The sequence below is a fragment of the Malania oleifera genome, chromosome 3 (genome assembly GCF_029873635.1).
Source record: "Malania oleifera isolate guangnan ecotype guangnan chromosome 3, ASM2987363v1, whole genome shotgun sequence".
NCBI classification, from domain to species: Eukaryota; Viridiplantae; Streptophyta; class Magnoliopsida; order Santalales; family Ximeniaceae; genus Malania; species Malania oleifera.
Genome location: NC_080419.1, coordinates 21,413,285 through 21,557,463, shown reverse-complemented (window position 1 = coordinate 21,557,463; position 144,179 = coordinate 21,413,285). Strand labels below are relative to the sequence as shown.

The 144,179-nt window shown below is 35.8% G+C and overlaps 4 protein-coding genes across 6 annotated transcripts; 2 read left to right on the top strand and 2 right to left on the bottom strand.

Annotated features, from left to right (window-relative positions):
• Positions 1-49,515: 49,515 nt before the first annotated feature.
• On the top strand, positions 49,516-62,796 carry LOC131152330 (serine/threonine-protein kinase PBL27). Its single transcript, XM_058104157.1, has 5 exons — positions 49,516-50,044; positions 50,897-51,096; positions 51,370-51,559; positions 61,025-61,416; positions 61,580-62,796. Exons 1-5 carry the CDS (start codon positions 49,915-49,917, stop codon positions 62,210-62,212), a joined length of 1,545 nt encoding a protein of 514 aa, XP_057960140.1. The 5' UTR covers positions 49,516-49,914; the 3' UTR covers positions 62,213-62,796.
• Positions 62,797-63,553: 757 nt separating this feature from the next.
• On the bottom strand, positions 63,554-75,442 carry LOC131152329 (ISWI chromatin-remodeling complex ATPase CHR11). Of its 2 annotated transcripts, XM_058104156.1 has the most exons (25): positions 75,116-75,442; positions 74,522-74,653; positions 74,287-74,393; positions 73,214-73,326; positions 72,295-72,392; positions 71,911-72,090; positions 71,592-71,813; positions 69,061-69,195; positions 68,686-68,968; positions 68,393-68,466; positions 67,960-68,180; positions 67,788-67,875; positions 67,614-67,707; positions 67,332-67,520; positions 67,138-67,169; positions 66,897-66,973; positions 66,713-66,802; positions 66,562-66,631; positions 66,348-66,402; positions 66,208-66,266; positions 65,959-66,124; positions 64,952-65,130; positions 64,467-64,682; positions 64,231-64,335; positions 63,554-64,011 (listed from the first exon to the last, which is right to left on the bottom strand). In XM_058104156.1, exons 1-25 carry the CDS (start codon positions 75,341-75,343, stop codon positions 63,994-63,996), a joined length of 3,231 nt encoding a protein of 1,076 aa, XP_057960139.1. In that variant the 5' UTR covers positions 75,344-75,442; the 3' UTR covers positions 63,554-63,993. The 2 variants fall into 2 exon arrangements, with proteins under 2 accessions (XP_057960139.1, XP_057960138.1); XM_058104155.1 differs by having other exon boundaries at positions 63,554-64,335.
• A 12,543-nt stretch (positions 75,443-87,985) lies between these two features.
• On the top strand, positions 87,986-103,534 carry LOC131152328 (lipase-like). Of its 2 annotated transcripts, none has more exons than XM_058104153.1 (11): positions 87,986-88,304; positions 88,533-88,602; positions 90,367-90,446; positions 90,689-90,754; positions 90,886-90,933; positions 91,055-91,122; positions 100,460-100,532; positions 100,636-100,797; positions 101,920-102,114; positions 102,535-102,623; positions 103,114-103,534. In XM_058104153.1, exons 2-11 carry the CDS (start codon positions 88,548-88,550, stop codon positions 103,325-103,327), a joined length of 1,050 nt encoding a protein of 349 aa, XP_057960136.1. In that variant the 5' UTR covers positions 87,986-88,304; positions 88,533-88,547; the 3' UTR covers positions 103,328-103,534. The 2 variants fall into 2 exon arrangements, with proteins under 2 accessions (XP_057960136.1, XP_057960137.1); XM_058104154.1 differs by having other exon boundaries at positions 88,063-88,300.
• Positions 103,535-104,736: 1,202 nt separating this feature from the next.
• LOC131152327 (uncharacterized) lies at positions 104,737-106,040 on the bottom strand. The gene is made up of 3 exons (XM_058104152.1): positions 105,447-106,040; positions 105,216-105,316; positions 104,737-104,958 (listed from the first exon to the last, which is right to left on the bottom strand). Exons 1-3 carry the CDS (start codon positions 105,994-105,996, stop codon positions 104,914-104,916), a joined length of 696 nt encoding a protein of 231 aa, XP_057960135.1. The 5' UTR covers positions 105,997-106,040; the 3' UTR covers positions 104,737-104,913.
• Positions 106,041-144,179: the final 38,139 nt, after the last annotated feature.

Below are 144,179 nucleotides of genomic sequence, written 5' to 3'. Positions count from 1 at the left end.
TGGCATCAAATTGGTTTTTGAGTCAGACAAATTAATCTTGACTCGTAATAGTGTCTTCCTGGGTAAGGATTACTGTAATAATGGACTATTTGTATTAACTATTATTAATAGTATGAATAAAAAATGTTAGTTCTTATGCTTATTTAGTTTATTCTTTATATCTTTGGCATGATATATTAGGACATATAAACTTTTCTTATGTTAAAAGAACGAGGAATTTAGGTCTAGTAGCAAGCTTAGCCAACTCTAACAAATAAAAATATGAAATTTGTGTAGAAGCTAAATTTACTAGAAATTCTTTCAAATATGTGTTAACGAGAAATAAACAATTAGTAGATTTCATCCATAGTGATTTAGGAGATTTTAAAAGTCAGATAAGTAGAGGTGGTAAAAATTATTGCATAAAATTTGTTGATGACTTCTCAAGCTATACAATAGTTTATTTATTAAAATCAAACGATGAAGCTAAAGATGCTTTTACTAAGTTTAAAATAGAAGAGAAAAATAAAAAAGATAGGAAAATTAAAATATTAAGAACTGATCGAGGAGGAGAATATGAATCAAGATTTTTAAGTGAATTCATCTCCTTATACACCTGAATAGAATGGTATATCTGAAAAGAAAAATAGAATATTGAAAGATATGATGAATGTAATGTTAGTAAGTTTAGGTTTGCCTTCTAATATGTGGGGAGAAGTTATTCCATCTACCAATCATATACTCAATATAATACCACCTAAGAAAAGTGACAAAACACCTTATGAATTATGGAATAGCTATAAACCCAATCTAAAATATTTGAAAGTGTAGGGGCATTTAGCTAAAGTAGGTTTGCACGAAGTAAAGAAAAGGAAAATTGAACCTAAAACTAGTAACAGTGTATTTATAGGACATGCTCAAAATAGTGTTGCATCTAGATTCGTAATAGTTAGATTTGATAATAATGTATTAGAACCAAATATAATAATAGAAGCACCAATTTTTTGAAAACATTTTTCCTTTAAAAGATAAAGGATAAGTAATAGATAAAACATCTTATGGAAAAGAAATTTTTAACAACAATGTAAAAAATCCTAAACCTAGGAAAAGTAAAAGATGTAGAAAGGAAATGACTTTTGAACCTAAATTTGTGATAAATTTTCTAGTTGAAGATGATCCACATACATATCAACAAGCTATAACTTCACTAGATGCTATGTTTTGGAAAGAAGCAATTGAAGATGAGTTAGAATCTCTAAAAATAAATAATGCATAGGATCTTGTAGATTTACCACCTAAACAGAAAACAATAGGGTATAAATGGGTATTCAAAAAGAAGTTAAGATAAGAAGGTAGTAGTGCTAAATTTAAAGCTAGATTAGTAGCCAAAGGGTATAACCAAAAGGAAGGACAAGTTGTTTTTTATACTTATTCGCCAATTACAACGGTCACAACTATTAGAGTTTTAATTGCCTTAGCTTTTATATATAACCTATATATACGCCAGATGGATGTAAAAATTGAATTCTTGAATGGTGATCTAGAAGAAGAAATTTAAATGGAACAACCTGAAGGTCATAAAGTAGATGGTGCTAAGCATAAAATTTGTCAATTAGTTTGTTGGAATTGGTGTATTCCCAAGAGGGGGTGAATTGGGTATTTAAAAATTCCTCCTACGTTCAACTAATCTGGCAACAGTAATAATCAAACTAGGGTCAGTCTATATACACATAAACTCAAATGCACAAATAATTGTAAGATGCGAAAATTAAATCATACGCAGTATTCACACTATAACATAAACAGTGCACACACGATATGTTATCGAGGTTCGGCCAATACTACCTACATCCTTGCCTTGGCTCACCAGCACAAGGATTCCACTATAAGGCTCACTTTACAGGTGGAACGATACTGGTTACAATCAGGTCAATTAATGGAGTTAACCTCAACCTACAAACACACATTGTAAGGATGGTGCACCTAACTTTTCTAACCGAGTCTAAGCCAATCTAGGATTATTGACCAGAGTTAGTCTCCCTCTTCAGCCCCACACTTGGAATACAATAAACAATATAATTTTTGTGTACTAATAAATGCTTCTAATACAAGCTGATGTGTACAATATGAAGCTCAAATACACTCACACATGATATGAAATATAAGCTCAAGTGAGTATGTGATTTTCTCAAAATACCTTATGCAATCTTTGAGTTAGATGTATATAATACAGCACTTCAAAGATTCAAACTCTAATGAAAATTATTTCTTCCAAAATTATTTTTCAAATAAAGTACAAGAAAACCTAGGGTTTTGGCTCAAAAATAATTTTGCAAGCACATGCATATGAGCCTTTGAATCTTGCAATGGATGTGCAAAATTCACAAGTAATGAAAATATTTCTCCACCAAAAAAATTTATCAAAAAATAATGTGGAGGAACTTGAAGAATACTCTCAAAATATGATATGAAAATAAATAAGATATGAGAGTTAAAAGATATTTGATTTGTAAAACAAAAACCTAAATAAATGCTTAAAACAAATCTCTCTTGAAATATTTTCAGTAAAATAAGTATAGGAGAGTACAAAATCAAAAAATATTTTTAGAGGATTTTTTAATCTAATCTCATGTTTAATGATTACGCGCTTAAACTGTGTAATTGGGCGCTTTAATTTAGGCATTAAGGCTTATATTTTTAAATAAATGCTTAATTACTCTCAATATTTTAATACGGTGTCCTATTTATAATATTTGGATTTTATTGAGCAATTTATGAATTTTTGACTTTTTTTTATCGCAGGAAAACTATCAGAAGCTAAAACCAGCATCAGTTCGTAATTCATGCATAATTTTTCCTTCTAAGCTCCGATCGAGATGATTCAAAATTACAAAGAAAGATGAGAAGATTATTTACAACTTCTGTGTTTCGAGTTTTGAGAGAAACGGGCTCCAAAAGGGTCAAAATTAGCCTCATTCGCAAAGAAGGAAGAATGAGAAAAAAAATAAAAAAATTAAACCTTACCTGATGTGACCCGACCATGCAGCGGATCCGGGTCCTCCTTGGCTGGGCGTAGGGCTCTCTCCCCCTTCCCCTTTATATTTCTTTTCTTCCCAGCCTGCGCACCATCTTTTTTCTTCCTTCTCTTCTTTTATCCGCGCCCTCTTCTCTCCCTTCTCACCCGACTCCCTATCTTCCCTTCTATCTTCTTCTCCTTTCTCCCTCTCCTTCCTTGTCTCTCTCCTTTTCCTTCCCTTCCCTTTCTCCATCTGTCCTTTTGTTTCTCTCCTTATTTTCTTTCTTTTCTTTTCTAGCTGCAACCCAAATTCCCTATTCTCCTTCTCCCCTTCTTCTCTGCTTACCCTGCTTTGTTGCCGCCTGCTACTGCCAGCTCCAGTCCTGCTGCTTCTCCTCCATGACTACTAGTGTAGTCGTGTCTCTCTTTTTCTTTTTTTTTATTTTCAATTTAAGTTCAACTTTGGATTGTCTATTGAGATATTTTTATTTAAGTCACTTTAATTTCTTTCTTTTTCTTATTTAGTATTATCTTTAGATTAAAGTTGTTTTTTTTTTTTGTTTGCTTAAATTAATTTTTGTTTGACTATGTTCGGTTTGATTTCTTGAAAAAAAAAAAAAAGAGAATAAATAAAAAAAGAAAAATATTTTCTTTAGGATTTATATTAATTGTCTTCCTTAAAATTTAAATTTGGTGAGTTTGATTTAGTTTGAGTTTGATCTTATTAAAGTTTGAATTTTTTTAGTGTTTCGTTTATGGTTTATTTCTTGAAGTCTTGGATTCCTGTTTTTGTTCTTGATTGCACTTAAATTAGTGTTATTTAAATTTGCGGTTAGTTGCGTTCTCAGTCTCGCATGTTTTAATTACGTAGGGAAGTTATCATCTTTAGTTCTTTTTTCTGAAGTTCAACGTGTGTTTCAATTCTTCCCTAGTTAATTATAAGATTTTTGTTTCTCGTTATTTAATTCAGTGTGTGTTAGGTTTAGAATTTAAATTGCATGTTCGTTTAATTTTTCAAAGAAAATTTCAAACAACCAAAGAACCCAAATATGAATTGAGTTCAGTAACTTTTTATTTTCGATTGGAAATACGTAAAATTTGAGATTAAACTGCATTCCCTAAGGAGACGATCTGGCCTTTGGGCTGAATATTACACGACAGAACTCTTATACTTGGGATAGCTTCCGAGCTGCTCATTTTTAGAGTGAGTCAAGTTTTTGGCGCCATTACTGGAGAATGTCGGTCTTAGTCTCAAATTAGTGTTTTTTCCGTCATTTTAATTATTCTCATGAAAAAAAAAGAAATTGAGTTTTGAAAAAAAATATAAATAAATAAATAAATATGGCTGTACTTGCACCACGAACACTTATGGATTTTTTGCAGCTTACATACATCACTGCCCCATCTTACACTGTTTTACCTAAAGACAAACTTGACTTCATGATGCTGAGTGGGAGGACGTCATTGATACCTCAGTTCTACGGGACAGAATTTGAGTGTCCTTATCGGCACCTGATAGAGTTTGAGTTGACTTGCAATATTTTTTTCTCTCGTGCTAGAACTTATGAATTTACTAGACTTCGTTCATATCTTGCCTCTTTAAAGGATAGGGCGAAGATGTGGTTTAATTTTTTGAGACCTCACTCTATCTCTAATTGGGCTGATATGGAGCGTGAATTTTTGCATAGGTTTTGTCCCTCACAGAGAACTCAATTTTGTAGGAACAGATCATTCAGTTTATGCAGAAGGGTGACGAGATTTTTCAGGCTTGCTGGGAGAGGTTCAAAGATCTGCTAAGCACTTGTCCACATCACAGGTTTGAATCATGGAGGTTAGTTAATTGTTTCTATACAGCTCTTACTCTTGATTGCAAGCACTTTGTCTAGACCATGTGCAATGGAGAACTCTTCAGCAAGGAACCAGATCAGACACTATCATTCTTTGATTACCTAACTAAAAGTGTCCAACAATGGAATACACAAAACAATCAGACACCCATGACAGTACAACCTATGAGCACAATCAGTGGTGGAGATAAATATAAGTCAACATATTACCCAGACACTCTTTCACCTCAGTATCAACCACAACAGATCCCTTAGAGCTGTGCGCAGTCAGGATTTCAATCTAATGCAGCACCTGCTCCATCGGGGATGTCTCTTGAGGATGCCTTCCAGCAGTTCATGCAAATTCAAATCAATTAGTATATTCAGGCCATAAATGAATTGTGGGACACCGCTAATGTGATGAGCACATAGTTGGATATCTTAGCAAAAGAAGAATTTCTGGGGGAACCTCAGCCTAGTCCTCAAGAATACCAACAACAACAACAACAACAACAACAAATACATAATGTTTCTCTTGAGACAACGAAGGTCGTCATTACTTCGAGAAGCGGGAAAGAAGTTTCCCAACCTGAGATGCTCATCGACAAACAACCAGTTGTCCCAGCACCTGAAGTTACGGCTGAGACAGATGAAGTCAAAGAAAAATCAGAGGAAACGGGTCTAAAAGTGAAGCAGTTAGTTAATGAGGAGGCTGATACTAATAAGGAGTACCAACCTATGATGTCTTATCCTCATAACTTGGTAGCCATGGAACCATCACTCCTGACTGGAATAAATGTTAAGAAGTCCAATGTTGAAGCAAATCCCCATAATGGTAAGATGATTGGTACACCCGATAAAGAGGGTGAGCAGAATGGTGAATGTTTAACTTTCAAGGAACCAGGTAAAACTTTTAATGCTAATGCTTCTAGAGAACTAAAGGTGATGAGAATTGACAAGCACCACTAAAGGATCCATTACAAGTTCCAGATGGGCCAATCACAAGGTCAAGAGTTAAGAAGATCAAGGAAGCAATGTAAGGATTGGTGCAATCCATTACAACGGGTGACGACATAGCCTAGTGTTTAGTGTAGACTTTTTATTTCAATAAGTATAGGCATGTGGGCCTATTTTATGTTTATTAGTTATAGGTGTTTAGGGTTACGTTATTTGAATTTGAATTTGAATTAAATTAAAATTAAAATTTGAATTTGAATTTAAATTTGAATTTGAATTTGAATTTAATTTTGAATTTGATTTTGATTTTGAATTTGAATTTAAATTTAATTGGAGGGGTTTATAAATAAACTTATAGCCACATTCTACCAAAAAAAAAAGGACATTGAATAAAAAATGTGAGGTTTTGTTTCTTCTATTGGTTCTTCAGAGAACTTGTGAACTTATCAAGGATTTCTTTCTTGTGGCGTTCAAATTTTATACCTTTGGTTTGTGATTTAATTACAATCATTGGGTCAAGGTTTGTTACTTTATACCTACGTTCGCGTTTCATTTATAAACGTTGGGTCGGGGTTTTCTATCAAAAACCTGATTTTTAGCTTTCTTGGGCAAGCATTCCAACATTATTTACTAAGTCTCAATGCGTGTCGATTGAGGTTCGCATCAAAAGGTAACTATTCCAACAACTTTTCCTCAAAAACCATTTCATAAAGAAATAAATTTCCTAGAAAATATGCTGAATAAAGATCCTTTCTTGCTAAAATAAGAAAGTTAATCTGCACATGTATTATTTGATATTTTGAAGAGTATTAATTCATTTGAGACTGACTTTCGTGCAGGTATGTAGATTGATTCATTGTGGTAGCTCAAATTTGGAGACCCTATAGTTCAATTTATAGACCTATACCCACTAGATGAAATTCCTTTAGAGCCTCCGCTAGATAACTGTGATGTTTTTCTTTCCCTTCTTTTCATTTGTTTTACCTTATTTTATTTTTAGTTAATTTTCAGGTACATTTTTCTATAGTTTCAGCTTTTCCTTTCCATTACCTCTCCATCCAAGTATGCTATACTTCTCCCGTGCACATCTTCTTTATCTCCCCTGTGCTTTCACAATGAGGACAATGTTTCACTTTAATTGGGAAGTGAGCATTTGCATGTGACACTGTGCACGTATACTTGGTGGCTTTTATATTAATTTGAGAAAAAAAAAAAGAGTATTGAGGAATTACACTAACTTATGTCATAATTAACCCTAACTTATACCCTTTACATACTTGCATATAACCTAAGAATTACACACTTGATTCATTTATGTGTAGTTTCTCTTTGCATGACCTTGTAACTCCATAAAGAATTGATTGGTAGTACACTCATGTTAATCTAACTATATAAACTCTTGTATTTACACAGCATCTCATGAGACTGAATAGACACATTCATATGATTCATTGCACTTAGGGTTCCTTGTAAGCACTGAGAGAACACATGTGGCGACTATGACATCTTGTGAGATATCCTTGAGCTATTTATCCTCTTTTTGAGTGTTAACATCAAATCAGAGTTCATGAAACTCAGTTCTCCTTTCTTCTGAATGATTATTTGTACACTAGTCTCTGTTTTCGATTTGCTAGCCTAGAGATGACATTTAGTGGGGAGATAGAAACCTAGGTCTTGTAGTTTACTCAAGATGTGAAGGCTGAGCCACTCCTAGAGATAGACTTAGTTCATGAACTACTATTCGAGCTTAATTCCCATTGGTGGTATGAAGACAACAAATAAGTGTAATGATTGTCCTAATTGACAATGAAAAGACAGAAATTGAAGAATGAGTGGAAGAAAGAATAAGAAAAATAGAAATGCACATGAAATGAAATGCTAATGTTTGCCCCGCACAAATACCACAAAAGGTCAAAGACACGACACATGTTTTCAATGTATGAAGATTCTTCAACCGCTTAATGCCTCATATGTATTCACGCCTGGTTTGTGAATAACTTAATCTAGGGTGGCCTTGGTTGGACATAGCAAGTAGGTGAGAAGATGCTAGGGTGAAGGACCCAACACCTCACAGATAGGTTAGATCCTTTTCAGACTATTCTACTCCATATACTTAGTATTTGTTCATTGCAATATGTGGGATGTTTGATTGCGACACTCGTCCTCACATATGATGAGTAAACCCATTATTTTTGAGTATTTTTGAAAGTATATCAGTTAGGCCAAGTCAAAACAATCGTTCTGTAGGTGTCCACTGGTATCCTAGGTGTAATGAGTCACATACATCACACATTCCTCGAGATTTCACTTGTTTATACTCGAATTTATATGACCGCATTAACTCTTAATTGTACCGCTGGTTAACTTCAGGTGAGCATATTGTTCTTAATTATTATATAATGATAAAACTTGCATAAGTGACGTGCTTTGGAGTTGTGTGCATTGAATATGAACAAGCTAGTGTGAAATTTGGTTATATTCCTGTATGTGAAACGGTATGGTTGTGTCGCATGTGCATTAATTTTTTTTGGAGTTAGTATTTGTAGATACCTCCCTTGAAATCATTCACGTTATTTGCTAAAGACTAGCAAAATATTAGTTGGGGGGTGTGATTACAAGCTTAAACTGCGTAATTAGGTACTTTAATTTAGGCGTTGAGGCTTATATTTTTAATTAAATACCTACTTACTCTCAATATTTTAACACGGTACCTATTTATAATATTTGGGTTTTATTGAGTAATTTATGAATTTTTGGCATTTTTTTATAGCAGGAAAATTATTAGAAGCTAAATCCGGCACTAGTTCGTAATTCATGCATAATTTTTCCATCCGAGCTCCGATCGAGATGATTCAAAATTCTGAAGAAATATGAGAAGATTATCTACAAATTCTGTGTTTTGAGCTTTGAGAGAAACGTGCTCCATGGGGATCAAAATTGGCCTCGTTCGCAGATAAGCAAGAATGAGAAAAAAAATAAATAAAAAAAAATTAAACCTTACCTGATGTGACCCGGCCATGCAGCAGGTCTGGGTCCTCCTTGGCTGGGTGTAGGGCTCTCTCCCCCTTACCCTTTATATTTCTTTTCTTCCCAGCCTACGCACCATCTTTTTTCTTCCTTCTCTTCTTTTATCTGCACCCTCTTCTCTCCCTTCTTACCCGACTCCCTCTCTTCCCTTCTATCTTCTTCTCCTTTCCCCCTCTCCTTCCTTGTCTCTCTCATTTTCTTTCCCTTCCCTTTCTCCCTCTGTCCTTTTGTCTCTCTCCCTCTTTTCCTTCTTTTATTTTCCAGCTGCAACCTGAATTCCCTATTCTCCTTCTCCCCTTCTTCTCTGCTCTCCTTGCTTTATCGCCGCCCGCTGTTGCTAGCTCCAGTCCTACTGCTGCTCCTCGACGGCTTCCGGTGTAGTCCTATTTTGTTGGTTGCTGTTGGAGGTCCAAACCCAAGCCCCCTGCTTACTGCAGCTGCCACAAGGACCCAAGAGTCCTATTGTTCCCCTTCCGCTGTTCCACAGCTGCTGCTGCTCCAGACCACCAACCCGAGCAGCCAGCCACCTGCAACTCCTTGTTCTCCTGCGGCCAGCCACCTGCAACACCAGCAGTAGCTTTGCTGCTGCCACAATAATCCGAGAATCTCTCTCTCTCTCTCTCTCTCTCTCACTCACTCTCTTATCTTTTTTTTTTCTCTTCATCTTTTATACTTTCTTTAAATATTGTTAAATGTTTTTTTTTTTTTTTCAATTGAAGTTCAACTTTGGATTGTATATTGAGATGTTTTTCTTTAAGTCACTTTAATTTCTTTATTTTTCTTATTTAGTATTATCTTTAGATTAAAGTTGTTTTTTTTTTTTTTTTTTTTTTGCTTGAATTAATTTTTGTTTGACTATTTTCGGTTTGATTTCTTGAAAAAAAAAAGGAGAATAAATTCAAAAATAAAAATATTTTCTTTAGGATTTATATTAATTGTCTTCCTTAAAATTTAAATTTTGGTGAGTTTGATTTAGTTTTAGTTTGAGTTTGATCTTATTAAAGTCCGATTTTAGTTAGTGTTCCGTTTATGGTTTATTTCTTGAAGTCTTAGATTCCTGTTTAAGTTCTTGATTGCACTTAAATTAGTGTTATTTAAATTTGTGATTAGTTGCGTTCTCAGTCTTGCATGTTTTAATTACGTAAGAAAGTTATCATCTTTAGTTCTTTTTTCCGAAGTTCAACACGTGTTTCAATCCTTCCCTGGTTAATTATAGGATTTTTGTTTCTCATTATGTAATTCAGTGCGTCTTAGGTTTAGAATTTAAATTGCATGTTCGTTTAATTTGTCAAAGAAAATTTCAAACAACCAGAGCACCAAATATGAACTAAGTTCAGTAACTTTTTATTTTCGATTGGAAATACATAAAATTTGAGATTAAACTGCATTCTCTAAGGAAACGATCTAGCCTTTGGGTTGAATATTACACAACAGAACTCCTATACTTGGGATAGCTTTCGAACTGCTCATTTTTAGTGTGAGTCATTTAAATTTGAGTAATAAGGGGTTATTTATAGAGTTGGGAGAAATTAACCTCGATAAAATTCGAGCAACTCAAAAGGTTCGGTCGACCGGGGTGCTCAATTCGGTCGACTAGGATGAATTTGAACTGGGAAGATGGTCAACCAAGCAAAGGCAAGTCTGAACCCTCCGAGTTTCGGTCGACTATATATATATATATATATATTCCCCTTAGGATATTGTCAAGAATACAGGGGATGTGCTTGCTGAAAAAGAAACTTTAAAGACAATGCAAGCACTATTTTTCTGGTATTTCATTTAAGTACAAAACTAAGCATGACCAGAAAAACACAACCACTGCGATCCTAAAGATATCAAAGAATTTAAAACAAGGATCTTATGGCAACAAAGAATGATTGTGGAAAAACTACATATATTAACTTAAGATATGCAACAAAAACAATATACTTAAATACATGCCGCAATGAATTTTCAATAAATATCTAAGCTTTAAAAGAGTTGGTGAGCATAGCAAGATAGAATTTTCATTTTAGATGCTCCCCCTATCAATTGGAGTACGAGCTTTGATGAACACAATTGCTTAACTAAAAATTAATTTCATTAAGCATGTCACGCAGCATAAGAAATTATTTTTGCACTCCTTAAGTCAACTATACTGAATATATATGTCAACTATATTTATCCCTGATTAGTATAGTCATCCCTATAGGTCACAAATGCATCAAAAATAGATATTAAGGCATAGCTATATAGTTCATGACCCACGAACATTCCATATCAAATCATAAAACTTTAAACACAGGACATAATGTTCAGAGTTTTTTGAAGAGCCTCAAAATTCAAAAAGTAAAGCATGATGCATATGAATTCTTTATGCTCTTTCTTTAGAGATGGAGCTAAGCTCTCCTAACTATTTGATGATTATGCTAGGATGAAATTTAATATTCAATTAGTTTGCACTCATCCTTTAAAAAATTTAACTTTTATTATTTCATAATCATCTTTGTACAGGGTTTTATTTAGGAAAGATCTACCGAAATTTTGGCAGCATGTCATCTATAAATCGGACAATTTTCCATAAAACTTGTACCTAATAGATTCAAGCAAGCAATATATTTCAATTTAAGCATGCAAGAACCTATATCCACTACCACTATGCAATACACATCACTCCACCATGCAGGAGGCTTTCAATAACAAGCATACAATCAAATAGTAATCAACAATTCATAAATAAAAATCATCCATCAAGAAAATTTAATCATTTAGTACATCATGGATAGTAGTCTACAATGTTGATTTCGTAAAGGCATATGAGCAAAAAAAAAGGTATGATATCAAGAGAGCATTTTAATTTATAGAACCATGAAGAATAAAAGCTCCCCCTGAGTTATGCACTCAACTCATTTTCTGCCTTTTTATTATTATTCAAGTTCTTTAGCCAAGAGTTTCAAGTTTCTATGATTATATCTTGGCTTAAATGCTTTCGGCTTAGAGGATCAAAAAGTTACAATAGATACTTATTTTAAGTGAACTAAGCCAATGTTTGCCTCTTTCCTTATGATTTTTAGTACGTGAGAGGACCAAGTTCGAATGGCTTTGAATGATAATTACATGTGCATAGGTCACTTTGAGATATACGCATTTATCAAAATAAGGACCTAGGCAACCAATTTAGTCATTCAACACAGTCAAAGACTATGAAACTCTAATGGATTTGACTTAAAGTTTAAGAACTTGTGAAAGGAATTTAATCAAATACTCTTAAGGATTATTTATATTTAGTTTGAAGAGTATTCATTTTGAGTGGACATGATTCAAGATATTTACATGAAATTGAATGTGTCCAAACCATCTTACTGAAGAGCATTTAGGAGTATATGAATTTTGTGAACAATGCTCTTTAGGGAATGGAAAGTATCCTTCAGATATGAAGCAAGGATACTAGCCAAGGAATGGGTGAAACCTTACCGAATATGATCATGGTTTGGTAAGGATTTCTTATGGATGAGATAAACCAAAATTAGAGGATTCATAATTTAAACTCAAAGGAAAACCTTTATGATATCTTGATGAAGACTTGATTCCCTTAGTGGATGCCCCCCTAATTTGGTTGAGAACGGATGTCTTTTAAATAAGCACTTTGAAATATTTGGAATTTATGATCATTTGTGCTTAAACCTAGAGTAATGTTTAAGTTTTGATCCAAGCTTATGTTAAAAGATAAGTTTAGGGATAAAGGATATATAGTGAGACGAATCCCTAAACCTCAACTTTGTGAAATGGACAAAGTAAAGCGTGGGTTAAGCATTTTGAATTATATACCAGACATAGTAGCCTTGTCCATTTGGAAGTGGATGTGTATATTAAGCTTCTACATTTTAAACTTAAGCCACTCCCCAAGCCTAATATCATTACTAACCCCTAAATCTAGTCCTAGGGTCTAAGGAAGAATTAATTAATTTGGTAATGTTAATTTAAATCCATTTTTTCTTAGGTCCTAAGGGGATTGCTTTCATGACAACCCACTCCATTTCTTTATCCATGCTTCTGACACCTCTACCTGAACAAGTGTATTTAATGTGCCCTTTATTTCCAATGTATAAGCAAGTTTTATATGCACATGAACGATTACACTTATCTGTTCTACTTTTATTTGATGAGGCATGGCAATGAGATTTATAAGATGAACCCTTTTTCAACAATTTACTTCTTTTAACTCCTAAGGGTTGATTTCGATTATCTCTTTCATTTGTGGGTTTGAAAATCATTTCATAACAGTCTTCAATTTTTATGTTCAAGCAAATGATTTTGAAGACCTTCTTAATCTTTTTCTTCTCAAGGATAGCATGATGTTCCTTTAATTCTTTTAATTGCTTAGCTATGCCCTTATTCTCAATTTTCAAAAATTATTTCTGCTTAGATATCTGAACTAGAAGCCTATGCATTTTCGATAAAGCATTTTCCAGTTTTTCACACGAAGGCATGCATTCATTTATCAATTTAGCATATGACTCATCATAAGATATATCACAATTATTACATGAATCGCCGCATGCAATGTCAACAGTAATATCACAACATTCAATAGATAATTTATCAAGTAATGTGTTGCAGGAATCAACAGATGAATCATCACATGCAATATTAATTAAACTAGAAGGAGAAACGTATACCTCCTCGTTGGTTATCTCATGATCTGCCACTACCTGATCATCTGATCTTAGAGTTTCTAGAGTGGCAATCTCCTTTTCCTGGGTCTCTCCATATCTCTTTTCAAGTTTAATCCAAATCTCCCTTGCATTTTTACATACCATAATTTCATGAAGAATATGAGAATCTAAAGCACAATATAATAAATCCATGGCATATGAATTCACATGCATCAACCTAATATCATTTTCATCCAGAGGCATACAAATTCCATTAACAATCACCCGCCAGGCCATCCAATCCATTGATTTTATAAATATGCTCATTTTAATTTTTCAGGTGATGTAATCGAGACCACAAAATACAGGAGGCCTAGAAGGTGACTGTCCCTCTCCAAATGGGGATACACCAAATTGAGCCATTGCGATATTTTTGCAAAAACATTTAAGTCTAGTTCAACGAGACTCTGATACCAATTGTTGGAATTGGTGTATTCCCAAGAGGGGGTGAATTGGGTATTTAAAAATTCTTTGTAAGTTCAACTAATCTGACAACAATAATACTCAACCTAGGGGCAGTCAATATACACATAAACCCAAATGCGCAAATAAATGTAAGATGCATAAATTAAATCATACGCAACATTCACACTATAACATACACGTGCAGGAATATAAATTGCAAAAATATAAACAGTGCACACACGATATGTTATTGGGGTTCGGCCAATAGTGCCTACATCCCCACCTTGACTCACTAGCACAAGGATTCCACTATAAGGCTCACTTTACGAGTGGAGCACCACTGGTTACAATCAAGTCAATTAATGGGGCTGACCTCAACCTACAAACACACATTGCAAGGATGGTGCACCTAGCTTTCCCAACTGAGTCTAAGCCAATCCGGAACTATTTACTAGGGCTAGTCTCCCTCTTCAGGGCCACGCTTGGAATACAACAAACAATATAATTTTTGTGTACTAATAAATGCTTCTAATACAAGCTGATGTGTACAATATGAAGCTCAAATACACTCACACAAGATATGAAATATAAGCTCAAGTGAGTATGTGATTTTCTCAAAATACCTTATGCAATCTTTGAGTTAGATGTATATAATACAGCACTTCAAAGATTCAAACTCTAATGAAAATGATTTTCTCCCAAAAATATTTTTCAAATAAAGTACAGGAGAACCTAGGGTTTTGGCTCAAAAATAATTTTGCAATCTTGCAATGGATGTGCAAGATTCACAAGCAATGAAAATATTTCTCCACCAAAAATATTTATCAAAGAATAATGTGAAGGAACTTGAAGAACACTCTCAAAATATGATATGAAAATAAATAAGAGATGACAGTTAAAATGTATTTGATTTGTAAAACAAAAACCCAAATGAATGCTTAAAACAAATCTCTCTTGAAAGATTTTCAATAAAATAAGTATAGGAGAGTATAAAATCAAAAATATTTTAAAAGGATTTTTCAATCTAATCTCATGTTTAAATGTGGGTAAAAAAGGGTTATTTATAGAGTTGGGAGAAATTATAGTCATTGGGGACACACTGGGTATTTTGTAAAAAGATTAAGTGAGTTTAATGAAAATTAACCTAGCTTAAACTGGTGAAATTCGAGCAGCCCGAGAAGTTCGGTCGGCCATTTTTAAGGTTCAGTCGACTGGGGTGCTCAGTTTGGTCAACTAAGATGAATTTGAATTGGGAAGATGGTCGACCAAGCAAAGGCGATTCTGAACCCTTCGAGGTTCGGTCGACCAGACATGAGTTCGGTTGACCGAACTTGGGTGTTCGGTCGACGAGGTCAATTTTCTACTAAAGGTTCGGTCGACCAGGGCATTAGGATCTCCCCACGTGTCAGTTCGGTCGACCAGAGCGTTGCAGCTCATTTTTAGGTCAGTCGACTGAAGGGTCAAACCATTGACCTTATGGAGGTTCGGTTGACCGAATGGTTCTGTGTATTGAAGTTTAGTCGACAAAACATGCCAATTTGGCCATTTCGGTCCTATATTCTTTATAAGATTGTCCCTAGTCACATGATAAATAATTCTAAGTCAATAGAGAACTTTTTCATGCAAAATTAAGTCCTAAGGTCAGTCTAAGGCCTTTGAGAGATACCCTCAAAATTCGACATCGGTCGACTAAAGAGTGCCCTAAGGTCATTTAAATCCCTATGGTCAATCTACCATCTTGTTTGAGCTTTATTCATATCATGCATGCAGATGCAAACATTACAAACCAAATAGAGAAATTAAATGCAATACAAATGAAATTTAAATGACTTCAATCTTCTTTACTCTTGTGACTTCCTAGGAATATGCCAGCTGATGTACATGTCCTTCGAGATTCTTCTGACTTCCATTTTCAGTCTCCTTATGTGTGTGTTCTGAAATTTTACCTTTTCAAATACTGGATACACATATAAGAAACTTATGGTTTGTCATTATCAAAACCAGGGATCGGACTCAAAGAGTCAACATAGTTGGATCTTTGTATGCACTTAAACAAACACCTTTACAATGGATGCTTAAAATGTTTGATAACATTCTTATAAGTGATGGACATGAAATTAATGAATTGGATAAATGTTTGTACAACAGATTTGATGGTATTGTGGCATAATTATATGTTTATATGTTGATGATATGTTAATATTTGGAACTAGTTTACTATCCATAAGGCACTGAATGACTAAAAATTTTTTATGGATGTTGGTGTTTCTGCCCCACCTTGTGTGATGTGTAATGACACGAATAATTAAAATGGTATTTAAATAGAGAGGAAGGAAAATGGAAACAGAAACAGAAAGAGACAGCAGACTTCATCGACGAACGCTCTGCGTTTGTCGACGACATTGCATTTTGGAAAAAATAACCAAGAAAATTAGTCAAGTCCTCGTCGACAAACACAGGGGATTCGTCAACGAGGATATAAGAGCGCCTCGTCGACGAAGCCAAGTTTCGTCAACGAGAAGATACCAAGAGAGGATTTTGGGGAAATCTAAAATTCATCGACAAAGGTGCAGGTCCGTCAACGAACTTTCTACAGGACTCGTCGACAAGGTGACGTGTCTCATCGATGAATCTGACCCTATAAATAGCAAAAACCCGCATTTAAATGCAGAAAATTAAGAAAATCTCACACTCTCTCTCCCTTCAGTTTCTCTCCCTTCTCTCTTCGATTTTGGGCTGGATTTCCACTAGTTCGAGGATCGGAAGCCACCACGACGCTCCTGGAGAAGTTCTCTGCATATCTACCGAAGCGGGTCATCAGTGGAACTCCTTTGAAATTTGTCCCAGAGTTGAGGTAAGGCTTTTTATGCCAAATTTGGTCTTACTGTAGTTATAGGAAATGATATACACATGAAAATACTCAAGTTTAGTACTGGGAGTTTTTATTTTCAAGGTATTGATCAGGAAATCCTATGGGTATGAGTCCAAGAATACATAGGGATTTTTCAGTTGTCAGGTAAGGGAATAAACTAAAACAGTTATTTTTCCACACGTATTACTATTATTATCAGCAAAGTAATTTTCAAGGAATATGCATGATATTTGAATATTATTAAGAAAATGTATGTTATTGGGAAAATACTACTATTGTGCGGAAAATGTGATTTAGAATGAAATATACAGAACTACTTAACTTTGTGCGGCATGAACATTATTTTTCATGGAAAGGTAATGATATGACAAATATTACGAGTAAAGCATGTTTTCAGGAATTATGAAAAGATACAATATATTATGACGATTTTGATAAGTACATGATAATTGATTATTTTCAGCATAATATATAAAAAAATGACATCGGCACTCGGCCGTATTTATGAAATATTCGGTGAGAGACCGTATATATAAAATGATTTCGGTGCGAGGTCATATTTATGAAATGTTCGGCGCGAGGCCATATATATGAAATGATTTCAGCGCGAGGTCGTATTTATAAAATGTTCGGCGCGAGGCCGTATTTATGAAATGATTTCGACACGAGGTCATATTTATAAAATTATAAAAAATGCTATAATATCATGTATTATATGTTATCAAAACCCGGATGTTAGTTTAGTTCAGTTTCAGGAGCTCGGTACCGTAGCTATATAGATCAACTATCTATGATCAGACTTGTGCTAACCACCCCGCGAGGGGGTGGGAGATGGATAGTCGATGTGTCTTTTAGTGTAGATTTATAGACGTCCACCTGATAGTCCGGACCAGGGTGAAGCAGGCCCATCGTACTTACAGACATTCTTAAATCGGCAGTGGTCGGCCAACCATTGTTGGGTCCCGCCTTCAGGCTGCATAACCCATCATTGGGGGTAATACATGACATCAGCTAACTATTCATCCTGGGTATTTTTTCAGTATTATCAGTTATAACAGATGTATTATGAATGATATGATTTATTAGTAAATATGAAAGTATATGATTATTTAGTACTGTCGCGACGTCCCGGGATCGCGTGTGCCCCGGGCGGCGAAATTAAAAATCATTTTTATTAATTTCAAGGAAAAACATGGAATGTCGGAGTCGCCACTAACCTTTAGTGCGGTTAGAACACATGATTACTACCCCGTTAGGGGTAGAATCGGTCTACATTACCAGAGTTGGGGTCGGGAGTTCGGTTACGCGAGGGGAAGGTACGAGCACCCCCTACGCGCCCGTTCTTACGAACGGTACCTAATTAATTTGAAATTATCCCTAAGTTAATCTAATAATTCTTTAAACTACTCCTTTTATGAATTAATAAACACACATGAAAAATGAATAAATAAATAAATATATACATATATTCCCTCAGAGCTTAGGGTACGTGAAGCCCAAAGGCTAATACCCCCCGCAATTAAATCATAGGGATTAAAATCAAAATTATTTAAGAAAATACGCTCCCACATTTTAAAATTGTAAGTAAAAGTTTTATAGGAAAATATTAGTATGGGAGGTTTTAATAATAGATATAATAATTTAAACATAATAAATAAGTAAATAAAATAGTAATAAACTAGAATATTAGGATACCAAAATACATACTAATCAACATATATAATAGAAGCTAAAATATCTAACATACCAATAATAGTAGAATATAAACAATAATATAGACTAAGATAATGAGCAAATATTAAAATACTACATGTGCGTTATAAACAAAAATACTTAAACATACCATAATACACATAATTACGATAATAATAATAATAATAAATATCCACAAATAATATAATACGTAATAGATTACTATAATACTATATATACTAAACATACCATATAATAGCATGATACCAAAATACAAAGAATATTACCTAAAATATTAAACTTACCATAATAATTAATACCTTGTATATTAACATACTAAAAATATAATAATAATATATAATATTACCTAAAATGTTATATTACTAAATGTACACGGTCACCTAAAATACTAAATTAAATGTATAATGCTACTTACAATTCTAAGTTGCTAAATATAAATATCATTTATTCAAATAAATATTATAGCATTAAAAATTCCACAACAATGTTATGAACACGACAAAATGATAATACAATCGTATACAAGAAATAAATAAATAATAAACAATAATGAACATCAATATATACGCAATAGCAATATATATACAAAATAACATTAAGAAGAAAAATATATATATATAAACAAATTACAAAAACATCACACGTGCATGTGTGTGTTTGTGTGTGTGTGGACAAGTTGTCCAAGAGATGAAACTCAAAGAAATTAATCAAATCAGTAAATATTAACAAGGGAGAGTTAGAAACAACCGAGTAAGGTTTCAGATTGATCAGATAAGAAATCGCCGCTCGATTGGCTTCATCTAGTTGAATGCGCATACACCGACGATTCCACTGCTGCGGCGGTGAGACAGCTGTGTAATAAATTAAAATGAAATTGTAAAACTCAAAATAATAATCTGAATGGTGAGAATTAAGATAAAAGGGTCAGAAACAACCTGGTAAAATTTCGTATTGATCGGATAAGAAATCGCCGCTCGATTGCCTTCGTTTAGTTGAATGCGCAGACGCCGATGACTCCACTGCTGCGGCGGTGATACGACTTTGCAAGAAATTAACACAAAGGGAGAAAACTCAAAAGACGAATCTGAACGGTGAAAATTAAGAAGAAAGGGTTAGAAACGACCTCGTAAAATTTCGCATTGATCGGATAAGAAATCGCTGCTTGATTGGCTTCGTCCAGTTCGATGCGTAGACACTAATGACTCCACTGCTGCGGCGGTAATACGGCTGTGCAAGACATTAACACAAAGGGAGAAAACTCAAAAGAATAATATGAACGGTGAAAATTAAGATGAAAGGGTTAGGAAACACCTCATAAAGTTTCGCATTAATCGGATAAGAAATCGTTGCTCAATTGGTTTCATCTAGTTGACTGCGCAAACGCCAACGACTCCATTGCCGCCGCACAAGACTGCAAGGTAAGATTTTTCTTTCTTTGGTCTGTGCCCCCTCCTCTTTGGCTTGGCTATGCCCCCCTTTTATAAAAAAAAATTCTGTAAACCCTAAAAAAAAACTTCCTTTTTGATTTTCTTTTTCTTTTTTTTTTTTTTGCTTTTACTATTATGGTAATAATGAAAATAGTAATAGTAATAATAATTATTATAATAATAATAATAATAATAAAATCAATAAGGTAATAATAATAATAATAATAAATAATTGTAGTAAAAGTAAAAATAATAAAGATACTATCAATAAAATAATAATAATAAGACTAGTAATAATAATAATACTAATAGTAATAGTAAAAATGGCAATAATAAAATAATAATAATAATGAAGTAATAATAACAATGTAAATAATAATAATAATAATAATAATAATAATAATAATAATAATAATAATAATAATAATCATATCGGGCCTGAGTAAAAATGGGGTGTCTACAAGTACGATATGATGAATGTTTACAGATATATGAAATATTCCGTATATGTATAATTGCATTAAATGTTCATGTTGCCACACAGCTGTATTTAGTTTATTTTCCCTTACTGAGAAGTGTCTCACCCCCGAATTTAATTAATTTTTCAGGAGACCCTAAGAGACCGACGAGTCGTGGCCGCCGTTGAATTTATTGAGTTACTCCACTAGGAGGGTAAGATTTTGTACTAGGATCAGGATTATTTTGTTATGAGATCCTAGTTGTACTTGAAATGTTATGAGAGATTCAAAATACATGTATGTTATTTTGGTGTAAGTAGACTCTGGTATTATGTTATATTGGTTGGATGGTTGTAATTTTATACTTACTTCTGCTTAGGTTTCCACTATTTATGACAGGGCTATCCCCGCTACCCACGGGTTTGGGTTGATGTTGTTATTATTTATGATTATTATTTGATAAGTTAAGCAGGTCGTTACAGTTTGGTATCTGAGCCTAGGATACTAGGTTCTGTAGACTCTAGAATGCAATAGTAATAATACTAGAGTATAGGATAAGGGGATTTGAGGTTTGGTTTTGTAGTCTAGATGTAAGACTTCCATGGTGGTTTGTGTGATTTTCCTGGGGTGATGATTTCAGGAAAGTCATGGTAAACCATCCTCGGGTTGGGTATCTAGGTTGCAGGATTGAGCCTCAAATTAAGATCAGAAGAGGTGAATTTATTAGAGGAATATATTATAGGAGTTGTATGATATGTAGTGAAGGGGTTCTGTGTTAAGTTATTTATTTTTCAGGATGGGACCCTGGTGGCAGTAGTGCCTACGCTAGTGAGAATGAGGGTGCTGGACTCTCAGGTGCTGTGGGCGGTAATTTAGATGCAGTTTTACGCAGCGTAGCACAGCAAGTTATGGACGAAATTGCCAGGAGTTCGAGAGAACAGGGTGGTCCATCGGTAGGCCACGGTTGCTCGATAGAGAAATTCATTAATATGAATCATCCGGCTTTCTCAGGAGGAACAGATCTTGCAGTTGCTGAAAACTGGGTGCAGGAGAGAAAGAAAATATTGGCAGTGCTGCAATGTTCTGAGGAGCAAAGGGTGTTGTTTGCTACCTACAGACTAACTGGAAAGGCTAAGAGAAGGTGGTCGGCGGTGAAACTTTTAGAGCAATAGAGGACTATACCTATGGAGATGACATGGGAGCAGTATAAGGAGACATTTTTCGACAAGTATTTTTCGGCCTCATCCAGGTAAGCAAAGATTGAGGAGTTCCTGAACCTGAAGTAGGGACAGTCGTCAGTGCAGCAGTATGCGATGAGGTTCATCAAATTATCTCGCTTCGCCCCGTACATTATACCAAATGAAGTAAAGAAGGTACGGCAGTTTGAGAGAGGTATGAGAAGGAAAATATATAAGTAGGTGTCGATTCTGAAGTTGCAAGATTTTGTCAAGCTGGTTGATAGGGCCATTATAGCGGAGATTGGGGAGCAATTAGAGGCTGAGGAGCAGAGATAGAAGAAGAGATTCACACCTTCTGGTTCCCAGTAGGGAGTTGGTTGTGGTTCGTGGAAGAAAGGTGGCTACTACAGATTTCGGAGGCAGGAGACCGGGAATTGCGGTTTCCAGGGTGTGCAGCCATCTCCAGCTTGCCCGATTTGTGGAAAGAAGCACTTAGGGGAGTATCGTGCCGGGCGAGTTGTTTGCTATCAATGTGGGGAGCCCAGGGCATGTGATGAAGGATTGCCAGGCTCTTATTGGTGCTGCTTCTGCTCCTAAACCTGCTCAAGGAGGCTACTAGGTGTCACATGGAGGGTAGTAGAGGAATATAGCCCCAACCAAGGTTTTTGCTTTGACGTCAAACGATGCTGAGGCGGCCGACGACGTGGTGACAGGTACGGTTAATATGCTTTCATTTAAAGTTATTGCACTTTTTGATTCTAGTGCCACACACTCGTTTGTGTCCTCGGGGTGTGTTAAATTGTGTGGGGTTGAAACACAATCACTAGATGTCGAGTTATTAGTGGCTACACCGACAAGGTCAGCAGTAAGATGTAGTAGGATGCTTCATGGTTGTCCAGTTGATGTTCAGTGGAGAATTTTATCTGCTGATTTGGTGGTGCTGGATATGCACGGGTTTTATGTCATCTTCAGCATGGATTGGCTAGCAGCTAATTCTGCTATTATAGACTGTCGTGCAAGAGAAGTGATATTTAGACCTCCAAGGAAACTAGAATTTCGATTTATAGGGTCACAAGGGCAACCTTTACCTCATATGGTCTCAGCTGTTCAGGTGAGGAGGCTGCTCTAGAGTGGCTGTCAGGGATTCGTGGCTTTTGTGAAGGAAATGTTAGAAAATGAATTGAAGCTTATTAATACGCCTATGGTGAAAGAGTTTACCGATGTGTTTCCAGATGAATTATCAGGTTTTCCACCTGATCAAGAGGTAGATTTTCCCATTGATCTACTTTTAGGTACAGCGTCGATCTTTAAAGCACCGTTTCGAATGGCGCCAACAAAGTTGGTAAAATTGAAAGATCGGTTGCAGAATGTGCTTGATAAGGGCTTCATACGACCAAGTGTATCTCTGTGGGGAGCTCCAGTACTATTCGTGAAAAAGAAGGACGGGTCTATGAGGATGTGTATAGATTACAGGGAGATTAATAAAGTGACTATCAAGAACAAGTATCCTCTACCCTGTATCGATGACTTATTTGACCAGCTCCAGGGTATACAGGTATATTCTAAAATTGACCTTATATTAGGTTACCATCAGGTAAATGTGAGAATAAAGGATGTATCGAAGACGGCTTTCAAGTACCAGGTATGGGCATTATGAATTCCTGGTTATGCCATTTGGCCTAATGAATGCTCCTGCGATATTTATGGATTTGATGAATAGGTTTTTTCATCCATATTTAGATCAGTTTGTTGTTGCTTTTATTGATGATGTACTGATCTATTCAAGGAGCTATGAGGAGCATGAGATACATTTGAGGCAGGTTTTGCAGATGCTTAGGGAGAAGAAGTTGTATGCAAAATTTAGTAAATGTGACTTTTGGCTCAAAAAATTTGTGTTTTTAGGGCATGTTATCTCAGGAGATGAAATTTCTGTAGGTCCCAGTAAAATTGAGGCGGTAGTGAATTGGGCTAGACTGAGGAATGCACAGAAGATTAAGAGTTTCTTGGGGTTAGCCGAATATTACCATCTTTTTATCGAGGGATTCTTAGCTTTATCAGAGCCTCTGACACAACTGACTAGGAAGAATGCCAAATTTGAATGGGATGACAGCTGCGAGCAGAGTTTTTAGGAATTGAAATAGAGGCTAGTCACAGCACCAGTACTGATCATCTCGTCTGGGGGTGAAGGTTATACTATCTACAGTGATGCGTCCGAAAGGGACTTGGTTGTGTATTGATGCAGCATGGCAAGGTAGTAGCGTATGCATCCAGGCAGTTTAAAGAATATGAAAAGAACTACCCTACCCACGATCTTGAATTGGCTACCGTGGTACACGCATTGAAAATTTGAAGGCATTATCTGTACGGTGAGCAGTGCGAGATTTTCTCGAACCACAAGAGCTTAAAGTATTTCTTCACCGAGAAGGAATTGAATATGAGGCAGAGAAGGTGGTTAGAGTTAATTAAAGATTTTGATTGTACTATCAGTTACTTCCTAGGGAAAGCAAACGTGGTAGCTAATGCGTTGAGCAAGAAGTCTGCGAGAGCAGTGATGGCAACTCCGGAGATCCAGTATCCGATCATGATGGATCTGGAAAGACTCGGCATTGAATTGATTGAGAGTGATCCTTCTGTATGTATCTCCAACCTTGTGGTACAACCTACTCTGCAGGAAAGAATTAAAGCCGCTCAGAAGGAAGACCCAGAATTAGTAGAGGTGATGGACAAACAGACTGGTCAGGGAGAGGAATTTTGTATTTCAGATGATGGATCTTTAAGGTTTCATTCCAAACTGTGTGTTCTTACTGATACTAACATTAGGAAGACTATTTTGGAGGAGGCTCATAGATCTTTGTATGTGGTTCATCCCGGTAGTATGAAAATGTACATGGATTTGCGAGAGTTTTATTGGTGGAGTGGTATGAAAAGACAGATTGCCGAGAATGTAGCCCAGTTTTTGACGTGCCAGTAGGTAAAAACTGAGCACCACAGGCCAATGGGTCAATTGTAGTCGTTATTTATCCCAGAGTGGAAGTAGGATCATATATCTATGGACTTCGTTTCAGGGCTATCATCGACATCGCATGGCCAGAATGCGATTTGGGTGATAGTAGACCGGTTGACTAAGCCCGCCCATTTCCTCCCTATCAAGATCAGCTATCCTCTCAGCAGATTGGTAGAGATTTACGTCCAGGAGATAGTTCGTTCTCATGGGGTGTCAGTATCCATAATGTCAGATTGAGACCCGCGTTTCACGTCATGGTTCTGGAGAAGCTTGTCGGAAGATTTAGGGTCTCAGCTATTGTTTAGCACGGCATTCCATCCTCAGTTAGACGGGCAGACTGAGAGGACGATACAGGTACTAGAAGATATGCTCCGAGCATATGTTTTAGATTTTGGGGGTAGTTGGACTCAATTCATGCCACTAGTAGAGTTCGCATATAATAATAGTTATCAGTCTAGTTTTGCAATGGCAATGTTTGAAGCTTTATACGATAGAAGATGCCGATCTCCTTTGTATTGGGACGAGATGGGTGAGCGGCGTGTTATAGGACCAGAGATGGTACAACAGGCATACGACAAGGTTCAGCTTATCACGGATAGAATCAATGCAGCTCAGAGCCGATAGAAAAGTTACGCCGATAATCGCTACAGGATTTTAGAATTTGATACTGGTGATCATGTGTTTCTGAAGATAGTTCCGTTAAAAGGATTTATGAGGTTTGGAAGGGAGGGTAAACTTAGCCCTAGGTTTATCGGTCCGTTTGAGATTTTAGAGAAAGTGGGGCCGGTGGCCTACAGGCTAGCTTTACCACCTACTCTATCCAGGATGCACGACGTATTCCACGTATCCATGTTGAGGAAATACGCCCCAGATCCTTCTCATATTATCAGCTATGGTGAGTTGGAGCTCAGTGATTCACTAGTTTATAAGGAGGTACCAGTGCAGATTCTAGACCGAAAGGAACAGGAACTACATAATAAGAAAATTCCTCTAGTAAAGATTCTATGGAGGAATCATGCAATAGAAGAGGCTTCTTGGGAGCTCGAGGAACATATCAGACAGAAGTACCCACAATTATTCCAAGAAGTCCATATGTAATTAAGAAATGTGAGTAAATATGCAATGTTTCTTTTGCAGGTACATGTAATATTCTAGTAGTAAGTGGTATTTTAGTTTTGGGGGAATTTTCTTTTGGTTTATGTAATCTCCCAAGACTTGAAATGTAACCCCGCTATTCCTCCGCCATAAGTGAGGGTAAGTAATAAAATAAGTAGACCATTTTGCCTATTAAAAGATGATGAATTATATGGATAGTAAATTTTGAGGACGAAATTTTATAAGGAGTGGAGAATGTAACGACCCGAATAATAAAAATGTTATTTAAATAGAGAGGAAAGGAAATGGAAATAGAAACAGAAGGAGGCAGCAGATTTCATCGACGAGGATATAAGAGGGCCTCATCGACGAAGACAAGTTTCATCGACGAGAAGATACCGAGAGAGGATTTTGGAGAAATTTAAAATTCATCGACGAAGGTGCAGGTTCGTCAACGAACTTTCCACAGGACTCGTCGATGAGGTGACATGTCTCGTCGACGAATCTGACCTTATAAATAGCAAAAACCCGCATTTAAATACATAAAATTTAGAAAAACTCACTTTCTCTCTCTCCCTTTGGTTTCTCTCCCTTCTCTCTTCGATTTTAGGCCGAATTTCCTCCGGTTCGAGGATTTGAAGCCACCACGATGCTCTTGGAGAAGTTCTCTGCATATCTACCAAAGCGGATCGTCGATGGAATTCCGTTGAAATTCATCCCTGAGTTGAGGTAAGGGTTTTAATGCCGAATTTGGCCTTACTGTAGTTATAGGAAATTATATACACGTGAAAATACTGAAGTTTAGTACTGGGAGTTTTCATTTTCAGGATATTGATTAGGAAATCTTATGGGTGAGTCCAAGAATACATAGGGGCTTTTTAGTTGCTAGGTAAGGGAATAAACTAAAGCAATTATTTTTCTACACATATTACTATTATTGTCAGCAAAGTAATTTTCAGGGAATGTGCATGATATTTGAATATTATTGAGAAAATTTATGTTATTGGGAAAATATTGCTATTGTACAGAAAATGTGATTTAGAATGAAATGTACAAAGCTACTTAACTTTGTGTGGCATGAACGTTATTTTTCATGGAAAGGTAATGATATGACAAATTTTACGAGTAAAACATGTTTTCAGGAATTATGAAAAGATAAAGTATATTATGATGATTTTAACAAGTACATGATAATTGATTATTTTCAGCATGATATATAAAAAATGACTTCAACGCGAGGTCGTATTTATAAAATGTTTGGTGCGAGGCTGTATATGTAAAATGATTTTGGCGCGAGGCCGTATTTATGAAATGTTTGGCGTAAGGCCGTATATATGAAATGATTTCGGCGTGAGGCCGTATTTATGAAATGTTCAGCACGAGACTGTATATATGAAATGATTTCGGTGCGAGGTCGTATTTATGAAATGTTCGACGCAAGGCCGTATATATGAAATGATTTCGGCGCGAGGTCGAATTTATGAAATTTTCGGCGCGAGGCCGTATTTATGAAATGATTTCGGCCCGAAGTTGTATTTATGAAATCATGAAAAATGCTATAATATCATGTATTATATGTTATCAAAACCCGAATGTTAGTTTAGTTCAGTTTCAAGAGCTCGGTACTGTAGCTATATAGATCAGATATCTATGATCAGACTTGTGCTAACCACCCCGCAAGGGGGTGGGAGATGGATAGTCAATGTGTCTTTCAGTGTAGAGTTGTAGACATCCACCTAATAGTCCGGACCAGGGTGAGGCGGGCCCATTGTACTTACAAACATTCTTAACTCGGCAGTGGTCGGCTAACCATTGTCGGGTCCCACCTTCGTGCTGCACAAACTGTTATGGGGGGTAATACATAACATCAACTAGCTATTCATCCTGGGTATGTTTTTAGTATTATCAATTATAATATACATATTATGAACGATATGATTTATTAGTAACTATGAAAGTATATGATTATTGAGTACGATATGATGAATGTTTACAGATATATGAAATATACCGTATATGTATAATTGCATTAAATGTTTATGTTGCCACACAATTGTATTTAGTTTATTTTTCCTTACTGAGAAGTGTCTCACCCCCGAATTTAATTAATTTTTCAAGAGACCCTGAGAGACCGGCGGGTCGTGGCCGCCGTTGAGTTTATTGAGTTACCCCACTAGGAAGGTAAGATTTTGTACTAGGATCAGGATTATTTTGTTGTGAGATCCTAGTTATACTTGGAATGTTATGAGAGATTGAAAATACATGTATGTTATTTTGGTGTAAGTAGACTCTGATATTATGTTATATTTATTGGATGGTTGTAACTTTATACTTACTGCTGCTTAGGTTTCCGCTATTTATGACAGGGCTATCCCCGCTACCCATGGGTTTGGGTTGATGTTGTATTATTTATGATTATTATTTGATAAGTTAAGCAGGTTGTTACATGATGCCCCATCCCTGCGCACTTAGGGTTTCGTCTTTCCTTGGCAATACCTCCGCGAACAGAGCCTTGGGCTGCCTTAAAGCACTACCACGATGCATTGCCAAGCGGCAAGGGGTCCAGAACCCGCCAAGGGAAGAGTCTTCTTCTAGGGGTCGAGCAGCCCTAGGCAAGCACGAACGGATTTCGGTGGAGACGAGATCACCAAGGGTGACTCTTAAGGATGTGCAGTTGCCTTCGGCATGTTCTGCTGCGCCACCCATTAGAGAGCAGTCCTCGAATGTTACCCCAGGGCTTACAGAGGACAAGCCCACTCATCCAGCATTGTTCCATATGATTAGGCCAACCATGCCACTGGTTGTTGCCATGGGGCCTCCGACGGACACGTCTGACCAACTGGTGCTGCTCCGTATCCTCAAGCCACGCAAACCACCACCCTCCTCTTTTACCCCTAACTTGAGTCATATTTTGGAGGAAATGGCACGAGACCAAGATGCCGTTAGAGCAATAGCCGCCTCGCCTTGCTCAGCCAGTTCTGATTTTGATTCTGACTCTGATTAGGATAGGCTAGATGCTTGGGATCTTTTGATGCGCTTTCTCTTTTGCTTATATACTGTGCTCATGCACACTTTGCTTTTATTTTCTTTTCTTTTCTTTTATTTGTTTTTTCTTGTATTCTATTTTACCATGCTTTTGAATTGTTGTACATGTGCTTTGATGTTTCTATCTACATTATGTTGCCTCTAGAATTAATGAAAATACATAGTGCTTTCGATTTCAACCTGTATTTTGCGCTTCACTATATCATTACGTTTTTTCTGGCTATTTCTAGATTTTATGTGGATGTTACTTACACAGGTACACTAGTTGATTACATATCGTGCAATGGAGATGGCTTACCGGGTGCATACGGTGGAAATTTAGAACCAGCAATTGAAAGAGAAGGTGCCCACCTTTGAAGCCCTGCTAGAAGCCATGATGAATAGGCAAGCTTTGCTCGAACAAATGATGCACTAGTCTCGACCAAACGATGTAGGTGGCTCCTCCTCTCATTAGAAGGTATGTAAAAGGTAGTTTATAGGTGTGTATGTATATATGTACATATTTATGTATGTTTGTATGGATGTATGTATGTGTGTGTATATATATTTAAATAGATCATAGTGTTTCAAAGCTTACTTATATCCTCTCTCTTTTTTTATCGCTTATATGAAAGTTTACAAGCATTGCGTGCTAAATTTGATGTCATGTTCTATTGAATCCTACATATGAATGATGAATTTGTGTAAGTTTGAAAGAGCAGTAAGTTGAATTGTATAGGAAATAATAATTGGTTATTTATATCAAGCTAGTTATTTTGTACTCTGTATTAGAGGGGCAAGCCTTCACCCTAAGATTGTTTTTTGACTTGATGTAGTTATTTATGGTTGTGGTTAGTTTGTTTTGTATTTATAAAGTTAATTTTTGGTTGGTGCTAATGAATCTATCTAATGAATAAGGTCCTTGGAAGTGAAAGAATCTTGCTGATTTTGGAATTGTCACTACATGCATTGCTCCTACTAGAGTTAACAACCAGTATCTTACAAATGTTCTGCTCAAGATCAATGCGAAGGTGTATCTTACCAACTCGTCAGTCGCCACTTAAAAGAATCACTCTAGCCTCTAATTCCACAAAGCGCTTCTTCCAAGCCTCAACCCTCGCCTCGGCTCTCGCCTTCGCGCACTCCAAATCCTTCATCTTATTCTTCAGATAAGCAACAACCTCCTTCTTACCTTCACGAGAACTCCTCGAAGGCCTTATTAACCTCTCACATCCCTCTTTCATCTTATTCAATGTGTTGGATTCTAAAGAGAACCTGGAGAAATTATGGAAATTTTTGGACAATCCAAATCACATTATAACATCTTCAATAGGAAGGTATCAACTTAATGCATTATTATTGTTGATTGTACCGAGTCCGCTTTTTCCTCTATTTCTATATCAAATTATATTGGATTTGGAGTAATTGCTTTCATTAGAACTTATATTTCCCTTGTTAGTTAGCTTTCATTGTTTTGTTCATTTTTTGCAGGCCATAGGTGATAATTGAAAAGATACCAAGGCATTGATGGTTTAAACCATTAATTGGGAACCTGAAACCGAAGTCCCTAACAAGTTATTTTATTTTTATTTTTATTAATTTTTTAGGAAATATCATTAACTATAAAAGTGAGATTTTGTGCTACTGTTGGAGCTCTGTTGTCGAATTGCATAATTGATTTTATGATTCTTATATTGTAGCAGGAATTACAGAGCACAAATGCTATAATTGGTGAAGAATTAAAGTTTTGTCGCTTAGGAACTGCAAAATATAGGATAGCTAAGGAGCTAAAGGATTTAGATCAACATAAGCGACTACACAAGAGGCTTGCATCGGAAGAGAGAAAAATCCTGCACACGTCTGCCCCATAAGTGCTTGCAGAGTTCAGACGTGTTCTTGGATGGCCACTCAAATAAGCAGGTGAAAATTTGAGTCTCATTTTTGCAAACTGAGTGAATGATTACATTTCTTTGGTGGATGATTTATATTTTGTATGACCTATTATTTGAGCTACTGGATTGCATGCCTTATTTGGAATGTCACCTGCATGGCTGATGCAGTGATTTATGTTTTGTATACTATAGAAAACTGCTAGGCTATCTGGTATACTCTTTTTGATTTACATATTTGGGAAATGTTCTAATTACAGATGGTATGCTGCCAAAATTTTGTTAAAATTTTTCCCAAAATAATCAAAGCCCAAAAATCAAGTGTCAAATGTTTATAATATGATGCATACTTAAATTGTTATTGAAAGGATAAGTGATTGCTAAATGAAGATTGATCTTCATCCTAAATTGAAAATGCATGCATAAGAACATATATAGAGGAGTTGAGCACCATTCTTAGATCATCAACCATGATAGCCCCCTGTTCTTGATAATGGCAAAGGGGGAGAAATGGATAGTAACGAGGATGGTGTTCATTTTTTGTGCTTAAACTGATGATGTTTTTGGAAGTCAAGAAATTTTTTTCATTGCTTCTCTTAAGGATGTTACTGGCTATTTGCATCTATTTTGGTGTATTGATGCAAATCATCTTGTACTTTTTATTTATTTTAACTTTGTAATAAAAAAAAAATTATGCTTAACTAATGCTTGCAAGGACCTACTTAACTTGATTGTTTGTATGAAATGTTTGGACTGATCATACTGAACTACTTGTGTTCCAAATATTAAGTATACTGAACTACTTGTGTTGAATGGATTATTATAGAAATATTGAGTATACTGAATTGCTTCAGGCTTGTATGTATGTTTTGTTATGGAAAAATACTCTATTTACAGAGGGCATACTGCCGAAATTTCAGTTGATTTTTCCAAAAAAAAAAAGTATGATAAAATGGTCATAAAGTGCATACATTAAGTGATGAAATATGGATTGTTTTTTGGTTATGAACACAAAATCATGTTATGTACATATATATATATATGTTCAAACATTGTATACGAGCTAGCTAATTTCTTGTGGAATTATTATTTTATAGGGTTTGCGGCTCTCAGAACACTATGACGATGCCAGACACTTCAATCGGGTCAAATGCGCGCAACTTTTTACTTTTCCTGTATTTCTTGTTAACTGAACAAAATTAATTTGTATATTTTAATTTGAATTTATACTTGTATGTATTTTAAATTTTAATAATTTATGAATATTTTAGTAATTTTGGTTCAATTTTATGTATTTTAAAATATAATTAAAGGTTTTTATAGGAATTTTAAAAAAATTTAATTTTTTCAAAGCATTAGTGATGATTTGTAAAATCGTTACTAATAATGGGAAGATGAAGTATTGGTGACGGTTTAGAAACCGTCACTAAATGACCAAAATTGTCACTATAAAATCAATCTTATGAGGGCCAAATATTAGTGACGGTTCTATAATCGTTACTAATAGTCAATTATTAGTAATGGTTTTAATAATCGTCACTAAAAAGCGTACTATTAGTGACAGTTTCTTGATCGTCACTACTACAGTCATATTAGTGACGGTTATTAAATCTATCACTAATACATGCGCTTTAGTAACGAAGTTTAGCCGACCATATGTGTAATTTTATAGTGACGGTCGTAGGCTATTAGTGACGGTTCTTTTCCGTCACTAATACTCCACTATTAGTGACAGTTTAAATGTTTCATCACTAATAAGTATTAGTATCCGCAGATATGATGACAAAGCTAAAATCGTCACTAATACTGAGAAAACCATCACTAATAGTATTAGTGACGATTTTTTGAGTATTAGTGACAGTTTGAAACCAACACTAATACCCTTATTTCTTGTAGTGAGGGATGATCCATTGTCTCCACATGTGGCGACATTACCTACTTGGGTCAAGGTTCATGGTGAAGACGGATAACTCAGGTGTTAGTCACTTCTTTACATAGCTAAATTTATCACCCAAGTAGGGCCAATGGCAAGAATTCTTGGTAGAATTTGATTTCTCGTGTAAGCACAAGGTGGAGCGCATGAACCAAGTTATAGATGCACTAAACAGACTGAGCTAAAAAACACACTTGATACTCAATATAGTTATCACGACAATGCAGGAGCGCATCAAGGAGAACTTAGCTAAAGATCCACTTGCCCAAAGCCTCATGAAGCTGACCAAAGAGGGCAAAGCATGCCAGTTCTAGATGGAAGACAAATTGCTTATGACCCAATGTAGTCGGCTCTTCGTGCCACAAGCTGAAGATTTGAGGAAGACATTGCTAAGAGAGTGTCATGATACCATGTGGGTCAGATATCCAAGATGGTAGCTCACTTTGGCATTACTAATAGTGGTGGGCATGGTTTTGTTAACCGAACCATTACACCTAAATTGTTAATCAAATTGAAGTTTTGGTTCACTAAAAAAATGCGAACCAAAATCAAACCATTTAAAATGGCTAACCGAAATTAGATTAATCGGTTTTGAGACTAATATCTATTAGTTAACCGAATCGAATCATTAATTATAATTTTAAATTTTAAAGTCACTGCGAATAATTCTTTTTCTTTCATAATAATCAACATATAACTTTAAAATATTCAAAATAAAAATTTAGGCATGAATATTATATCAATATAATTTTTTAAATTTAAATTATAAAAACTTTATAAAATATTATATTTAATATATATTTTCATATATATTTACTGTAAGTCGGTTCGGTTTGGTTAATTGTGGTATTGAATGGACCAAACCAACACTAAACCGATAACCAAAACAATAAAAAATTTCAAACCAAAGCTAAACTGAAAAAATGGTTAATCAATTTTTTTGGTTTGGTTTTGCGACTTAGTTCGATTTTTCATTTTTTTTTTACCCATTCCTAATTACTAAAGCAAAGGTATCATTGACCGAACATGTGTAATGATGTCTTTGATTATGCCTGAACTTGTTTTACCTGGCAACAAGATAAGGTAGAATGAAAGAAGATTGTAGAATTCTTAGAGCCTATATCAATACCAACCAAACTACGGGAGAATGTCTCACTAGACTTCATCACCAACTTGCCTAAAGTGGGAGATGCAAGGTCTATACTTGTGGTCATAGACAGGTTTTTTTTTAAGTATGGTACTTTGACACCCATATATAGCAAAATATTGTTTAGTAGAGGAGATGACAAAATTGATTTTTAAACATATTGTGAAGCATTGGGGTGTTCCCTAAGACATCATTAGTGGTAAAGACTAGAGATTCACTAGCAATTTCTAGACATAATTTTTCAGAATCCTAATTCACAGCTTAACATCTTTTCGAGTTATCATTCACAGACATATGGATAGACAAAGAGAATCAATAGGCTATTAGAAGAGTACTTACGTCATTTCATCAATCCCCATCAGAAGAATTAGGTACAACTACTTGATGAGACTCAGTTTTGTTTCAACACTCAAAAGAGCTCAACAACCTATAAAAGTCCTTCTAAGCTTGTTATAGGCCAGCAATCGCTGTTGCCTCACACAATGGATGATCCGTATAGAGGAAAGAGTCCCAAAGCGTACATCTTCACCAAAGAATGGAGACAAAATGTAGAGATTACCGAAACCTACCTAGAGAAAGTTTTAGCGAATGAAGAAGTGGCAGATCAGGGGAGAAGACTGATGCACTATAACGTGGGTGATTTGGTGCTTGTTAACCTCAATCCTAAACAGATCAGGTCACTACGAGGTCAAATTAGGAAACTACTTCGTAAATATGAAGGGCCAGTGCCCATCTTAGTGAAATTTGGGAAGGCCTCTTACAAGATTGACCCTTCAACTCAAATAAAAGCACATCTCTTGTTTCACATCAGCTACCTCAAGCTGTTTAACACCAATATTGAAGATCCAAACATAATTTAGTTAACTATAGCATTAATGAAGACAGTGCAAACCAACAGATGAGAAGTTGAAGACATTCTTACCGACAAAGAGTTCACATCCTCAATGAAGAAGAGGCAGGAGTTCTTAGTGAAGTAAAAAGGCCTACAAGATTGACCCTTCAGTTGGAATGAAAGTGCATCTCGTGTTTCACGTCAACTACCTTGAGTCGTTCAATGCCAACATTGAAGATCCAAACAGAAGTTAGTCAACTAGAGCATCAGTGAAGACAGTGCAACCCAATAGATAAGAAGTTGAAGACATACTTGCAAACAGAGAGTTCACATCCTCATGTAAGAAGAGGCAGCAGTTCCTAGTGAAGTGGAAAGGCCTTTGTGATGAAGAAATCAATTGGATTTCAGAGGAAGATATGCAACCATTCGTGAACAAATTTGAAGAGTACCTAGTGTTAAAGTTTGTGAGAATGTCAACAACATGAGTGGGGGAGTGTCACAAGCCAAGCTTGTTTAGGGTATTATGTTTGTCTGTGACCATTTGTCTCATATGCATAAGATGGGTTACCATTAGGGATGTTCATGGTTCAAGTATCTAAACCGAACTTGTTTTTTACCAAACCAAATTGATCCTATCGGTTTGGAGATTTTCTAAACTAAAATCGAACTGAATACTTCAGTTAACCGATAACATAGTTAACCGACGATTTGGTTTGGATATCCGATTCAAACTGAAAAATAATTGTGCAATGAATTGAAGATTGAAAAATAGAGAACTAACCTAGATTTGCAAATTTTAAGGTGAAGAGGGACTTGACGGCAATCATGGAGAGGTCGATCTCGTCAGAGTAGTTGGCGAGGCGATGAAGCAAAGGAGGAGAAGGTGGCGGAAGGGCTTGGCATCGTCATGGCCTCACAGGAAATCACATTGTAGAGAATAGCGACGAAGAGGCTAAATCTTCAAGTATTTTATGGTGAATTGATGAGGTACTTGAGGACAATGATAGAGAGGTCGAGTCGTTGAAGTAGTTGATTACGCGCTTAAATTGCATAATTAGGTGTTTTAATTCATACATTATGAATTATATTTTTAATTAAATACCTAATTACTCTCAATATTTTAACATTGTGTTCTATTTATAATATTTGGGTTTTATTGAGTAGTTTATGAATTTTTGGTATTTTTTTATTGCAGGGCAACTATTGGAAGCTAAAAACTAATGGTACTTTGTAATCTATCTGTAATTCTCTCATACGACCTCTTATTCAAATGATTCAAGATGCTATAGAAAGATAAGAAAACGCTATACAATTTTCATGTTTCTAGTTTTGAGAGATACTAGCTACATCAAGGTCGAAATTGGACGTGAAGTTATCATACGCTGTTTTCATGGACTATTTCAAAATTATTTCGTAATCTGGGCATAACCTTTTCATCCGAACTCCGATCAAGATGATTCAAAATTCTAGAGAAATCTGAGAAAGAGCTCTATAACTTTCATGTTTTGAACTTTGAGTGATATGGGCTTTAGTATGGTCGAAATTGGCTTTGTGCGCTGGGAAACAAAAAGGAAGAAATGGAGAAGCAAGGAAAGAAAAAATAAATAAATAAATAAAGTGGGCCATGTGATCCAGCAATGCAAGTGGGTGTGAAGGGGTGCTAGGGGTGTGAAAATGTTGGTTGGGATATTAGTTTGTAGGTTTTTCTTTTGGGGGGATTTTGAAAAGTCAAAGGAGGTTTTAATTGTGTTATATATAGGCTAGGTTTTCTTTAGCTTAGGAGGAGTTTTTTGTTTCTTTAGTTTTTTTGGGGGGTGCAGCAGCAGGCTGGGCAGCAAGAGGAGATCCTCCATACGGCTAGCTCTTTCTCTCTCTCTCTCTTGGAATTCAATAGTGTAGAATTAATTTTCCTTAAGAATTTAATTTATTTCAATTCTAAATTGAGATTAAATTTTTATTTAAGTTAGTTTTTTAATTTAAGAATATTATTATTAGATAAATTTTTGCTCCATCTCTCTTTCATTCTCTCTTTTCCTTTAAATAATTGTTTAAGTTCATCTTACTTATTTAAGTTGTGTTTTAATTTAAGTCTTGAAATTTTTAATTTCTGTCTGGTTATTTTTAAAGTTCAGTTTTTAATTTACATTTTATTAAGTTTTTTATTGTGTTAAAATTTAATTTTGGTTGCGTTAGTGGTTGATTAAAGATTTTAAGGTTGAACGTTTCACTTGCGTAATAAAGTTTTCGTTTTTATGCTTTTATCCGAAATTTCAAACGTAGATTTTATTCTCTGTCTGAATGGTTGGATGTAGGATTATTTTCTCTAGTTAATTTTGTTTTACCACCTATTTTATTGGGCTTGTTTCATGTTTCTTGTCGTTAATTTAGTGCGTGTTAGGTTCATAAATTAAATTTCACATTATTTTTATTTTATCACAAAATCTCAAAAATCCTAGGAAATTCAATCTGAACTATGTTCAGTAAATTTTTCTTTTCTTAATTTCTTTTGGAATTACACAAGTTTGGAATTAAAATCCATTCCCTAAGGAGACAATCTAGCCCTTAGGCTAAATATTACATGATAGAACTCCTATACTTGAGATAACTTCCGAGCTGCTCATTTTTCGAGTGAGTCAAGTTTTTGGCGCCGTTGCCGGGGAATGTCAGTTTTAATTTCAAACTAGTGTTTTTTCTGTATTTTAATTTTTCTCATGAAAAAAAAAAGAAAAAAAAAGAAAAAAAAATTTAAGTTTTGAAGAAAACATGGTTGCACCTGTACCACGCACGCTTATGGATTTTTTGCAGCCTACACGAACCACACAACCATCTTGCATCATATTGCCTAAGAATATACAAAACTTTAACATTAAGTTTGGAATGATATCTGTGATACCTCAATTTTATGGGATGGAGTGTGAAAATTCGTATCAGCATTTAACTGATTTTGAGCTTGCATGTGTTACATTCATAGATGGGGTTGTTACTAATTAGGTAATTAGATTGCGTCTATTTCCTTTTTCATAGAAAGACAAGGCTAAGACGTGGTTTAATTCTCTTAAGCCTAATTCTATCTCTAGTTGGGCTAATATGCAAAATGAATTTCTACATAAATTTTTTCCTTTATAAAGAACTCAATTTTTGCAAAAATAGATCATTCGATTCATGCAAGGAGTTGATGGGACATTTCATGAAAGTTGTGAGAGATTTATAGGTATGTTTAACATGTGTCCTCACCATGGATTTGAATCATGATGCCTAGTCAACTATTTCTACACTGCATTGACTTCTGAATCGAAGCAGTTCGTTCATACTATGTGTTTAAGATATTTCTTCGACAAGGAGCCTGATAAAGCATTGGATTTTCTGAATCATTTAGCTAACTATGCTTAGGAGTGAAACACTAGGATTGACAGAAGACCGATTGCAGCTCAACCATTGAGAGCAATACATGGTGGAGAGTGGAATGAACTGAAAATGATTTTTGTGTTGAAGCACGTCTGGCTGAAATCACCAGAAGAGTGAAGGCTATGGAGATGGAAATGAAAATAGTATAAAACAACTTTGGAATCAACATTCTTAGTCCTATGCACCCCCTTATCAGCCGTCATATCGTCGGGCTGCCCTTCAGCATCAGTATCAACCACAACAGATCTCTAAAAGCTATGCACCGTCAGGATTTCAATCTAATGCAGCACCTGCTCCACCAGAGAAGTCTCTTAAGGATGCATTTCAGTAGTTCATGCAAATTCAAGTCACAACTAACAATCAATATACTCATGCCATAAATGAATTGTGGGAGACCATTAATGAGATGAGCACGCAGTTGAATATCTTAGAAAAAGGGGAATTTCCAGTAAAACCTCAGCCTAATCCTTAAGAATACCAGTACCAACAGCAACAAATACATACTACTTCTCTTAAGATAGCGGAGGCCATTATTACTTCGAGAAGTGGAAAAGAAGTTCCCCAACCTAAGAAACCCACTGACAGACCAACAGTTATCCCGACACCTGAAGTTACAACTAAGATAGATGAGGTCAAAGAAAAATCAAAGGAAGCAAGCCCAGAATTGAAGAAGTCAGTTAGCCTGGAGACCGAGACCAGTAAGGAGTACCAACCTGTGGTATCTTACCCTTAGAGATTGACAATCGTGGAACCATCATTCCCTACTGGATTAAATATCAAGGAGTGCAATGCTAAAGCAAATCCCCGTAGTGGTAAGGTGATAGGTACACTCAATAAAGAGGGTGAGCAGACTGGTGATAATTTAACTTTCAAGGAACCAGGTAAAATTTTTAATGTCGATGCTTCTAAAGAAACAAAGGTAACTACTCTAATAACTTTGCCTTAAAGACCAGTTCTTAAAGAAACGACTTTCCTGTAAAATATACTGAATAAAGATCCTTTCTTGTTAAAACAAGGAAAACAGTCTACACGTGTTTTTTTTGGTACTTTAGAACGTATTGATTTATTTGAGGCTAACTTTTGTGCAGGTAACAAGACTAATTCATTGTGGCGACTCAAATTTGGAGACTCGTCGGTTCAATTTATAAACCTACACCCACCAGATGAAATTCCTCCAGAGCCTCCACTAGATAGACTGTGATGTTTTTCTTTCCTTTATTTAGATTTTGTTTTACCTTATTTTATTTTTAGTTAATTTTCAGGTACATTTTTCCTTAGTTTCAGTTCTTATTTCCCCTTAATTCTTTACCCAGGTATGTTCCACTTCCCCTGTGCACATCTTTTCTATTTCCCCTATGCTTTCACATTGAGGATAATGTTCCACTTTAGTTGGGGGGGATGATAAATTACATTAAAAAAAATTTTGAATATGGATGATTAAGCCATGATTAGCACTGACTTATACCCTTTACATACTTGCATATAACCTAGGAGTTACACACTTAAGTTGTATAGTGGGTTATTTATGTGTAATTTCTCTTTATATGGCTAACCTAGGAATTGTAACTCTATGTAGGTTGACTAGTAGTTCATTCGTATTAATATGGTTATATAAACTCTTGTATTTACATGGTATATCATGAGACTGATAATACACGTTCACATGACTTGTAACACTTAGGGTTCCTTGTGAGCACTGAAAGAGCGCCTGTGATGACTATAACACCTTGTGAGGTATTGTTGAGTCATTTATCATTCTTTTGAGTTTTTTATGTTATTTCAAGGTTCATGAAACTCAACTTTCCTTTTTTTTTTCTGGATACTCTTTGTACACTAGTCTAAATTTTTGACTTGCTAGCCTAGAGGTGACATCTAGTGGGGAGATAGAAACCTAGGTCTTATAGCTTACTCAAGATGTGAAGGTTGAGCCACCCCTAGAAATAGACTTAGTTCATGGACTACTATTCAAACTTAATTCACATAGGTGGTATGAAGACAACAAAAGAAGTGTAATGATTGTCCTAATTGACCAAGAAAAGAAAGAAATTAAAAAATGAGCAGAAGAAAGAAAAAGGAAAAAATAGAAATCCACATGAAGTGAAAGGTTAATACTTTCTCCACACAAATACCACAAAGAGTCAGGAACACGACACATGTTCTCCACATATGAAGACTCTTCAACTGCTCAATGCTTCAGATGTATCCATGTCAGGTTTGTGAATAAGTTGATCTAGGGTGGTCTTGGTTGGACATGGTGAGTAGGTGAGAAGATGTTAGGGTGAAGGACTCGACACCTCACAGATAGGTTAGATCCTTTTGAGACTAGTCCACTCAATACATTTAGCGTTTGTTCCTTATAATATGTGGGATGTTTGATCGCAACACTCCTACTCACATATGATAAGTGAAGCCATCCTTTTTTAGTTTTTTTTAGGGTGTACCAGTTAGACTAAGTCAAAACGACCGTTCTGTAGGTGTCCACTAGTATCCTGGGTGTAATGAGTCATACACATTACATATAACTCGAGATTTTACCTATTTATACTCGAATTTATATGACTACATTAACATTGAATTGTAATTGCTGGTTAACTCTATGTGAGTATATTGTTCTTAATGGTTATCTAATGATGAAACTTGCATGAGTGACTTACTTCGGAGTTGCGTAAATTGTGTATGAATGAGATTGTGTGTAATCTGGTGATAGTCCTATATGTGAAATGATATATCCGTGTAGCATGTACATTCATTTAATATTCATTGAAATTGGTGTTTGTGGGCATCGCCCTAGAAAGCTTCACGTGATTACAACTTGTCCACTAGGATCGACCTAGGCGTTTAAAGCCTTGTTGCATTCGGTAAATGCAACCGTGTTTCCCGCGAAAGAGGAGGTAGATAGGATTTGGAAGCTTTCTCAGTTTTTTTTATTTTTCTAGGGACTAGAAAAACTTTAGTTGGCAAGTGTGATTACGCGTTTAAATTGCATAATTAAGTGTTTTAATCTATGCATTACGAATTATATTTTTAATTAAATATCTAATTACTCTCAATATTTTAACATTGTGTTGTATTTATAATATTTCGGTTTTATTGAGTAATTTATGAATTTTTGGTATTTTTTTATTGCAAGGTAACTATTGGAAGTTAAAAACCGACAGTACTTCATAATCTATTCGTAACTCTCTCATCCGACCTTTGATTCATAAGAAAACGCTCTACAATTTTTATGTTTTGAGTTTTGAAAAATACTAGATGCATCAAGGTTGAAATCAGACTTGAAGTTACCATACGCTGTTTTTATGGACTATTTCAGCATTGTTTCGTAATCTGGGCATAACCTACTCATCCGAGCTCCGATCGAGACGATTCAAAATTATAGGGAAATCTGAAAAAGAGCTCTACAACTTTCATGTTTTGTGCTTTGCACGGATTTCAGTACGGTCGAAATTGGTTTTGTGCGTTGGGAAACAAAAAAGAAGAAATGAAGAAGCAAGGAAAGAAAAAAAAAAATTGAAGTGGGTCGGGTCTTGATGTGACCCAACCATGCAAGTGGGCGTGAAGAGGAGCTGAGGGCATGAAGATGTTGGGTGGGATATTAGTTTGTAGGTTTTTCTTTTGGGAGGATTTTGAAAAGTCACAGGGAGGTTTTAATTGTGTTATATATAGGCTAAGTTTTCTTTAGCTTAGGAGGAGTTTTTTTTTTCTTTAGTTTTTTTTTTGGGGGGGGGGGGGGGGAGCAGCAGGCTGGGCAGCAAGAGGAGATCCTCAATACGGCCTAGCTCTCTCTCTCTCTCTCTCTCTTTGAATTCAATAGTGTAGAATTAATTTTTATTAAGAATTTAGTTTATTTCAATTTTAAGTTGGGATTAAATTTTTATTTAAGTTAGTTCTTTAATTTAAGAATATTATTATCAGATAAATTTTTGCTTCACCTCTCTTCTTTTCTCTCTCTTTCATTCTCTCTTTTCTTTTAAGTAATTGTTTAAGTTCATCTTGCTTATTTAAGTTGTATTTTAATTTAAATCTTGGAATTTTTAATTTCTGTCTGGTTATTATTAAAGTTCAGTTTTTAATTTACATTTTGTTAAGTTTTTTATCGTGTTTAAATTTAATTTTGGTTGCGTTAGTGATTGATTGAAGATTTTAAGGTTGAATGTTTCACTTGCGTAATAAAGTTTTCGTTTTTAGGCTTTTGTCCAAAATTTCAAACGTAAGTTTTATTCCCTATCTGAATGGTTAGATGTAAGATTATTTTTCCGCAGTTAATTTTGTTACCACCTATTTTATTGTGTTTGTTTCCTATTTCTTGTTGTTAATTTAGTGTATGTTAGGTTCATAAATTAAATTTCACGTTGTTTTAATTTCGTCACAAAATCTCAAAAATCCGAGAAAACTGAATCTGAATTACGTTCAATAAATTTTTTTTTTCTTAATTTATTTTGGAATTATACGAGTTTGGAATTAAAATGCATTCCGTAATGAGATGATCTAGCCCTTAGGCTAAATATTACACAATAAAACTCTTATACTTGGGATAACTTTCGAACTACTTATTTTTCGAGTGAGTCAGTAGTCGACAAGGTGGAAGAGGAGAAGATAACGAAAGAACTTGACGTCATCACAAGAGGTAGCATTGTGGTCTCGTGGAGGGCGGTAGCGAAGATTTGAGGGGCTGTAGGGGCAGTAGCTGCTGCCTGCCGCTGTTGTTGGAGCTTGGAGGTTGGAGAATGGAGAGAATGAAAAGAGAAGGGAGCTAGGGTTTGATATTTAATTTTTCTTTTCTTCTTTTGAGTTTTGATTTAGTATGGTTAGCCTCACAATATGTTTAACTAAACTACTAATAAAATAAATACATGTGTCTTTATTTTTAATTTAAATACATATATTTATATTAAAATATTAATATATTTGTATGTATTATATATAATATTATAAATAAATATGTATACCCGTTCAATTTGGATAACCCTTGGTTCAGGATCAATACAAACCGAAACAGAACCGATAGTCGAAAATTGTAAAAAATATGAATCGAAATCGAACGAACAAATCGGTTAATTGAATTTTTGGTTCGATTTAGTTTGGTTTTTCGGATTGGTTTAGGTTTCAAATATTTTTAAACAGCCCTAGTTACCATCATGTATATACTAGTGTGGGGTTATTTTTTAAAAGATGGTTTTGTCTTAAGCTAAAAGTGGGAGTTTGACTCCTCGGACAAATTGATATTTTCTAGTGCCAGAGTGAGATTTACATGGAAGCTCTTTAGAGAAGGTTAAGTGTTCATCAATTTGTAAACTCACAAGTCATTGTAAATGTGTTTAGCATATTTGTCTCCCTCGTTGGACGCACATTGGTAATGGAGTTGTTGTTTAATGAATTACATTACTTCTATGTTTATTGTTTGTTTGTTATTACTTTATCATAAATTGCTTAATGCTTCCACTTACATTCCTTTTAATAACAACTTTTAGTTGGTAAATCCGGCAAACTTATGGTTGGCTGGTTAAGTAAAAGTGTTTTAACTAATGCCGCACGACTCTTCACAAAAGTGTGAAATACTCAGCCCATGACACTAGGCAATGGCACTACCAAAAAAAAATATGTGAATAACGATTTCTTCGCTGCACTTAAATAGGTGACAACAATTATATAGGAAATAATCATCCCTTTTTAAAGATTATCCATTGTTAACTAGAACAAAACAGGCTATGGTCATAGAGAAAATGGAAGATTGAAAAATAAAGATCAAGGCGAAGAAATTAATTAGAGCAAGTTTGTCAACTTTAATTGATGACTACTAATTAATTAATTAGTCATAATGCAAAGCCATGATAAGGGGGAACGAACGTAATTTTTAAAATCTTGTGAGTTGTACTCCTCTAATTTCTCAAAATTTTGGGGCGATTAGGTAATAATACCATGAAATTTTGATCTTATAATTGTTAACTTGAAAATCTCAACTTCAAAAACGAATATGAATTGAGATGATGTTATGCGTAATTCTTAGTATGCAATTCAACAAGAAATACTTCTATTCGAATTAACGTTGAATAAATATTTAGAGACAGATATTATCATTGAAAGATTATTTTGTAAATAATATTAACTCTATATTTAATTTGGAGAGATTAAAAATTTATATTTATATTAAATTTGAGTAAGATGTAAAATAAAATTATATTAAAATTTATTCAAATCCAAATCTTAATTAGGTCTAAAATTCATACTCCTAAATGCAATTTTATTACTTTTAATATCGATTTGCTTTAGGAATCGCTCCAAATTTTTTATGTCTATTTATATAATACTTTTTCTATTCTCATTTCATTTTATTACGTACGCAAACTAAACATATATCGTTACCTAATTAGCTATAATTGATCGAGTCTCCTTCTAAAATGAAAGTTCAACCCAAAAATTAGAAGGAAACAAAAAAAAAAAAAGATAAGTCAGAGTCATGTGATTGAACAGAATTATTTTCTTAAATAAGAGGAAACCTTCTGTTCTATGGTGGGCTAGTTTTCAAACCTACTAAGTGTTCTAAAGGACTCTCTTAATTTAATTTTTTCTTTCCCAATTATAAGTTCACGAACTTGCCAGTTACCCAGCCTGCAAGGCCTCTCTCTTTCTACATTATTAATAATGAATCCTCCAAAGCCCAAACCCATGCATGCATGCACCCAGCCCTCCATCTGCTTTTCATCTAGCATGCATGCACCCCAGCCTCCATCTGCTTTGCATCTACACCTATGGTCGACAAATCCCATTATTTTATTTTATTTTTATAACCCAAGACTCCAACACTACTTTAGACGCTATGGTGCAGCACCAAATCCAGAGGGTGAAAGTTGTCCGTCCATTGAAGCACCCTTGATAATTCACCGGCATAAACTATCAAGAAGAAATCGAACCCGTGACATTGAGGTTACCAAAGTCACAAGTCACCCTTACCACTTGAGTCAACTCGATTGGGCGAGAAATCCCATTAATTGTTGTGTTTTGAATTACAGTTTTTAACTATTATTTGTTTCAAGAACCAAAATAAGCATTTGTTCGACCAAGTTTTAATTTATATTAGTTTTATAAATATTGACCAAACAGATCGCTAGCTTTCTGTTTTTACCAGTTTTTGTTTCTAGTTTTTTACTTCGATTTCTGATTTTCATTTTCATAATTTGTAATAGTAAACCAAATAACCCCTTATCAATTTGAATGAGATTCAACAACTTCATTAGTGTCATGTTTAAAACTTAAAAAATATATAAAAATTAATTTAAAATATTAAAAAAATGTCTTTTCATATTTGGTCATCAATAAAGTGAGAAAGAAAGAAAATATATATGATAACCCGACGAATTAAATTTTATTTTATCAGTCATTAGTTAATTTTTATTAATATTCATCCTAGAGCAGATGTTCATTAACACTTAACAATATTTGATAAAGAAAAAATAAATATTTTTTAAAATTTTTCTTCCTTTCCTTTCCTCAAATAAATCATTAATTCAAACTATGCTTAAAGGGTCTCCACATTAGCAAATGGGTTGCTTTAAATTTTCAAAATTTTGGGGTCCTAATAAATTATGATGATAGTACTTTTTATAGCAAAACCTAGTGGCATACTAAAGTGTAAATTGTGTAACCCAAGAAGGTTAGCCTAGTTAAAAGTTGGACCCTGACTTGCAGCTAGAAACCAAGCAAAAAGACAATTATCCCCATTAAAAAATAATAATAATTAGAGCAAATAGATTAGTGCTAATCTTTCTTAAATATGAAAATATTTTTTTTTATTTAATGCACATGGAATCAATTTTAAAAATACAAAATCTATCTTTTCATTTATGTACCGTTTAAATTAGAATAAAAATATAATAATGAATTAGGGCATGGGCCAATTCAAGTAATGAAACAAAGAAATGTTTATTTTGTGTTTAATTCAAATATATATATATATATATATATATATCATTAATGCAGAATTAAATGTTAAAATTATGAACAATGATTGGTTTTGGCATGTGGATATAGGGTTTTTTGAAAAAAAAAAAAAAGAGGCAAAATATAGCTATTTTATTATAGTACATATTTTTCCTTAATAAGAGTTCATAAAATATATTTTAATATATTGGTAGATATTACACATAAATCATCCCATTTTTAAATGACATATTGAGTTAATAGTAATTTAGTATATCTACTAAGTAACTAATTAAAGAACAAAACAAAAACAAAAAATTATTACCCGCCATTGATGTATCACTGGTAATTCATTAAGTGAGAAATCAAACTTGAAATCTTGAGATTACATTACATTATTAAAAATATTACAAAGTTTAAACATTAGAATATATATATATATAGAAGTAAATGAGTTATGGCAGTTAGTTGTGCAGTTTAAATTTGGTAAATCAAAAATTAATAATGTACAAGTATGTAACCTATAAAAATATGGAAAACATTGAATTAAAAGATAGTTGGAAATAGAATTTGTATGTGGGTAAGGTTGAACTTAGAATTTTCCAAACAAACTTATTAACAATTTAGGTAATAACAACCCGAGCGAGCTGATGTTTGAGAAATTTTATTATATGTGGAGTCAGATTTTTAATGCATTGAGTATTATCTAAGTAGTAGTCTGAGTACGATTTTTGTTTACGATTTCAAGAGAAGAGCTTAAGGGGGGTGCACCGGTCCAGCGAAAATACTGGGAGAATGAGGGAAAAGAGTTGAGGCATTTTTACTTGTACATATTGTTGAATAATGAATCGATGACCTAATCTAACCCCAAGGATGTAAGCAAATTATTGAACCTCGTAAATCTTGTGCTATGTGCTTTGGTTTTTTCTTTTTTCATTTTTTTTCATTTGCTAGTTTTGTTGTGATTTTTCATAACAAATTTAACTTCAAAAATTAAGTTTTTACATATTACATATTTGATACATACATAGCAAGGGGATGGAATGGAATCGGTTTGAATGAAATTAAATTTATCACTCGACTCCTCTGTATGAATGTTATGCATCTAAATTATTGTTTCATCCCAATTTTATCCTCAAATCAAACTATATTTTTAACTCAACAATAACAAACCTTAAGTCTCACTAGATGGGATCGATTACATGAATTTTTTTCTCCAATTCACTCGATCAAAAGCATTTTCCTCTACTAGATTAAGAGTTACTAAATCTTTCTCCACTGACTGATTTCAAGTTACTTTAGATTTATCCCTATCCTTTTTTATGTCAAAAACAAAAACTAACCCGCGCGTCCTCATAAGTGCTCTATTAGGTCTGCATTTCAAATATTAAAACTATCCAACCCTCCCTCCCTTATTGTACATATACTCATTCCTTAGTTTATCTTTTAATAGTATACCAATCATCCACCTTAACATTTATATAATAGTAACTTTTACTTTTGTACATGTGATTTTTTAGTTGTCCAACATTTCAAGTCATAAAGCATAGTCAATCTTATAGTTGTCTAATAATTTTTTGAAAAAAAAATTTAAACATATTAAACAACCACACAACAGGTCTAACGTGTTCTTCCATTTTACCCAATCTGTTTTAACTTTATGATCATATTATTATTATCTTTTTAATTTCTCCTTCCACTTACATAATAGATCCAAAAAATATCGAAATTTATTAGTGTTAACGGTTTCTTAAAACTTTCAACTTAAAATTTTAAAATTTTATGAAACATATTGTTAAATCAGACTATATTAAAAAATTAAATAATTATAATGTAGAATACGAAAAATTTAATTGATTTGGAATTACCATAACACATCTTATCTATCTGTATCTATGTTGTGTTAGGACTCCAACCCAGTTTGCTCTTGTCAGCAGGGGACAATCCCAACAGCTCCTTTTCCTTTAAATTGTATTTTTGCAGAATTTAACAGGTGTGCAAATGTGAATGGGGAGCGGGGGCTTCCCATGTAATTTTTGTTTTTCTTAATCTGAAAAATTATATGTATTTATTTAGAGATATATTTTTTAAAAAAATTATAAAAATTTGTAGCGAGCTTATTTGATTATTTAACTATTAAAAGCATTCTTATAAAAGGATAATTTAAATTTATGAGATTTATACATAAACTATCAAAATCATTCCAGACATCAAAACCAATACAAGCTTATCAAAACTCGTACCGCTATTCAACTATAACAATATAAACATGTCAATATGTAATCGAAACAAACAAACACAAGTATAAACAAATTATCTGCAAACTGCTGTCAAATACCTGCAAACAAAAATCAAAGAAAAACAGAGGAGAACCAAATTATTACAATTAAAAACGAAAGCTTAAAATAATCATTTTATTCATATGAATGAGACCTTTCATTATGCTCTTATGATGTTTTTCTTGTGGCTAATAGAGTTTTTATTTTTTAAAAAATAAAAGTAATTAAAACAAGCATTTGCTCCTACAAAGACCAATAATTGAATTATTTGTATATCTACATCATATTATTGGACCATAAAATATTTTAAAATATAAACTTATATTAAGTAAATTGTTACATCATCCATTTCAATAGATTGTTTTCTTCTGATGCTATAGTCTCAAAAGAAGTTGAGTTGAATTTTTTTAAATCATTTTAAATAATTGGTGCTTAATCTATAAATAAAAAACCTATACCTTTTTTTTTGTATTTTCATAATTTCTCATTCAGAGCAACTTAATAATAAGCTCTAAAAATGTTTTAAAAAATAATATTTCATAGATCTGAAAAAGAAAATTGTAGCTATTTAAAAGGGTCTCCTAGATATCAGCAGTATTTAATATCAAATTAAATCCTTAAAAGTCAAAACATTGTACGTACTCTTAGAGTTAATCAAATTTGTTGTACATACTTGAGTTTGATATCGAACCAACCATTAAATGTTCAATTTTTTCGTTCGGAACTCGGTATTAATAAAACCAATATTAAAGATTTTAAAAGGCTTATTATTTGTTTTAACCTTAAAAAAAAGGGTTAATAAATAGGGTGAAATTTTGTTGTCCCGATTGATCCAAACCACAATTATCCCTGTCATTAGCAATTTCTTAGTCACCAGTTTGTCTAGGGATCTGCCCTACACTCTCAGGCTCCATGGCACACGTGCTACTGCGCCATTGCTCCAAAACCACGGTACCTTTGGGGTTTTGATTTCCCACGCTCAACCCCATCATAGGGATCCCCAGGGCACCAAGCAATCGTTCCTTCGACCAATCAACAGTCTTTTATTCTACCTTGACAAAACAAAGAAAATATGCATGTGCCACTGCTTAGAGATCGTTGGATCGCCTTTAGGTCTAGCGCGATGAACGGTGTAGAACCCAGATGCAACTTAAGCAAAGGAAGTTCGGCCACACGGGATGGGTACCCAAAACCCTGTTTATGGGTTTTAAACATGTGTTAAGAATGTCCATCACAGGGGTAGGAGGACATCCCCCGCCCCCTAAGCGGGACCCACGTTTCCGACCGTGATGATGATTATTACCAGGCCGGTAATTTTGGATGTTTGAGGGGTAAAAAGGGAATGCAAGAAGTACGGTGGCCATTTTCCGTAGATTCCAATGAGATCACGTAGAAAGATAAAGATTTATGTACTAAATATATTAATTAGCAGATAATTATCTTTATTTCACTTTTAGCCCCGAAATCTCTCTCTATTTCTAAATTTTACTCACTTATTTATACATTTTCTTTTCCCTCTTTTTCTTTACCTTCTCTTCTACCATCAGTTTCTTCGATTTGTTGATCTGCTTCTCGGGCATGGTGGTGGCCTTGATCTTTTGCTCGGGCCTTTAATGGCGGAAAAAGCATCAGCGGAGATCTTGGGGAGAGAAAGAGAGAGAGAGAGAAGGAACAGACTGCAGAGAGAGAGAGAGAGAGAGGGGGGGGAGAGTGATTGAGATTTTTTTTCAGATGGGGTTGTGAGATGAGATGATGAACAGTGGGTTTTAAAGGTCGAGCATCTTGCTTTTTTTTTCTTTTGGGCTTTTGGGGTGTCTTTGATTTGTTTCGATTTGATATGGGTGGGTGTTTTCCTTGTTTCGGATCATCCAACAAGGAAGGGAACGGTGTGAAGGAAGTGGCGAAGAAAGATTCAGTTAAGGATGGTTCAGCTACACAGTCTCACCATGTGAGCAGAGCCGGTTCAGGTAACCCTTGATTTTGATTTCTTTTTCTTTTGAATTAATTTTATTAGTTTTATTGTTTATTTTTAGTTGCTGATCAGTATGATGACTGGATATGCTTTGGATATGTTGAATTTTGTGTTTTTCGTGTTCATTTCGAGTGTACTAATGATGGGTTGTCCGTAGAATTTCATGTTACTTTGATCTGATTCACATATAGCTACTTTTTTTTTAAAAAAATAATTCGCGTGATTTGCTGAATTGGGGTTTTCTAGCTTTAATTGTTGCAGTTTGTTGGTGAATTTCTAGCGTGTGGATTTGCTTTTTGATTCTTATTGTTTAATTTTGCCCTCAATGCTGTGGTTTGAAGATCCACTTCGAAGATCTGCTCTTAATTTTAGAATTTGCTGTCATAACTTCTTTTACTATTTCATGCGCATCGCAGAGTAGCCAATGCAACATGATAATAGATGCTAATGAGTTTGTTCCAAGTTAAAACTTTGAATGGGAGGAATTCGCCCAAATGTTGAACTTTGAAGTGAAAATAATTAAATGCAGCAGGTTTTTCTGATTACGACCCATTCTGCTCACCAAAAAAGAAAAGCTCAGATATCTGATAGGGCATGGCTGCATGAGAAATCCAATGGATGGTGTCATACTATCCACTCCCTAAAAAATACTGTCGAGTTATTTCATATGAAGGTGTTTTAGTTTTAGAATGGTTACAAAACTCACAACATAGAAATATAGAGCTCCATCTGGTTTATATTTTAAAATAGCATTAATTTTCCTATATATTATTTGGCGCTCAACTAATATAAGTTTTTCCATATCTTTTTTACCCTCTGTAATGTATTTTGTTCACTCTTAACATAGAAAAATCAAAATCTCGAAATGGTTCCGACCCTAAGAAGGAACCAGTCATTCCAAAAGATGGACCAACACCGCATATTGCCGCACAGACATTTACTTTTCGGGAGCTTGCTGCTGCCACGAAGAACTTTAAGCCAGAGTGTTTACTGGGTGAAGGAGGGTTTGGACGCGTTTACAAGGGTCGCTTAGAGAGCACAGGACAGGTAAGTTGTGATTGGTTCAATATGGAGGTCCATGGTACCACATTCTGAAAATTGTTGACTGAATATTTTCGTTTTAAATTTTTTTACCTGTAGGCATCTATATGATATATTGGATTTAAAATCTTGATTTAATCTTGGTTTATAACTTTCATATTCCCTCCCATGGGCTATTTCAGTTTGTGGAATTCAAATGTCAAATAAGTTTTAACTTAGAATCATCATTGTCATCTAGCTTTTTATGGTTGTTGGTTGTATATGTCATTTGATTTGCAGGTCGTTGCTGTGAAACAGCTTGACCGCAATGGTCTCCAGGGAAATAGAGAGTTTTTGGTGGAAGTTCTCATGCTTAGCCTCTTACATCACCAAAATCTTGTCAACTTGATAGGTTATTGTGCTGATGGGGACCAACGACTCCTTGTTTATGAATTCATGCCGTTAGGATCATTGGAGGACCATTTACATGGTTAGATTGCTTGCTCTTTTGGTATTTACTTTTTGCATATAAGATAATTGTATGAATTTTTTGCACCTAGTTCATTGGTGGGGTCCTTTATTAACATAGTTGTTCCACACCTATTTCATCTCTGAGGTCATTTTATTTAATACAATGCTTCGGTTAGATTTATGTAGTAGATTACATTTTTAAGCCTGTTTTAGTGCCCTAGCATGTTATTTATGTGAGAAGAATCTTTTAAATTTTTCAAGTGTATGATAAGCTGATTCAGTCGTAGAATTTCAATGTGGTTTTTACATCAAAACCTCGATTAATCATTTGATTATGTTGGAAGTTCTGGTGCACTGCATACTGATGGAAATGTTGGCTCTGTTTCTCGTTTAAATAATTGCAATTGTTTATGCATTCGTATTGTGCATGTCTGCACATGTGCATATGTGTGACCTCAAAAGTATAAAGAGGTAGTGATGGCATGATGCACTTCATCAAGTAGAACCTTATGAAATGCTTGTTATCCAAACACTTGCATGACTAAGTGTCATTTACTGCTGTGTTATAAATTTTTTATTCTTAATTTGTTAGTGGGGTTTTCTTAAGTGAAACTGAATGCACTGTGACGAATCTAACTCTATAGAAAGGATAGATATGTAGGAGTATTTCTCAATTTTATTAGCAAAAGTATTCCAGTTAATTTTTTAAACATTCAAAATTATCATGGCTTATACATTATTCCTTTTCAAACACCGTGTTTGGCAGAAACATCCTGACAAATATCATTACCTATTAAGTTTGTTTATTTTCTATATCAATGTTTCAAAAGGCGAAGGCATAAGGCAAGGCATTTTAACCCTTATGAGGTGAGGCCATGAGGACTAAGCCTTAAGGCGTTGAGGTCTTAAGAATTTTATTTTTTAGATAAAAATATGTAAATTAATTAAATATATTTTGAAAGTAAACAAAAAGTAAGAAAAGGGCAAATAAAATTTAGGAAATCAAATAGAATTGCAAACTGCTTGCTGGCCATTTGAGAAATACTAACTTGAATTCACTAAGCAAATCATGCAAAGATATATTTGTAACATTACAAAGTTCAAACTGTTTTCATGGTCTAAGATGCACTCAATTATTTTAGGAAGGTTGAGTTCAAGAATTTTAGAGATCAACTCATATTAAGACATTCTTATCATATAAGCATGTGGTCAAAATTTTCTAGTTAAATCTAACTTGAGATTCACGCACCCAAAATGCTCTAGTCTCTAATAAAAGGTGCAGAGGCATGCCTTTTGTGCAAATGCATAAGCCTCAAAAATAGAATTTGTTGGATTTTTTGGGATTTGGTATTTTAGGCTAAGCCTCAAGGCATTTCACCTTGAGTTGATGCGAGCCTCAATTTGGCCTTTTTGAACATTGATTTATAGTTTATAAAAAAAAATGCCCTTACATGTGGTTATTCTAAGTATACCATATTTTTTATTTTTGTACATAAAAATATTTTTACATGGGCCTGCCTAGGCAACGATACTATTATCCCTTTTAATAAAATAATTTTATCCTACTTCAAAGGAATTTCAAGGTAAAGCATACGAAAAAAACAAAGAAAAGTTAATGCTATTTTAAGAAAATAATCATGTACAGGAACAGAGACGAAATGGACTAGTTATTGTGCAAGGGTATAGTAGTTGATGTTTCCCTTCTTTTCCATCTAGGATTAGAAATTCTATATTTTTCATATCCATATGATTAAGTCCTTGGGTTTCCAAAATTGTGTAAAAAGAAGTGCTTCGAATCATTGCTATTCTACATATCCTGCACTTGGAAGAGAAGTAGAAAAGGAAATAAATATATTGATAATTTGATTCTTCGTCACGGTAGTTATAGAAAAGGAATTAAATTTTGTTTCTGTCTTTCCAAAAATAAAATTTAAAAATTGAAAATTGAAGTAATTCAAATAATTTTTAAAAAACTATGATTAAAAAAATCCTTGTTTAACCAGTCATTTATTTAAAAATTTTGTTAAGCTTAACACAAAAGGGAAAAAAATAAAAAATAATAACCAGGACCTGGCATATACCATTATGCTCAACCATGCTATTGTCATCCATAATAGATAGGAGCATTTGCCTATTTATACAATAGATTGTATGGTAAGCCATGAGTGCAGGCCTTGATCAACAGTAAGGTTGCTCCTTTGTGTCCAGATGATCACGGGTTCAAGTCCAAGAAAACAGTCTCTCTGCATAAAAGCAGGAGTTAGGCTGTGTACGCTATGACAATTCCTCCCCACCCTCACAAAGCGAGGAGCATTGTCGCTGGAGACGCCATTTTTTTTATTGTATGGTAAGCGACAATTAGTTATGGCTGAATGACAGGGAATTTCCTTGGCTCCAAGTCATTGGTATGGCTATCAAAATTCGTGAACATCACCATGTACCTTCCAGATCCTTGTATTAGTATCATGGCCCTTTGTTATTGTTTTTAAGAAATGATCGAGTCTTGCTCAATTTTCAAAAGTTTTTATGGGATCCCTATCTACCAAAATTTATCTACTGGTTCCTGCAAAAGAATAATTAGAGCCCACCCTCCTCTTTCTGAGCAACACATTCAAAGAGAGTCAAGAGACCTGCCAAGAGTCAAGTAATTAATTAGCCCCAGAAAGATATTTGGAATTAATTTTTTTCTCTTCTGTCTCCCCTCTATTTTAAAATGGTCGAGTCTGGCCTAATTTTCTAAAGAAGTATTTATGGCATTGTTAGGATCCCAATCGACCAAAATTAACTTCTGGTTCTCGCAAAATAAGAATCATTTAGTCCTTCTCTTTCTATACAAAACATACGAAGAGAGTCAAGAGACCTGCCAAGATTCAAGTAGTTAATTAGCCTCAGAAAGATATTTGGAATTAGGTTTTTTCTCTTATATCTCCCAATATTGTGGGAAGTTAGGAATAGACATCCCAATGGTGAAATTTCGGAATAATCACTTGTGTGTTCCATTTTGGTTCCAATTTTTGCATAGTTATTTGCCTCAAAATGACACAACCTTTTTTATAAGCTATTGCATCCCTTTACAACAGCCATTCTATTCCCATCCTATATCATTCTGAAATTAGATGTAACATTTATGTTCTCTTGCTTGTTGGAGCATGAGCAGGAATTTAGGATGCTTTTGTTGAATGAACTGCTGCTGAGTTTGATGGTTTGATGGGAGTGTGCTTCTTTCATTGTGCACTTCATTGTGTGGAAACTTCTGTACCCTCAAAGATGCAAATGATTTTGTTTACTGGATATCTGTTAAACAGTAAAACTTATGATCAAGATTATAAATGAAAATCCGTGAAATCCAAGGTACAAAGGTGCAATATATGTTTTTCATATAATTGACCTTTATAGAAATTTATATAGATTAGACTTCAACAGAACATTAGTTTCTATCATTTTCAGTAAAGTAATGATAGTATTTACTAGCAAATTGAAGGAACAAAAAATAACTAAAATTTTCTGTTGCACCTGGCTACTGCCCCTTGGTCTACTGATAAAGTTCTTTTGGAGTTTCAAGAAGCTGTGACTACACACGCTGTACTTGCCTATTGACATTCTCTCAGGAAGAATAAACTATTTTGCTGGCTAATGTCTGGCAGAATTGCTCCCACTTCCAAACAAACCTTGTTTGGTGATCGCTGTTCACCAAATTATACAATTTTGCAGAGAACTCCTTTAAATAATGGATTGTTTGTGTACACAAATATTTCCTTGATGATTAAAATAATCAAAACATTTATAATGCCCTGCACTGTGACCTCCATGCTTAATAAGGTGATGATTTTGTTGTCCTCCTGATTTGTTCTAAACCAGTTAGTTATTAAGATTAGTTTTGCAGTGGTTGATGATTTTATCCTTCTTTTGTTTATGTTGTTAAACTCTGCCCAAGAGAGTTTTCTGTTCTTGCTCCCCCTGCCCTCTTTATCATTCTCTTTTTTACTTTAGAAGTTGGAAACTGACATATTAGCTGGGATTAAGTTACTCATATTGAGATTGCACTCGTGGTCCGGTGAACAGCTTGTGAGAGAGGATTCTGTTGGATTGACTTGGTGGGTTATAACCATGATTTTTAAAAACAGTGACGAGTAATGTAGTTGCAGTGTAATAGTTGCAGCTATCACGGATGTTTAACAGAGACTGTTTCTGTGAATTCATTTGTTGCATTAGCAAACTTGTTGAAATCATATAGATTCACATATTTTGATCCCATAATCCTACATACTATATTATAAAATATATATATATATATATATAATCCTACATACTAATGATTTAAATGATTTTTAGTAAATTTGAATCAATCTAAATATAGTATATACCACAAGTATTGGATGTTTTGGTTTCTTTAGTTGCTATTGGTGAGAACAATGATGCATTTGCTACTTCTCACTACTTGATTATAAGTGCAATTTAAACCAAGAAATCATAAATCTAATGAAATATAAAATATAGGATATTCATATTTCAGACAAAAACATAAATGCATAGCAATAGAAGATGTTTTTGTCTCCAAATTAGGTGTAACAAAAATACCAAAAAAAAAACATTGAAGGAACTTGCAGTATGCCTAATGTGGTCTAATTTTAGAAAGTTTGTTTTACTTGAATGCTAGTTATTAAGGAAATACATACTAAATCTCAAAGTAAATAAATCTAAAAATTTAAAAAAAAAAATACTAATTAAAGTAAGCCCACTTAAAATTGAATACAAAAGCTTTTATATAGGAAAAAGAGTGGGAATATGCAAAAAAAAAAAAAAAGGACTAAAAAAAATTTATCTTTTCTTTCAGATCTAGTCTGTTAATGGTAGTTTGTAATAGCCATTAGGTTCCATAATGGACTGGTCAATAGTCGATACAGTTGTGAATTGGGGGCCCTCCAAGATATCACCTTGTAATGGTCATAGAAGCCACCAACACCATTATGTAACAACCTATACGACAGTTACACCCAGACTTTTAAAACTATATAGTGCTTTAGTTATTGGGCAAACCTGGATATAACTCATTGCCTTCCTTTTTCCAATGTATTTTCTTAGGTTTAATATCATTTACAAGTTTTTGATATTTCATTGGCATTTCATTCACTTAAGCCGAAGGTCTAAAGGGAAAAGATGTTTGGCAGTTGGATGAAAGTCTTGAGTTAAAATAGGTGGCACTGCATCTATGCTTTGAGAAGGAGAACAATGAGAAGTGTTCTTTGAATTGGTAAGAATAAAACTGATAGGTTGGCTATTTAGGATTAGGTGTGTCAATGATGGTAGATTGAACGAATTGTCGCCTATGGTACATTATCAAGGTGATCACACATGATTTATACCAAAATCATTGGCAGTGTTCACCAATTTGATTTATTTCAAACTTTAATAGACATGATCACATGCAGTCAAAGTATCCCAAGATAATATGCTAGATGAATCCAGACATTTTGGTGGGATTTGTTAGAAATTGAATGGGATCTTTGCTGTTTCCTTCCCTCTTCTGTTGGTGGTGCTTAGAGTGAGAATGGCACGTTTAGAAGGGTCCTGGAATTGTTGCCGACCAACAACTGTATGGTATTCCATGCATGTGAGTGTTAAATGTAGATGACTTGTAAGAATCTAGGGGAATTGATATTGTGCTTGGGAAAGCTAGATTCACTGTGGATAGTGGGTGTGAATTTGCATGGTGTGGGGCTATTGAGCAGGAGTGGAAAAGAAAGTAGGAGGAAGAGATGTTTTGCAAGAAATTTGAGTTGCACACTTTGAACTGAGTGCACATTTTAAACTGAAACCTTTTCCCAAAGAAGAAAAAGAAAAATGGCACATGCACACGAATAAAACAGTTCTCTATGGAATAACATGTTGGACAACAAAAAGAGTTGTCCATAAGAGAAGAGGCACTGACATGGAGATGTTGAGGAATCATGAAGTGAGTGGAAGCATTTTGAACAATACTTGACCAATGTGATTGGTTACAAAGCACAAGGAAAGTCATTTCCTCATATGGCATAATTATAAATTGAGTTTTCTTCTAACACTAGAACATCAAGTCATCCAAACAAAAAAGAATTACCAGGCTCTAGAACTTTCAAGAACTATTTAATGGACCTGCTATTTCTTGTAATACCTGACACAAACAGATTTCCAACAATTTTGGGAAGGCAAGAAAAATAATTTATAAATGTTTAGGATTGATAAGGGAAAAAATGGGAATATTCTTATTTGATAAATTAAAGCAAACATATAACCAATATCATTTGAAAGACATCTTAAGAGGTTCCTTTAGATCAGTGTATGTATACCTGCCACTATGCTATCATTTCAGGTGCACAAAATATCCAATATCAGCTGCTAATTTAATCACAGTGAACTGAAAGCAAGCTGATAAGTTTTTATTTGTATGTTAAGACATGAGACTAAAGCTTTAAGCCATCAATGAACTGGAAGCCAGATAAAAAATCTAAATTATATAATTGTATAAGCCCCCAATCAATGTATCATTGGATCTGTAGGTTTGTGTCTGTGTGTTAAAACCAACTTTTGTGTCCTTTATGCCTTTACAGCAAGCTGGTACAACCACCAAGATACGTTGATAACATTGAAAATGATCATTGTACACGCTCTCATCAAAATCTTCCTCTAGTTATGATTTCAATACCTTGCACCCTCAAAGTTTGTTGCTTTGAAAGACACCATTAATATATGATGTTTGTGATCAGTCTTGGAAAAAAAATAGAAAAAGAAATCTGGCACTGCATATTGATATAATCAACAAATCTTTTGACGGCTCTTGTTGAATTCCAATTAAATAGCAACAACAACAAACAAGCCTTAAGTATCACTAGGTGGGGTTTGCTCCATGAATCGTTTTCCTCCAATTCACCCAATCGAGAGTATTTTCCTCTACTAGATTAAGAGTTATTAAATTCTTTCTCACTATCTCATTTCAAGTTATTTTAGGTCTATCCTTACCCCTTTTCATGCTAGAAACAATAACTAGCTCACTCCTTCTAACGGGTGTGCTACTAGGCCTGTATTTGAAATTCCCAAACCATCTAAGCTTCCCCTCTCTCATCTTGTCTTCGCCCAGTGCTATGCCCAATTTATTACGTATATGCTCATTCCTTAATTTATCGTTTAATGTTATATCACTCATCCACCTTAATATTCGCATTTTGGCAACTTTTACTTTTTGTACATGTTTCCTAGTTGCCCAACATTTTTATCCATAAAGTATGGGTGGCCTTATAACCATCTTATAGAAATTTTAATTTTAAGGGTATTCTACGATCGCACAACATGCCTAACGCACTTCTCTATTTTACTCAACCTGCTTTAACTTAATGTATTACATCCTCTTCAATTTCCCCTTCCACGTGCATAACAAATCTAAGATATTGGAATCTACTAGTACTATTAATTTATTGATTATCAAGTTTAATATTTTCTCCACAATTCCTCCTTACGTTACTGAAGTTAAATTTCATATATTTTGTTTTATTTCTACTTATCCTAAAACCTTTAGACTCTAAAGCAGATCTCCAAAGTTCTAACTTAGATTCCACTCCACTTCTATTTCCATCAATCGAGACAATATCATCTACAAACAACAAACACCAAGAGATCTCATTTCGGATATTCATATTGAGTTCGTCAATCACAAAGTAAAACGATATGGATTCAAAGTAGAACCTTGATGTACACCTATTGTGATTGGAAAATCTCTAGATTTCCCTCTTACAGTCCTAGCTCTAGTAATTACTCAATTATAAATATCCTTAATGACTTTAGTATATCTATTGAATACTCTCTTCTTTTCGAAGATCCACTAAAGAACTTTCCTAGGTACTCCATTATAGGTACTTTGTATGTCAATTAAAACCATGCAAGTCCCTCTTCTTTTTCCTAAACTTATCCATTAATCTTCTTAAAAGATAAATTGTTTCAGTTGTTGATCTCCTAGGCATAAATCCAAATTAATTCTATGAAACCCTCGTTTCTGGTCTTATTATTTGTTCAATTACTCTTTCCCACAATTTCATCATATGACTCATAAGTTTAATTCTAATAGAGGAAAACGCTCTTGATCGGGTGAATTGACGAAAAAATATTCAAGTAGCCGACCCCACCTAGTAGGACTTGAGGCTTGTTGTTGTTGTTGTGACTCATAAGTTTAATTCTGCAATAGTTATTACAATTTTGAATATCACTTTTTTTGTAAATATATATTAACTTACTTTTTCTCCATTCTGCTGGCATTTTCTTGGTTTTTGTAATAGGTACTTAGTTATTACAATTTTGAATAAATTTTGAACTGTCAGCACTGGTTACTGCTTTTAAATTTTGAACACTCTATTAAAGGTTGTCATTTTAGAGACACCTACACATCCTTTTTTGAACCAGTATTTGCATACATTTGTGGTATTAGAGACTACCTTTTATCTGGTGTCCAGTTTCCTAGACCTGGAGTCAACTACTGCTAAGGTAATTAGAGTTTAAAGGGATGATAGTTATTATCAATACATCGTTGCACTGCTCATACCCCATGAAAATGAGGCTTTAGTCTAGTCTACTGAAGAAATCCATGGAGGACCATATTAGAAGATTGCAAGGAAGGAGCTGGATGACAAGTACATTCGAAACTTGAAGACTCTTTTCTTCATTAGACAGTTAGATTTTCTATATTTAACAAGCGACATATTATAAACATGAACATTGGTCTTGCCAAATATGTTGCAGAGAGGAAGACCAATTTTCATAATTAAATTTATTTGGTCTATACATGCAAAAAACAAATGTTTACTGCTAAATGCATGTGAAATCCACCATTAAATTTTTTGTCAATGATTTTCTGCACATTAAACACTTCACTGATATTCGCATCTTATCATTCTTGTGTTATCATGTCTTGAGGTCAGATATTAGAAAAGTAGATGCGTTGGTGAATGCACAAATAAAACTATTGAATTATTATAGAAATTGCTAAAGGGCTCTAATACTCTCCTTTTTAAAGTAGAACCATTGCAAGAATACTAAATTAAGTCTAAGACTACCCTTGTCCATGACAAACTGCTACTGCTATGGGAAAGTAATATATGAATATCTTCTATTTTTGGCCATTGAGACATACTGAGATCTTCCATGTCTAGGACAAACTGCTATTGTTAAGAGCGTAATATATGAGTTTGACAATATCTTCTAAGTTTTGGAGATTTGAGTTATGCTCATATTTTCCATGCATTGTACTCTGCTTTGTTAGAGCAATCTTAAATTTAGACACTGAAACCAACTGTTGAGCAGTTTGATTCTCAAATCTATTCCAGGCGCACTTTTTTTTTTTTGGAGCTAAACTTTTGAAATATTCTTAGCGACACCCTTATCTTCAAAGTTGCACAAAAGGCAATTTTTTCTTGGCGGAATCATTTTATTTATTCCTGCTCTATCTGTTACTCATTTTCAGATCTTCCACCTGACAAGGAACCTCTGGACTGGAATACAAGGATGAAGATTGCAGCTGGTGCAGCTAAAGGTTTGGAATACTTGCATGATAAAGCAAACCCCCCTGTCATATACAGGGATTTAAAATCATCCAACATCCTTCTCGATGAGGGCTATCATCCTAAGCTATCTGACTTTGGACTTGCAAAACTGGGTCCTGTTGGTGACAAGACTCATGTCTCCACCCGGGTTATGGGGACATACGGTTATTGTGCTCCTGAATATGCTATGACTGGCCAGCTCACCCTGAAGTCTGATGTTTATAGTTTTGGAGTTGTTTTTCTTGAACTTATCACTGGGCGCAAGGCTATAGATAATGCTCGAGCTCCTGGAGAGCATAATCTTGTTGCATGGGTAAGTATTTCTTCTTTTTATTTTTAACTTTGTTCTGATCTCAAGTTTAGAAGATATCTTTTACAATTCACACAGATGCGACACATTATGGCCAATTGATAATTAGCATACAGCAGAATGTCTATTTTCTTTCTTTGTTTTTATTTGAGTCATGGCTTTGTAGGCACGGCCTCTTTTCAAGGATCGTCGGAAGTTCCCCAAAATGGCAGACCCACTACTGCAAGGCCGTTATCCTATGCGAGGACTTTACCAAGCTCTTGCTGTCGCAGCCATGTGCCTGCAAGAACAAGCTACTACAAGGCCTCTAATAGGGGATGTTGTAACTGCTCTCACGTATCTAGCCTCCCAAACTTATGACCCAAATGCAGTGGCAGCTCAAAGTAACAGATTAGGCTCATCTACACCGAGAAATAAGGATGACCGGAGGAACATGGCAGACGGGCTAGATAGCCCAGATGATCTGGGACGTGGTGGGCGGCATGGTTCCCCTTCCACTCATAGGAATTCTCCTGATTTTCGAAAGAGAGACCATGTTAGAGAATTGAGCGCCGGTGGTGCCGATTTAGGCAGGAGTGAAACAGGTGGTGGCTCAGGGAGGAAATGGGGTTTGGATGAATTGGAGCGACAGGAATCCCAGAGAGACAGCCCTGTCAATACTGGGAGAGCTAGGGAAACTCCGAGGAACCGTGATCTTGACAGAGAACGTGCAGTTGCTGAGGCGAAGGTGTGGGGTGAGAATTGGAGAGAGAAAAAGCGGGCAAATGCAATGGGTAGCTTTGACAGCACAAATGAGTGATTGCACTGAACTCTTTTTGAGTCATGCAGCTTTGGGTGTTCTAGGGAAGAAAATTAGTCTGGTTCTGGGGATCATCATGAAGGAAGAAAGGAGTAAATTTATGGATATATCATCTTTTACTTTCTTGGTTTCCAAATTTTCACCCAGGGAATAAGGGGGGTTGGGGTTCTTGTATTCGACTTTTGACTGCTGTTGCTTGTGCTATATCATTCTTGTACTTGGGTATAAATGCTTCAACTATGTGGTAAAGGAGGAAGGGACGGTTAAAGAAGGGATAATCTTGGGAGTGGGTCAGGTGTTACGCAGGAAATTTACAGGTAACCCACCGTGGAATGTTGTATGTGACAGGGTTTATTTGTGTATTTAGGGCTTTCTTGGGGAGTGGGGGTTCATGACGCAAGATCAGCTGGGAAAGATGTCTAATTTTTGCCCCATGTATCGATCGAATGAGGGGTAACTTTGTGGATTTGGTTTGGGTGTCTCACTGTTCCATGTTCCCATCTTGTACTCATACATTCCCATGTATGGATTTGGGTCAGGTCATGTTTTTTTGCCTTATACAAAGTTTTATCACATTATCTCCATGATGCTCCCTCCCTCCCTCCCTCCCTCCCTCTCTGCATGCCTGGAAGCAAGTGAGGTCTACATATTTCATGCAAATCGCCTTACAGCCAATGAATTGTTCTTGGCGCTTTTGTTGCATGTTTCCGTCATTTAGAAGGATAGTTTTGGATGTCCTGGCATAGCGTGAGAATGAAAAATAAAATAATGTTGGGAGGTGTCATATCAGTTGTATTTTTTTCCCTCTGACAATGATAGTTTTGGATGCCCTGCCCTGGCATAGCTTGATAAAATTGGGAGGCGTCTTCATATCATCTTGTATTTTTGTTTCCCTGTGGCACAGCCTGGAGATGTTTTTGGCACCGTGCATGCAAAAGCAACATTTAATTAAACGGGCGACACCGTCAGTGTCGTGTAAGTGGTGGTAGGTCAAGTCTCACGTGAACCCTACCGCAACAGTCGAGACAGGCAATTAGCCTTGGACCATCTAGGCTCTTCGCCTGGTACACACCTGCCCTCGTCATCCCTCCATAAAGCAACCACTCCATGGCCCACTTGGTAATATAATTTGGTGTCCAGACCCTCTTACAACACCACGCATATGAACATATAATTGAGAAACTTCATTATTTAACCAACTCTAACACTAGACCACAACCAGCCAATCCAAATTTATTAAACTTATGGCCTGAGGGTAATGATTATGCAACACCCTTTCAGGGCATCCAAAACCCCAGAACACACATGTATAACCTGTGTTTCTCGGATATAACTTTTGCCTTTAACATAATTCAAAGAGATTTCTTTGCTAGCATTAGGAGTTTGCAAGAACATTTCAGTTTTCACATCTTGCATCAAAAAATTCACCTCAAAAAGACTTTTTGAGTAGAATTTAAGCATACAGTCGGTGCATTCATTTATACAACTTCCTGAAGCCTACATAAATACATAACCGCCTCAACTATCAGCAGGAATAACAGTTACTATCAAGTCAGGATAACAGTCCCGATGCAAGCAGGTCGGGGTATGGCATATGCTAACTAACGCAGCAACTCTGTGCCATGGCTTAATTCCCATCTAGTCAGCACAATAATCCAAAAATTGAGCAGCTCTGTTATAGCAGAGCAAACTAATGCATCAACCATGTAGCCATTGCTGAATTTAACAAAACACCCGAGGCCTGAAGACCACACAAAGATGGCTGCAGAAAATCCTCACCATCATTTCCTCCTCTTTCCCTGCCAACAAAAAATGGTAGAGCTTCAGTTGCTTGCAAGAAAAATCAAATCATCCAACAGCTAACCTTTACACCAATCTACATGGGGATTTCAGTCCCAAGACTATCGTATCAACTCAATTAAATTTTATTGAATCCTCAATGCATGTTTGGTTCCTCGTCTAATAACAGCACAAAAATTTAGGTCCTTTCAAACATAAAAACTGAGGACAAAACTTACAGAGCTCAAATAGTCATCCATTGATAATTGCTTCCTCTTCTTTAAAGTTGAATTAGGGCTTTCAGTTGGTGGTCTTCCTACAGCTCGTTTTGATGGTGTCATGTTCTGAGCAAGAATTTTCAAAATCACAATGTTCAGCTATTAAGGTATGATGAAATTTGTCCAGTCAACATTTTGCTTTAGCAACAAAACAAAGGCATGCACATAATGGGAAAATAGATGAGCATCAATAAAACCTTCGCAAGCTTCTTTTCTTTCCGAGCCTGTCTCTCCCTCTCATCATATTCTTGGTTTTCCCTCTCCACCAACCGAATAAGGGTATCACATCTCCTAGCAAGTTCTTGAGTGGTGCGAGATTTTACAAACCAATCAAAACGAAATAAAGATGAAGTGCGAAATGCTGCCTTTAGCTCATCCCAATTCCCATACCCAAGCTTGTGAACCATGCATATCTGTTCAAAGTGTGGCAGGAATGGCTGTTATTACATGTTCACTCCCATAATAATAATAATAATAATCAGAGTTAGTACAAGATGAACTTGACTACTTGAGCCCTCCATTTAGGATCATAGATTTTAAGGCATAGATATAGAATTGTGGATTTGGACAAATTGCAATAAAAAATTATATTTAGTCTACTTCATGCAAATTCAAATCCAATGCTCATATTTGAAGTCCATGATCCAAATCATAGCATGAAATAAGTTTTCACAAAACGCACCATGAATCGATCACATTCTTCATTGTATAACTTTCCCTTGTTCTGACCATACTGTATCTTCAGTTCAAGCCATGGATTCTTGTAGCGATCCAACTTCTTTCCAATTGCCTTCATGATCTCATCTTTCCGAGAAATTCTGGCCTCCCCTCTTTCAATGTTCTTGATTATTCTATCATAATCTGCAAACAGTAAGCCCATACTTCAACAAATTAGAATCTGATACATGAGCATTGATTAATTTGATGACTAATAACTGATGCTACAGCTCTGGCTAGATTATAATGATCAGAACCCAATTACTTGAGTACGCATTTACTCTATGAAATAACTGATGCCATCACTCCAGCTGGCTTGATAGTTTGTCCAGTGTAATAAAGGGGAAGAAGCCTCTTGTCTAGGTCAGTTAAAATCCAAAATATTTGTTCTCCTTCAAACCAATAAAGACAATAAATGAAACCAGACTGTTTCAGATAAAATAAAAATTATAATCTCTAAGAAACTGTTGATTTTAAACCAATTAAAACAAATTAATCTTCCAGTTTCTCATGTCTTGTAGGAATCTATAGGATATTATAATTTTCTTTAAAAAAAAAAAAGATCATTGTGTTTTTTATAAAATTGGAAATGCAAGATCACTTTTTACCATACATCATGCCTTACTGGTGACACATGTATTGCAGCCTACTAACATCCTAGTTCCAAATATGCAGGAACCCTAGACCAAAACAATTAACTAATTCATCCCAAGATGAAACTTTGGGATCTGCCACTCCAATTTTCTTCAGAATATATGGACAAAGCAAATCAAAAAACATTGGAATGTTCATACAGGTCTGCTAGGTGCAACTTCATTTTAATAATTACCATCTTTTTTCTCCATTGTTTTGTCACCCCTTTTTGTGTCCGTGTTTCTTAGGAGGAAACCATGTTCAACTAGACATTGAATGAACATTGCCACTTTGAAGTGGCTACCTTTTGCATTAGAATAATGCGAAGTAATCACTTACCATTCAACTCTTTGTATCTTTCTTTGAAAACTCTTGCATATCTCTCAACTTCCTCCAATGTTTTCCCTTCCATTTCAGAAGCAATACTTTTTACATCAGTCCGGCCATACTTCTCACAAGCTCTAATGAAAGTGTTGAAATCTCTTCTACTCCATGTAGAAAATCCCTAAAATTGACCAATAATTAATTTTAAATGAAGTTGTGCAAGGGGGAAAAAATGTGCATCATAACTATAAATGAGCCACTCACGTCTTCTAGTAATCGCTCCTTTTCTTCCTGTTCTTCAGCAGTTAATGGATCCCCCAACTCTAAACATTTGAACAAACTATGAGCCAGAGGTTTGCTAAAGAATAAGCTAGGAGAAGCCTTAATGAGAAAAATTACAATACCTTCAGGTTCATCCACATCTATAGAATCTTTTAACTGATTCTTTTGATGTGTTTGCTGAAAATTTCAGAACGAACTTTAATTAGCTAAATTTACAAATAAAGCTATCTGCAGGTTACTAAACTCTGGTTGAAATGTTACAAAAACACTAAATTTAACACCATATAATCATTTGATCATTACACAAAAGAAAGGTGTTGAAAAGACTTTACACACCATGAGGTACCGTACTTCTTTCTCATACAGCTCACTCAATCTCTGTGTGTTAAAAAATTGGAAATCATGCCTGAAACAGAAACAAAATATATAAAGCAGCTGAGAGCATCAAGGTCTAAGAGTAAAGCAATCAGTTTCAACATGCACTTACAGCTGAGGCATACGTGGGATCCGAGGCTCTTTAGGTTTTGCTGGAGCACCTTGGCGCATTGTTTGCTTGAAATATTCAGACTCTGAGTAACTAATTAATGTGCAGAAAAGATACATTATGATTCAAAAGGGTGACCATGGAAAACAATAAGTAAATGACTATGCAATTGAAAATACATGCTTACTTGCGCTTCCTCTCTCTTTTTGGTGGTTCAATCCAGTTTTCACTGACAATTTTCTTGAAGTCAAATTTGTTCTCATCCTTCAAGAAAAAAAAAAGGCAGAGAATAAACATGAAATAGGCAAGCAAGACCCGGGAAAAGAAAGGGGGTGGAGACTCCAATTCATTTTCCAGAAAAAAAAAATGAAAAAATTTGTACACAACAGCTTATATCAATAAACTACAGAAAGAAATTTTGTTTCTACCTTGTCGTCATCAAAATCATATAATTCAGCAGCTGCACAAGCCCAGATAAATATTAGAATACAGCCTCACACTAGACAATAACAAGAGCAAAAAAACTAAACACAAATTCAGATAAACAATTAATAAAAAAATAACTAAACACAAATTCAGATAAACAATTAATAAAAGAAAAACTAATCATAGAACCACATACTGTCATCCATTTTAAACTTAATTGCATCTTCTGTAAATTTCTTCATCTTGGCATCAAGTTCAGCTGTTGCCTCTTCTCCTTTAGCAATGATTCTATCTATATCCTCCTCAGTAATTGTGCTATCCTTGGAACTAAAAACCATTTCGGCACCAAATCTCACCATTTGCAGTAGCTCATCCTTATTAACAGCTGCAGGGACACCATAAAAGGATCAAATTATGTTGCTGATGCAAAATTAAAATAAATTTGTTATAAGAAGCTTGGAATGCAAAACACACATACTTTTCTGCTCTGCAAGTCGCCCCTGTTGAATCACCAATGCATCAAGTGCAAGCTTTTTATAAGCCCTCTCAATCACTTTTTCCTCAATAGTGTACTGTTCACAAATAATAAAGTAAGTTACAAAATTTCTTGATAATAGAGATTTTATTGTAATGCATAAAAATAGAACTGAACCTCTGTGCAGAAGCGAAACACTTGAACTTCTTTCTTTTGACCAATCCTATGAGCACGATCCTGTGCTTGCAAATCAACTTGTGGATTCCTGAAGTTTGAAGACGAGGGATTCCATTAGATGAAAAGGCAATAAGTCAGTGTCAACCCAAAATAAAAAAAGACAAATGCCCACCAATCACTGTCATAAAGAATGACAACATCTGCAGTGGCAAGATTGATGCCAAGGCCTCCAGCTCTTGTTGATAGTAGGAAGACAAATTTTTCACTTCCTGGCTTATTGAAGGCTTCAATAGAAGCATCACGATCTTCTCCACCAGTATTTCCATCAATTCGACAATACTGATACCCACGAAACATTAAATAGTCCTCAAGAATGTCAAGCAGCCTTGTCATCTGCATTTCATAGCCAAAATAAGACTTAGTATGTAAACCCTGAGAAATATACACTGTTTCCCTCTTCTGCATTGGCAGAAAATTTACAATATTTACATCAAAATAAAAAGATAAAACTGTAACCGCAAAGCAGGTATGGCATAATAAATGATCCAATTCAAGGCAATCAGAAAGAATTTAAAAGAAAAACATGGCCTTCAAGAGAAATCAACCTGAGAGAATATTAGGACTCTTGAGTCACGCTCCTTTAGTTTTGGCAGCAACTTATCCAAAAGAACCATTTTACCTGCAACAAAGTTAGTTTCAAAATTACAGTAGCAACTCAAGTCTAGATCAAGCTAGTTGTTAAAAAGGATTCATAGAGAGCCAGCCAAAGCAATGAGACATAAGTTTTGTTGACTTTTCTAGTGGGGAAAAATGACTAAATGATCATTAATCAGCTGATGCAAACCAATGACGTGAGAAATGACAATATCTTGTTGAAGGCAATTTAAGGCAAACCTACCTGCATTCGTAGTCAGGTGCTCTCCTGTTGTGTAAGGGGGACCAGGTTCTGCACCCTGGAAAAGATATGGGTGATTACAACATTTACGGAGCTGCATGGCTATATTTAGAAGACGCTTTCTCTCTCCACCAGCATTGACAACTTCAAGATCTTTCTGCAACAAAGCTCTGTAGAATTGCTTCTGCAATTGGGACATGCCCACTTTAAGTATTGTTTCCTTTTTTGGAGGCAAGCCTTTCTCCACATCTGACTTTAACCTTCGAAGGAGGAATGGCCGGAGGACCTTAAATATGAAGAAATGCAAGAGCCCAAGTCATTGTCTGAAACAAAACAAAATAAGTGGCTGAGTGTCCAAAATTTAGGTTATAGGCTCACCTTGTGAAGTTGTTGAACAACCTCTTGCTGGTCATTTTCACCAGAAATTTGAAACCATTCATCAAAGGTTTCAGCAGAACTAAATATCTCAGGCAGGAGAAAATTGAGGAGAGACCAAAGCTCATGAAGATTATTCTGCACAGAACATCAGTATTTCAATAATTTGATGACCACAACAAATAATAAACTCTGAAACAACTGATCAACTAAGAGCATCTAAAAATGAGGTTTCATACAGTATGTTGTTTAAAGATGATATTGTCTTGATTGATGAAACTAGGGGTGGAATAGAATCTAAGTTAGAATTATGGAGAGAAGCTTTAAAATCTAAAGACAGGATAAGTAAAAATAAGACAATATATGAAATGTAGTTTCTATCATTGTAGGAAGAATATTAGAGACAAAGTTAAACTTGATAATGAAGAAATCAATAGCACTAATAGATTTCAATACGTTGGATCTATTATGCAAGCTGAAGGAGAAATTGAAGATGTAGTGCATAAAGTTAAAGTAGGTGAGTAAAATGGAGAAGTGTTTCAAGTGTGCTTTGTGATAAATTAAAAAGAAAGTTTTATAGGACAGCGTTAGACCAACAATGCTATATGTATTAGAATGTTGGGCAACCAAGAAACAACATATCCAAAAAGTAAAGGCTGCTGAGAGAGAATGCTAAAATGGGGATATAATGCTAGAAGATAAATTAAAAAATGAACATATTCACAATAGCTTTTGTAGAAGATAAGGGAGGGATAATTTAGATGAAATGGATACTTACAACACAGGACACATAATGCGCCAGTGAGGAAGAGTGAGTTACTATGAAGGACAGTAGAAAGAGTAGGCATAGACCTAAACTAACTTGCAATGAGATAGTGAATAAGAATTTAATAGCTCTAAATTTGTCAAAAGAAATTATCCATGATCACATAAACTAGCAAAAAAGGATTCATGTAGCCGACACCACCTGGTGAGACTTATAGCTTGGTTTGTTGTTGTTGATGGTGATGATGGTGATAATAAACAACTGAAAATTGCTATGTATAAATGACTCTAGAATTAACCAAGGGGGAATAACATTTAGTAGTAGGGAAAAAATAATGCGGACTCAAAAGACAAAATTATTGAGACTAACAAAAAAAGGAGTATAATACTATCAAAATTTACCTATATATGCTGATATATACATGAGTCTGAACCCATGCCAGATCATGCTGAATTACAGACAATGATGGACTATCTAAATGCTTAAAAAAAAGCATAACATGACACAACAAAACAAGGGCATGCATACAAACATGCATGCCTAAGCACATGAAGACCCTGCAATAACAATTTTAATTGTTGCTCCTAAACATTTGTAGTCAATATAATTACCCCCTTCCACTAGAAAAGACCACAGCAGTTGTGCATGCACAAAAATCCCACATTACAAATTTACAACCAAAAAAATCAATTTGTTACTCTTCAAACATTTCTCTTCCAAATATATTGACATCATCTGCTAAATGTTCTCTTTCACCCATAATGATGTAGGACAGCAACTGAATATCAGAAGTGAAAGAATTGAGAGTTGAGACAATTATGGGGGCGAGGGAGAGAAGTAGAAAGAAAGAAGAGATGAAGAGGAGGAGAAGAGAAGGAAAATAGGCTGCTAGGCAACAGAGAGAACAGGTAGAGCATAACAGAAAGAGAAGGGAAGAAGAAAGGATGTAGAAGGAAGAAGGAGAAGGGGAACAGAGAAGAAGCGAAAGGACAGAATGCTGCTGGAAAGCAGAGGGTTAGGGACACAACAGACCAGAAGGAAAGAGGAAGAAGGAGAAGGGAAGAGGGAGAACCTGGGCAAGAGAGAGGGAAAAACTGTTCTAGAAAATCAGATTAAAATTGATCAGTGATCTGTCTAAACACTACAAAGGAAGTACTAATACCCAATTCTACCGCTAAGGCAAATAATTACAAAATAACCCCAACTAAAATAGAAATTACAAAATTACAACAAAATACACAAAATAACCCTCGAGTAACTAAATATCTAAAATATCAAGAAATTTTTTTCCCAAACTATAATAAAAATCCTAGCTACAATATAAACATCCAAAGCTCTCCCTTGGTGGTTTTCCCATCACATAATCAAAATCATCAACAGCACAATTGAAACTGGGAGAGTATAATATCAGAGACTTCATAAATTTTCATGAAATCTATAAACTCAGCCCAATCATCACATTCACCATTCATAAGCAACCAGACAGAAGACTCTGCACAGCAGAATTAAGAAGTTATCAATACACCACATATATCACGGGAATTTATGAAGCTGTTGACAATTAGTGCATAAGATTACCTAACTACCTACAAATCTCAATCAACTTCAACCATTAGTGCATAAGATTGCCTGCTTTGGCAGTTGCTTTACAGATGGAAGTGTACAAATGTCAACATTATTTAATAAAATTGCTCCTATCAATTATTTGAATGCAGAAGAAAACTGGGAGAGTTTCATATCAAGGAAGGGTACTATAAGCAATAGATACCTGAAGTGGTGTACCAGTGATAAGAAGACGATAATTGGTATTGTAAAGTCTCATTGTTTTAGAAAGAAGTGAATTCTCATTCTTAATTCGATGAGCTTCATCAATGATAATATAACGCCAGCTAAAGCGACGTAAAGCAGACTTCTCTTTGATGGCCATTTCAAAACTAGTGACACAAACATCAAACTTCCCAGCAACAAGCAAGTCTTCCCGGATATGCCTCTGCAAGATCATAAAATAAAACAAATATTTGGCATCATGTTACTTAGTAACTAAGAACATGGAATTATCTTCATAAAACAGAGGCTGAGCAGCATACCCTTTCATCAGGATTACCAAGAAACTTCACAGCGCGCAAGATAGGGCAAAATCGTCGGATTTCATTCATCCAATTACCAAGCGTGGATTTAGGAGCAACAACCATGTGAGGACCAGTAATCCCCCTGAACTCATGCAGATATCCCAATAAGGATATAGTTTGCAATGTTTTCCCAAGCCCCTGGACAACAACATCAAAATTAATACATCAACTAATCAGGAACATAACCAGTTTTGATTGTATAAACATCAAAGATCACAATATAAAAAATAATTGTGATGATGCACAATTAAAATAGTGGCACCACACTCGATGTGTAGAAGTAGAACTCAGGAATGCAATTTTGTATAATTAGGATTCACAATCCATGGTTCCAATGCATACCATTTCATCTGCAAGAATTCCATTTATGCCATTCTCATAGAGCCGTATGAGCCAATTTAATCCAGCAAGTTGGTAATCCCTCATCTTCCCCTGAATGCCTGCATGTAAAAAAAACATACAAAAAATGCTTTAAACTGAGCTTCATCTCTCTATAAAAACATGTATATACAGTTAATAAATTAACACAACCACCCAGCAAAAGAACCATTATTTTTACTGTCTTTAAGCCAATATGAATTAATGTGATCTCATGGTACAAGGCTTAGACAGCTTAAGGGAAATACTGTGACCAGCATCTGGAAGTATCAATAAGCAGCGTCTTCATGCAATTATTATCCAATGGAATATTGTTTGACGCAGTCAACAGTAATTTATGTGCAGTGTCTACATGCAATTATTATCCAATGAAATATTGTTTGACGCAGTCAACAGTAATCTAAGTGCTGCATGCCAATATCTAGAAAAGTGATATGCAGGGTGTAACTGCCTCAACTGATTAGGGCTCACAATTTTGTCCCATAAAAGGCAAGTTGAAACCTAATCTATCCTTCTATGGCCAAGATCCCCTAACATGCCCAAATGTGACAATCTCCCAATCTAATCTTTAATGCCCCCCATTAAAGTGACCCAAGCCTCTGAATAGAATCCTCCCACATAGAAATAACTCCAAAGGCAGCTTGAGACCAAATGAGGTACTGCCTACTTTGGTCCATTAACACACAATTCGCCCCCGTAAAGACAACAATTTTGCCCTATAGAGGCAATAGGGTTGAAGCCTAAGCTATCCTTGTATGGCCAAGATTTCACCATGCACACTAAAAGCCGAACTTCAACACAATGCACAAAAACCAACAAATGCCGCAGTTCTCAAAACATAGATCTGCACAAGTACAGCCATAAATAGAGAAGGGGCACTTACAAGAGGGTTGTGTCACCAATCTTGTGTTTCCTGTTCCAGAAAAGCCATCTTCTTCCTCCTTGAGGCATTCTTCATCCTCCTCCTCTTCGGTTACTTTTGAGGCATGACGTCCCCTAAATTAGATCAGTGGAAGAAATTATCATTTTGACATCAGGGAGAAATACAAATGCTAATAATAAAGTGATTCTCTAAATAATATGCAAACTGTTTGCCCATCCACATACTACTTTAAGAAGTACAATAAACTTCATGTATTGTACCACAGACCCAAAGACTTCTTTTTGTTTCCTTCCATCCAATTTTCAAGACTCAAATCATCCACTTAGCATAGCTCTTATTCTGCTGCTATTGCAACACAAATGATTACAACACAAAACACTTGCTAATATTTACATAAAAAAGGTATGTCAAACACAAGACAAAATCAACTGTCAAAAATACTTAAGTAATTCAGGTTCAATAGGAGAGTGGATTAATTACTATGCCAAGTAGCTATAACTGAACCTAAGAATCTGTTCCAGTTCATGAACATGACGCATGATTACTAAGGTTAAATATTGGAAAATATTCATAAAATGCCTAAATATGTCCAAAATATAACACTAATCAATTCATAACCCTGTCAAGGAAAGGAAATGAAACTCCCATGCTTTTCAAGCTTGTGTTATAGTAATCTCAGTTCACTCAAATATGCTTCAAATGTGAATCATAGATTATAGAAGGCTTCAATGCTCATGGTCTCTGTTTTCTCCTATCAAATTCTATCTGAGAGTGAGCCTTGACCCAATGGTAAATATGTTAACACTCAAAACATCAAGAACCCAATTCAAGCCACAGAAACAGCCTCCCTCCAAACATGCAGTAAAGGTTATGTAAGTCATATCCTTCCCGAAGCAGTGTTATTGAGAATGTTTGGTTATTTTGTGACCCCAAGAAAGATGTGACAATTTTATAAACAAAAATGAAATTGAATGCATGAAGAAAATCACTTCTTCAGCATGGCTAACCAAAATTTACTTAAACTCGTAACACAACATAATAAAGCACAAACTTCAAGATAGCATAAGTTATACCTTCCCTTGGCCTTCTTCTGGGATGCAGATTGTTCACCTTTTGCAAAATGGGCAAATATTTCCGTTTGCTGCAAGAGATATTTTAACCGCCCTTTTCCTTTATTGTTCTGACATCCAGAAGAAGGAATTAATCGCCTTAGTATCACTTACTAAAAGCTACACTCCACCATCGAGAAATTATTTTTTTTAAAAAAATAGTAAAGCAATATAGACGTTTCCAAATAAATTCACGCACCATGTCAGCATCAATTGCAGCATTTTGCGCATCCAGCATCTCCTGTATCTTTTGTTTCTTCAACTTCTGCATTTCTTTGAGCCTGGCTTTTTCACGCTTACTCATCTCGGAATCAACCAAATTATTTTCATCCTGCACGCACAATGTCGCCAGAACGTGAAAGGCGAGCAAAATGTTAAAACTCAATCAACTGAAACTGATACCAATGCAACTACACGGATTGCTTGAACAAATTATTCTATTTTTCATAAGCCGAAACGTTTGTTGAACTTTTTTCATCGGCTTTCTCGGCTGCCAAACAAGGACGAGGGTGGGGCAAATTCTCAAAACTATGAAGCCAAGCAGCACTATATCGCCCTACCTCGGAATACCCACAAACGGATCGACCCAAACAATCAAGCGCGCCCTTAAATTCCCATGCATGCCAAACAATAGCGACTTCACTCAATCCGACCTAGCCCTACGCACTCAGACCCCAACACAACAAACTCCACAAAAACCCTAGCGACCACATGCACCTGCGTACCAGATCCAACACACGCAAGCAACACAAATGTTCACCAGCCCTCGAGTGAGAGAGAATGGCGAAGTTACCTCATCGGCCTGGTCGCGATCGCTGCTATCGTCTGCGGTTTCGCCATCGTCATCGGCGGCTTCGTCGTCGTCGGAGCCGGCAGCTCTAGCCACCGCCTCGAGCTCCTCCTCGTCGTCGTCATCATCATCGTCGTTGATCTGCTCGTTGATCTGCTCATCATCCTCGGACGAGGAATTGGACAAGGCTTCGTCGGACGAGGGCTGCTGCGATTTGGAGAGCTTCGCCATGGAGTTGGGGTCTCGAGGGTTTCGTCGCGCGGGGAGCGGTGAAGAGGAGAGAGAGAGAGCGACTCGAGGGCCACTCACAGGAAATAGGGTGAAATAATAATAAATGAAAATAGAGTGGGGTGTTTGGACTTATATACCCCTTCGATTATAATGGCAATTCCGAAATGAGAGCTTCCCGCCAACCGCATGGAATTATGATTTCCCGCCCTGGTGAAATGTGAAGCGCCGCATTTGTTTGATAAAATTGACCAAAAAAATATAATGGAGAGGTGTTAATTTTAAGTGCTTAGATTATATCTTGTCACAACTAAGAACGTAGGTTAATGAAAAATTAGTATAACTTGGTCTATTAATTAATTCGATTTAAATTATGTTACTTTTCAGATGTTGAAGTTTTAAATTTGATATTAGATTGGAAGTTGCATTGACATATACCTTAAATCGTCTCTTGAGTTTTTAAAATCATAAATTAGTTTTGAGCATATATTGTGTTTGTGTTTTTAAAATTTGATGTAAAACTAGAAGGTGCATCGACATACATATTAAAACTTTTCTTAGGTTTTTAATTAGAAGCTAGTCTCGAACGCATATTCTATGTGCCTGTGCTATTTTTTAAAATTGTCTAGGGGATGGAGTTAAAGTCAATTGGAAGGTCAAAACTTGACCTCTACAGAGTAAGGTAATTAATCTTCATCCCACACCACTTCAGATCCTCTTGACCCATACCCATTTTGACTTTGTTGATTTGAATATGGGAGCCCTAATGAGGAAGTTTCAAGCTTTAGCTTCTAGATGTCCTCCCATTGATATATTTGTCTCAACTACAAATAAATTTTTTAGCCCTCCATTCATAAGCTTGATTATTAAAAAAGACAAAACTATCATATCAAGTAATGATTCAGATAAACATAGCATGACATTATCATAATAGTATCAACCGAATCATGAAAAAAAAAAAAAGAATAAGTAGAACCCATTCAACAATATTTGACTTGGAAATTTAATGAATGGATAAAGTTTTGACAAAATTGTTGAGCTTAGTGTCAATGTCATATTCTGTTTGAGGTGCCAAAAAAGGGAATGACAAATCCCAAACAAGGCGAGATTGAAGAAAAGTGGGGCAAAATGAGCAAAATATACATAAAATCGTCACCTTATTTTTTGAAAGTACACCAAAAAAAAAAATACACGAAAACTTTCACAAAACCATAATTGAGTTCAAAAGTGTATTTCTGCGTAGAGAATGTGATTGAATAACTATATCAATGATGGTTAATGAACCAACACATGATGGTTACTCAACCAGCACCCCTATCAACACATGTTCACACAAAGGTTAATACAATTATGTATGTGTACTTAAAATATATTGGGCTTCTTGAAGCCATGTATATATATCATTTTGGTCATCTAGTGTTGCAATCACTATATAAGAGCATTCCAAAACATGGCTTCAAGAAGCCCAAAATATTTGTTTTGAAATGGATTGACCTCGTAACCTTAAATTTGACCCAAAAAATAAAATGAAATGATGATGACGGTGATAATGATGGAAAACAATTTGTTTAAAAACATTTGATTTGTATTTTCGACTTATAAATCAAAATTTAGAAAACGGACACCAAGTTTGTGTTAGCTTTACCGTAATCCCAAAATGAGGGATGAATTGGTATTTTCAAATTTTATCCTTTAGGTCAATCCACTAACAGCAGTATTACGTAAGCCTAAGGTCAATCTAATGCAGATAAAGTAAATCAATATAAATATACATTGAAAATTAAACGGCACAATTAATTTAGCTAAGCATGCACAATAAAACAATAAATAGAGATGACACCTAGAAATGTTATCGAAGTTCAACAAACTGTCTACGTCCCCGCCTTAGCTAACAAGTACAAAGATTACTACTATAAGTTCACTTAACGGGTGGAGCGGCACTTAAACAACCAGGTCAATTAGCACAGGGCCGATCTGAACCTTTACAATCAGGTCAAATTAACACAGGACTGACCTCAACCTTTTACAACCAATCCGTCTGGGCTGAATTACCGCCCCCTCAAGGCACGCTTGAAATATAACAGATTTCTCAATAAAATTTGCGTACAACAAATATGCTTCTCAATTAAGCAGATTATGTACCAATGTAATCAATACACTATCAAATGATATGATAAGATAAGCTTAGTGTAGCCTTAGTGTCTACTCTCAAGATTAATGTCAATAATGCAATCAGTACGTGAGAGTGTATGTGATAGGATCTTTGTGTCAAAATAATATTCTCAATCACTATGTAGCAACAAATATCACAAGTATACTTCAAATATCTCAACAAATGTTTTTTTTCTCAAAATAAATCACAAGAGATATTCAAAAATGATTTGTAAAGCCTTATTTGATATTTGTATTAAAATGATAATTTCAATCAAAATGTATAACAACAAAGATCTTTACCATTCAAGCAAATATCTCAAAATAAAATTTTCAAAGATAAGCACAAGAGATATTTTTTAAAATGATTTGTAAAACATTTTTAGTAACCAAAATCCAATGTGAGTTATTGCAATAACAATGCAAAACTCAAAGACTTAATGAAGTATTCATAAGGAAGACTTATTATCAAAGTCTCGTAGGGAAACTTGAAACTTTGCTCTCTAATAAAATAATTTCAATCAACAAGAACGGGAGAGAGTTTAAGACTATGAGAAGAATACTCAAGTACACTTACAAAGAGATTTAAGCAAATAAAAGTGAGTAAAAATGAGTGTAAATGACTTAAAAATGGAAGTAGGAATTTTTAAATTTTAGATGATTTTTACTAGTTAAAATTGTTAATCATTGACTACTTTTTGCAAATAAGATGATATATATAGAATTTCCCAAAATTATAACTGTTCATGACATATTAGTCATTTTAGGAAAAGTTTAACTGAGGTTAATAAATTTTAACCGTGTTTCAACCTCAGTAATTTTCGCCAACCCAAGAGCACCGGTCGACCAAACTTAAGATTCGGTTGACCGAATGGCTGGGTTTGGTCGACCGGAAGAAATTTGAACTAAAAGGATGGTCGACCGGACTTGCAGGGTTCAAGGGCAATTTTCCAAATCCACGCAGTTCGATCTGTAATAACAAAAAAAAAAAATGTAGAATTATAATAATGGTCATTTAGTTAGTATCAAAACGAAAGTGTTTCTCTGTTAGGAACTTTGATTCCATGTTTGATGTTTAAAAAAGACATTGTCTAAGCGAGTGCTCAAATACCATTACGACTCAGTTGCTACCTGGAGGTCGGCCTGATCAAAATGAAATTCCATAAGATAAAACAAGGTAGACACTGTTTATATACAAAAATAAATACATAAAATAATGTTTTAACTGATATAATTTGTAGAAATATATGATAAAATAATAATAATAATAATAATAATAATAATATAATCCTATGCAGGACCCACAAGACCATGTGGGACCCACACGGGTCTCGATGCCGTGTGGGGGTCCACATGAGTCTCGAAGCTGTGTCGGCTTAATAAAACCATGTAAGGACTATTAGAGTTACATAGGACCCACTTAGATCTCGAAGTTGTGTGAAACCCACAAGACCAGGTGGGGCCCACATAAGTTTTCGAAATTGAAATTTATTTATTTTTTAAATAAATAAACAAATACTAAAACATAACTTAAAAGTAATAATAATGATAATAATGATTTAAAAAAATAAAAAGTAATTAATTAAAATTTTATTTAATGGTAATGGTGGTAAGCATTCCCACATGACCTCCATCCCCATCCCATACTCAACCCATATCTTGCCCATTCTTTAATTTTAAAAAAATTATAATCTCATCCCTCTCCCCACACTTTTACAAATTCCACTATTTCCCTAAAATTTTCCTATAAATAGGAAGCTCTCAACTTTCATTTTTCACACAAATTTTTAAATAAAGAGAATGATTAGTGAGTGAAAAAATTTGTGCCGGAGAGAGAATTTTTGAGTAAGTTCTCACTCACCCACTATTTCCGATCTCATTTCTTAGAGATAGTCATTATATTCGTAGCGCGAAGTAAAAGAAGAGGTAAGTAAATTTGATTATATTAGTTTTCTTTTTTTATTTAAAATTCATACCCGAGTTTATTTTTAAGTAAATTTCAATTATGTTAGTTTCACAAAATATTCATGAGTTTATTTTTTTTCGTATATTTGATTATACTAGTTCTATCTTTAATATACTTGCATTTATTTTTGGGTTAATAAATGTTCTAATCCTCTCAGGTAAGTTTTCAGCATTTTTTTCTATTAAAAAAAATTATATATATTTGTAACACAAAAATTGTGTGGCATGAGTTTATTTTTACGTTACATTTTTTTTCATGAAAATATGAGTAAAGATGAGATTTTCATGATAATATTTTAAATTACATAAATTATAATAAGATGATTTTAAAACCGTTTATGACAACGAAAGTTCAAAGTTACAGATGCTCGATACCGCAACTTAAAATTTAAACGGATCAGAGTACACTCACACTGTTTATAGAGTGGTTATTTATGTTAGTGGATTTCTCCTGAGTGCATACTTGGTTCCAGACCAAAACTTAATAAAGAAAATCTCACTTAATGTTTATGTACGTTGATTTAGTTTGGTCAGCCAGCCAGCTAAGTCCAATCTTCGAACTGCACAACTCAGTCATGGGGATAAACATGACTTACAGCAAATAGGCATAAGGGTGGTTTTTATAATATATGTTTATACATATTTAATCACGTGTACAAAGTTATTAATGATTTGAAGGAAAAGTGTAAGTTTACATGAAAATGATCATTTTTTTGCTTAAATGACGATCTAAATAAAACGTATAAGGAAAAGTATATGTATGTTTATCATTAAATATTTTTACAGTTTTAAAGTTAAAAGTTTAATTTAACAGTTATAGTATATGATTACAAAATTTTACTGTTGTAACTGATGACAAAAGTTTTATGCATAAATTTTTAAATTTATATTTATTCTAGAAACAGTTTTAAAGTTATAGTATTAAATATTGTTTTACAAAATTTTTAAAAAACTCATTTTGATCACACACTAATAATAATCTTATTTACTTACTGAGTGTTCTCACCCCAATCATATTTTTACATTTCAAATAACTCTGAAGGACATATCAGAAATCAGGCATAGCAAGCATGCGGGTGGAAATATAATAGAAGAAAAATGAAGTTTGATTATAGATATTAGTATGACGCCAGATATTTGGGCTTATGTAATTTTTTTTTCTTTTGAAATAAATGAATATAATATGGATAATTAGCGCTCTAGTTTAAAATAATTGAGTTTATTTACTTCCGCTATAAATCAATGGTAAAAAGTAAATATCCTATACCCTTTGGGGTTGGGGTATTACACGGTCGACCGGGTCAATTTGAACTATGAGGTTCGGTCAACCAGGTGGTTGGCATTTCTCACGTGGGGATTCGATCGACCAGGGCGTTGGCCATATAATTATTGTCGGTCGACCAAGTGATCAACTTGTTGACTCGGTGGGAGTTCGGTCAACCAGGGCATTGCTATAGGTTTCTGGTTAGTCGGCCGAACATGTCATCCTTGGATACTTTGGTCATTTTCCTCTTATAAAATCTTCCCTATTCATATGATGATTAATGTTAAGACTATAAAATATATTTTTATACAATATTTAAGATCTTAAAGATAATTATCTTTGTGAGATAACCTCAAAAATTTGGTGTCGGTTGACCGAAGGGGGTCCTTAAGGTCATTCAATAATCTTTTGAACTTATCTACCCTATCATACATGTAATGCATTGATTATTACAGACCATTTCCTATTTACTATTACATACCCAAAATGATAAACAAATAAATGTTATGAGTCATTATCTTCTTCGAGTCCATGTGCGTGCACCATATGATACTTCCAATTGATCCTACACACAAACTCATCAACTATTAAATACAAAGAGTATTTGTCATTATCTGAATACAAGATATGTTTGGGAAAAAGGTTTTTAGAAAATTTCGCAGCATGACGTTTAAAAATAGAACATTTCCCAAAAATCTCTGTATACAAGTGACCTAATTGAGTAATATATTTACAAGATATCCACAACTACTTACTCAAATAGTTCAGTATTCTCAAAACATAAATATAACTATCAATCATGCAAAAGATATGATAGTCATGTATTTTATAGCACAAACAAATTCATAGAGTATAAAGCAATGACAGAAAGCAATGACGGGTTTAGCAATTAAGTACACAAACTATACAATTGGCTATTAAAATATTTAAATGACATGAAAAACGTAGCTAAACAAAAAATATCCTCAAATCATTGCGATTTAAGCATTTCATGAGACCTGCAGGAAATTTGAATTTAGAAACATGCGGTATATAAAAAATAGGTTTGAGCATAAACACAGTCTAACTAGTTCGCATGCATTTGTAGTTACTGAACCAATTATGCGACTTTAAAACCATATATAATAGTAATAATAATAATAAGGTAAGAGAGAAAAAATTTAGTTTTGAAATTAGTTATTGCCATAAAGTATTAAATAAATACGTATGTAGATAAATATAAATATATACCCCCCTTTGATATTTACAAAAAGTATTGGGGCTTTGCTTGCTGAAAAAAAAAATAATTTAAAGATCAAACAAGCACTAATTTTCTGGTTTGTCAATTAAGCACATACAAAAATATAACTAGAAAATCACAACCATAATGATCCTAAAGTTTTAACAATCGCATTCAAGATCATATGACAAACACAATGAACTTGTGGCAAGGAAATATATGTCAATTTAAGATTTTCACAAAAATCATTTCATTTAAGTACATGCAATAGTGAATTCACAATAGATCCAAGTTGAAAATATTGGAAAACATATCAAGTTGGAATTTTATTTTTGATGCTCCCCCTATCGATTTGAATTATAACTTAGATGAAATAAATTTCTTATACTTTACAAGGAATTGATTTCATTAGATGTGCCAAAGTATAAGTGAGCACTCAAACAATTAGTCAACAACTATACTGGATATTTATTAATCATATTCATCTCTAATCAATATAGTCGTCCTTGTAAGTCATAGATGCATTAGAGAATGTATATTAAGGCATACTTTAGAATTAATGACCTATAAACATTCCATATCAAATTATAAAGCTTTGTGAGCAGGATATAATGTTTAGGGATTTCATAAGAGCCTTAATATTCAAGAGTGTGAATTGATGCATACGAATCTTTTAAGTTCTTTCTATAGAGATGGAGTTGGGCTCCTCTAATTATTCGATGATTATGCAATGATGAAGTTTAGTTTTTATTTAGTTTTCACTCATCATTTCAAAAACAATTTAACATTTGTTTTATCATAATCATCTTTGTTCAAAGTTTTATTTTGGGAAAAATCTACCGAAATTTCGATAGCATATCATATGTAAATTAAATGTTTTCCCATAAAACTTGTATCTGATAGTGAGTTGTTTTCAACAGATAAATCATATAAAACAAGCCACAACCTAATATCTACAACTAGCATGCAAATTATATCACTACATCCGTCATGCAGAAGGCTTTCAACAAAAACATGCTTTCTAGTAGTTCAATCAACAACTCATAAAAGAAATGAACTATCCAATAGATGATATAAACAGTAACTAACAATTGATAGTTATGAAATTAGTGCAAAGTTGTACTCACAATAACATACAAACATATAAGCATAAATAAACAATGAGAGCATTTTAATGTATATAGATATGAAAGATAAATGCTCCTCCTCAATTATGCACTCGATTCATTGAATGTTTTTTTTCTTATTTTTCAAATCATTTAGCCAAAAGATCTAGATTTTTAAAGATATATGCTTGGCATTGGATGAATAGGCTTAGAAGACCAAAAAGTCACAATATATATTTCTTGAAGTGAGCTAAGCCAATATAGCCTCTGTTGATATTAATGCGCGTGAGAGGTGCAAGTTCAAAATGGCTTTCAATTTAAAGTGCTCGTGCGCAGGTTTCATTTGGACTATGACTTTTCTCTAAATTTGAAACCTAGTGCAATTAATTTAGCCATTCAACTTTACTAAAGATATGAAGCTCTAAGGATTTGACTTTGAAGGATTGAGAGCTTGTGCTACGAGATAGAATAAATACTCTTAAAGCTTTAATTACTTATTAAGTTATGAAGAGTATTTTGAAGTGAGCACATGTGGATAGTATTAAGATAGTTTTATGATAGTGAATCTGTCCAAACAAATTTAGATAAAAAGCAACTAGAAGAGTATGAATTTTGGAGCATTGCTCTTTGGTGATTGAAAAGTATCCTTTAGGTATGATCATATAGAGGAGCAAGGATACAAACCAAGAAATGGGTGGAACCTTATCAAGTATGATCGTGGTTTGATAAAGATTTCCTATGGAGGATACGATGAACCAAAATTAGAAGATTTTTATATTTTAAGTACAAAAGGAAATATTTTGGTTAATCGGTGAAACTAGAATCCCTTAGTGGTTGCCTCTAATTTTGATGATGGAATGATGTCTTTAAGTAAGCACTAGTTAGAATATGGACTAATGATCACTAGATCTTAAGTTTAGAGTGATGACTAAGCTATGGTTAAGGTTTTTATATTCAAAAATGAGTTTAAATTTAAATAATATATATCGAGATGGATTCCCTAAAGCTCAATTATGTGTAATGGACAAGATATGCTTAACTTAAGATTTGTCATTTTAGGAATAAACCACTTTGTAGGCCAATAGACATAACTCTCCCAAAACCTAGAACCTAAGGAAAGTATTTATGTAATTCAAATTTGAATTAGTTCATCCCTAAGTCCCAAGGAGTTTCCCTTTTTGACAACCCATACCATTTTTCTACCTTTGATTCTTGATGGGTTAGGATAATATGGTTCTTTGACTCTCCATACCTGCTTGGGTTTCACACCTTTCATTTTAAACGGGTAATCAAATTCTGTGTGGCCATTCTTTTTACATAAGATGCATGTGGTATGAGTATATGGACTGGAAGAGGTACTAGCATAATGTTTAGATTCTCTTATAAGGTACCCCATGTATAGGTTATTCCTTTTCTTATTTTCAATTCCATTAAAACCTATACCTTCTTTATCCAAGGTCATCTTTTGTGAACGTAAGAGCTTGCCAAAGTTTTCTTTACCTCTAGTGAATGTATGGATGATCTTAGACTAGTCTTTTATTTTATTTTATAGATCTTGAATTTTTAAGTTCTCTAGACCTTTGTAAACATTCTGAAGTTTGATAAATTATTTAATCATATTGTTTGCTTTACATTCCAGATAAGAAATGAGAAGATCTTTCTTATTGTCACTTGAAGTTTGAAATTTTAACACATTCAATTCTTCTTCCAACTTTTCATTATTGTTTACTAATTTTTTGATTTTGAAATAATTTTCCCTTTCAACAAAAACTTTTAACTCACATTATTTCACGGATGCCTCATACTTGTTTTTCAAAGCAATATATCTTTTATTAGCTTTAACAAGTGACTTATGAATTCTAACATATTCAATTTGCAATTTTTCACAAGTAAGCATGCTTTCACTATCAGAACTATCACATGATTCAGTATGAGATGCATCATTCAAATCATCGCATGAATCATTACCCGGGTTATATAATAGCGTAGGAGGAGACGAGATTACCTCATCGTCGGTTAAAGTTATGAAGCAAGGTTTCCTTCAAGATTTATAGAGCTTGAGTCACAAGGAGTGATCGCCTTTTCTTGCTTAATGACTTATGCATTTTGTTTGAATTTTAATAAATTTAATTTCAAGATCCGATTTTAAATTTCCTAACATAAAATAAATATTTTTGAATTGTGTATAACAATAAAAAAAAAAGGTCAGGGCTTGTTTATCTTTCATTTTTAGTTTTCAGAAGAATCACAAAAAAGCTAGCTTACTTTCCAAAAAGAAACATTTGTACAAAACAATCAAAATAAATTTTGGCACTATTAACCCGTTAAAATAGTTTTTTTAAAAATTTTCAAAATAATTACAAAATTCAACATTTTTTTCACTTTAAAATTTGTATAGTAAAATTGAAAAATGTTTTTTTAATTGTTTATTCTCTTTTTATTACTTATATATTTTTTAGAAAATTGAAAAATATGATGCCCTTTTTGTAGTTATTTGGAGATCTAAAAATGAGAATAGAAAATTATTTTGTACAATTAAGCAAACCCTTTATTTTATACCATTTTTTAATACAAATCTTGTAAATATGGAAATAATATACTATTTTATATATATGAAAAAAAAAAAAGTATATATCACGATTAAGTAGGCCACAAAAAATACATGTGGTCTACAACATATTTCAATATTTATGGAAATGTGATACATGTGACATCTCATTCCATTTTTTTTTTTTTGATTACATAGGAACTCCAGCCACCAACAAGCCATTCGGACTCCCTGGTCCAACACCAAATTTTGTTTGGACACCAAAATTGAGGTGTCAAACATCTTAAAAATTTTATAAAAGAAGGGTGCTTAAATAATATAAACATCCATTCCTGCACCGTCATAGATAAGTTTCATAAGAACATATCCCTAAAGAAGGTTTACTTTGAGGGTCGAGTTGTTTGCACTGTTTTGGTTAGTTGGATACTAATACTCTCATCATACAATATTATTGCATACTATGATTATATTTAAAATTTAAAAAATTATTTAAGTAAAAGTAACATTATTATGCTGCAGTAAAATATTATAAGAGGATCATGAGGGCTTTTATGTGGTTTTGAGTTGGTGAGGGTAAGAGAAACCTCCTTGTTATCTAAGATAGGATTAGAAGACCTAGTTTAAAGGGGTAGGTCTTGGGAATGCAATGTCCAAAAGAATCTCACTAGTTGGAAAATGGCTTTGGAGGTTTTCCCTTGACATATAGGGATTAGAAGTGCATTGTTTCCATTGGGATGGATGGGATACAAGAGGAAGTGAAATTACTTCTTGTGTCCTTGGGAATTCATTTCTCAGTCTAAATATATGCTTTATCCATTATGAGTGTATGAGTCAAATGAAGCAATTGATTATTTTACTCACCTTCAAATTTCGTTGGAGTCTTTAGTTCCCTATCATTTTAGATTGTCAAAGCATAAATCTCCAATAATTGACAAGAGTTTTCACCTTTTTTTAGATATTTCAATGAAAAAGAGGTTGATAACTTAACTCTTTAATTGAGCACATTGGATTCTTTTTCCTCCTCGAGCGAGGGACAACTCGACAATTCAAGTAGAGGATTCTTTTTGGGTTTTTATTTTTCCATTAAATTGTTTTTCTCTCAATTTATGAAATCCTCAAAAAAATTTATCCTTTCCCCTTGAATAACTTCATCTACGGAGCAAAAAGTTCCATTCAAAATTGATGCTTTTATGTGGACTTGGTTATTAATTGACTTAATATCAATGATTTGCATAGATAATGAGACATTATAAGACTATTAGTTTAGATATGTAACTTCTTATACTACGAGTCAAATGAAACAATTGACTATTTTATTCTCATAGGATTTATTAGGTGGTTAGTCTAAATATGTGCTTCATCCGGTATGAGATAAAGAGTCAAATGAAACAATTGACTATTTTGTTCCCACACTACTAGAAATGAATGCTATAATTTTTAATGGCAAAATAACTCTCACGAGGATAGAACAGTTTTTGAATAATTTCAGGGATTTATATTGTCAGATACGTAAAGGGACAATAAGGGAGCTTTGTTGTGATTTAATTAGGTTTTTTTTTAGGACGACCTCTTATCCTCCACACCTTGTAAATAAATCTCCTTCTTGATTTTTTTTATATTAAAAAAAAATTATAATAGTAAAACTTGGAAGTACTTTTTTTTTTTCAAAGGAAGGACACTTACCTTTCCTAAGGTTTGATAGAAATATAGAGACATTTTCTAAAGTTTAAAAAATATCACGAACTTTCCTTGAGATTTGTCAGAAAGGCACAAACCTCCCATAAAAAAAAACTCATCTTTTTACAAAACATAAGGACAAGTTTGTATTTTTTTGACCAATCTCGCGAGAGTTCCCTAAAAATTTTGAAAACTTTGGAAACGTCCCTTTAATTTTTGAAATCTCAAAGGAAGTCATTATCTTTTTACCAAATATGATGAGCGGATAGAATCTTTTGTCTTTTTTTGAAAATTTTAAGACATCAACTTAATTAGATATAATTTTCATCATACATATAGGTTTTAATGCTGATAATATAATTAGTTTATACGCATGTCAAAAGTACATCTTTTCAAAATAATTATAATTATAAGAATTTCAATATTAAATCAAATATTGACATTACATTTAAATTTTTTGTAAATGCAAATTAAATAAAAATATTTAATATTTCTATGTTACATTTATTTTATTTTTAAAAATAAAATTTTATAAATTGTCATTCATACAAATATTTTTGATATGGTGAACGAAACAGTGCCGTAATATTTTTCTCAACGTACGAAGTCCGTCCTTTTCAGATCACGTGCTTATCACAAGCTTTCAGGTTGTTACGCACGCGCAGCGAAGTTTCGAGCAGGCCCTTATATAGTCATTCTTAAATTCTCTTTTAGCAATCAACACTCCCACGCTTGCACGCCACAGCGATGATGCGTCACTTACCAAAATGCCCACGCATAGGGCCGCTATCTGCGGTTCGAAACACGAAAGAGCTATGGCAAATTGGGATAAATATAGTGGCAGTTTAGGCAACCAAAGAAAATATACAAAGGTCGTAATAGACGGGAGCCAATGATACTCTAACAAATCCGAGGGAGGGAGGAAAAGAAGACGAGCAGAGGACCTAACGAGAACCTGTAATTTGACTCCTCGGTGTGCGGTGGCCGGAACACTGGCAACCCGAACTCGCCGGAGCTACGGACGGTTTTGGCAGGTTTCTTCAACCGAATGTTCTTTCCCCACTTTATGCTAATTTTGCCCTAATTGTGCGAATTCAGATACTCAGGCGATCAGGATGTGTTTGTTGTTTCTCATTTCTAGGGCTCGGATGTGAACCGTAGGGAAAGCATTCACGTATTTGTGATTTTTGGGATTAATATGTGATTTTTTTATCCCTTTGTGTTGTTCGTTGATTTTGGTTTGTCTTTTTTTTTTTTTGTAGATTTTGGAACGCATTATGTGGCTTAAAGTGGCAGTATTTGTATGCTTATTCGCGTTTTCAGGCGGCAGAGGTAATCGATTGTGTTCTTATATTTGAATGCTTTTTATTTTCTGATTTTTAGGTATGCATCTTTGCAGCCGCGTTTATGCTATTTCTTTGAATTTAACGCAGCTAAAAAATTTCTAACACTTGGGATTCATTTAAATACAAAACAGCCCCATGAACTGATTTCTCTACGGCTGACTGTTGACCTAAGTGCGATGGCAATGTGTTTGTATATGACTATTAGAAATTATATATTGTGAAATGAAGGACTGCTTGTTCAGCATTTTCAAAGTGCTTTCTTATGTCAGGTAGCAAAATCAAATCGGTTTTAGATCTCAAATCAAGAAGTACTTGCTAGTATGCTAATTGAGATGCACGCAGGAGATGTGAATCTGCCGGAATTAGCCATTACTATGTCTATTTTGTTAGTTTATTACCTAGGGTTAGCATTTGTAGAAGAGTAGATAAAGGAAGGACAATAGAGATGGTTTGGACACTTGTAATGTAGACCAAATAATGCTATAATGTAAAGGGGTGATTTAGTTGTTTATTAGGAGCAGTAGTTGGAGGGGGATGAAGGAAGGGGTAGACCTAAAGGAACTTGGATTGAGTTAGTAAGGATTTGACAAAGCTTCAATTTTATAAGAATATGCCTCAGAATATACATTGCATTGTGTGGAATGGCAGAAGGAGATCATGTAATGGATCCTGCCTAGTGAAAATTAGGGCTTGGTTGTTGCTATTAATGTTGTATACTTGTATAAGAACACGTGGACATGGAAGTTAATTTATCAGGCAGGGGGACTAAAGAAGAGGGGCTTTTTATCACGTTGGCTGACCATGAAGGAAATGAAGTTAGGCTTGATGGGGTTAAATATCTAAGGCAAATAAATGTTGGAGGGAATTAGTGAATTTATAATGTTTGGTGAACTGTGATGGGAAGGGATTAAAGAGGGCTTTCTTGGATAATTTCTTTTATTTTATTTTTATTTTTATTATTTTTATTTTCCTTTTTTTCTTTGATTTTTTTTTCTTTTTGAGGATTTAGTATCCTTGCTTTGATCGTACATTCTCTTTCTTAATATTTCTTCTTTTATTATAAAAAAATCTTAGATAACATGTTGAGCTTATATTCGTGTATAGCAAAATATCAATGTAAGATGACTCTGTTTTGCTCATGTTGTCAACTTAAGACGTTTTTAATTAGAAAAGGACAAAAATATGAAAATTTTTTCCATTAGTTACATGCTCTGTGTGCTTGAGAGTGTGGATTTTTATATAGAACTCCCAATATACAACATGAGATAGACTGTTTTGAAGAAACGAACTATTTGCATGCGTGTCCCATGGCAGTATTCTGAAATTTTAAGCAATTTGCTCTGTGAACAGAACCATCTTGCATTAATTTATTTTAGAACACTCAACTTGAACATTGACCCACTCCAAGTGCCTGCAGTTCAAGTGAGGACAATGTCCTCTCCCAAAATAGTGGTTAATTGGATGACTTTTCTTCTATTGGTAAAAAAAAATTGTTTGTGCTCAGAGATTGCCTCTTTCCCATTGAGCCATGTCGCATTTAGAATTAAAGTGGGTGCTTTTTTTTTTTTTTTGGAATGGTGACTAAAAGAGGGAAGAGTTTTTCCTTTTCTAGTATATCCTAAGATTTATACTATTCTTAGTTTATTCTCTCATAACTTGCTGTAAAACAGACTCATATGCATGTTCAACCATGATTTGCATTGGGAATTCCTATAACACATTATATTTATTTATTTTTAAATAATTGCAGAACTGAAAGTCAAGCACTGGGGTCATCTCCCCAGTTACAATCACTCGCTTGCCACAATATTGGTGGAGTATGCTTCTGCTGTAAGTTTTGAAAGAAATGGCTCATCTCTCTCTCTATCTGTGTGGGTGTATGTGTCTATGTATGTATATGTATATATGCATGCATGTGTGTTGTATTAAAAAGAAGATATAACTTTTGAAATAATGAAATGTTAATCATGTCATTGTTTCATGGAATAAGTGGCATTAGTTGCATATTAGTTGTACTTGTGAGGATTTTGGTGCTGGAATTCCCTTTTAAAAGCAAACTTCTGCATTTGCAGGTGTACATGTCAGATTTAACCGAACTATTCAGTTGGACATGCCCAAGATGTGATGATATGACTGAGGTATTTAGTTTGATCTTAAGATTATGTTCTAGTTGTGAGTTGTGAGATTGGGCTTGTATTAATTCATACAATCATGTCATTTTTTTTTTATTAATGGGAATGACTCTTATTTGTATTTTATACTTAAACAGGGATTTGAGATGATTGAGCTGATTGTCGATGTCCAGCATTGCTTACAGGTGCATGGCATTGTACAGAATGAATAAAACATAGATATTTCCACGAATCTGCCCTGTATTATTTCTACTTTTTTTTGTTGCTTAAATTTCCATGACCATGAGCTACAAATATCTACTACAGGCATATGTGGGGTTGGCAATGGATCTTAATGCTATCATAATTGCATTTAGAGGCACTCAAGAACACAGGTTTGAATGATCTGATTGCTTTTTTTAATTTTGTCCTTTATCAATAGCTAGGTTTTTTTTTGGTGAATTGTAACAAAGTCATACAAGTTACACAATTCAAATTGTTACACACTCTCTCTCATGGTCTCATGTGGGTTCCTTCTGTGTCATACAAGTTACACAATTCAAATTGTTACACACTCTCTCTCATGGTCTCATGTGGGTTCCTTCTGTGTATGTTACTCATTGCTCTTTGTTGAGAATTTCTTATTCATGAGAATTTTTTACATCGAGTGGTTTAGGGTTTGCAAACAAAAAGGATGGGATAGATTAATAGATTTATGCAATGAATAGTTGTGCATATAAAATCAATGCAACCTGGGTTAGCTTCAAATTGTTGATCCCCACACCCAGAAACCTGAATGGTTAACAGTGATGATGGTTTTATCGTTTGATCACCTGATCCTATTTGTTGTTGATGTCAAAGTATTGTGTGAATGGCCGAATGGTTTGGCCTTGAGTTCTGTATATTATATATAGAATTTACAAGAATGCTATACATGGAAAGTAAATAAGTTCTAGCATTATTCTAGCCCTATGCATGTAAACTATAATCTGTCAAGCCCTATACATCATAGTAGTTAGAGGTGCGAGGCGAGCCAAGGCGCAAGAAGGCACACGCCTCACAAAGGTGAGGCGCACAACTATTAAAATGCTGTAAAATGCCTATTTGGGGTAATTGATAGCAAAATTGGAAATTTAAAATACCAAAACATTCAATAGCAAAATTGAAAATTTAATGAAATTGCCAAGGCCAAAAGCATAAACAATTCAACATAGTTCAACATCAAAATAAAAAGAGTACAATAAAAGATTTCAAAGTCCAAAATCTAAAAATCCTCCTCAATCATCAGTCATCATTCATCATCAACTAAGTCTGCCAAGATATCATCATCTTCCTCTTCATCATCAGAATTGTTTTCTCCAACATCTTTTTCCTCTTCTGCGTCCTTTGCACTATCTACTTGGATTTCATTCTCATCTACAAGTTCCAACATTGTGGTCCGGCCCCTAGCACTGGTTGCACTGCTAGATGAAGCTCTTCCTCTAGACGATGATGACATATTTGCACTTATTCTTGATCTCGTGTGATGCGGGGGGTTATCTAGTCCAACAGCTCTAGCAACGGAATCCCCAAGTCAAAATATCATCTTCAAACACAAGTTCATCATCCTCATCAAAATCGCCATCCATCCTACCAATCAACCACTCATTACTATCATCAATGTCCTTTAGGAGGATGGGATCAATGGTGTCACACTTTTCGTATCGACGCCTCAGAGTTCGATTATATTTCACAAACACCAAATCATTCAAGTGTTGCTGGGCTAGCCTATTTCTCCTTTTGCTATGAAGCTGCAAAAAGTTGAAAGTAATATGGTTAATGATGATTCTAAAAAACAATAGATTGGTAGTTCTTGTTCTTTAATAATTAATCCACGATATACTAATGACTTACATGTTGGAATATGCTCCAATTTCTTCCGCAGCCGGTAGCACTATACGTGAGGCTAAGAATTCTCATAGCAAACTTTTGCAAGTTTGGAGTTGATGATCCAAATGACATCCACCATTACGCTGTTATAAAATAAATTTTAAATGAAAAACTACTAGATAAATAGCAAAAATAATTTTAAAAAGAAAGTGGTAGTAAAAATTTCATTTTACGCGGTGCTTGTATCTTCCTTTGTCTCACCGCCAAAGGAATTCCAAAGACGCTACCAACGCTATTGTATTTTGGCAACTCCTGTGCTACTTCGTCTTGCATTTCAAGGGTTGGCATTAACCTTGCAATACATTTGTACAAACCCGTCATAATTTCTTCATCTTGCAAAAATGATGGGGTTTGAATAGGAAAAATCCGGGTTCAAGTAATGTGCAGTTGCATGCAACGGTTGATGGAGTGGCATCCCCACCTCGTATCAATAATTTCAAATGCCTCCTTGAATTTATCTTCTCTCTCACCGAAAGCCTTAGCTATGACTTCCTTAGCCCTATCCATTGCTTCATAAATGTATCCTATTGCAGGTTTCTTTTCCCCATCAACCAAACCGAGTACACGGAGAAGTGGGCCTATCAACTTAAGAGCATAGACGATGGTACTCCAAAAGGTAGGCATCAAAACAATACTAGCTGCTCTTTTGCCAGCTGCCTCCTTTGTCCATTTAGTAGTATTCCAATCTTTAGAAGTAAACATTTTCCTCAAGTCGTTCTTTTGAAGGTGGATTGAACGAAGGGTGATGAAGGCAATTGCCAATCTTGTAACTGTAGGCCTTCGTAATTCCTTTCCTCCAGTTAACTGTCTCATCAAGTTCACCACACCAACACGGTTATAAATATAACCATTCAAAAACATTGCCCTTTTCAAAGTTGCATGAATTGAAGGCATCTTCCCAATATCCTCAAAAATTAAATCGAGGCAATGGGCAGCACATGGTGTCCAATATAAATGTGGCCTTTTTGCTTCCAACAATCTCCCTGTTCAAAAATCAAGGAGTGAAACCATTAAAATATTAAAATAAATAATATATACACTATAAAATGTGGTTCTACAAATAAGTTCTTACCTACTGCAACATAGTTTGAAGCATTGTCAGTTATTACTTGAATCACATTTGATACTCCAATTTCCTTTACCATCTTATCAAGTAATTTGTACATTCTATCTGCATTCTTGACAAGATTAGGAGCATCAATAGACTTGATGAACACTGATCCCATTGGAGAGTTCACTAAGAAGTTTATTATGTCCTTATTAGCAACCGAATCTCTCAAACCATCAGACATAATTGAGCAGCCATATTTTGCCCATTCCTCCTTATGGACCTTCAACAACTCTTTCATTCGACTAACTTCCTGCTTTAGGAAAGGAACTCTTACTTCATGATAGTTAAGTAGCTTTATTCCAGGACCATATTGTCCAATCGATTCAAGTACCACTGCAAAGTTGCTCAAACGTACAAAATTAGATGGTATTTCGGCATCATACATCCACCTAGCAAAATCTCCCATTGCCTTTTTTCTTAATTCTTTCTTGCACGCCTCATTTATTGATGTTTGCTTCATCTTTCCTAGCTTGAACCGCTTTCTTTGGATCAGGAGTAAAAAACAAGTCCATGGGTCCCTTATGTTTTGGTTTCTTCAAGTTGGATTGGTTTGAACTTTGACTTCGACTTCTACTTCCATTAGTAAGCACTCTCTTGCCACGGGTGTCAATTTCTTGAACTTCATCCTCTTCATCCTCACCATAATGATCTATATCATCAAAGTCAGGCAATAACTCATTTTCCTCCTTTTCCATATCTTTCTTCAACATATACTCCTTAATCTCCTCACGTACATGAGCTGGACACTTAGAGCATTCTTTTACATTTCGAAATCCTCCGACACTATGTTGTTTTGCCCGAAATATTCCTCTCCTTGTGACTTTGCCACAAAAATTGCAAGTCAAATTATTTCTATTTTTTTGATCATCCAAATGTGTATACTTCCATGCAGGATCTTTCTTTGCAGAGGCCGAGTTTCCACTTCCAGAATCCATTTAAGATTTTTGACTTGGTATCTTAACTGAAAAAACAATGTATCATATATTTCAGGCAAATTAGGCAATAACTCATTTTGTAGTTGTAGCTAATAGCCTAATACAGGCAATAACCCATTTAAGATTTAAGACTTGTATGATGCATTTCCAAACAAATTAAAAAACAGTAGCTAAATTCAGTAAAAATAATAATATGTATTAGTTATAATTTATAAACTTACATTAAAATAAATATTTAATTAGTAATTAAATATTTAATTAGTAATTACCTATCTAGTACATTCTTTGGGGTCTAAATTCAAAGCTAAAATAATATGCGATTCTATTATAGAGAAATTTGAATGAAGGTTGCAGGTCTTTCAAAGTCTCAGGAAAGAAAAAAACCAACATATTGTGCCTGGAACCAATTTTTTGTGAGTGTGGAGATTGCTGTGTGCTGTGGTGGTCATCTGGCGATGATTGTTCTGGATGGCGGTAGATCAGGGGGTGCTGAGTTTTGGTGGTGGCTGTGTGTCAAAAACAATTCTGGCAAAATGGGAAACTAAAGATGTTGGTGGTTGGAAATTTTTTAGGTGGTGCGTGGGAGCTCTCCAGTTGTGAGATGGTGATGAAGTTTCAGGAAGGGACATTTTTGTCGGTGTCTGTCTTTGATGTTGGTGGTGGTGCTTCAAGAAAAAATGTTGGAAAAGTGATGTTTGAAAGTGAGTGGCACGACTGTTAATTCTGGGACTATCACAGATGATGAACAGTGTTTTGAATTTTCCTTGATTTCTTTGCTAAATTGTTGGAATTATCTACTTTGAAGCAATGTTGGCTACAATGGAAGTGACTACAGATGCAGTTATGGCTTTATGGGACAACAATGGTGTTAGATGGTTGATGGAAGAGCAACAACAAGAATTAGGCTGGATTGTAAGAGAAACTCTTCTGCTTTAGTTTCATGTGATAGATCCCTTGTAGACTAATTTCACTTAATGAAATTACTATCTAACCCTTATTTCATTCTATGCCCAACTACAATGAATATGGTTCTTTAAATGGGATTAGAAACTCTTTTCTAACTCTTTTCTAGTTCTCCTTTTGACTTAGCCAAGGATTTCTTTGATTCATATCTCAATCAGTGATATACAGCATTCCTTCTCCTTTTTGAGAGTTATAAATCCCATATTGTGCTCTCATTTTCCTCCGTACTTAAACCAATAAATCCAATCCACCATGATAAAAGTTTTGAAGGTCCAATAAAGGACACTATTCGGACTAGGCACTCTTCACACAATTGTAGCTGAGAATACTTGATTGACAGGCATATCTTTGACATGGTCATGCTTGCTGTGCTTGTTCTCTAACAAGCACCTTTATATGCTTTTCTTAGTGTCTCTATGCAAGTGATTCGAGCCTACTGACTCCTATACAATATTCATTATGCAAGCATGTCTTTCCATATTGTCAGTGGCCAATTGACAATCTTAGGACTAGGAGCATTTAAGAATTAAGTGCTGGGAAGTAGAGGCCTTATGTTCTCAACTTCTTTAAGCATTTATCTTTTCAACTTAGATTATATGGACTAATTCTGGTAATAGAGATAATATTTGTGTGCCTTGAATAAGTAATTTGCCTTTACTAATTATTTTATATAATATGGAAAAAATAAAAAAAATGTCCTAGTTAATTGATTGGCCTTTAGGGTATAGGACTTTAGAGTATAGGACAAACACTTCCGCTTTGCTGTAGGTTCAGTTGCTAGGAAACATAGTTACCCTGAAAGCAGTGCATTTTAGGTTGTGGTCTGGGTATGGAATGAGGTATGCTACTTAAGAGGTACGCAGTTCTTGGACGGGTAGGCTTAGTTGGCACGCCATTTGGGGGGTTGAATAGTCGCCATGCTATGTCGAATTGTGATAAGTTTCGAACTGTTTACTCAGAATGAAATTTAGACTATGGAAAAACATCCCCGTTTCCTTGATTAAATTATATTAATTATAAGTAAACAACAATTAATTATTAAATTAATTTTTTTAAATGTAAATGAATATGTTAATAATCTGCACATAAAAGGGGGGATGTTTAAACTTCTAACCCACTCATTCTTTTTGCACAAAAAATGGGGGTTTGGGAGTAAACATCTTGGGTCAAACAAATCTCTCTCTCTCTCTGTTCGAATCCATCCACCATTGCAGAATCTCACCCAGCAGAAACCCTTTTGGAGTCTCCACCCACCATTGTGGAGCAGAAAACCTCATGGAGTTGCACCCAGCAGCAGGAAGCGCGCAGAGTCTCACAGGAAACCTTGGCTAGAGTCTCACCCTGCAGTATGCAACCCTCTTCTCTCCACGTCCCAGATTCGAAGTCCTCTTCTCTCACCATCGTTGCAAGCTTCACAGCCCTCATCTCTTTGCGATTGCATGCTTTTAGAGTTCTTCTCTCACAAATCTGGGTTGCTACTTTTGGCGATCTGGATCTTGATTCCTGATGCCATTGACCCTCAAATTGGTATGTGCGATCTGGATTGCAGATGATTTTTTTTTTCCTTTGGGTGGGTGGGTGGGTGGGAGGAGCATCGTGGGTACCTATGGATTGAGAACATCCAAAGAAGATTTTTGTGTAGCAGTTTTGAAGAGTACATCTTGTCAGATGGAATTAAGTCAAATTTCCTTTTGATAAAGGGGGATTGGCTGTTATTTATTCGGAGATTGTGGAAAAAATTCTACTAGGAAAATGGCTATAGAGATTTCTCCAAGAAAAAGAAAGCTTATGGAAGAAAGTGGTGGTCACACGTGTGAGGGGAAAATCATAATAAAAACAGGGGACTGTATCATGTATTTTTTTTTTGTACTGAAAAGCACGTTGTAAGCTGTTTCCAAAATCTTCCTGGAAATGAAAACAGTGGAATTATGTTTGGTTAAGATTGGTTCAAGAATGATAATAGTAATAGTCCTTATGGGTTGGCTCAAGTGGACATGGGCAGGCAAATCTCCTGGTAATAGAAGGTCTTGGTTCAATTCTGCATAAGAGCCAATTCTCTACTAACATGGGCATGCTTGGGAATTGGAAGCTAGCCTCTGCCTCTGGCTTGGTGCCACCTGGTGGGGTCTGAAGGGCTCATCTGGAGTCTGGAAAAAAAAAGTAGTATTACTATTATTATTAAAAATTGGGTTATATCTCAATCCCTGTGTTCTCATTTTATGTGAAAAGCTGTACCCAAAAACATGGGAAACACCTTAATTGTTTCTTGAAAAACTTTATTTTTTAAAAGTGTTTTCAGATACGAAATGATTTGTTATAAACACTTAACCAAACGTGAATTATTTGTATTTTTTGTATCCAGAATCCGAAAGCTTAATCAACAGGACCTTCAATTCTCAGATTTGTTCATAGTTGCCATTCATAAAAACAACTTGGTTGGTAAGTGTGCTGGGATTTTTTTTTGATAGAAAAAGGAGAAATATTGTGAAGGAGAGGGAGTTTACATAAAGGAACTTACAAAATCATCCTAAGAAAGAAAAAGAACAAAAAAGAAAAAATTATAATAATAGTAAAACAGCCTTCCAATCACTTAAAGTGGAACTTGATTTTCAGGAGAAATTTCACGAATCATGAAGTAAATCAATTCGCAGACCTGCTGAGCCTTGTTCAGGCAAGTGGGGTAAAGGCAGGGGCCCGGGGGGGGGGGTGTGGGGTGGTGGAGAGAGACAGAGTAGTTTAAACTTACATGAAAAAAAGGTTTTTTCACAGTAAAGCCCCTAACCTTTGCTCCATAGAATCAATAGGGTTGGAAGAAATAATGATTCCCGTCCAAAGCCATTTGGAATCTAAAGCCCAATCCAAGGGGAGACAGTCTCAGACAGAATTCTCACTGGGAATAACTTGAAGAAGAGGGGCTGTGTGTGATAATAGATGTTTTCTATGCAAAGGTGAAGAAACTACCTACCTACCATTCACTTTTTATTGCACTGCAGATGAGCAAAAAATCTTTGGTGCCTGATTCATGTTATCTTAGGCATCAGTTGGGTAGTTGCCAAAGATGTTAACAAAGAATTAAAAGCTTTGAGAGACTTGGTTTGCAGAAAAATGACTAACGATATTTGGGATGTCGTTCCCCTTTCTGTTTTCCGGTTAATTTGGAAGGAAAGATATTTAAGGGCTTTCGATGAGGCTGTCTGGGACAGAATTCTCACCAGAGTAACTTGAAGAAGGGGGGACTGTATGTGGTCTGAGCAAAGAGGAGGAAGAAACTTCTAATCACATTTTATTGCCTTGAAAATGAGTGACAAATATTTGGTGGCTGATTTATGTATGTTAGGAATCAGTTGGGTTGTTGCTGAAGATGTTGACAAAAGAACTGAAAGCTTAGAGAGACTCAGTTTGCGGAAAATTGGCTTAGGATACTTGGGATGCCATATCTGATATCACTCATTTTTTTAGGTTGATTTGAAAGGAAAGAAATCTGAGAGCTTATGATGGAAAAGAAAATTCTTTTTAGTACAGTAAGTCTTTTTGGATTGCTACCATGCAATTTTTCTCAAAGGTGACTTTCCAAGGTTTTGATTCTTTTGTAGATTTTGTGGAGAACTTGTCAGTTTCACTGTAATTTATACTCCTGCTATCATTGGAGACTCCCTCGTGGAGTCTTGTTTCTTTTTACTAACAGTCCTTCATTTATTAAGAAAAATAAAATGATATGATTATTGATTCCTTCATATTCTCATGAGAATTCATGACCATCTGGAAAAGAAGGAGCTATGTATTAGGCCTTAAATTTGATCTATGTGTAGTGGAGCTTCCTCTACAGGGCCATGTTGGGCCAGTTGTACATCAATGGATGTTAAGAGTCGAAGACTTGTGTGAGAGGGCCATGTCAGTGAGAATTTGGGTGTTGCAAGTTATAATTAATATCATTATTGAGTTGCAGAGCTTTTATCAGGATTGATTCTTGTAGACTATGAGGAAAGAGGAAGGCGGTGGCGGAAACTGGTCTAATGCCTCTGTGAAGGAAGGACTAGATTGGACTGCAAAGCCCTGTGTAGTCTTTGGTTAGCCGGGTGTCTGCTCCCATTAGAAGCAAAATTGAAAAATGAATGAAAAATATTTTGATTCCAACATACCTTAACTACATGAGTGTTTTGCCTTAGAAGAAGAATACGAGGATGCATGGGAATTGGTGGTCAATCATCAATCCAGATGATAAGAGCAGTGAATGCAAATGTTGGCTTTTTCTTGAGGGGATAAGAAGGACACGATGAAGCATACAACGTGAACTTCTTGTGGTAGACAAGGGCACCCTAGTGCATGGAGCGCTCTTACCATGCAGGTTCTGGGGAGGGTGGTCCAATGCTGCAGCCTTGGTATGCACAGAGGAGGCTGTTTCACAGCTCAAACTTATCATTCTTAGGTCCTCATCAATGAGCCAAGGCTCACTCTTAATAAATTATATGGAAACTGGTTCAAATTATGGAGGATTTCTGTGAGAAATCCTTTGTGACAAGTCTTTTTATTCTAATTACCATATATTCCTGGCCAATAGCATACCAGTTATCTGAGCTTTACTTATTTCTCATATATTAGTCTGAGTTATGCCTATACCCTACTTGTCTGTTGGTACAAATTCCAGTTATGGTACTTTCTGGTCAATGATTATTCTTTTTGATTACCTTGGTTCGCACATCTTTTGCACATTCCTCTGATCATGGTGGTAATTTTTCATGACTAAATGTTATATCTTAGTTCATAAATTTTCTGATAAGTTTCTTTAATGAACAGCATACAGAATTGGATTGAAGATCTCTACTGGAAACAGCTTGATTTAAATTACCCTGGCATGCCTGATTCAATGGTGCGCTACTGCATACTGCAGAGAAGTTTTCTACGTAAATGAATAGTATTTAGGCCAAAATAAATGTTATTGCATGCATTTGATTGAATTTTGCTTGTTTTAGGTGCATCATGGATTTTACTCTGCTTATCACAACACAACCATACGTCCTGGCGTTTTAAATGCTGTTAAAAGAGCAAAGCAATTATATGGTGAACTTAACATCATGGTGACAGGACATTCAATGGGAGGGGCTATGGCATCCTTTTGTGGACTTGATCTCGCGGTGAATAATTCAGCTTTGCTTGATACAGTTTAAATATATTTATTTTGCATGTGTTGTTGAGTTAAAATACTAACTTCCAATACTTACAAGCAGGTGGCATGTGCTTGTGTTTGGTATGAGCATAAAGATTATAATTATGGTTACTTATGTTAATGCGGGATTAATTATTATGATTACTTATATTAATGAGGATCTGTGTAACTGCTCAATGTTTTAGTTTACTATTTTTCAGTTGTGTTAGATTTTGGTTCAGCTTGAGGAATTGAAATTTTTTTGACGGACATGCTGGCCCAAGCATTTTCACTGTGGGCTTTATACATAATAGATGCGTGACTGGACATCATCAGTTTCAGAAGACCCATAGCAACCAATATATTGCACACTTCCCTTTTCTTATTGTCAAGCTATCATCTCCTTGAGGATTTTGTTTGTATGTAGTCTTTTGGATTCTTTTCAGCAGCAATCAAACCAACATTTTGGGTTCATTTAGTTGTGGGAACATCTTCCAGTTTCCAGGTTCAATTTTTTAAGAATTACAAGAATGCCTTATTTTCCAGTTTTCTAATATTTGTATTTGAAACTTGACCCGTTCTTCCGAGTTCTTCGTAGAAATGTTGGAAAACTTGAAAAAAGTGGCATTTTTTTTTTATTAATTTGAAAAACTCAAAATGAAAATAATAACTGATTTCTACAAGTAAACAGGCCCTTTGTGTTCATATTTAAAAGTTTGACATAGGTAGTGAAGTTTGGAATATAGGACAGTTTCTTTGGGTTTTAGCTTCAGAGTTGTTTTGAGGGTTTCTTCGTCTTTGTTAATGAATTTCTTATAGGGCATTGTCCCTTTTCTTTATTAATAAATTTCTCACTATTCAAATCTGTTGCATCTTTCTACACTTCTGTTTTTGAAGTCATATTTGAATTTTAAATATTTTTGAGACGCATAGTTGAGCAAATTTTTTGAGATTCACTTCTTGATCCATGTGAGTGCTCCAGAAGTTCATTCTCTAATGCTTGCTGCCAATAGGATGGCTCAAGTGTCTTTCTTTGGATGTTTGTTCAGTTTTATTTAGGGAGGAGCTGTTTTTCTCGGTGTCTGTACTAAAGGAATATTTGCTTGCTCAGGTTAATCATAAAGCTCAGAATGTTCAGGTTATGACATTTGGACAACCTCGTATTGGAAATGCTGCTTTTGCTTCTTACTATAGCCAAGTCGTGCCAAATACAATTCGAGTCACAAATGAACATGATATTGTGCCTCACCTGCCTCCATATTATGCTTATTTTCCACAGAAGACATACCATCACTTCCCAAGGGAGGTAATAATTTGTTTATGAGAATATGACTGTCCTTGCAAGAACTGTCTCTGAAAATAAATTATGGATTGATTAGTCTGGAAATGCTTCATCTGATAAAAATTTTATTAATGTGGAGTAATGTCTGAAAAATTGTTCCACATATTCATGTTTGCTAATGTTGAGTAATATCCAAATCCTATATTATTCACTATTATTATCAATTATTATGCCAAAGAGATGAAACTGGTTAGGATATCACCATCTGCATCGATGGTATTATATTCTCTATAGTTGGGGAATGAAGAAACTAGAGATAGCATAGACTCGCATAAACTTTGTTGGAAGCTTAAGAAATCATTTAGCTTAGTGGTATTATGTTAGCGTTTGAGTGTTCCTTATTCTTTTAGCTTCTTCACTTAAGAACCACTCGTTAAATCCCAGGTGTGGCTTTATAACATTGGATTGGGAAGTCTAGTTTATGAAGTTGAAAAAGTCTGTGATAGTTCTGGTGAAGATCCAACTTGTAGCAGGTATGATTTCTTTCTGTTTCAGTAATAGACATGATTTTAGATATTCCTTACTCTACACCCTGGTCATTAGTATTCAATAGTGGAAATATATCAAATTATAATTTGCACATAACATTGTTTCAAATTGAACATTTTTGGAAGTTTAATGAAACACATACCTGCATCTGTTTAGTATATTGAAGTTTTTTGGAAGTTTAATGAAACACATTCCTGCATCTGTTTTGTTTAAGTATAAAATTAACTCTATTATAAATAAAAAGGTATAAAAGTAACACATTTTCTGTTTGATGGCTGAAAAAATCTTTACCTTGTGTTTGGGAGCCTGGATTTTGGATATTGGATTTGGATTTGAGTGAATTTGGACAAAACTCAATATAATTTTGTATTACAATTTGTCCAAATCCAAGTTCAAGGCCTCTCCCAAACATGGGGTTAGTTAAATTATGTGTGCATAGCTGCTGCAGTCTCATATACTTGAAAACTTTTGCAGGTCAGTGGCTGGGAACAGCATCTCAGACCATTTAGTGTACTATGGTGTTGAATTAGAGGCCGAGACATGGGGTTCATGCAGAATTGTGATGGATCCTGTCATGGCAAAATATAGCAGAGCAGATCTTAGTGGCAATTTTGTTTTATCCAAGGATCCTGCGGCTTTTATTCTAGGAGTGCATGCAGAGTCCGATGGTGGGACAAACTTTGTTTAGGATTTCTCGACTGCGGTACCTCTTGCAAGATCCATGTAGGATAATTGGGAAATTTCTATACCCCAAATTGGCCTATGTATTCTTTTGTATATAACCCTTGCTTTAGGGGTTGCCCATAAATGTGGGCTGCTGTCTATAATAGTTGCTGAAATGTGTATAGTAAATATGAAAATTAATGATGTGATTGCCAGATAACTGTTCTCACAACGCACGGGAGTCTCAATTTTCTTTCTTTCTTGCGTTCTAACTATTTCATATGGCTATTTTCTTTCCTTTTAAAAAAAAAAAAAAAATGTTTTATAGGCCTTTTTCTGAGGGGTGGTCATGCTTCTAGAAGGTTGTGTTTTCCATTTTCATCAACTTTAGGGGAATGATGTTTGGAAAAAGTTTGATGGGGGAAAGGAAAATAGATAGGAAATTTATTTTCTATTATATTTTCTCTCAATGCTAAATGATACAAAAATGAAAATTTATTCTAATATGATTAAAATTTAAGAAAAATCAAATGCCCTATTTATTGATTTGGTATATTTTTAGTTTTTTGTACTTTTTTTGATGAACAAATATGAAAAGTTGATTTTTTTCATATTTTCGTCTCCATTCCCTCGCATTTTCCAAGTTCCAATTGGGGCTTAGTTTGTCCTACTTTTTTCCTAGTTTCACTAACCACTAACCATGTATTTGAGACATGAGATTCGAATCTTAAATTTAGTTTTGTGTAAATTTGAATGAAATGATGCAACATTTTTTTCTCCTTTTAAATTCCCATAAATATAAAGTCAAGGCTTCAGGAATTCATTTGTCTGACAAAATAATTACAGTAGGTTATTAGCTAATGAAGTTGCTGCATTGGAAGGTTTGAACTTAAAGAACTCCAATTTAAACGTGGTGTTCAAACTATTGGATGGGCCCAAGCCATATACAGCTGCCCTGTTCAAACATGTGCCTCTTATATGGAATTATGAGATTTTCAGCAATAGTGCTTCCTCCAGAGAATGGACAAAATCAGTATGCTGCTGTGAAGATGATGAGATTCATAACATCAAACCTGTGTATGAATGATGGTGATGCTATCAAATTGCAAGCGAAATCAAAACACAATTCAAATCTCAAATTTATTTAACCCACATTTAGGAGATTTCAAACCCTCAATTTGAATTTTTTTATCCATCTCAATGAAATTCACTACAAACACTATCTTCACCTTAGAAGGAATTGTTTTGAAATTGGTTGAAAACGAAAATGCCCTACTGTATTTTGTACTGAAATGCAACATGAACGGGTCAATGACCAAGCCATCTGTTCCTGTGATATATATATATATATATATATATATAGTACTGATATAAATCTTTTGACAGATGTATCACGTCAATACGTAAACCAGAAAATAATAGACCATACAAAGATTTTACATGCCACAAAGCTTCATCTATATTGTTACATTGTCTTTCAAATTTAATTTCCCCTTCGATTTGGCTTCACATCAATACATGAATCAGAAAATAATAGGCCATGCAAAGGTTTTACATGCCACAAAGTTTCATTTTTTATATTGTTACATTATCTCAAATTAAATTCCCCCTTCAATTTGTCTTCTGATCTTGTGTTGGCGAATCACTCCCTTGTTCCTGCAAAAACACGAGTTTCTACTGCATATTATATACATATATATAAGAGCAATGTTTGAGGTAAGTTTCTCCGTTTCTCTTATCCTATCAATTAATTACAGAAATATTTCTTAACCTCAATCCTTGTTTAAGGTAATTTAGGTTTCTCTGAACGATCTCTTTTATTTCTTTTACGTACTGCATGATAAATCTTCTAAGGATGCAGTTCATGTGATAATTTGAATTTGAAGGTTCATATGAGCAGAACTTAAGTGTACCTGATCTTTATCAGCATTGATAGGCTCCTTTGCTTCATTGGGTTTTCCCTCTCCTGCCTCCTCCTTGACAACTTTCTCTTCATTCTCCTTCTCAGCCTCTCCTGCACATATATTCAACCAAGTTGACCAAACACATTATGACTCATGACCCATGTCTTGTTAGAACTAATACTCAATATGGCAAAAAGAAAAAAAAAAAGATTCATATAGATGATAGTTCAATTTACATACCATTTCCCGTATCTGGTTTTGTTTCTTCAATCAATTCTTTCTCCCCAACAGCAACATTGATCTCTTCCGAGAGATGGCGTGGAGAAAAATACTCTGACCTCTCGGACTGCTCCTGATCAGAAACAATCCTTTGGATCGATTCCTCATCTCTCCTAGATGAGAAAAAGCAATTCGGGGATTCGCTAGTAATGAATCGATCGGGTTCATCACCAATCTGATCAGCATGGACATCTTCTTTCTTTTGCTCATTTGATTCTTCAACAGCATCCTTTTCCTTCAATCCAGCATCTGCTGTTGTACTAATTATGTCCTTCACATCAACATCAGCCTCTTCAGCCTTATTAGTCTCCTCAGATGAATCCTCTTTTGCCTTTTCTCTTTCCTCTGCCTGCACCAAATGATCAGCAGCACCGGCCTTATCGGCCGAACCGGTTTCGCTGATGGCTTCTACATCTTTTCCAGCCTTCTTGGTGGGATCAGCATCATTTGATTTCTTGAGGGTAATGGCGTTCCCGGTGGCGACATTGTGTTTTGATTCCCCACAACCCATTTGTGTGGAGAAAGAGGTGGATCAAGGGAGAGAGACCTAGTTTGGAGGGGGTCTGAAATGTGAATGGGCCTTGTCCTTATTGTTAATGGGGATTTAATTTGCTTCTGGAAATGGCAATGGTGAGGTGGAATTGCCTGAGTTTCTTGATGTTTTGTTAATATTGTTGAAGAGAATGAACGTAGGGGGATGGCATGGGATGTGCCAATATTAAATTATTGGTGTCTTGTGTGTTGGCCGCAGCACAAAATAAGGGTAGAGGAGGGTATATTTAGGCAATGTACAGCCCACATGTTAGCAACAAACATGCTGGCAATTGGCATTCTACTGCTAAATATATATAGAACAATGGATTAGATTTGCTCAATTAATCCAAAGCCAGCAATGCTATCTATCTTGGCAATTGGCATATTTGGCGAATGCAGTTGGGATTTGAAGCTTAATCATGATTAAATTTGGATTGCGTCTTTATATTATGCGTGGAGATCGGTCAAAACATTCAAATTTTGTTGAAAAAATAATTTGTTTTTATTAGACTTAAGCATGGTGGCGCATTAGGAACTTTTACAAGAGCTATAATAAATTGAAATTATAAAGGAATGCATTCTCTCAAAAAAAAAAAAAGCATTCTCTTAAAACTGAATTCGCCGTCTCCACGGCGTAGCAGGCGTCTAATATCTGTCTCTAAAATTCAACGGCCTACATTACTGGTAAGCTGCACACTAAATCAATGTAGGCTAAAGAGGGCGCAATCTCAAAATGCAAAGGAGAACATGAAGAACTTGTTGCAGGAAGAGAGGTGTGTGCCAAAGTGCTGCAAAGGATCTTGTTTATATGTGCTTTTGGGGGAGGGCACCTTAACTCAGATTAAATACAGAAAAACTGAAAATTAAGTATGCTCAACTGCTGCAAATAACACTGGATTATAAATGGTCAAAAACTGATTTCATAAAGCTTGAAAATTGTTAATTTAATCTCAAAATTTGAAAAGTTTTGGCTATGCTTTTAATATTTGCAAAATTTAATAAAAATGCTGAAAAAACTGACAACTTTAATCCAGAAATTAAACATGAGTTTGAATTGGAAAAGGTGATGAAGGTGAACAATGGTGTGGCATAAAACCCTTCAGAATTTGCTGTAAAAAATAAAAAAATTTAAGAAAACATAGGTTTGATATAAAAATAGAAGTCAAAACCTGTGTGTGCATGTTATAAGATAGCCCAAAGGTCAATTCCATGTTGAGCGTCCCTCCTCCTCATGGCATTAAGAGCAGGGACTTTTGTAAATAGAAAATATATATAAAGGAAACAAGAGGATAAAAATTGTTGATAAAAAAATTGGGTATTTAAAATTGTTGATAAAAAAATTAAAAATTGTTGATAAAAAAATTGTTGGAATTGGTGTATTTCCAAGAGGGGGATGAATTGGGTATTTAAAAATTCCTCCTAAGTTTAGTCCAAAATTCACAACCAATATTGCACAAGCCGAGGGTCTTTCTATAAATTCATATACCCAATCAATCTCAATAATAAAACATAAACATTTAAGTGTTGAAATTTAAATGCGAAAATTAAAAGCAGACACAAGAAATATTATCGGGGTTTGGCCAATACTGAGGGTGGCGAGGTCAAACCAGTGGATAAGGAATTGGTATATTTCCAAGAGAAGGGGGGGGGGTGAATTGGGTATTTAAAAATTCCTCCTAGGTTTAGTCCAAAATTCACAACCAGTATTACACAAGCTTAGGTCTTTCTATAGATTCATAAACCTAATCAATCTCAATAATAAAACATAAATATTCAAGTGTTGAAATTTAAATGCGAAAATTAAAAGTAGGCACAAGAAATGTTATAGGGGTTCGGCCAATACTGCTTACGTCTTCGCCTCAAGCTCACAAGTAAGATGATTCCACTAAGGGCTCACTTAATGGGTGGAGCGGCACCTAATACAACACCTTAAGCTCAAGTGAGATTTTGTTAACCAATATGTTAACTCTCAACACAAGGTATATCAATGTGTGTATGTGAGAGTGAGACTTTTGATCTTAAGCTAATATGCTTCTTGTATGAATAATCAAACAACCTCTACAACCCTAAATAAATATCACAAAAATATTTCTCAAATATAAAGCATAGTAAATAATAGGGTTTTAAGCTTACTAAAAATATTTTTGTCAAAGCACAAAGCAAGCTTATGAATATGGTAATGAGGATTCAAGATCTTAAGCCATATAAGGGTTTTTCCCAATCAAATATTTATGAATGAAATATTATAGGAAAAACCTTAAGCAACTCTCCAAAAATCGATACACAATCAAATATGAACAAAGGAGAGTTTAACCTTATGAGAAGAATATAAAACACTACCCTTTCTCACAATAAGTAGCTAGATGAGTATAGGAGGTAGATTTTGGCAATGGATTTAAAGAGATATGAAAGTATGAATGATTTTGGCCAAAAATATTTTCAGAGAATTTTGGCTAATCTCAAAACCCTAATCATATGTTAATTTTACAAACGAGGGCCTACATATAGAATTGGAAAAAATTATAGCCATTGGGGACACGCTGGGTATTTTGAAAAAAGATTAAGTGAGTTAATTAAAAATAACCCATTTTAAACTCAATAAAATTTTGACAACCGAGAAGATCGGTAGACCATTTTTAAGGTTCGATCGACCGGGGTGCTCAGTTCAGCCGATCAGGATATATATTTGAACTGAGGAGATGGTTGACCATATGTGAGGTGATTCTTGAACTCCGAGGTTTGGTCGACCAGATATAGTTTGGTTGACCAAACTTCATACACTTCAGTCAACCAAGTCATTTTGAACCTAGAGGTTTGATCGTGTCACGCCCCGAACCCGCAGATGGGTCCCAGGTATGAATTTAGTAACCTAACCTGTCTCTGTATCAATTAAAACATATATGATACAACACACAAAGAGGGTCCGACCCCGTGGGGTGAACGGATGCCCTAAATACATACACATAAACATCCATACTCATCAAAATACGCAGCGAAAAATGGTCTTTCTATTCATAAACGGTACCATACCAGAGTCTATACCATACAAGGATATACGTCCCTATGAATACCATACATACTACGGGCGACTACAAAATCCATCACAACAACCCGGTTACAAAAAAACTCGTACCTATCAGGCACTAGTAGTAGCTAAACGACACCCCTTGCTTTTGGACGCTAGGATGCTAGTTTTGGCTACCCGAAGGACCTGAAAAACATTTGTATATTCGGGGTGAGACACCTCTCAGTAAGGAAGAAAGCAGGTTATATCAGTGTGTGACATACCAGTGTTATTTTACATACTTCGTAACACTATAAAATACGATACAGTTCGAAACATTTCCATACAGTTTCATACAGTTCCAGTATTTTCACAAAACCATTCTAGTACATACGATATCCAAAAATATACGGTTAGTGTCGTCACACTAGTACGCAACTACACAAGGTAACCTAAGTCTCATAACGATTACATTGCTACACACGCAACTACGCTATGACGACCAAAGCCCAACACTGATTACATTACTCCATACGCAACTACGCAAGGTAACCTAAGTCTCATAGAGATTACATTGCTACACACGCAACTACGCTGCGACGACCGAGGCCCAATAGTGATTACATTGCTCCATACGATGTAGAACACACCCATCGGTGACCAGCCGGAACATACTGGCGATATTTCACACCCCGGATATAGAGCCAGTCACTCTCGCCCACGGTAGTTAACTGGTACATGGCGCAGCGTACGGTAATTAGCCGCCACATAGCTGTTTCGGTATACGGTAATTAGCTGCCCTTAGCCGATTTCACAAAACCTCAAATCATTTTGGAACTAACATTCCAATACATTTCAGCGTACGATAGTTAGTCGCCCCTAACTGTTTTACAAATTCCTGGAACAAATACATACAACCATACATACCACACTTATTTGGTTTACAGAAAATTATCTCATTTTCAAATTCAAGTATATAGTTCATGCAAATATGGATTACGGTCACCTCAATAATATAATTTCAACATAACCAATAGTTTTCCAAACAAAGTAGAGATGATACCCGAAATCCCCAATTTTTCCTGAAAACTGTAACCCAGAAATCTCGTATTTTACCCCATAGATTTCCCCAAATAAGTTACCAAAACATACACATGATCGTAGCCTACAAGCTTACCGATCCCAATTTCGAAAATAAACTGATATAAACAGAATCCCCTTACCTTAACCTAAATTCCAACTACGAACTCTACGATCCCCAATACTACGAACCGAGACTCTAAAACCTACAAACCACAGTACAATACATGCTTACAATTCGTACTACTATACATATACTGAATTAGAAATGAAAACCGAGCCTTACCTCGATTTTAGTCCGAAACCCGAAAACACTCAAAACGAGATTCCGATCCGCTAGAAATGTAGAGAATCCTTCCCTGATCCTCGCGGTAACGTCCAATTTACGAATCAGGCGACTAATGGTGAAGAAAACTAGAGAGAGAGAGAGAGAGATTCGCAGGTTAGAGAGAGAGAGAGAGAGAGAGAGAGAGAGAGAGAGAGAGAGAGAGAGAGAGAGAGAGAGCTTTTGGGAGAAACTTAGCTCTTAAGCAACTCAAATTAGATATTTAAAGGGCCTTTGACCCGGGTGGATTCGTCGACGAATTGGCGTCCTCGTGGCCTTGTCGACGAGCTGGATATTTCCAATTTTTCTAAGCCTCTCGGCATTCCCTCGTTGACGAGCCTCTGAATTTCGTCGACGAGAACAAAACAAACTTCATCGATGAACCCTGACCTTGTCGACGAACTCTGCTCAATTCACCATTTATCCTTCTTTTACATAATTAATCCATATATCACGATTCGGGTTTTACAACCTCCCCTCCTTACAAAAATTTCGTCCTCGAAATTTGCAATCTCTCCTTACAAACACATTCATACTACTACATACATACACACTCTAAGGTGAACCGGTGACCATTTATACGCAGCCCCTTTATGATACATATATACATACTCTAGAGAATACGACGACCATTTATACGCAGCCCCATCATGATACATACATACATACTCTCCCTCACTTATGGTGGAGGAATACCGTGGTTACATACATACGTGGCCTCGGGAGTTTACAATACAACATGACTCTCCTAGAGACTAACCACCAAATACAATACGATAACAGAGGATTACATACATACATACATACTCATACCACCCTGCTATCCAATTACTACTTAGAACAACTGCGGATACTTCCGATGTATTTTCGTTTCCAGTTCCCAAGAAGCTTCCTTAACCTCGTGGTTTCGTCACAATACCTTCACCAACGGTATATCTTTGGTATGAAGCTTCTGAACTTTACGGTCCAGAACCTGAACAGGTATTTCCTCATACGCTAAAGTATCCTTGATTTCCAACTCATCATAACTGATAACATGAGATGGATCCAACACGTACTTTCTCAGCATGGATACGTGAAACACATCGTGGACCCTCGAGAGTGCTGGGGGTAGTGCAACTCTGTAGGCTACCGAACCCACTGGCTCAATAATCTCGAATGGTCCAATATACCTCGGGCTTAACTTGCCCTTCCTTCCAATTCTCATCACTCCCTTCATCGGAGCGATTCTAAGGAATACTTTACCCCCACCTCGAACTCCAACTCACAACGGCGAACATCCGCGTAATTATTTTGCCGACTCTGAGCCGATCTAATCCTCTCCCGGATCAAACCTACTTTCTCAGACGCCTACTACATGAGTTCAGGTCCTAAAACCTAATGTTCACCGACCTCATCTCAATACAAAGGAGATCGACACCTCCGACCATACAGAGCCTCGAACGGTGCATCCCAATACTAGCCTGGAAGCTATTGTTATAGGCAAACTCCACTAATGGCAGAAACTGAATCCAACTACCACTGAAGTCCAATACACAATCCCATAACATATCCTCCAAGATCTGTATCGTCATCTCCGACTATCCATCAATTTGGGGGTGGAACGCTATACTGAAAGTAAGCTTCGTCCCCAATGCTCCCTATAAGCTCTTCCAAAATTGAGAAGTAAACCTCGGATCCTGATTTGAAACAATGGAAGCAGGCACTCCGTGCAGTCTAACTATCTCCTATATGTATAGGTCTGCTAGCCTCCTCAAAGGATAGCCAACCTTCATAGGTACAAAGTGAGCAGATTTTGACAACCTATCCATGTTCACCCAGATAGCATTCTGCCCGTGAAGTGCTGGCGGCAAACCGGTAACAAAGTCCATGAAAATATGCTCCCATTTCCATACCAGATTAAACAAAGGCTACAACGGCCCTGCCGGCCTCTAATGTTCAGCTTTCACCTGCTGACACGTCAGACACTGCTCCACGAACTGGGCAATCTGTCTCTTTATACCAAACCACCAGAAGGTCTCGCGCAAGTCCCGATACATCTTCGTACTACCTGGGTGTACCGTATACAAGGAACGATGCGCTTCCTCTAGAATTGTCCTCTTGATCTCATCGTCGTTCGGAACACACATCCTGGTTCCAAACCGTAACACACCTCCTTTAGAGATGTTAAAATCCACAGCCAAACCCCGCTGCACTTTTCCCATAGTCTCAGCTAACTCTGCATCACTAGCCTGCGTGGATTTAATATGCTCAAACAAGGTCAGCTGGATCACCAAGCTAGCTATGAAAGCCTGATGATCACTAGACACCAACTCCACGCCAAGGCTTCCTAGATCTTGTCTGACATGATGCTGAGCTACAACTGTAGATACTGCTATATGTTTAGACTTCCGGATCAATGCATCAGCTACCACGTTAGCCTTCCCCGCATGGTAACTAATCATGCAATCGTAGTCTTTGATCAAATCTAGCCACCGCCTTTGCCTCATATTCAGCTCATTTTGCGTGAAAAAGTACATGAGGCTTTTGTGATTAGTGAAAATCTCACACTGAACACCGTACAAGTAGTGTCGCCAGATCTTTAGGGCATAAACTACAGCAGCCAATTCCAGATCATGCATAGGGTAATTTTTCTCATACTCCTTAAGTTACTGAGAAGCATAAGCTACAACCTTACCCTGTTGCATAAGTACACATCCTAAACCCTTTAGGGACGGGTTGCTATAGATCACAAAACCCCCATCCCCCGAAGGAATGGTCAATACTGGAGCAGTAAACAGCCGGTGCTTCAACTCGACAAAGCACTGTTTGCAATCACTAGTCCAGTCAAACTTCACCCCCTTCTTAGTCAATTGTGTCAGAGGTCCAGATAATTTAGAGAAACCCTCCACGAATCGACGATAGTAACCCGCCAGTCCTAGAAAAATCCGAACCTCCTGCACACTCTTCAGTGTAGCCCAGTCGACTACAACTTCGATCTTGTTAGTATCAACGGAGAGACCGCCCTCAAACACCACATGACCTAAGAACGCGACCTGATTCAACTAGAACTCACACTTCTTCAGCTTGGCATACAACTTCCTTCCTCATAGAATCTGTAGCACCAACCTCAGATGATTCTCATGCTCTTCCGAACTCCTCGAGTATACCAGAATGTCTTCAATGAACACCACCACCAACTGATCCAGGTACTCATGAAATACCTTGTTCATCATATCCATAAATATTGCCGGCGCATTGGTTAAACCAAATGACATAACCAAGAACTCATAATGGCCGTATTTGGTTCGAAAAGTAGTTTTCGCTACATCCTCAGACCTAACCCTTACCTGATGATACCCCGACCGTAGGTTGATCTTTGAAAAGACCTGTGTTCCCTCCAACTGGTCAAAGAGATCATCTATACGAGGCAAAGGGTAACGGTTCTTCACCATCACTTTGTTGATCTCACGGTAGTCAATGCACATACGCATCGACCCGTCCTTCTTCTTCACAAATAATATTGGAGCTCTCCAGGGCGAAACACTCGATTGAATAAAACCCTGGTTCAGTAGTTCTTGCAACTGCTCCTTTAACTCTCGAAGTTCTGTTGGAGCCATCTGGTACGGAGCTTTAGAGATCGGTGCCTTTCCAGGCAGCAACTCTATCGCAAACTCCACCTCATGATTCAGAGATAAATCGGGTAAGTCTTCTAGAAATACATCCGGAAACTTGTTGACCACTCGAATATCCTCGAGTCTCAACTCATCCCTTAGTGGTTCCTTCACGCAAGCTAGGTACCCCTGATAACCATCCAAGAGTAACCTCCTCGCCTGTAATGCCGATAAAATCTGTGGCATCGAACGCACACACCATCCCACGAACTCATACTCCTACTTCACAGGAGGTCTAAACACTACTGCCTTCTTACAACAATCAATCACCGCATAGCTGGAGAACAACCAATCCATTCCTAGTATGACGTCGAAACCCGACATGTCATATACTACAAGATTCGCCGGTAACAGTCTCTTTTGAATCACCACTGGGCAGTTTCCTAACATCTTACTACAAATCGTTACACTCCCAGTCGGTGTAGTCACAGACAACATCTCATTCATCACACATGTTTCTGTCTCACACAACTTCACAAAACTAGTAGATATGAACGAATGAGTTGCCTCCTAATCAAATAAAACAACAATTTTATTTGAAAGCAATAACATGGTACCTGTCACCACGTTCGCAGCGTGTTCCACATCTGCTGGAGTAAGTAAATATACTTTTGCTAGAGCCGTGGTTGCCTGGTAGTTCCCCCGAGGCATCTGATTAATCCCACGATTTTGATTCTGTGCAGGCATAATCCTCCTTTGTTCCTGACAGCTCTTCGCCATATGGCCCGACTTGCCACAGTTATAGCAGACACCCCAGAATGGCCGACATTTGCCATCGTGCCATTTATGACACTTAGCTCACGGTGTGGAGGATGGATCCCCCTGAGAACTCGGCCGCTCGGTGTTCCACCGATAACCAGAGCTGTAGTTCTTATTCTTCTTCCACTAACCCTGCCGAGGACCAGTCTGAGACCCAGAAGATACCGGTCTCTTTTCTTGCTCTTGTACTACCTCAACCCCCCGAAGGTCGGTCTCAACAATGATGGCCTTACCCACCAAGACGGAGAAATCATGGATCTCAAGCATCCCCACAAGCAGGCGGATGTCTTTCCCCAAACCCTTCTCAAACCTCCGAACTTTCTCGTACTCGTTCAGGACCAAGTTCCCTGTGTCAGGCCAGAAAACTCATCGGCCTTCACATCCCAAGTGGAGACCCGGAAGTATCTCTCAAAGAATACCTCCTTAAAACGGCCCCATGTCATCCTCGATGGACCAACCTTCTGCTTCCCAAGCAAACTTGTCGCTGTCCACCAATGCCCAACCTCTCCAGATAGCTGGAAAGTAGTGTAAAGGACCTTCTACCCATCAGTGTAGTGGAGGACATCCATAATCCTCTCAGTCTTCTCACCCAGTACTCCGCTCTAATTGGATCGGGTCCTTCCGTAAACGTCGGAGGGTGCATACGGGTGAACCTCTCAATCGTAGTCCATGTATCAGAAGGAGAGCATTCGCGTCTCCTAACACTCCGCCCAATTTCCCGGATCACCCGTCTTGCTAAACCACGAGACACAGATGGAGACTTATTGCTTGCCGTCTCCTCGGAGCCACTCTCCAAGTTATTATCCTTGGGCTCCATTTTGAAAATAGAATAGGAATCAGTTAGAATTCCTATATCAGACACAGTTAACACAATCATAGGCCTACTCATGTCAACTATTAATCTCACAGGTCTAAGCCTATCCCGTCACACCGACACGAGTCCATCAATGGTTAGCCCTGCCTTTACTGGGATCGTCATCCCAGGAAAAACATGGAATATCGCCGACAAATCTCGATCTAGTAACAGAACAACCCTCGACCAACACTACCCATTTCCTACATCCTATACTTTGGTATGTACACATTAATACTCCTAACCAAGTCTACAAGGCCTAGTAACCTGGTTAGCTCTGATACCAAACTGCCACGCCCCGAACCCGCAGATCGGTCCTAGGTATGAATTTAGTAACCTAACCTATCTCTGTATCAATTAAAACATACATGATACAACACACAAAGAGGGTCCGACCCCGTGGGGTGAATGGATGCCCTAAATACATACACATAAACATCCATACTCATCAAAATACGCAGCGAAAACCGGTCTTTCTATACATAAACAGTACGATACCAGAGTCTATACCATACATACTACGGGGTCCAAAATCCATCACGGCAACCTAGTTACAAAAAAACTCGTACCTATCAGGCACTAGTAGTAGCTAAACGACACCCCTCGCTTCTGGACGCTAGGATGCTAGTTTTGGCTACCCGAAGGACCTGAAAAACATTTTTATATTCGGGGTAAGAGACCTCTCAGTAAGGAAGAGAGTAGGTTATATCAGTGTGTGGCATACCAGTGTTATTTTACATACTTCGTAACACTATAAAATACGATACAGTTCAAAACATTTCCATATAGTTTCATACAATTCCAGTATTTTCACAAAACCATTCCAGTACATACGATATCCAAAAATATACGGTCAGTGTCGTCACACTAGTACCCAACTACACAAGGTAACCTAAGTCTCACAGCGATTACATTGCTACACACGCAACTACGCTGCAACAACCGAAGCCCAACAGTGATTACATTGCTCCATACGCAACTACACAACGTAACCTAAGTCTCACAACGATTACATTGCTACACACGCAACTACGCTGCGAGGACTGAGGCCCAATAGTGATTACATTGCTCCATACGGTGTAGAACACACCCATCAGTGACCAGCAGGAATATACTAGTGATATTTCACACCTTGGATATAGAGCCGGCCACTCTCGCCTATGGTAGTCAACTGGTACATGGCGCAGCATAGGGTAATTAGCCACCACATAACTATTTTGGCGTACGATAATTAGCTGCCCCTAGCCGATTTCACAAAACCTCAAATCATTTTGGAACTAACGTTCCTATACATTTCAGCGTACAGTAGTTAGCCGCCACTAGTTGTTTTACAAATACTTGAAACAAATACATACAACCATACATACCACACTTATTTGGTTTACAGTAAATTATCTCATTTTCAAATTCAAGTATACAGTTCATGCAAATATGGATTACGGTCACCTCAATAATACAATTTCAACATAACCAATAGTTTTCCAAACAAAGTAGAGATGATACCCGAAATCCCCAATTTTTCCCGAAAACTATAACCCAAAAATCTCGTATTTTACCCCATAGATTTCCCCGATTTCAAAAATAAACTGATATAAATAAAATCCCCTTACCTTAACCCGAATTCCAACTACGAACTCTACGGTCCCCAAAACTACGAACCGAGACTCCAAAACCTATAAACCACAGTACAATACATGCTTACAATTCGTACTACTATACATATACTGAATCAGATACGAAAACCAAGCCTTACCTTGATTTTAGCCTGAAACCCGAAAATACTCAAAATGGGATTCTGATCCGCTAGAAATGTAGAGAATCCTTCCCTGATCCTCACGGTAACATCCGATTTATGAATCAGGCGACGAACGGCGAAGAAAACTAGAGAGAGAGAGATTCGCAGGTTAGAGAGAGAGAGAGAGCTTTTGGGAGAAACTTAGCTCTTAAGCAACTCAAATAGGATATTTATAGGGCCTTTGACCCGGGTGGATTTGTCGACGAATTGGCGTCCTCATCGACGAGTCCACCATTACCTTCATTGACGAGACGATGGCCTCGTCGACGAGCCGAATATTTCCAATTTTCTCGAGCCTCTCGGCATTCCCTCGTTGACGAGCCTCTGAATTTTGTCGACGAGAACAGAACAAACTTTGTCGACGAACCCTGACCTCGTCGACGAACTCTGCTCAATTCACCATTTATCCTTCTTTTACATAATTAATCCATATATCACGGTTCAGGTTCTTATAGGTTGACCAGGGCGTTGGGGTTTCCGACGTGTCGGTTCAGTTGACTAGGGCACTGGTATTCATTTTAGGACGATCGACAAAGTGGTCAACAATTTGACCCCAGAGAGGTTCAGTTGACCGAACACACCAATGTTGTCCATTTAATTTCTAACTCCCTTTTAAAGATACCCCTACTCACATATTTGTTAATTCTAAGTTATAGGGGACTTTTTCATATAATGCTTTGGGTCCTAAGGTCAGTCTAGGGTCTTTGAGCTTATACCCTATCATGCATGACATGCAAATAATACAGTCCATTATTATAGACCCGAAATTAAAATGCAATTTACAATGAAAACAAAAAACTTCAGTCTTTATGCACTTCACTCAATGAGGTTCGCCAGGTGAATGTATATAATCCGTCTTGGCCTCTATTCTCCCTGTCCCTTATGTGTGATCTCAATCATAGACCTGTGCACATGCTAAATACACACATAAGATTACAGTTTTTCGTCAGCATCAAAACAGAGATCGGACTCACAGAGTCAACAAAAATAAAGAAGGAGAGAACACAAATAGAAAAAAAAATTCCAATATTATTTGGAAATGGATTGACAATAGTGTTTCCCCATGGGGCTAACAAAATAAATGCTTGTACATTATGGAAAAGAATAGGGAATCTTTATGCAAGGAAAGATTCTCGAAACAAGTTCCTGATCAAGCGATTGGATAACTTGAGATTTAATGTAGGAACATTATGTCAGAGCATCTAGGTTGATACGAAAATTTATTTGAAAGACGAGTTACAAGCTTGTTTGCTGTTAGGTATCTTGCTGAATATTGCGATACTCTAATTGTGGCATTAAATGATTCAACACCAAATTTCAACATGAATAGAGTCAAGGAGAGCTTATTTAATGAAGAGACTAGAAGGAGAGAGCTCAATTTCACTTCTCATATAGAGATAGGGTAGAAGTAAGAATAAGAGCTTTCATAGTTTAGCTTATTGAGACAACTCAAAAGGGAGGTCTAAATCTAGGTCAAGGAAGGATACTAAGTGTTTCCATTGTGTACGTTTTGGGCACATTAGGAAAAATTGTAATAAATTTAAAAGAAAAAAAATCAAAAAGAAAGGGGTGGAGAAAAGAATGAACAGAAAGATGAAAAGGACACTCCTATAATAGCTACAATTGATGGAGATGTCATGATTACTTGCAATGATGCTAATATAAACCTAGCATGTCAGAACAACACCTGGGTTGTAGATTCAAACACTTCTTTCCATATTTTTTCACGACATGATATCTTTGCGACCTACACTACTAGTAACTATTGTAACACCCCGACCCTTTATACGGTTCTGGAGTGTTACTACACTTGTATAATACACCTGTCTCTGAATGAACATAGATATACCACCCGCCCTTAATAGAGACACACAAGTGTTTCATACTGATATCTTGTAACATCCCTATCCTTAATACAGACCCAAGTGTCACTCACTCATACAAATTACTTGTACCTATTCAAGATATATAGACAACCCCTCCTAAACAGGAACATACGGGTGTAACTCATACATAACAGGAATGTAAATATTGCAGAAAAAACATAAACATTCATCGGGATTTCTAATAGACATATACTAGAGTTTACTGTTGTATCATCAAATACATTTATACATACTTAGAACATATTCTATTAATACAACCCCAAAAGGGTATTCCAACTAAGTTCAATATACATATAAGTACTTACGTATGGTACAACCCAAAAAAAATCCTCCAAGTCCCTTAATCAACTAGGACCGATATCCTGATGGACCTAAAAACAAAGGTTGTATAATGGGGTGAGACACCTCTCAATAAGGAAGAAAGTGTTACACCAGTGTATGATCACATATGCACATTTGAATAAAACCCATATATGTATATGTAAAACATTTCTTTACAATACTACAATATATCAAATTTATTTGCACATTCTAGTATTTAAATCATGCATATGAATATTAGAACAACGACCAACTTGTCATAACATGTCTTGCTTGTTTACCCTGTGGCACGGGTTGTGCACTGATATCTCCAACAATGCCCTGTTCGTGCAGGCATTTGTCAAGTATCTAATATATAGTCCGACTGCCCCCATATGGTTTATTATTTCACTAGTGGTTTTATTGCTCTTGCTAGCCGACTATCTATGTACCCACATTGATTTACATGTGTGGTTGCACTGTACCCTTCCAGCTGAGAAATTCCCAGCCATTGGGAGTATCTTTCACCTTCATTAATGAAACTTTTTCAACTTCTCACATCGGAGTATCATTCAACCCCATTTACTAGAGTATCTTTCAACCCCTTTTTCTGGAGTATCTTTCAACCCCTTTTTTTTTTTTATAGCAAGTTGTGGTTCCATTTATCATATATACAATTTATAGCAAAATATAGTAACCTGTGCAATTCCAGTATTTTCACAAATTCAGATAATTACATCGGGTTCAAATCGGCGCCTATCCACTCGGTTTACCCCTTTTTTTTCACTGATAACGCTCGGTGTATAACCGGCCTTTGTTTTCTATATTTTTCGTATAACAAATTTGGAACTTTAGTTCCCATATCTCATATACATAGTATATCAAATTCATACATTTCCATTTCAACATATATCACACGAGTTCAATCCAAAAATCCGCTAAATGATAAAAATCCAATAAACATCATTTAAATGTAAAAGTAAAGGATTCAAGCATCTCCTACTATAGTTTAAATGCAAATACGTGATTTTCACAAAATTTGGAGATCATATGCCAAAATCCTCATTTTTACAAAAACCGTAAAAATTGTAAAACTGGCATTTCTACTCGGTAGAATTTAGCAAATAAGCAGTTCAATCATACATATAAATATAAACTAGCTTTTTAACGATTTAGTTTTTCCAAAAATGCCGTTGTAATCAATTTCCCCTTACCTTAAACTTGAAACGGAAACTTCGTACAAAAATGATCCAAACTGATAACCCGGGATCCTGAAAACCTAAAACCACAGAACATAACCTTACTATAATTCCGACTACTATCCAAATATCCAATCAAAATTGAGATAAGATCCTTACCTCAATTTTTTGGGAAAACCCAAAAATCCTCAAAGTAACGATCCGATCCGCTAAAGTTGTAAAACTTCTTCTTATGATCCCCATAGGAACTTCCGTTTTTAGAAACGGAAGACGAATAGCGAAGAATCTTAGAGAGAGAGAGAGAGAGCTTTGAGAAGAAACTTAGCTTCTAAGCAACTAAAATGGATATTTATAGGGCCTTTGACCAAGTCCAACTCGTCGACGAGGCGGCATCTTCGTCGACGAATCCACCGCACAGCTCGTTGACAAAGCCATCCCTTTGTCGCCGAGCCAAAGTTCCGGATATTTCTCTGACCCGCTTGGTATTTGCTCGTCGACGAAGCTCTGAATTTCATCGACGAAGCTCTGAAGGACTTCGTAAATGAACGTGATTTCTTTGTCGACAAACCTAGCTTATTTCGGGTTTGGGTCTTTACATATCTAATCTCATGTACAGCAGAAAACATAAACATCCATATGGAAATCTAAAAGACATACAAGAGTTTGTAAACTGTATCCTCACATACATACGAATGTACTTAAAACATAACTTGTTTTTACAATCCCCAAAAAGACATTCTGAACTAAGTCTATTACATGTACAAAACACTTATGTAAGCTAAAAACAGTACTAAGCTTCGACATCCCTCTAATAACTAGGACCGACGTCCTGTAAGACCTGAAATAAAGGTTGTATGTTGGGGTGAGACACTTCTCAATAAGGTGGAAGATATTACATCAGTGTGTGACCACATGTGTTTATTTCAGTTGAAAGCAGTTACATATAAAACATATTCTTAATACTGTAATATAGGAGATATATAGACATAATTCATGCAATATATGATTTAGCATCATAACAAGCGAGAGTTCCCGAGATTAGGGTAGGGTACAGGCCTAGACACTGTACAATCCCTCCATCCGGTACTCAAACCTATGACTTTGCCCATTCCAGCTTAGAAACTTTATAACAAATGCCAACACTACCCCGTGGCGCAAGTTGTGCGATTTGCTATACTCCGTCTGAATCCACTTGGTCCATTATTCCACCAGTGGCACACACTTACTCAACCAACTATCTTGACACCTACACTGAAAATCAGATATGTGGTTGCACTGTATCCAGAGTATAGCAATGGAACCGCACTTAAGCTTTTTAAGGCTTCAAATAACGTTGAGCTTTTTAAGGCTAGGGCTGTACATGGTTCGGTGCGGTTCGATTTTGGCCAAAATCGAAAATCGAACTGAATTTTTTGGTTTTGGGATTTTCGAACCGAAACCGAAACCGAACCGAAAATATGTTCCAATTGAAAACCGAAAATGTGGTGGTTCGGTTGCGATTTTTCAATTTTAAACCAATTTTTTTACAAAAAAAAAACCTTTATTTTTTATAAAGTTGTTGAAAATTTATTGAGCATTTTAATTTTTTTATAGGGACTCATAATTTTAACAAAATAAAATTTGTTAGGCACTTTTAATACTAAAATTTATTGGTCACTTCAAAAATGAGAATTACATATCAATTCCACAATGTCCCAATCCTTAGGCACTTTTAATAATTAATTCTCTCTATCCCTAATTTCATAAAACAAGCAATGAAGCAAGCAAACATTTACAATAAACAAGAATATATATATATATATATATATATATATATATATGTAAATATCTCAAATTACGAATACAAAATAGAATTGTTCATTAATGGTTTAAAATTTTAATGAATTGAAGTAATCCACATTCTTCCATCCACACTATTCCATCTTCAAGATTGTAGCTTCAATTCTCCAATATATTGGTGAGCATCATTCCTAATAAAATGAAACAATATGAAAGTTACAATAAGATGAAATTAAATTGACAATCAATGTTCAATTGTTCATAATACATAATCTTACCAATAAATCATCCATGCTTATTTGATCACACATTCTTCCATCTTCAAAATTATAACTTCAATTCTCCAATCTCGATGTAAACAACATTCCTAATAAAATGAAATAATATGAAATTTATAACAAGATAAAATTAAATTGACTATCATTGTTCAATTGTTCATAATACATAATCTTACCAATAAATCATCTATGCCAATTTGATCAAATTCTGAAATGAATGAACAAGAAAAAGTCAATGACTTAGAGAAAACAAATACAAAACAATAATTAGAATAAAACAACTAGAAAATGTGAAAAAGATGTCTTAAGAAATTATGTTTTACCTTTCTCAAGTTTATCAAGTTCTTCAAGGCTTTCTTCATAGTTCACCGGTAATGGTGAATTTCGCAACCAATCTTGAGAACATATAAGAGCCTCCACAATCTTAGGAGTCAATGATGTCCTGAAAGAATCAAGAACACGACCTCCCGTACTAAATGCAGACTCAGAAGCAACAGTAGCTATAGGGATAGCCAAAACATTACGTGCCAACTGTGAAAGGATAGGAAACCTTGGATTATTTATCTTCCACCATCCTAAAATATCAAATTCTTGACTACCCTCTTCAGGTGCCTTAGAAAGATACCTCTCAAGATCATTCTTGCCTTCCCCACCTTCTTTTTCTGACCTATGCCTCTTGAATTTATCTAGCGTAACCATCATCATCTTCATTGTTGGTTCGTCATCATCCACCACATAGTCCATACCAGTGATACAACTAGAAGAACTAGAGCTAACTTCGACAGTTTTACCACTAGGTCCACAGCATTGGAATTGTCTACCCCCATTTTTATACTCATCATACATTGAAAAAATAACATCCTTCACCTTTTTACTTAAAATTGAAGATGTAGGAGGATGAAATAGTTAAGAAAGGCCCCAACCCACATACTCTAACTTGTATCGAGGATCGAGAATGGTGGCAACAAACATCATCATATTCAGTTTTTCTGGATTCCCCCAACAATCATCATATTTATGTTTCATTTTGAATGCCGTTTCACTTAATTCAAAATCATCACTTGTGCACCAATTTTCCAAAAAAGCATTAACCGTGCAAATTTCATGGAAAAAAGTATTAGAAGTCACATAATTAGAACCAGAAACATGCAAAGTGAAGTGATAGAAACATCCTAAGAACTGCACCATCTTCCTCACATTATCCCAATCATCTTCCATTGGCTTTCCTTTTCCACCATATTTTGAAAGATCAAGTGTAAAATCTCGGTTTTTTTCATCATATCTATCAAAAACTTTTTGAAATTTTTGAGCAGTGTCCAACATCATATATGTGGAATTCCATCTGAAATTAGGATAGTTTCCCCAGAGGGGGAGGGGGGTGAATTGGAATTTTAATATTATTTCAATTTTAATTCTTTATTTTATATCAACAATCACAACAAGTAAATATAAAAACAATTCAACCACAACCAATCAAAAACTCAATCTTTGCCTCGATAGCCCTGTAATGAATTGTAAAGCATGTTGAATTTATGTAACCCCTGTGTTTATTTCAAACTCACAATTCTTCTTTGTGTTTAGGCTTTTAAACAAACTTTCAGATTAATAAGTTTAGGTTGATCAATCAAAGTAGTCCCTTTCGGTTTCCGCAATCAATGCTGATCAAGCCAAAAACAAATTATCCTCCGGTCTATTTAACAACTATACACTAAGAATTGACAATTTAAAAACATACACGCAGGTTGTAAGTGTTGCTGAAAAAGTAAAGAGTAAGGAAGAAGAGAGACACAAGATTTTACGAGGTTCGGCTTATACCCAGCCTACGTTCTCGCCTTTGGCAAACCACCAAAGGATTCACTAGTTCAGTTCCGTTGATGGGTGGAACAATACCGATTACAAACACTCCTTCCATTAGGCTAGAGCCCGCCTCTCCAAACGATATTCCCTCATTTGGTCCAACGATTCTACAGCCCTGAATCGTCTATGAATAAGAACCAAGATAAAGAAGATTTTGTGTACAAGAAAACACTCTCACAGCAGAGTAGGTTAGTACAACATTCAGCACAATAATACTTCAAAGTAATTCAAATATAAAAGAATTTGAAGCTCAATACTCAATATAGATCATCAAATATCTTCCAGAATTTGAAAGATTCTGACTTTGAAAGCTTTATTTCGGAGTTTGAATCAGTAGCAATTCAGTAGTTGAACACAAGAGAGTTTGAGAGCCTTTGAGAACCTTGATTACTTGAAAAATTTCTTGGTGTCTTAAACCTTTGAAGTTTGGGGCTATTTATAGATGTTTAAAAGTAATTCCTTACCCCCAAAGTTTTCTTGAAGTAGTTTCCAAGTTTTTCAAAATAATAGTGTCTAAAAACTTCATTTAAAAAGTCTTCCAGTTGAGAGTTTTTAAGCCAACATTCGAGTGGCAGTCGCCTGTCATAGAACAAACTCACAACATAGAACACTAGTAGTTGCCTGCCAGAACCAAGGCAGTCTCCTGGCATGACCACTCAGACTCTTGGCATGTTCAGGAAGTTGCCTGACATGCTACTGTCTCTTTGAAAAATTCTTCACTTAATTTGGCAGTCGCCTGCCACAATAGGACAGTTGCCTGACCCTTCTGTTTTTTAAAAAAACACTTTTCTTTTTTTAAAAACCTTTCTTTTCATTGATTTTAAAAATATCCTTTAGAGTTTTCTCAAAAATATATTTCTGAATTTCTTAAGAGCTTCAAATGAATTTATACTTGAAATTAACTTGAAGTACTTACATTCAGAACATCCTTAAAAAAATTTTAATCCTTTGATCTTCAATCTTGTCCATCATCTTTGAGTTTTCGATCTTTTCTTTGAGCTTTCACCAAGTTATCTTTAATCCTCATGCTCTACAAAAACTCTTTTTAATCCATAAGCTTTATCATCCTCTTGAGCTTTGTCACTTCCTTTAAGTTTTGCCTTTTTCCTGAAAAACTTTCACTTGAATCATATTAAACATATCATGATTTGTTATCATCGAAATAAGAATTGTAAGCCTTATTAGGCCAACACCATCTAGTAGGCACATCCAAACACAAATGTTTTTTACAATTAACCTTTTCCTCATCTGCACACTCTTTAAATTTAGCAGTTCTACCAGGCGATTGCCTAATATATTTTATTGCTTACCTAATTCGAAGTACAGAATCTCCCACAAGTTTTAATCCATCTTGCACAATTAAATTAATGATATGTGCAACACACCTTATGTGCATGAACTCACCATTGAGCACACTACCCTTCCAATTGTTCACCCTCCTCTTTAAATAACTGATGGCGATACCATTAAAACTTGCATTATCTACAGTAATAGTAAAAACTTTATCTATTCCCCAATCCAACAAAGCTTTCTCAATAGCAAAACCTAACACTTCCCCTCGATGACTAGGAACTGGACCAAAATTTAAAATTCTTTTCTGTAACCTCCATTCAATGTCAACAAAATGCACAGTTAGACACATGTAACTACCATTCTGTAAAGATGTCCAAGTGTCTGTTGTAAGGCAAACTCGTTGACAATTATGTTTCAAAAATTTTTTCAATTTCTTTTTCTCTTCTCTATATAAAAGAAGACAATCCCTTGCCACTGTCACTCATGATGGAACCTTAAATCTAGGTTCCATGAGACTATAAAAATATTTGAAACCTTGTCCCTCCATAAATCTGAATGGTAGTTCATCCACTATTACCATATGTGCTAAAGCTTTTCTAAGAATATTAGCATCATACTTTTGGCATGTTAATTGTTTTTTTTTCCATTTTTGTCTGTGGTTTGAAGTTGATTTGAGATTGATTACGATCATGAGGTCTCTTATAGGGATACTTAGCACATAAATTCAAGTGATTCCACAAAACTCGTGTTCCATTCCTTCTTGAATTAGCACAAAACACTTTAGGACAATATTTATTCTGAACTTTAGCCTCTGCAGTGTTATTAACACATAATCTAGTAAAATGATCCCATACCTCTGATCTTGATTTAAATTTCATCTTCTCACCCAATTCTATTCCTGTAGCAACATTATTTACTAATTCTGTATTAATGCTTGGACTTGGACTTGGACTTGGGCATGAGCTCGGACAAGGAGTTGTATTAAGATTTGCATTGTCCCCAAATTCGGACATCTATAAAAATCATGCATCAGTGCAAATTCATTAGATGAGACATGTTTAAAATGATAAAACAAAAAATTAATTAATTAGATGCTTATTTTTGTTTATAAATCAAATAACAATTAATACATATGAATAAAATAATAAAATTTAAAATATTATTATAAAAGATAAAAATTATTATAATTAATTTACTTAATTATTATAGTTTAAAAACAAGAGCAATTTTATCATACATGTAACATGACAACAAAAAAATATTTAAAAGATTTTCTATATATTATTTATTCTCTCTTGAAAAATTTAGAGAATTTATGAATATTTTTTGTTTATTATATTTTAAATTCACACAACTATTTTACTTTAATTTTGATTTTAATTTATATATAAAAATAAATAATTTGATCCACAAAATTACTTCCACAAACCAAAAAAACTAAACATCAACTATTTTAAAACTTTTTTAAAAACAGTTGTTATTTAAAAAAATAAACTAAGTAGTAAATTAGTAATATAGTTCATTGTCTTCTTAGAAATAAAAGTAGAAAATAAAAAATAAAGAAAAAATATAAAACTTAAAGTTACACTGTTACAACAGCCAGTAGGCCCAGCACTTAGCACTTAGCACTCAGCACGCAGGTGGTGCTCTCAGGCTCTCAGTTCTGAACTCTGAAGAACTGAAGAGTGAAGATTAGGGATGGGACTACAGGAGCCGAGAGGGAGGCAGAGTCGGGCGAGTGACGACAGACGCTCGACGGAACTGAGTCACAGAGAGCCAAGAAGAGAAGAAGAAAAATGAGGAAGGAGAAGGTAGAGGCGGGAGGCACGCAGCCACGTCCGACGGACGACACACAACAGTCAACAGACTGAACAAAGTCACAGATTCACAGGCTCACAGCGAGAGCCGAGAGGAGAAGAAGAAAAATAAGGAAGGAGGAGGGGGAGGAGGAGGCGGAGGCAGACTGGGCGCTGGACACGCACGACGCTTAGTCGCTCACAGAGTTATGTTCAACTGTTGAAGTTCACTGTAGAGCGTAAAACTGTAGAGTGTAGACTGTAGAGACATGACTCATGAGGAATAGCCGAACAGAGTAGAGGAACTGAGGCTTGAGGAAGAAGGAAGAGGAGGAGGCGGGAGGGGAAACTTGGGAACTAGGAACTGGGAAGGTTCGAAGCTCGAAGGCGGCGTGAAATTGATTGAAAAGTTAAAAGGTGAAAAGTGAAAATAAATAATAAAAAAGTAAAAACTTAAAAGTTAAAACCCTAAGCACTGTATATATATCTTATATAATTTGATTTTTCGATTTTTCGATTCGGTTCCAACAAAAATCGAAACCGACACCGAAACCGAATTTTTTTATTTTTGTAAATCGAAACCGAAACCGAAAACCAAAAAACCGAATCGCTTATGGTTTCGGTCCAATTTTTGATTTTTCGGTAATTTTTGTGCACCTCTATTTAAGGCTCTCATATAACGTTGAGCTTTTTAAGGCTCTTATAGTAACAAGCTACGGTTTCAAATATCATATATACAATTTATAATAATTTCAAATTCACGAATCACTTGTATAGTTCCAGTATTTTCACAAACTCATTCATTCATACTGTGGTAATAACCGGCACACAAACTCTCGGTTTAACCCTTTTCACATATTAAGCTCGATATATAACCGACATCTGTTTTCCACATTTTCAGATAGCAAAATGGAACTCTAGTTCCTATAGTTCATATATGTGTATAACAGTTCAGTATATTCCATTTCATATCATATGCCACACTCATTTGATAAAAAATCTGCTATATATAGTACATAACTCAAAAAGTAACATTTAAACGGAAAACAGGGGGTTCAAGCATCTCCTACGATAAGTTTAATGCAAATAACGAAGTTTTGAAAAGTTGGGAGATCATATGACAAAACCCTCATTTTTACAAAAATCGTAAAATCGTAAAACCGACATTTTTTCCTGGTGAAACTTTGCAAATAAGCAGTCAATATGTGCATATAAACATAAGTTAACTTTCTAGTGGTTTAGTTTTCTAAAAAGATTGATGTAAACAAATTCCCTTACCTTTACCTGAACTTCGAAATACGAACTATACGACTCCAAAACAGTGAACCGAGTTCTCAAAACCTAAAAACCAAAGAACAATACTTTAATACAATCCTATTTACTGCAGATCTATTGAACCAAAAACGAACTTAGACTCTTACCTCGATTTTGGGATGAAACCTAGAAATCCTTAAAATGAAGATCCGATCCGCTATAATTGTAGAGGTTTTCAACCTAATCCACGTAGTAACGTCGGATCATGGATTCGGGTGATGAACAACGAAGGATCGAAGAGAGAGAGAGTTTGTCAGTTCTAGAGAGAGAGAGAGAGAGAGAGAGAGAGAGAGAGCTTTTTTGGAAGCAACTAAAAATGATATTTATAGACCCCTTGACTCGGTTAAATTCGTTGAATGAGTGGTGCCTTCGTCGATGAGCCACAGAAGGCTCTTCGTTGATGAACCTCTTCCTTCGTTGAAGAACCCTTGTCTGATATATATATATATATATATATATATATATATATATTTTTTTTTTTGTAGATCGGGATCTCTTCATCACTGAGGCCCTAAATTTCGGTGACAAACTGTAGAAGAGCCTTCGTCAACGAGAACCTTGGCTTCACCTACGAAGCCTACCATAATTATCTTTTTACCATTTTTTGATGTATTTTCCTTATTTTATGGGTTTGGGTCTCTACAATCTCCCCTCCTTATAAAAATTTCGTCCTCGGAGTTTGTTAACTATTTTTAAGCATAACCTCACCTCATTACTTAGTTCTACAGAAGAGTGGCAGCCACCCACATAGCAAATTCGGCATTACATAACCTCACATATGGCGGAAGAATACCGTGGTTACAATGTGATGCTTCGAGAAGATTACAATACACATACAAAATTCTCCCAAAAACCATATCTAAAATAATTTGAACCACCTATTCTACCACATGTACATACATTCTTACTTACCTGTTTGACTCTAATTCCTATGAACCTTCCTCCACTACATGGTTACGCCATAATACCTTCACTAATAGTATCTCCTTAGTTCGTAACTGCTACACCTTATGATCTAATATCTGCATCGGAACCTCTTCCTAGCATTGACACGTGAAACACGTCGTAAACTCAGGATAGTGCTGGGGGTAACGCCACTCGATAAGAAATCAGACCTACCCTTTCGAGGATCTCAAATGGCCTAATGTACCGAGGGCTTAGTTTCCTCTTCTTCCCAAACCTCATTACTCCTTTCATCGGAGCAATCTTCGGGAATACTATATCTCCTGCCTCGAAGTCTAGTTCTCGTTAGCGAGTATCTGCATAACTCTTCTGCCGACTCTGAGTTGTCGTGATTCTCTCTCTAATCAGCTCGACTTTTGCAGAGGCCTGCTGAATCAGTTTCGGTCCTAGTATCTGCCGCTCGCCTACTTGATCCTAGTACAACGGAGACCGACACCGATGACCAAACAATGCTTCATATGGTGCCATCTTTATACTAGCCTGGTAGCTGTTGTTATACGCAAACTCCACAAGTGGTAGATACCTTATCCAACTATCCCTAAAATCTAGTATGCATGCCCGCAGCATATCTTCTAACGTTTGAATAGTCCTCTCGGATTGTCCATCTGTCTGCGGGTGAAATAACGTACTAAATATGAGCTGCAATCCCAAGGCATCCTGTAGACTCTTCCAAAATCGAGAAGTAAAACGTGGGTCTCGATCTGAAATGATAGAAACTAGGATGCCATGGAGTTGTACAATCTCCTAGACATATAACTTTGCTAGCTTATGTAGAGAATAGCTGACTTTAGTTAGAATGAAATGTGCAATCTTCGTCAGCCAATCAACTACAACCCATATAGGATTCTGCCCACGCACCGCCGTAGGTAACCCTGATACGAAATCCATTGAGATATGCTTCCATTTCCATTTGGGAATGTCAAGTGGCTAAAGGGGTCTTGCTGGCCTCTGGTGCTCTGTTTTGACCTGCCTACATGTTAGGCACTGCTCTACGAAATGGGCAATCTCTCTTTTTCATGTTTGATCACCAAAAAGATTCCCTAAGGTTTCGGTACATCTTCGTACTTCCAGGATGTATGGTGTAGAGCGAACGGTGTGCCTCCTCCAGAATGACCCATTTAATCTTAGCGTCATTCGATACACAAACCCTACTGTGGAATCTTAATATCCCATCATCAAAGATATTGAAAGCTGGATTTGAACCACTATGTACCCTTTCCATAACCTCTACCAGCTCTTTGACTTCCTTCTGAACTATTTGGATCTTCTCCTGTAAGGTCGGTTGTACCACACAGCTAGCAAGAAGAGCCTGGTGATTTCCTTTCACAACCTCTAAACCAAACCTTTCCAGGTCTATACAGATATGATGCTGAACTTCTACTGCTGAGATTGATGCATCCACAAACTTTTGACTCAGAGCATCAGCTACAACATTTGCTTTTTCTGGGTGATAGCTAATGGTACAATCGTAGTCCTTTATCAAGTCAAGCCATCTACACTACCTCATATTCAGCTCTTTTTGGGTGAAAATGTACTCAAGAATTTTATGGTCGGTAAAAATCTCGCACCTTTCACCATACATGTAACACCTTGGACCTGCCACGTTCACGCAGCGGAAATAATAACATAACCTCAACAAAATATACCAGAATTCTATAATTATACATAAAGATCCACAATAATTACAACCTCACTTTTCATATTACAAAACCTGAATAAAATATACATAACATAAAAACTAAAAACATAATCGTTTTGATACCACTCACAAAACTACCCTGCCCTAGAGCTATCTAAGCTCAATCACCAGGATAACCTGAAAAGATTAAATCATTGACGGGGTGAGACATCTCTCAGTAACGAAGAAATAATTGATAACAGTGTGTGGTTGAAGTGTTTAATATATAATTAAAATATCCATACAAATGCGTTCACAATCCACTAGTAGCCAAAATAACATGCTCATAATCACGACATGGTTAACATCTTTGTCATCCAATCACGTACCCATATTCATAAATATTTTACTGATAATTCCCGAGAATAGGGAAGTCAACCCGCTCATACAAGTAGATTTCCTTTGCTCTAGTGCTAACACCAGAGCACTCACCTTTCTCAATAAACCTTCGGGTTATGCATCCAGGTAAAGTCTCTGAGAATAGGGAAGGTCACTCACCCATACAAGTGGCTTCCATCAACTCTGGTATCCACAAATAATTACCAGAGTACTCGCCTCCCTTAGCAAGCCCTCAGGTGTAGTAATCTACTTTACCCAAAATACTTAATTATTTAAAATCACACGTAGCCAACAATATTCATTTCATAGAACCCCACACATATATGCATATCAAAATCAATCCACACAGGATAATCATACATTCTTCAATCATACCCACATAGGGTTCATAATCACCTAATATGTAATCGTCCACACAGGACCTCTAATACACACTTCAAACATATCCACGCAGGACTGGTCCACACAGGACTGTCAATTACAACATACATGTCCACACAGGATTGGTCCACACTGGTCTAACCAATCACACAGATTACACGATCCACACAAGACAAACCAATCACACAACATATATGTCCATATAGGACTTGTCCACACAGGGCTAATCAAACCACACATGTTACAAAAAAACACATTGTTCATGGTAAATAGGTAAACAACTTCTTCATACCACTGCCAATGTTTACCTCCTAATATAAATGCCCATATAACGACCTCCTCATACCACTGCCAACGTTATATGACGGTTATACCAAGTACGATATAAAGACCTCCTCATACCAGTGCCAACGCCATATTGCAATCTACATGAACCACAACATAAGCCAACAACAACCCATTAATCAACACATCCACAGTTCTACACAGTATACACAACATCAGTATCTGCATTCAACCAGTGTAATCAACCAGGCAGAAGTCATAGCCAAATGTTACTTCACAATCTCAATGATTCATCATTTCACAATGCTCAAAATCATTTAATTAACAAGAATGGTTTCAACCACACAATTTTTCCCAATATAATATATACATATATATATATATATATATATATAAAATTAGTATTTTCAATACTAGCATGTTTTAGAAAATTGTACCTGAATATGTAAAAATTATACCTAAAATTAGTCATGTAAAAATTATTAAAAAGCTATTATAAAATATTTTCCCTTACCTGCTCTTCGGGATTCTTGCCTGAAATCCAAATAAAACAAGACCTTGTATTCCAAAAATTCCAAATTCCTCAAATCCCAGAAAAATACCTATATAGTACTTCCTAGGCTCCAAATACCTCAAAATAATAATAAAACCTTAAATTATTTCACTTACACTGGTTTTGGGATGTTTCCCAATTCTCAAATTGAAGATCTGCTTAGCCTATATTGCAGAGAATATTCCCAGGAGTCTCGTGGTAGCTTCCGATTGTCGAATCGGAGAGAGAAGGCAGAGGAGCCATAGGTAGAGAGAGAAACAGAAGGAAAAAGTAAAGTTCTCGCTGAAATTCTGATTTCTCCCTATTTATAAACAACTTGCCACGTGGCCTTGTCAACAAGACATTTGGACTTGTCGACGAGCTTGAGAACACCACTTGTAGACGAGACTGTGATCTCGTCAACGAAATTCAAGTATTCAAAACCCTCTCTTGGTAAACCCTTGTTGACGAGACATGCATACTCGACAACGAGACTTTGAAGACTGCTCGTTGACGAGAAAATCTAGTCCGTCGACAAGCACCTGCTTATTTCCTTTTCCAATTTATTTTCCCTTTTCTCCTATTTCCCCTTTTCCCTTACTATCCTTCTTATAATTTTAAATAGTTAAAATTTTTCGGGTCGTTACATTATCCTCCCCTTAAAAGAATTTTGTCCTCGAAATTCATTAATCACCCATTTACACACCAAAAAGCTAACTAACCACATTCACGAATTTCAACAATTCAAACATATGTAGCATCAAATCATGCAAATTCAAACATCATTAACACACATACTAACATAAACATATTACCTGGGGGGCCTTTAGTGTTTCCCTCCTTAGGTGTACCCAACATATAGACACGCGTCGAGGCACCACCGCCGCTAGGCATCGGGTTATTTCTCTGGTTCTGATTCAGAGCTAGTGCATTATTCAGCGGTTCTCGATATTCCTGAACTGTGTGACCCTCTTTGCCACATCTATAGCATACGACACTCCTACTTCGACATTCTCCCCAATGCCGCTGATTATACCTAGGGCAGTGGGGACGTGACAAATCACCCTATCGTCCTCGATCATTCCTTTTTAACCCCTGACTCGCTGCATCATTGTCTCCCCTCCATGAACTTTGTCTGAAATTTGTTTGGGAATGAGGAGATGTAGCCATTTTCCTTCGTTCTGATTCCTTAGTACCTCTCTGTAGACTCGACTCTGCAATAGTAGCTTTTTCCACCAGTTATGTGAAATCCTGAATCTACAAACACGCCATATGCTCATGAATCCTCTGATTCCGACCCCTTTTAAACCACCTCGCCTTATGATATTCATCTGAAACCACAGAAAGTGCAAAACGAGATAACTCTAGAAATTTAGTAGCATACCGCTGAACAGTGAGGCACCCCTGAGTCAAGTTGAAAAATTCCTCGACCTTCGCCTTCCTAGTGGTGGTGGGAAAATATCGGTTGTAGAAGACCTGCTTGAAGCGACCCTAGGTCATTGCTATAGGTACCGCTCGCTATTCCTCCAACAACTTCATTGCATGCCACCATAGTTTAGCTTCACCAGCCAGTTTGAAAGTGGCGAAGAGAACCTTCTGTTCCTCAGTGTAGTTCAATACCGCCAATATCTTTTCCATCTCTTGTATCCACATCTCAGTCTTCATCGGGTCAGTGCCGCCCTTAAAAGATGAGGGTTTTAGACGAGTAAATTGATTAATTGTGCAACCCTGGTGTACCGGTGGATAGTTTGTTCCCCTGAAATCCCGTCTCATTTCTTCCCTAACTTGATGAGCTATTCCTCGTAACAGTCGAGAGGTGTCAATCTCGTCCCCGCTGGAAGCTCCCATTTTGCTTCCTCCTCCTTCATCTATGCCTTTGTCCCTTGGATCCATCCCTGGATATAAATGTACAACAAAGGAAATTTAGAATCTCCACATCTTTATATATTTGACATAATCACAAAACATGAAACCAAATTAATATCCAAATCCTCAATTAAATATCCAACATCCATTTATCCACAATCATCTTAACTTTCAAATTCAAATTTCAAATTTTAGTCTCACAACTTGGAAACATCACCGTCGATGGATTTACTGTGGTTTTTTTGAAACCGTCGATTGATTCAAAAAATCACATAAGTCCATCAAGGGATTTCTACCTCCAAGCTAAGAAACAAACTCAACTCCTATCGACACCCTAATCTACCCTTTCCTACCCTTATTCAGCTCAAACCTATACTTTGGTATTAATCCACCTAAAGTCTGCAAGACCGTTATGCTTTGATACGAACTGTAATGCCTTGAACCTGCCACGTGGGGTCGAGAGTGTTATGAGACCTATACGCGTCTCTGATACCATTTATGCAGCGGAATTAATAACATAACCTCAACAAAATATACCAGAGTTCTATAATTATATATGCAAATCCATAATAATTACAACCTCACTCTTTATATTACAAAACTTGAATAAAATATACATAACATAAAAATTAAAAACATAATCGTTTTGATACCACTCACAAAACTACCCCACCCTGGAGCTATCTAAGCTCGATCACCAGGATAACCTGAAAAGATTAAATCATCGACGGGGTGAGACACCTCTCAGTAAGGAAGAAATAATTTATAACAATGTGTGGCTGAAGTGTTTAATATATAATTAAAATATCCATACAAATGCGTTCACAATCCACTAGTAGCCAAAATGGCACGCTCATAATCACAACATGGTCAACGTCTTTGTCATCCAATCACGTACCCATATTCATAAATATTTTACTGATAATTCCTGAGAATAGGGAAGTCTACCCGCCCATACAAGTAGATTCCCTTTACTCTAGTGCTAACACTAGGAAACTCACCTTTCTCAGTAAGCCCTCAGGTTATGTATCTAGGTAAAGTCTCCGAGAATAGGAAAGGTCACCCGCCCGTACAAGTGGCTTCCATCTACTATGGTATCCACAATAATTACCAGAGTACTCGCCTTCCTTAGCAAGTCCTCAGGTGGAGTAATCTACTTTACCCAAAATACTTAATTATTTAAAGTCACACATAGTCAACAATATTTGTTTCACAGAATCCCACACATATATGCATATCACAATCAATCCACATAGGATAATCATACATTCTTCAATCATATCCACATAGGGTCCATAATCACCCAATATGTAATCGTACACATAGGACTTCCAATACACACTTCAAACACGTCTACACAGGACTGTCAATTACAACATACATGTCCACATAGGACTGGTCCACACAGGACTAACCAATCACACAGATTACACGATCTACACAAGACAAACCAATCACACAACATATATGTCCACACAGGACTGGTCCCCATAGGACTAATCAAACAATACAAGTTACAAAACAAACACACCGTTCATGGTAAATAGGTAAACAACCTCCTCATACCACTACCAATGTTTATCTCCCAATATAAACACCCATATAACGACCTCCTCATACCATTGCCAACATTATATGACGGTTATACCAGGTACGATATAACGACCTCCTCATACCACTGCAAACTCTATATCATAATCTACATGACCCACAACACAAGCCAACAACAACCAATCAATCAACACATCCACAATTCTACACAGTATACACAACATCAGTATCTGCATTCAACCAATGTAATCAACTAGGCAGAAGTCACAGCCAAACATTACTTCACAAGCTCAATGATTCATTATTTCACAATGCTCACAATCATTTAATTAACAAGAATGGTTTCAACCACATGATTTTTACCAATATAATATATATATAAAATTAGTATTTTCAATACTAGCATGTTTTAGACAATTATACCTGAATATGTAGAAATTATACCTGAAATTAGCCGTTTAAAATTATTAAAAAGCTATTATAAAATATTTTCCCTTACCCGCTTCTTGGGATTCTTGCCTAAAATCCAAACAATATGAGACCCTATATTACAAAAATTTCAAATTCCTCAAATTTCAGAAAAATACCCATATAGTACTTCCTAGGCTCCAAATACCTCAAAATAATAATAAAACCTTAAATTATTTCACTTACCCTGATTTTGGGATGTTTCCCAAACTTCTCAAATCGAAGATCCACTCCGCCTATATTGCAAAGAATATTTCTAGGAATCTTGTGGTAGGTTCCGATCGTCGAACCAAGCTAAATCCGGCTTAGAATCAAAGAGAGAAGGCAGAGAAGCCATAAGTAGAGAGAGAAACAGAAGGAAAAAGTAAAGTTCTCGCTAAAATTCTGATTTCTCCCTATTTATAAACAACTTGCCACGTGGCCTCGTCAACAAGATGTTTGGACTCATCGACGAGCCTGAGAACACCACTCGTGGACGAGACCGTGATCTCGTCGACGAAATTCAGGTATTCAAAACCCTCTTTCAGTAAACCCTTATTGACGAAACATGCATACTCGACGACGAGACTTTGAAGACTGCTCGTCGACGAGACAATCCAACCTGTCGACGAGCACCTGCTTATTTCCTTTTCCAATTTATTTTCCTTTTTCTCCTATTTCCCCTTTTCCCTTATTATCCTTTTTTATAATTTTAAATAGTTAAAATTTTTTGGGTCGTTACAATACAGGTAGTGCCTCCAGATTTTCAATGCAAACACTACTGCTGCTAATTCCATATCATGTGTCGGGTAGTTCTTCTCGTACTCCTTGAGTTGATGAGAAGCATAAGCAATCACCCTTCCCTACTGCATTAGAACACACCCGAGACCTTTCCTAAAGGTGTCACGGAAGATAACAAATCCACCATCCCCAGATGGAATGGTCAGAACTGGAGCAGAAACCAACTACTATTTCAGCTCTTGGAAACTTAGCTCGCACTCATCCATCCAATCATACTTCACGTTCTTCCTTGTGAGTCGCGTCAAAGGACCTGCTAAACTAGAGAACCCTTCTACAAACCATCGGTAGTATCCTGAAAGACCTAGAAAACTTTTGACCTCTTGAACACTCTTCGACCTCGCCTAGTCCACTACCACTTCTATTTTACTCGGATCCACTGATACCCTTTCTTTGGACACTACATGCCCTAGAAACACAATCTTTTCCAACCAGAACTCGCATTTCTTCAGTTTAACAGATAACCTATTTTCCCTGAGTATTTGTAGTACCAATCTCAGATGAACTTCATTTTCTGCAGCACTCTTAGAATACACTAGGATATCATCTATGAATACCACGACGAACCGGTCTAAGTATTCATGAAAGACCATGTTCATCAGATCTAAAAATGCCACAGGTGCATTCGTCAAACTGAAAGGCATAACTATAAATTCATAATGGCCATACCGGGTTCAAAAAGCTATCTTCAGAACGTCCTTCTCTTTCTCCTTTAGCTGGTGATACCTAGAACGTAGATCAATCTTAGATAAAATCTCTGTGCCCCGTAGCTAGTCAAACAGATCATCAATCCTAGGTAACGGGTATTTGTTCTTTATCGTCACCTTATTAAGCTCTCTATAGTCTATTCACATCCTCATCAACATATCCTTCTTCTTTACAAATATCACTAGTGCTCCCTAGGGTGAAACACTTGGTCGAATGTACCCATTATCTAGTAGCTCCTGAAGCTGCTCCTTCAACTCTCTTAATTCTGCTGGAGCCATATAAAATGGAGCTTTTGATATTGGCACCGTACCTAGAACCAACTCTATAACAAAATCCACCTCATGATCTGGAGGTAATCCTGGCAAGTCCTCTAGAAACACATCAGGTAACTCACATACTATAGGAATACCCTCTAGTTTACGTTTTTCTTTCGGTGTGTCTTTCACAAACGCCAAGTACCCTTGGCATCCTTCTAGGAGTAATCTCCTAACTTGCATAACTGAAAGGATCCATGGTATTGAACGCACGCACGACCCTAAGAACTTGAATTCCTGCACCCCTGGCGGTTTAAACACCACCTCTCTCATGTGGCAATCGATACTGGAATAACTAGCAGATAACCAGTCCATTCCTAGGATAATATCGAAGCCAAACATGTCAAATACAATGAGATTGACTGGTAGTGTAACGACTCAAAGAATAATGGTATTTAAATAATAAAAGAAAGGGAAATGGAAACCGAAAACAGAAGGAGGTAGTCGATGAACGATATTGTATTTTGGAAAGGATAATCCTGAGAAATTTTTCAGCCCCTCGTCGACGAGGGTATAACAGGAGCTCGTCGAGGAGGATAGGATTTTTCGTCAAACTTTCTATAGGACTCGTCGACGAGGTGACGTCTCTCGTCGACGAGGAAATACCGAGAGAGGTTTTGGGCAGTATGAATTTTGTCGACGAGGAGTGGGGTTCGTCGAAGAAATTATTGAAGGACTCGTCGACGAGATAACATGGCTCGTCGACGAATCCAACCCTATAAATAGTGAAAAACTCAGATTTTTGATGGAAATCTTGCACATAAACCCTCTCTCTCTCTCTCTCTCTCTCTCTCCCCTCCTTCGGTTCTTCCCCATTCTCTCTTCGATTTTGGGCTGGATTTCCGTCGGTTTGAGGATCTGAAGCCATTACGACACTCTTGGGAAAGTTTTCTGCAAGTTTGCTAGAACGGATCGTCGGTGGGGCTGAGGTGGAAACCATCCCAAATCCAAGGTAAGGCTTTCTACTCAGTATTTGGTTATTTGACAGTTTTAGGAATTGTTATACGTGTAGAAATACTGAACTTTAGTTTTGGGAAATGCTGTTTCCAGGGTGTTGAGTTGGGAACCCTACGGGTGCGGGATAGATTTTCTTAGGGGCTTTTCAAGGATCAGGTAAGGGGATAAATTAAGCTAGTTCTTTTTAAGAAAATGTATGTATATATAGAATTTGATTTTAGGAAAGTAAATATGTTCATATATATGATTTATATTTGAGGAAACACTGCGGAAAATGATGGTATGCTGAATATATGAAAAACCTGTTCAGTGTGGCATGAGTAGAAATTGTTATGAAATATTGTTTTTTGGGAATGTGTTAATAATATGAATTTTTATAATGGAAAATTGGCATACGAGCCAAGATTTTTATATGTTTTTCCGGTGTACGGGTCGTGCTATGTGTATGATTTGCCAGCGTTCGAATTGAGCTATGGATATATTTTGCTGGCGTATGGGCCGTGCTATGGATATGATTTATCGGCATACGGGCTGTGCTATGATATGATTTACCGGCATACGGGCCGAGCTATGGATGTGATTTGCCAGCGTACGGGCTGTGCTATGATTTGCTGGCGTAAGGGCCGAGCTATGGTAAAATGTGAAATTCCGGCGTACGAGTCGATGATTTCATGATATACATATATATGCAAAATGATATGATTGATTTGATAATTAATGATTTGAAATATCCATGTATCACAGTTTCAGTATATGTTATATGATATCAGAACTTGGTTGGCTTGATATAGGCTAGCACTTGCATGTTACCGTTGCTATGTGTCCATGGTTTTCGTGATCATAATATTTGTGTTAATGCCGCTGTACGGAGTGGTGTGAGATTGGATGGTCGATGTGGTTTTTAAGAAGTGTATGAGTGCCTTGGTGTACGGACTAGGTCTGGCATACCTATCAGACTTACAGACTATACTTTTGACTTGGCAGTGGTTGGCCAACCATTGTCAGGTCCTGCCTTCGGGCCACACAACCCAATTATGTGGGGGTAATACATGACAACAGCCAGCTAACCTACTAGGAATGTTTTTGTATTATTATTATTATTATTATTATTATTATTATTATTATTATTATTATTATTATTATTATTATTATTATTATTATTATATAAGATGAAATATGTTTATGAAAATGCAGTATGTTCTGCCATGTTTTGATGATATATATTTTTTCCCAAGTTTGACAAAACAGTTACTAAATATGTTCTGTATGGTATATGTATAACATAGAATACTCATGTTATCACACACTAGTATTAGTTTATTTCCCTTACTGAGAGGTGTCTCACCCCAAAATTTTATAAACTTTTCAAGAGCCCTAAATAGGAGAGCGGGAAAAGCCCCGCTGATCTAGTGCTGTTTGTCTGCCTTCTTTAAAGGGCAAGGTTTAGTAGGGACAACTGGATTTTGTGGAAAATGTCCCTAGGTTTTGTTTTTGGGATATATATATACTGAAATATAGTGGATATAGTAACTTAGGTATTTATGGTAATGTGATGGATGTTTTCGTATTTATAATATTGTGATTGTATGTTTCCTGCTGCTTAAGCTTCAGTTATGTGTTCTGATGTATCCTTGGTACCCACAGGGTCAGGTGGATTATGATCTGCTGAGTTGAGATTTATGATTTTGTAGTAGAAAAAAATAAAAATAAATATATATATGAAAATTAAGCAGGTCGTCACAGGTAGTACCCTCTCATGAATTTCTACTGGAAAGTCGCCGACTACTTTACTACATGCGACTACAGACCCAGATGGCATAGCCACTACCAGTTCATGATCTAGCTATTGAACCTCTAATCCACACAGTTTAACAAATCCCCAGGAAATAAAGAAATGTGTTGCCCTTCAATTGAATAATATAACAGATTTATGAGAAAGCATGTAAATAATACATGTGACTACATCACCAGCATTCTCTACACTGCCTGGAGTCAGGGAATACACTCTTGCCTCGGCTGTACCCCCCTGTTGACCACCATGCTGTGCCTGCCTACCTCCTCTATATGGCTGCTGTGGGGCTCCGCTGTTCTCCTACATGCGACAATCTCTCACTTTATGTCCCTGCTTACCACACCGCAAACAAGCCCATATAGTCCTCCAACACTGCCTAGAGTGCCCCTTACCACACGTAGGGCAACCACGATAAGATGTGGTGCTCTGAGATGTACCACTACTATTCTTCTTCCAGTTGCCCTACCTTGCACCAGAAGACTAACTGGGAAGCGTTGGCCTCTTCTTCAGAACCTGGACCTCTGCTTCCTCCAGCAGACTCTCCTATGCTACAGTGACTTTGTCTACCAGTGTAGCAAAGTTCTACAACTGCAAGATCGCTGTCTACCTCTGGATCTCCTTCTTCTAACCCCTCTAAAACTTCCAAGCCTTCATTGCCTCATCTGGTATCATGAGTGGAGCAAATCGGGATAGCTCTTGAAATCTGGCAGCGTACTGCTGCACTGTCAATGACTCTTGTGCCAGACTCATGAATTTCTCCATCTTTGCATTTCTAACTGTGGCTGAAAAGTATTGTTCAAAGAATAATTCTCTGAAACGGGCCCACATCATCGTTACCGGTATCGGTCGATGCTCCTCCATTTTCTTTATTAAAACCCACCATCTCCCAACCTCCCCTGACAACTTGAATGTTGCAAATGTTACTTTCTACTTCTCTGTGCAGTTCAGAACATCCAGGATCTTCTCGATCTCCTGGATCCAATTCTTAGCTCGAATAGGATCTGCACTTCCTATGAAAACAGAAAGCTTTAGTTTAGTGAACTGGTCGATGGGGCATCCCATCTCAACTGTGGGACGATCCTGCCCTCTATTTGTTTGAACCACCTCAGCCATAAGCTACTGTGCGGAATCCCGCAATACACTCGTGGAGTCACTGCCAGCCTCATGCCTGGCTCCCTCGCTACTACTGCCTCCCACATTGGCAGTATTATCCCTAGACTCCATCTTGAAAAAGCAATTTAAGAAAATCGATTAAAAGCTTAATAACCTAAGTATCAGCTAGTACCACAATACTATAGACAAATTTCCCTAAATTCACATTCCTAATATTGACGTACTCCAATGATTTAACATTCTCATTCTAACTCAAGTTCCGCCCTTACACTCAGAAACAAAACCGTTAATGGATTGCCGTGATTTTCAGAACCTTTCGATTGATCTAGAAAAACACAGAAGTTGTCAATGGATTTCTATCTCTAGGTCTACTAAGAAAAACTTAAATATCTTATCCACATACTAAACTCTGGTATAGTCTAATCTACAGAACCTAGCAACCTAAGTTTTGAGCATTTCATAACCAGGCAAAGTGAACCATATCACACTTCCGGCTGGCTAAGGCTCTGATACCAACTGCAACACCCCAGCCCTTTATACGACCCAAGAGTGCTACTATACTTGTATAATACACCTATCTGTGAATGAACATGCATATACCACCTGTCCTTAATAAGGGCACACGGGTGTTTCATACTGATATCTAATCTTATGCACAACGAAAAACATAAACACCCATATGGAAATCTAAAAGACATACCAGAGTTTCTAAACTGTATCCTCACATACATATGAAAGTACTTAAAACATAACCTATTTTTACAATCCCCAAAAAGACATTCTGTACTAAGTCTATTACATATACAAAACACTTATGTAAGCTAAAAACAGTACTAAGATTCGACGTCCCTCTAACAATTAGGACCAACGTCCTCTAGGACCTGAAACAAAGGTTGTATGTTGGGGTGAGACACTTCTCAATAAGGTGGAAGATATTACATCAGCGTGTGACCACATGTGTTTATTTCAGTTGAAAGCAGTCACATATAAAGCATGTTCTCAATACTATAATATAGGAGATATATAGACATAATTCCTGCAATATATGGTTTAGCATCATAACAAGCGAGAGCTCCTGAGGTTAGGGTACAGGCCCATACACTGTACAATCCTTCCGCCCAGTACTCAAACTTGTGATTTTGCCCACTTTAGTTTTTAAATCATAAATATGCTTATTTAGAACATCGTCCAGCTTACAAACTTTATAACAAATGCCAACACTACCCCATGGCATGGGTTGTGCGATTTACTATAGTTCGACTGAA

What these genes read in the sequence shown, in the direction of transcription:
- LOC131152327 (XM_058104152.1), bottom strand. Translation starts at nt 105,996, where the DNA reads ATGGGTTGTGGGGAATCAAAACACAATGTCGCCACCGGGAACGCCATT. An exon ending in AAAACCAGATACGGGAAATG is followed by an intron (nt 105,317 to 105,446) that starts GTATGTAAATTG and finishes ATATATGTGCAG; the next exon opens with GAGAGGCTGAGAAGGAGAAT. An exon ending in TCAATGCTGATAAAGATCAG is followed by an intron (nt 104,959 to 105,215) that starts GTACACTTAAGT and finishes GTGTTTTTGCAG; the next exon opens with GAACAAGGGAGTGATTCGCC.
- LOC131152329 (XM_058104155.1), bottom strand. Translation starts at nt 75,343, where the DNA reads ATGGCGAAGCTCTCCAAATCGCAGCAGCCCTCGTCCGACGAAGCCTTG. An exon ending in GAGTCCTAATATTCTCTCAG is followed by an intron (nt 68,181 to 68,392) that starts GTTGATTTCTCT and finishes TATGAAATGCAG; the next exon opens with ATGACAAGGCTGCTTGACAT. An exon ending in TAAGTTTAAAATGGATGACA is followed by an intron (nt 67,170 to 67,331) that starts GTATGTGGTTCT and finishes GGGCTTGTGCAG; the next exon opens with CTGCTGAATTATATGATTTT.
- LOC131152328 (XM_058104153.1), top strand. Translation starts at nt 88,548, where the DNA reads ATGTGGCTTAAAGTGGCAGTATTTGTATGCTTATTCGCGTTTTCAGGC. An exon ending in TGGTGGAGTATGCTTCTGCT is followed by an intron (nt 90,447 to 90,688) that starts GTAAGTTTTGAA and finishes CTGCATTTGCAG; the next exon opens with GTGTACATGTCAGATTTAAC. An exon ending in ACCATCACTTCCCAAGGGAG is followed by an intron (nt 102,115 to 102,534) that starts GTAATAATTTGT and finishes GTTAAATCCCAG; the next exon opens with GTGTGGCTTTATAACATTGG.
- LOC131152330 (XM_058104157.1), top strand. Translation starts at nt 49,915, where the DNA reads ATGGGTGGGTGTTTTCCTTGTTTCGGATCATCCAACAAGGAAGGGAAC. An exon ending in TGTGAGCAGAGCCGGTTCAG is followed by an intron (nt 50,045 to 50,896) that starts GTAACCCTTGAT and finishes CTCTTAACATAG; the next exon opens with AAAAATCAAAATCTCGAAAT. An exon ending in GCTTAGAGAGCACAGGACAG is followed by an intron (nt 51,097 to 51,369) that starts GTAAGTTGTGAT and finishes TTTGATTTGCAG; the next exon opens with GTCGTTGCTGTGAAACAGCT.